Genomic DNA, 144179 nt, shown 5'->3' on the forward strand with positions numbered 1-144179 from the left:
CCTTTCTTCTACTGCCTGAGGGTTTCTTTTCTTGCTCTCTTTCTATTTCTTCAAGCTGTAGGCATAATTCTTTGATTTGGGCCCTTCTTTTTGTATGTGTGTATTTACTGAAATAAATTGACCTCTGAGCACTGCTTTCGCTCTGTCCCAAAGGTTCTGATAGGAAGTGTTTTCATTCTCATTGGATCCTCTGAATTTCTTTATTCCACCCTTAATATTTTCTAGAACCCAGTCTTCTTTCAACAGGGTATTGTTCAGTTTCCAAGTGTTTGATTTCTTTTCTCTGCTTTTTCTGTTATTGATTTGTACTTTTATGGCCTTATGGTCAGAGAAGATGCTTTGTAATATTTCAGTGTTTTGAATTCTGCTAAGGCTTGCTTTATGACCTAATATGTGGTCTATTCTAGAGAATGTTCCATGTGCACTAGAAAAGAAAGTATACTTGGCTGCTATTGGGTGGAGTGTTCTGTATATGTCTATAAGGTCGAATTGGTTGACTGTGGCATTTAGCTCTTCGGTGTCTTTATTGAGCTTCTTTCTGCAGGTCCTGTCCTCCACCGAAAGAAGTGTGTTGAAGTCTCCTACTATAATTGTGGAGCTATCTCACTTTTCAATGCTGTTAGAGTTTGTTTTATGTATCTTACAGCCCTGTCATTGGTGCATAAATATTTAATATGGTTATATCCTCCTGGTATATTGTCCCTTTAATCATTATATAATGTCCTTCCTTATCCTTTGTGGTGAATTTAACTTTAAAGTCTATTTTGTCAGAAATTAATATTGCCACTCCTGCTCTTTTTCGATTGTTGTTTGCTTGATATATTTTTTTTTCCATCCTTTGAGTTTTAGTTTGTTTGTGTCTCTAAGTCTAAGGTGTGGCTCTTGTAGGCAGCATATAGATGGATTGAGTTTTTTTTATCCATTCTGCCACTCTCTGTCTCTTTATTGGTGCATTTAGTCCATTTATATTCAGTGTAATTATGGATAAGTATTTTTTTCTTTTATGAGTTTAGTGCTGTCATTTTGATGTCTTTTATTGTATGTTGTTGGAAGTTTCTTTTTCCCACTTAATTGTTCATGCTAAGTAGTTTATCTCTTTATATTGTCTTTTCCTCTTATTTGTTTTTGTTTCTACTGAGTCTCTATTTTTTTCTCGTATTTTATTTTGATGAGTATCATAGTTAGTCTCCTTTGTGGTTACCTTAATATGTACCCCTGTATTTCTAAGTTTAAACCTAACTTTTATTTCTTTATATGGCCTTGTCTTCTTCTCCATATGAAAGATCTATGACTACATTTCTTAGTCCCACTTTATTATTTTAATGTTGTCTTCTTTTACATAATGATATCACTGTTTCCCTGTTTTGCTCATTTTTTAACCTTGTTTTTGTGGTTTCCCTGTCTGTGTTAACATCCGATTGCTCTGCCCAGTGTTCTAGTCTTGGGTTGATACCTAATATTATTGATTTTCTAACCAAAGAACTTTCTTTAGTATTTCTTGTAATTTTGGTTTGGTTTTTATGAATTCCCTAAACTTCTGTTTATCTGGAAATGTCCTAATTTCACCTTCATATTTGAGAGAGAGTTTTGCGGGATATATGATTCTTGGCTGGCAATTTTTTTCCATCAATGCTTTATATAAGTCATCCATTGCCTTCTTGCCTGCATGGTTTCTGCTGAGAAGTCTGAGGTTATTCTTATTGACTCGCCTTTGTAGGTGACTTTTCATTTATCCCTAGCTTGTCTTAAAATTCTCTCTTTTATCTTTGGTTTTGGCAAGTTTGATTATAATGTGCCTTGGTGAGTTTCTTTTAACATCTACCTTATGTGGAGTTCAATGAGCATCTTGGATAGACATTTACCCATCTTTCACGATATCAGGGAAGTTTTCTGCCAATAAATCCTCAACAATTCTCTCTGTATTTTCTGTTATCCCTTCCTGTTCTGGTACTCCAATCACTTGTAGGTTATTTCTCTTGATAGAATCCCACATGACTCTTAAGGTTTCTTCATTTTTTTTTTAATTCTTTTATCTGATTTTTCTTCAAATATATTGTTGCCAAGTGCTTTATCTTCAGGGTCACTAATTCTGCCTTCCACTTGCTCGATTCTGCTCCTCTGACTTTCTATTGAGTTGTCTAATTCTGTAATTTTATTGTCAACCTTCTGAATTTCTGATTACTGTCTCTGTATCAATTCTTGCAGCTTATTAATTTTTCCTTATGTTCTTGAATAACATTTTTAATTTCTTCAACTGTTTTATCTGTGTGTTCCTTGGCTTGTTCTGCATATTGCCTGATCTCCTTTCTGATGTCTTGAGGAGTTCTGTATATTAATCTTTTGTATTCTGCATCCGGTAATTCGAGGAAGACTTCTTCCAGAAGATCCTTTCATTCTCTGTGTTGAGAGCTTGTTGAAGTGATCATAGTCTGTTTCTTTATGTGGTTTGATATTGACTGTTGTCTCCGAGCCATCTATAAGTTATTATATTAGTTTATTTTATGTTTGGTTACTGTATCCTAGTTCCATTGCTTTGTTTTGTTTTGATTTGCCCAAATGTGTCACTTGAGTGAGGCAACTTGATTATTTTTGCCTTTGGAGCTCTGACATCCTGTCATCAGATGGCTAGAGCTGTTTTCAGGTATATGAGCTTATGAGTTCATTCAGTTTTATTGTGTGGATTCAGCTCAGGTGTCCATGTAGCTGATCATCAAGTGCATGATACAGTCTCTGTGGTACAGTCTTAGAGGGGCAGAGGTGTTTGGTGTAGGTACCGGTATCTGATTGCAGCAGGGGGTCATGCTCGGAACTAGGCAGGGGACTGAGAACAGTCCTCCAAGTGTCTCTGAGGAAAGCACGTCCCTGCTCCCTAGAGCATACAGGTGGGTGGGTTCTGCAGACAGACCATGGGCACCCAGTGCTTTTCATTGGGAGGGCTGGGAGGTGCCAGCTATCCTTGGACCCCTGTTGCAGGTGGTTGGGTGACTTGAATGGAGCAACAAGTCCTTAGGCCCCTGATGTGGGTAGGCGAGGACCCTGTTTAAAAGGCAAAGAGGTGTCAAATATCAAACACCCACCTCTCCACTGCACAGCTTAAACATATGCTGTTCGCCAACAAGGGCCTAGTCTCCTGAAATAGGCCTACACAGGTCCATGCAGGGGGGAAAGGTATTCAAAGTCCACGGACCATTTATGCCTGGACAGGGGCTGCTTTCTGACCTGAGCTCCCCCAGTTAGTGGAGCTGTCAAATTATCTTTTCCCCATAATGTGAATTTATTCCTTCTCCAAGGCTGGGAGCATGGCTCAGGGTGCTCAGATGGGCCTATCTCAGGCCCAGGGAAATTGACAGCCACTGAAGCCAGTTTGGGGGTAGGGAGCATGGTAAAATATGTGCAAGTCTGTAGCTTTTGCCAAGAGCGCCATTCTTCCCTGGTTCCAGAGGTGTGAGTAGGCTATGTGCCTGGCTGCTTCTCCCTGAGGAAACTGTGGCTCAACACTAATACAAGCCCGCCACAACTGCTCCCGGGAATGGTGCCTGTGGGATCTCAGTGATTCAGGTCCGGCAACTTCTCTCTGCTTCTGAACTGCCTCTCCCTCCGCCTGCCGCTCAGCCTGTTTTCTAACTTTGCCTTTGATGTTCAGGGCTGCTAGCTTGTCATAAATATAATCATTTCACTTGATTTTTCGGGTCTTTGTTGTAAGAGGGATTGCTGGAAGCATCTGGCTATTCCACCATCTTGCCCCCACCTCCAGTAAAGTCTTTTGATGAACCAAAAGTTTTTAAATTTTATGAGGTCCCATTTATTTGTCTTTTGCTGTTTGTGCTTTTGTTATTAGATAAACCATTGTTGAAAGCTAGGCCTGGTAGCATTGTCCCTGCTTGTATTTCTAAGAACTTTATGGTTTTAATTTAAACATTTAGGTCTTTAATCCGTTTTCAACTTGTTGCATATGTTGTGAGGCATGCATCCTGTTTCATTTTCCTATGTGGAAATCCAATTTTCCCAGCACCATTTATTGAAGAGACTCTTCTTTCTCTGTCAAATGGACTTATCACCCTTGTCAGAAATCAGCTTACCACAGATGTATGAATTTACTTCTGGACTCCCATGCTATTCCACAGGTATGTATATCTATTATTATACCAGTACCAGGCTGTTTTGATTACTGTAGCTGTATGGTATGTTTTAAATCAGGAAGTATGTATCATCCTACTTTGTTCTTTTTTCCCAACATTGTTTTAGCTCTTTGGGGTCTCTTGGCATTCCATATGAAGTTGAGGATTGGTGTTTCTATTTCTGTAAAGAAAGCTGTTGGAATTTTGATCAAGATTGTGTTGAATCTATAGATTGCTTTGGGTAGTATTGACATCTTAACAACATTAAGTGTTCCAATCCATGAACATGGAGCATCTTTCCATTTATTTAAGTTTTCCTTAATCTCTTCCAGCAGTGTTTCATAGTTTTCATTATGTAAGTCCTTCACATCCCTGGTTAGGTTTATTCCTAAGTATTCTCTTCTCTTAGATGCTATTGTAAATAGAATTGTTCCCCTAATTTCCCTTTCAGATTTCTCATTTCTGATGTATAGAAACCCAACTGACTTTTGTTTGTTGACCTTCTACCCTACAACTTTGCAAAATTCCTTTATTAGCTCTAGAAGTTTTCTTGTGAGCTCTTTGGAATTTGCTGTATATAAAGGATCATATTATCCATGAGTAAGATAAATTTACTTCTTATTTTCTAATCTGGATACCTTTTTATTTCTTTTTCTTGTCTTATTGCTCTGGCTAGGACTTCTAATACAATATTGAATAGAAGTGGTGAGAGTGGGCACCCATGTCTTGTTCCTAATTTCAGAGAGAAAGCTGTCAGTCTTTCTCCATTAAATATAGTGTTGGCTGTTGGCTTTTCATATATGTCCTGAATGATTTTGAGGAATTTCCCTTCTATTCCAATCTTCTTTAAAGTTTTCATCAAGGGAGAGTGTTGTATTTTATCAAATATTTTTTCTGCATCCATAAAGATGACCATGTGGTTCTTCCCCTTTGTTGATGTAGTTATTATGTTAATTGATTTGCTAATGTTGAACCATCCCTACATTCCTGGAATAAATCCTACATGGTCATAGTATATGACTCTTTTAATATGCAGTTAGATTCTCTTCACTAGTATTTTGTTGAGAATCTTTGCATCTATATTGATAAGCAATATTGGTGTCTAATTTTCTTTTCTTGTGGTATCTTTGCCTGGTTTGGGTATCGGTTATGTTTGCTTCACAGAATGAATTGGGGAGTATTCCTTCTTTCTCTATTTTTTGGAAGAGTTTAAACAGTATCGATGTTAATTCTTCTCTAAATGCTTGGTAGAATTCCCCAGCAAAACTATCTCATCCAAGGCTTTTTCGGGGGGAGGGGGGTTGATCACTGATTCGGTCTCTTCACTTCTTCTGGGTCTGTTGAGGTTTTCTATTTCCTCTTGAGTCAGCTTGAGTAAGTTGTATGTTTCTAGGAATTTGTCCATTTCATCTAGGTTTTCCAATTTTTTGCCATACAGTTGTTCATAACTCTTTATTTATTTATTTATTTAATTCTTAGTATTTTTACCAGGTCAGTTGTAATGTTCCCTCTTTCATTTTTTACTTTGGTTATTTGCATCTTTTCTCTTCTTTCCTTTGTCAGTTTAGCTAAAAAAAAAAAAAAAAAAATCTAAAGTTCTGTTAATTTTTTTTTGCAAAGAACCAACTTCTGATTTTATTGATTCTATTGTTTTTCTGTTTTCTATTTTATTTTTGTTCTGATATTTGTTATTTCCTTTCTTCTTGTAGATTTAGGCTTAGTTTGCTCTTCTCTTTCTAGTTTCTGGAGTCAAAATATATCTTCAGGCAGAAATATAACTCTCCAAACTAGTTATTAGTTTAAGTTTCCACATTTTAAAATCACTGCAGAATCTTGAACCAAAAATATCCCCTGAAGTCTTCGCAAAACCAAACAATAATTTATCTTAACTAGTAAAATAGGTCTCCCTTGAGAATTATACTCTTCTTAGAACTATCTACATGGGATTAAATTGACAACAGCAACTCAAAAGATTAGATGGGAAACTTAGGGGGCAGTGAGCTTATGTTGAAAGGGAGAAACAACTCAGAAAAAGAAGGTGAGAATGGTTGCAACAACTTGAACAATGTAATTGATGTCACTAAATGTTGAATTAGAGTGTTTTGCTGTGTGCATTCTCAACAACAAAATAAACAAAATTTAAAGGAGAAAGAAAAAAAATCACTGCGGAGATATTCAAATTTTTATAGAAATTCCAGGTTGCTCAGAAGCGTTTCAGTTGTTTTGTATTAACTATGTCTACTTTCCCTTTCGTGAACATTATCTTTTAAAGATTACACTATAATGTTGTCCACAGCTGAAATATAATTGTTCTCATTGCTATATATCAAGATTTCTTTCTCCATTTTGCTATAAGGTAAGCTCCTTTATGAATAGATCATATTCTTCTCAATATTCCCTATAGTATCTTATAGATAGCAAGGTTTTATACGTATTTCTTTAACAAGGTAATTTACTGAAACATTCCCTATTATTCTGAGTTTTTTACTGAAGCAATCTCTCCAGAAGATAATAAAAGCACCACCAGCAAGGGTAGAACAGGATTATGTTTCTAATTTTGGCTTTTGCTTTGCCACCAGCCCTACCCCTTGGTGAAGAAAAAATAAACAAACACTTTTTCTTCAGAGCCAGAGGAGACAAGACACCAGACAAAGTTTGGCTAATTTGAAGATAATGACCACAGAGTCTTGTGTGTTAAAATGTAGGATGAAGTCTCTTAGAGAAGGTGAGACAAGGAATAATGAAGAACAAACGATCCATTCTCAAAATATGTGGTTAGATTCATAAGGTTTGGGGAAAAGGTAGTCAGATTTGGGTTTCTAGGATTGGTGGTGATCTAACCCCATTCAAATGAGTAGTGAACCATTGGATAGAAATGGCTACAGCTTAGGAAGAATTGCAACCTGTGAAACCTCAGTGAAGATCACCGCAACTAAAAGTGGCCACAACTCTGAATAGGCTACATGAGCCTGGACATCAATAATGATCCTCCTCTAATTAAGACACATAAACCCTAAATATAGACATTCAAAAGAGTGGGAATGAGATCCTCAAACTAATCAGTAGACTTTTTACCAATCCTTGAAATGGATAAAACTTAGTTTACAAAAAAAAAAAAAAAAAAAGTGTTGTTTCTTGTCTCTGAGTGTGAGGGAATAATCTATACCTAGCATGTTTGATTTAAAACAATAAAAAAAATTTTTTTTAACTAAAATTTGCTGAGCACTCACCATGAACTAGACACTATGTTAAATTCTTTATATGTATTAACTTATTTACTCCTCATAAGCTTATGCATTATGCATTATTATTATCATCCCCATTGAGACAACCAAGACTCAACAGGTTAAATAATTTGTTCACAGATAGCTAGTTAGTGTCAAAGGGGGAATTTAAATGAAAGCTCTCTGTCTCCAGAGCCCAGGAATTTATCTTCTTACTTCTCAATGGCGTCTTAGACGTAGAATCTCTCAGAAGATTCTCTAAGAGTAATAAGGTTTGCTCCAGGGTACAGTACCAGTGAGCGAGAACTGAGATTAGTTCCTGGCACCACTTATTGGAAAGTGATTTTTGATCAGAGAATTAAAAGCCCAGCTCATTTTCTGACATCTTTGTTAATTAAAAAAATAAATCTAAATCTCACTGTTTCCCTCCTATCTTCTCTGCTTCACTTTCGGATGTATTTTTGCTCTTTCGACTCTTGTGTTAATCCATGGAGGCAACATGATATGCTACAAAGAACACCAATCATGGGACTACACCAGCCTAGTTCCAATTCTGGCTCTACTGTTTACAGACTGTGTGTCCTTGGGCATAGGATTTAAAATATTTAAGCTTGGTTTTTAGTAAAATGAAGACAATAATCTCTACCACATAAGGTCTTTTTGATGACTAAATGACATGACACACGTAAAACTCTGTGTCCGTGCATGGCACTCAATAATTGAGAGTTCCCTTTGCCCTGTGTCGACTGCTTTATTTTCCTGATGAACAGACACATGTGCAATCAGCCACCAAGTCTTAAAAGTCTCTCCCTACAGCAAAAAGCAAAGAAAAGCTGTTCAAGCTGGAAATTGAAGATTTCCTATCCCCTATATGTAGAACTGCCTTAATTATGTAATTAAGAAAGGACCTTAATTACTTTTAAATACTTGTTTTGATACTTTAAATACTTGCTTTGATGCGTTTGTATTTTAAAACTAATACCTTTGATGTTTTAGTACTTGTGTTTTGGAATGTTTCTTAGGCTTAGAAATTGACCTGTGTTGTAGGACTTTAGGGCCCATTACCTTGGATTCTGCAAGATTGTTTTTAATCATTCCAAATACCTAAGCCCTTTATTAACCTACTTTAAGTTAGAGTACTAATTTGCTTACTTCACTGTTGAGTATTCTGTTTTCAGTGCCGGTCAGACTTTTAACCATCGGAAGTAACGTGGTCTCATGGAAAGAGTACTAAACTGGGAATTGTAGCGCCTGGATTCTCATATTGGCTCTGCTACTGTCTATCATATTAATATCATACACAAGTAAAATTTTGCTGAAGATCATTCAAAAGTGGCTGCAGCAGTATATTGACAGGGAACTGCCAGAAATTCAAGCTGGATTCAGAGGAGGACGTGGAACCAGGGATATCATTGCTGATGTCACATGGATTCTGGCTGAAAGCAGAGAATACCAGAAAAATGTTTACCTGTGTTTTATTGACTGTGGAAAGGCATTTGACTGTGTGGATCATAACAAATTATTGATAACATTGTGAAGAATGAGAACTCCAGAACACATGATTGTGCTCATGAGGAACCTGTACATAAACCAAGAAGCAGTCGTTCAAACAGAACAAGGGAATACTACGTGGTTTAAAAGTAGGAAAGGTGTGCATCAGGGTTGTGTCCTTTCACCAGACATATTTAATTTGTATACTGAGCAAATAATTTGAGAAGCTGGACTATATAAAGAAAAATGGGGCATCAGAATTGGAGGAAGACTTATTAACAACCTGTGTTATGCAGATGACACAACCTTGCTTGCTGAAAGTGAAGAGGACTTGAAGCACTTACTAATGAAGATCAAAGACCACAGCCTTCAGTATGTATTACACCTCAAGATAAAGAAAACAAAACTCCTCACAACTGGGCCAATGAGCAACATCATGATAAACAGAGAAAAGATTGAAGTTGTCAAGGAGTTCATTTTACTTGGATCCACAACCAACACACATGGAAGCAGCAGTCAAGAAATCAAAAGACACGCTGCATTGGGCAAATCTGCTGCAAGAGACCTCTTTAAAATGTTGAAAAGCAAAGATGTCACCTTGAAGACTAAGGTGCGCCTGACTCAAGCCTGATGTTTTCAATCACCTCATATGCATACAAAAGCTGGATGATGAATAAGGAAGACCGAAGAAGAATTGACACCTTTGAATTGTGGTGTTGGCAGAGAATATTGAATATCCCATGGACTGCCAAAAGAACGAACAAATCTGTATTAGAAGTACAACCAGAATGCTCCTTAGAAGCAAGGATGGCAAGACTTCATCTCACATACCTTAGACATGTTATCAGGAGGGATCAATCCCTGGAGAAGGACATCATTGTTGGTAAAGTAGAGGGTCAGCAAGAAAGAGGAAGACCCTCAATGAGATGGATTGACACAGTGGCTACAATGATGGGCTCAAGCATAACAATGATTGTGAGGATGGTGCAGGATCAAGGATCTATGGGTCAGAGCCAGAGCCGACTCAATGGCACCTAACAACAGCTGTATATCAGCAGCATCTTGGGAAAATAGCTCTCTGAGTTACTTGAAAATGGCACCATTTCTTATTAAATCCTATACCCAGAGCCCTCCAGAGTATTTACAAAACCCATTGTCGTTGAGTCAATTCCAATGCACAGTGACCCTATAGGTCACAGTAGAATCGCCCCATGGTGCTTCCAAGGCAGTAAATCTTTATGGAAGCATACCACCACATCTTTCTCCCACAAACTGGCTGGTGGATTCAAACGCTGACCTTTCAGTAAGCAGCCAGGTGCTTAATCATTGTGCCATCAGTGATCCTAGAGGACCTATAATAAAGCAAAAAACTACAAAAAATGTTTGTCAACTCAAATAGTTTATTAGTTAACTGGACAATCAATCAATATAGGGAGTATAGGCTCAATAATTTGGCCCAGCTGTCTTTCTTGTGATGATGCTTTTGATCTGGATAGATTGTAGCAGACAAAATGAGGAACACTAATTCTGAAAATATCTAACTTCAGCTTTTGACAAGGATATTCAAGAAATTTTCAAACAAATCTCTCCAGCCTTTGAGAATTCTCTCTCACTGGTTTCTTTTCACTAAATCTCTTCAGTCTGTAAGAATTCCTTCTAGATCTGTGCCCATATCTATTTTATTTTCCTTGTGAGACAAATTTCTTCAAGCTCAATATTTAGTTGAATATTTAATGTAGTTCAATATTTAATTTTACACTTTCATATTTCTTTTCAAGGCCAAGTTTGATCTTTATCTCCTACTTTTGCAAACTACCTTTATGTACATCATTAAAGCACAAACTCAGAACATTTTAAACAATCATTTTAAGCAGAATTAGGTATGCTTTTAAAACAGAGATGCATATTGACTTTATCATTGATGATATCTGTGATTACAAAGTTCTTTCTTTTTCTCATGGTCTCATTTTATATCTTGTCCCCAGATTAAATATTTATTTTCTCAATTGAATATGAGTAGGGCCATATATCATCCATGAAGGCAACTATTCTCTTATTACATACAAACACTACATGGAAAAAACTACTAATCATGTATTATTTGTTTCGTTAAGTCTCTCTATAGGAAATTAATTTAAAGGCTATTTCTAGAATATAGAAAAAAATGTAGGTACAAACATTTAAAAAAATAAACCATAGATCTTTACCTGTGAGGTTTCTACTACAGATGTTTGAAGATAAACATGTAAATCATTCCTGTCATTGAGAATTTTGACTTCTCCTCACTTGGGTGGTTAGGTGTACTTGTTGTTACCTGCCATGAAGTCAGCCTCTGAATAATGGTGACACCCAGGGGTGGATTAACCTGTAAACAAGGTACACACGAGCTTACTTGTGCTTACTTACTAATCTGTAGTGCACAAAATCACCTGTTCTTCACCTACCTTGCTTATTGGGTAAACTGTCCCTGGTGACACCATGCACAAATAAACAAAATGCTGCCTTGTCCTGTGATATCTCCATAATCAGTTGGAGATCAGTTCCTTGTAATCCATACAGTTTTCATTGGCTTATTTTTGGAAGTAGACCACTAGCCTTTTCTTCTCAGTCTGGAAGCTCCACTAAAACTTGTCCAGCATCATAGCAACACACAAGTTTCCACTGACAGATGGTGGTAGCTGTGCATGGGGTGCATTGGCCAGGAATGGAACCTGGACCTCCCACATGGAAGGTGAGAATTCTACCACTGAACCATTTACTCCCGGCCAAAGAAATCTACTGAGTAAATAAGAGGAAACCCTCAGATCTTTATAACTTGAAATGTGTCCTTCCTCACTACGAAAATTAATTAATTAGCATTGCAAACTAAACAACAAAAACTCCAAAGGTTACAGAGTAAAGTTCTTGCATTTCAATTCCAACTAGAATAATGGCAAGAAATATATGGAGAGTAGGATAGGATATACACACCTATAAATTCCTAACTTTGTGTATAATTCCAGGAAATGCATATGTCAGTTATAAAATGCAAATTTGGCTTTTAATGTTCTGGTTCCCTATATAAATGTTTTAACCTACAATAAATGCCATAACATATAGTAATTATCAAAAAACACTTTTAAAATAACTATCTTGAAGTTTAAAAAATCAAGTAATATGGAGGAAGCATGAATCTTTCACTTCTGGTCAATAAGTATAATGAAAGACTTACCAAATGACTGTGAGACCTTGACTTACGAGTCCATGTTTTTAAGCTAAAAACTCACAAATCTGTGTACATAAAACTAAAAGATAGTAGCTAGAATAATTGACACTCTAAAGCAGTAAAGAGAGCATGAAAGCTTAACAACAAAAAAAAAAAACATTGCCATCAAGTCGATTCTGATTCACAGTGACTGTATCAGACACAGTAGAACTGCCCCATAGGGTTTCTGAGGCTGTAGTCTTTAGAAAGCAGACGGCCACATTTTTCTCCCTCAGAGCAGCCACTGGGTTCAAACCGCCAACCTTTTGGTTAACAGCCAAGTACTTAACCACTCCACCACCAGGGCTCCTTCATGAAAGCTCAGGAGACCTAATTGTTTCTTTGGCTCCAATATTACTTCTCTTGGTAGAACTAGGATCACATCTTCTCCTGCATGCCATACTATTCCCAAGTTAGTCAACATGATTTGCTTTTTATTTATTTTTTAATTTTTAGTATTTGGAGAAGAAAAGTATAACACTCAGCTTGCAATGTAGATACAGAGAAAAGAGGAAATATAATTGCAAACAATATGTTGTTGCTGTTAGGTGCCCTCGAGTCGGTTCCAACTCATAGCCACCCTATGCACAACAGAACGAAACACTGCCTGGTCCTGAGCAATCCTTACAATCGTTGTTATGCTTAAGCTCATTGTTGCAGCCACTGTGTCAATCCACCTCGTTGAGGGTCTTCCTCTTTTCCACTGACCCTATACTCTGCCAAGCATGATGTCCTTCTCCAGGGACTGAACCCTCCTGACAACATGTCCAAAATATGTAAGATACAGTTGCGCCATCCTTGCCTCTAAGGAGCATTCTGGCTTGTGCTTCTTCCAAGACAGATTTGTTCGTTCTTTTGGCAGTCCATGGGATATTCAATATTCTTCCCCAACACCACAATTCAGAGGTGTCAACTCTTCTTCGGTCTTCTTTATTCATTGTCCAGCTTTCACATGCATATGATGTGGTTGAAAATACCATGGCTTGGGTCAGGCGCACCTTAGTCTTCAGGATAACATCTTTGCTCTTCAACACTTTAAAGAGGTCCTTTGCAGCAGATTTGCCCAGTGCACTGCATCTTTTGATTTCCTGACTGCTGTTTCCATGGCTGTGGATTGTGGATCCAAGGAAAATGAAATCCTTGACAACTTCAATCTTTTCTCCGTTTATCATAATGTTGCTCATTGGTCCAGTTGTGAGGATTTTTGTTTTCTTTATGTTGAGGTACAGTTCATACTGAAGGCTGTGGTCTTTGATCTTCATTAGTAAGTGCTTCAGGTCCTCTTCACTTTCAGCAAACAAGGTTGTGTCATCTGCATAACGCAGGTTGTTGATGAGTCTTCCTCCAATCCTGATGCCCTGTTCTTCTTCATATAGTCCCGCTTCTCGTATTATTTGTTCAGCATACAGATTAAATAGGTATGGTGAAAGAATACAACCCTGACTCACACCTTTCCTGACTTTAAACCAATCAGTATCTCCCTTGTTCTGTTTGAACAACTGCCTCTTAATCTATGTAAAGCACAATTAAGTGTTCTGGAATTCCCATTCTTAGCAATGTTATCCATAGTTTGTTATGATCCACACAGTCCAATGCCTTTGCATAGTCAATAAAACACAGGTAAACATCCTTCTGGTATTCTCTTTTTCAGCCAGGATCCATCTGACATCAGCAATGATATTCCTGGTTCCACGTCCTCTTCTGAAACCAGACTGAATTTCTGGCAGTTCCCTGTCGATATACTGCTGCAGCCACTTTTGAATGATCTTCAGCAAAATTTTGCTTGCATGTGATATTAATGATATTGTTCTATAATTTCCTCATTCGGTTGGATCACCTTTCTTGGGAATAGGCATAAATATGGATCTCTTCCAGTCAGTTGGCCAGGAAGCTGTCTTCCATATTTCTCGGCATAGACGAGTAAGCACCTCCAGTGCTGCATCTGTTTGTTGAAATATCTCAATTGATATTCCACCAATTCCTGGAGCTTTGTTTTTCACCAATGCCTTCAGAGCAGCTTGGACTTCTTCCTTCAGTACCATCGGTTCCTGATCATATGCCACCTCTTGAAATGGTTGAATATCGACTAATTCTTTTTGGTATAATGACTCTGTGAATTCCTTTCATCTTCTTTTGATGCTTCCTGCACCGTTTAATATTTACCCCATAGAATCCTTCACTATTGCAACTCGAGGCTTGAATTTTTTCTTCAGTTCTTTCAGCTTAAGAAACACCGAGCGTGTTCTTCCCTTTTGGTTTTCCATCTCCAGCTCTTTGCACATGTCATTATAACATTTTACTTTGTCTTCTCAAGAAGCCCTTTGAAATCTTCTGTTTAGTTCTCTTACTTCATCAATTCTTCCTTTTTCTTTATCTGCTTAAAGCTCAAGAGCAAGTTTCAGAGCCTCCTCTGACATCCATGTTGGTCTTTTCTTTCTTTCCTATCTTTTCAGTGACCTCTTGCTGTCTTCATGGATGATGTCCTTGATGTCATTCCACAACTCATTTGGTCTTTGGTCACTAGTGTTCAGTGCATCAAATCTGTTCTTCAGATGGTCTCTAAATTCAGGTGGGATATACTCAAGGTCATATTTTGGCTCTCATGGACTTGCTCTGATTTTCTTCAGTTTCAGCTTGCACTTGCATGTGAGCAATTGATGGTCTGTTCCACAGTCGGCCCCTGGCCTTGTTCTGACTGATGATATTGAGCTTTTCCATCATCTCTTTCCACAGGTATAGAGTCAATTTGATTTCTGTGTGTTCCATCTGGTGAGGTCCATGTGTACAGTCACCATTTATGTTGGTGAAAGAAGGTATTTGCAATGAAGAAGTCGTTGGTCTTGCAAAATTCTATCATTCAATCTCTGGCATTGTTTCTATCACCAAGGCCATATTTTCCAACTACTGACCCTTCTTCTTTGTTTCCAACTTTCGCGTTCCAATCACCAGTAATTATCAATGCATCTTGATTGCATGTTCGATCAATTTCAGACTGCAGCAGCTGATAAAAATCTATTTCTTCATCTTTGGCCCTAGTGGTTGGTGTGTAAATTTGAATAATAGTCGTATTAACTGGTCTTCCTTGTAGGCGTATGAATATTATCCTATCACTGACAGCGTTGTACTTCAGGATAGAACTTGAAACGTTCTTTTGGATGATGAATGCAACATCATTCCTCTTCGAGTTGTCATTCCCAGCATAGTAGACTATATGATTGTCTGATTCAAAATGGCCAATACCAGTCCATTTCAGCTCACTAATGCCTAGGATATCGATGTTTATGCATTCCATTTCATTTTTGATGATTTCCAATTTTCCTAGATTCATACTTTGTACATTCCAGGCTCCAATTATTAATGGATGTTTGCAGCTGTTTCTTCTCATTTTGAGTCATGCGACATCAGCAAATGAAGGTCCCGAAAGTTTTACTCCATTCATGTCATTAAGATCGACTCTACTTTGAGGAGGCAGCTCTTCCCCAGTCATCTTTTGAGTGCCTTCCTACCTGGAGGGCTCATCTTCCAGCACTATATCAGACAGTGTTCCGCTGCTATTCATAAGGTTTTCACTGGCTAATGCTTTTCAGAAGTAGGCTGCCAGGTCCTTCTTCCTAGTCTGTCTTAGTCTCGAAGCTCATTTGCAACCTGTCCTCCATGGGTGACCCTGCTGGTATCTGAATACTGGTAGCATAGCTTCCAGCATCACAGCAACACACAAGCCCCCACAGTATGACAAACTGACAGACACGTGGGGGGCAAATAATATAAGATAGAATAAAAAATAAAACATTTGAATCACAGTTTATAGTTTACCAAGAGTTCTCGCCATTTCATTTAGTAAAGATATATGCCTAAATGCTAAGTTGCATACTGTATGCTTCCTTGCTGTAGGAGTTTTAGAAAAGGGAAAGATTAGTGTGAGTAGTAATAGTTTAGAAAGCCTTCATTCAGGGCAAGTTTTTAAGTAGGCCTTGAAAAGTGAAAACAGAATGGTGTTGGCCTAAAAGTTTTGCTGCCTCTGAAATGGCTTAAAACTTCCAGAAACGTCTTCTAAAGCATTTATTTGTACACCAAGATCCAGAGTCTACAGTTGGAAAAACTTTTGTTTCCTCCACCTATGTGGTCCATGGGTTGTGCAACATATCTGTTAAATGAGGGTCATGATATACACATGTTACCGTCAGTATTAAACTTAGGTCAGAGCAGAGGATCAGAATCACTTTGGAAACTTTAAAAAGTGCAACTCCTCAGACCCACCGAAACAAAATCTCCAAAGGTGTGGAAATTTTGTACTTTTTACAAGCTCCAGATAAGCCTAGTGGCTGGCCAGGTTTAGAAATTATTTGACTTTAAAGTATATATTTAGTATTTCTCTGGAAGATTTTCTTAAAGCTAACAACAAACAATATAATGATTAACAGCAGCTCTAAGAGAGCTTGCCAAAAGTGTTAGCAGTATCCTCAAAATTAAGCTTTCCCTGTGTCTCTCCTCTCTAGCAGTCTGAGCAGTCCCAAATCTGGGCAACTACATAGGCCTTCAGGAGTGCCCAAAGTCAAATGCCAGAATTTAATGGACAAAGAAGGTAGAGATTAAAGGGTCCTGGACTGTCTTAGTTGAGTGCCACTGGGAGAGTGGTCTTTGGCTCTAGGAAAGAGGTTATATAAATAAGTGAATAACACCTGTTATCCCCTGCCTTCGAATCAATTACAACTCATGGTGACTCCATATATTACACAGTAAGCTGCTCCACAGGGTTTTCTTGGCTGTAATCTTTATAGAAGCAGGTCATCAGCCTTTCTTCTGCCAAGCCACTGGGTAGGTTCCAACTGCAAAACACAGAACATTTGCACCACCCAGGAGGCTTCAGATGAACAATAGAGTAATAAGAAACAAGAACTGACTCTATTTCAATATTACAATCTCTGTGAGCGGCCATCTAGGATACTCCACTGGTCTCACCCTGTCTGGAGCAATGGTGAATAAAGAAAATCAAAGACACAAGGGAAAGATTAGTCCAAAGGACTAATGGAACAAAGCTACCACAGCCTCCACCAGACTGAGTCCAGCACACCTAGATGGTGCCCAGCTATCACCACTGACTGTTCTGACATGGATCACAATAGAGGGTCCCAGACAAAGCTGGAGAAAAAATATAAAACAAAATTCTAACTCACAAAAAAAGACCAGACTTACTGGCCTGACAAGAGACTGGAGAAACCCTGAGAGTATGGCCCCCAGACACCTGTTTAGCTCAGTAATGAAGTAACTTCTGAGGTTAACCCTTCAGCCAAATATTGGACAGGCCCATAAAACAAAAACAAGACTAAAGGAGCACACCAGCCCAGGGGCAAGGACTAGAAGGCAGGAGGGGACAGAAAGCTGGTAATAAGATACCCAAGGTAGAGAAGGGAAGTGTTGACATGTCATGAGGTTGGTAATCAATGTCACAAAACAATAGGTGTAATAATTGTTTAATGAGAAGCTAGTTTGTTCTATAAACCTTCATCTAAAGTACCATAATTTAAAAAAGAAAAAAAAGTATTTTTTATTAATAAAAGAAGTACAAAATGGTGTGATTTTTAAAGGAATAATCCAAACATTTTCAACTACTTTTACTTGTGGCACCCCGGTGTACGTCAGAGTAGGACTGTGCTCCATAGGTTTTTCAATGGCTGACTTTTTGGAAGTAGATCACCAGGCCCACAACTAGGTTGAATTTAAAACTCATTCAAAACTTATGTTGAAACTTCAGGCTGGCTCTCCACTTCTCTACCAGCTCCCTCATATCCTGGCTTTGGATTGTGACTGTCATGAGTTTGAATTTTGTCATTCTTTAATATTTAAAATGTTGATATAGTAGCATTTTAGGTGTCCTAGAGTTGGTAATAAAGAGTGTTTTGTGAAAATAGTTTTGCATTGGCACAACAAAAATTACACCCTGTAGGAAATTACTTGTTTATATAAGACCAGATGGCCACAATTCTTACCAGAAAAACGTCATTACACTAAGTTATTGTTCCTATACGTTCCAGAAAACTTAAATTCACTCTGGTTAAAAAAAAAAAACTTGCAGAGAGTAAGCCTTAATATTATGGTTACAAGAAAAGAATCATATACTCATCCATTCATTCACTCATTTAGCAATTACTGAGATTTCTTTGTGTCAGGAGTTATATGCTGAAGAAGCAAAGATTAAATAACACTATTAATTGCATAGTCTAGAAATGGAAACAAACATGCTATATTTTTTATAATATCATGCACTTTCTACATTTGTTTGCCAACCATGCCCTTCCCACCAAAGGTATTTTCATAAGTGTTGCTCTGCCAATTGTTTTTTTCAAAAGTAATTTTATTTTCCTTTGCTGTGTGCATTGCTTTTTTTTTTTTCACTTTTCCCATCCTAAAATGTCCTTTTTAGCTTTTTTTTTGTGTGTGCTTTAAGTGAAAGTTTACAGCTCAAGTCAGTCTCTCATATAAAAATTTATATACACCTTGCTGCGTACTCCTAGTTGCTCTCCCCCTAATGAGACAGCACACTCCCCCTCTCCACCCTGTATTCCCCATGTCCATTCTGTCAGCTCCTGTTCCCCTCTGCCTTCTCATCTCACCTCCAGACAGGAGCTGCCTACATAGTCTCATGTGTCTACTTGAGCCAAGAAACTCACTCCTCACCGGTATTATTTTCTGACTCATAGTCCAGTCCAAACCTTGTCTGAAAGGTTGATTTTTGGAATGGTTCCAGTCTAAAAAAAAAAAAAAAATTTTTTTTTTTTCCAGTCTTGGGCTAACAGAAGGTCAGGGGACCATGATGTCTAGGGTCCCTCCAGTCTCATTCCGGCCATTAAGTCTGGTCTTTTTATGAGAATTTGAGGTCTGCATCCCACTGTTCTCTTGCTCCACCAGGGATTCTCTGTTGTGTTCCCTGTCAGGACAGTCATCGGTTGTAGCCGGGCATCATCTAGGTCTTTTGGTCTCAGGCTGAGGTACTCTCTGGTTTATGTGGCTCTTTCTGTCTCTTGGGCTCATAATTACCTTGTGTCTTTGGTGTTCTTCATTCTCTTTTGCTCCAGGTGGATCGAGACCAATTGATGCCTCTTAGATGGCCACTTGCTTGGGTTTAAGACCCCAGACACCACTCACTAAAGTGGGATTCTCTACGTCAATTTTTTTAAGTGTTGTTATTAAAAAAAAAAAAAAAAAAATTAGCATAGTGTGCTTATGAAAATACCTCACAGGGAGAGGGTGAGGTTGGCAAACAAACATAGAAGGCATGTGTGATTTGTGTAAAAATACAGTAGACAAATATTGGCAACACACTACGACAAGTGCTAGAATACAAGATATAGTGGTTCCTGGGAATATGTGGAAAGAATTAAAAGAGAAGAAGGCATTTAGAATGTGTGTACAAGAGTAAGTAAGAATTTACTCATTAGACATGGGCAGGGAATAAAAGGACATTCTAATGTAATGGGTATTTTACCACCATCCGATGCTGTAAATGGTTAAGTGCTAGGCTACTAACCAAAAGATTGGTGGTTCAAATCCACCCAGAGGCAACTTGGAAGAAAGGTCTGGTGGCCTTCTTCCAAAAGGTTACTGCCTTGAAAACACTATGGAACCAGTTCTATGCTGCAAAACATGGGGTTGCTATGTGTTGAAATCAACCCAATGGCAACTGGTTTGGCTTTTTGGTTTATTCTTGTCTAGTTACTAGTGCTGAAAATCTCATCAAAGTCCATGAAATCACACACCTGTTATTCCCAGGTGTCATAAAATGACTGGGCCATTGAAAATTGGATGGTCTGTTTGGATGAAAATCAGCAAAATCTTGGGCAATGGACAGGTATTTTATTTGCTGAAGGATATGGACAGCACGCAGGCAGCTATAAATGGAAAGCTCTCCCTTGACAGCTACATAAGCAGAAGCTAACATGTTCATCAACACAAATGATGTGTGGTGGTCACTCAAACAGCCACAGAGTCTGCAGTCATCACCTCTCCTCTTATCTGCCCAATTGACATTCGTCTAATTGTTCCATGTTATGGATTGAATTGTGTCCCCCCAAAATGTGTCAAGTTGGCTAGTCCATAATCCCCAGTATTGTGATTGTCCACCATTTTGTCATCTGGTGTGATTTTCCAATGTGTTGTAAATTCTACCTCTGTGATTTTAATGAGGTGAGATTAGCGCCACTTATGTTCATGAGGCAAGACTCAACCTATAAGATTAGTTTGTGTCTTAAATTTCTTTCAAGATATAAAAGAGAGAAGTGAACAGAGAGACATGGGGGACCTCATACCACCAAGAAAGCAGCACTGGGAGCAAAGCATGTCCTTTGGACTGGGGTTCCTGTGCTGAGAGGCTCCTAGACCAGGGGAGGATTGATGACAAGGACTTTCCTTCATAGCCGACAGAGAGAGAAAGGTTTCTCCTGGAGCTGGCACCCTGAATTCAGACTTCTAGCCTATCAGACTTTGAGAGAATAAACTTCTGTCTGTTAAAGCCACCCACTTGTGGTATTTCTGTTATAGCAGCACTAGATAACCAAGACCTCCCACCACTCACCCTCAACTACCACCACCACCACCATCAAGGGTGAAGGCTGAAGAGTTCTCTATTCTCTTCCCAGTTTATTATTATGACATGCACTCTGTGTTCTATTTCTTTCAGAGTTTTCCTTCTTGATTCTTGAAAGGCTTTCTCCATAAAAAGCTGGTTCTTCCAAATCAAAAATAATGTTTTCAAAATTACCGACTCTGATGAGGATTTCAGAAGAATATTTTGGAAGTAAAAAGTGAAATCTTGGTTGTTTCTTTCTCTAAATGCTTGCTGTGCACTATTCTAATTCTCCTCAAAGCAATGAATGTCTCTGACCAATTTCTAATTGGGAAGAGAAGAGGACAAAAATTAATATTTGAAAATGGTATCTCAGTACAGTTGGTAGTGCACAAAAATGGTAAAAAAAAAAAAAATACCTAGGATATCTGAGTTGAACTCTTGCACTATCTACTTTATTGGTTAAGCTTAAAACAACCCTTGAGGTAGGTGTTATCATACCCACATTACAGATGCATTTGTTAAGGTTCAAGTTGTGCTCATGGTCACAGTTAGTTGGCTTAATCTAAGACTTATGACTTCAAGTGTAGTGTGCCTTAAGTTTGATCTATAAAAGGAAACTAACCAGGAATAATAGAGCCTGCATTTCCGCATTGCAAGTGTATGACTTCTTAGTTCAAAAATTCAGATATATCACAGGCCAATTAATAATAATAGCTAACATTTGTACATCCCTTTATCATGTCACGTTAGCTCTTATTAGAACTAATTGCCTAATTGAATCATCAAAAACATCATGTATTTTTAAAGAAAACTAAATTTTTTGAAAAATGTTTTTGGGTTCTTTGACCTGTAGCCTTTTACTGTCCCAGTATTCTGTAATGCTTAATGCAAAAATATCTTAGAAAGTATTCTCTATATACTTAAAATCATTCCTTTGGCTCACTTACAAATGTATACAGGATTTCACCAGTATAATGTATGAGATATATTCCATATGGTATGTAAAACCCATTCTTTTATTTATTCAGTAAATATTTTTTGAAATACCTATGACGAGCCAGGAAATGGATGTTGCACTAGATACTGAGACTAGACATACTGGTGACACAAATGAACATGGTTCTGCTCACATGAAGCTTAGAGCCCAGAATGGCATTAAATGAAAACAGACAAATATAAAACTACAGTTATGATAAGTATTAAAAGAGAAATGTTCTGTCAAAAAGGAGCATGGAGTACGAGAAACAAAAAAAGTTGCCATTGAGTTGATTTTGACTCACGGCAACCCCATGTATGTCAGAGTAGAACTGTGTTCCATAGGGTGTTCAGTGGCTGATTTTTTGAAAGTAGATTATTACCAGGCCTTTCTTCCAAGGTGCCTCTTTGTGAATTCAAACCACCAACATTTTGGTTAGCAGCCAAGCACATTAACTCTTTGCACCACCCAGGGACACCATGTGTTATCTAGGTGATCCAAAATACCTAAAGCTATTAACTTAGTTTAAATAAGTTTAAATGGATCTCAGTTTGCTTATGCCTTTAAGTACCTGCTGGAAAAAAAAAGGAAAATAAACTCTGTAGAGACTCTGCTGAGCAAAGAGCACTGGCAAACATGGTTAAAGGATAATCGAACAGCAAACATGTCTTAGAAGTGAAAGATAGGTTACTGTTCTGGAAAGGTTTAGCAACTGATCTCCCCAGGAGACATTTGCTTACATTTCAGTGAGGTAAAATCCTAAGGATCTTCTTCTCCCTTCTCCTTCCCAACAGAACGTGTTTATATTTCAATATAAAAGTAGCTCTCACTCTCAGACAAGAGGAGCATATGTAACAGCCACTGTATATAAGCCCCAAGGCTCATAATTTCAGGGATCTTCTCCTTTGGTGCAACCCCACTGCATGCACAGCTGAACATCTAGCACTCCTTATGTCACCCTATGGAGAATTGGACCATGGATCACTGGTGCTACGATGCTTTGTGAGTAATAAACGGCCTGTTTTCTGATTCAGAGAGCTTCTGTTCCTGTCAGAACATGGTATGTGTATGTGCATGTGTTGACTTCAGCCCAGACCTCAAATAATTCCACCAAATAAATTTCTAGGTAAATAAGAAGGTCACATATTTCTTTGTGAGCCACTTAAGGAAACTAGGATGATAAGCAAGAACTCAGAAACAAAAAATCATACATACACAGACTTCAGATGTTTAAATACAAACACAGTATAAAATACTAATGCATAACTGATTTAAAAAAAATAAGAGACAAACTTGAAATTATGTTCACTGAACAGAAAATTTTAAAGAATAATGAAGCAGATTTTCAGAAAAGACAAAATTGAACTTCTAGAATTGAGAAATATAATAATCAAAACTAAAACTGAATTATGGGTTTTAAAATTGATTAGACACAATTTGTGATTTGGAGATAGGTCAAAAGAAATTATCTGGAATGCTGCACAGATTTACAAAGAGTTAAAAAATATAAAAAAGAGGTGAAGACATACGGAAAAAAGATTGACAAGATCTAAAACATATTAAATCAGAGGTCCAGGGTAGTGAAAAGACAGAATGCAACAAAAACAATATTTGATGACATAATGCCTAAGAAATTTCCAGAACTAATGTAAGATAAACCAAATCACAAATATGAGAATCTCAATAAATCCTAAGCTGGACAAAAAATTCATAGTATAACTGCAGAACAGCAAAATAAAAAAAGATTGTAAAAGCCATCAGAGGCAAAGATTAACTTTAAAGGAGAAATATTCAGACTGATAGCCTTTAACCCAATAGCATTAATGGAAGAGAGAAGGCAGTAGAATGATAGTTGAAATGTGCTGAGAGAAAAATATTACCAAGAAATAATTTTATATTTATCAAAAGACCTTTCAAGAATGAGAACATAATAAAGACACTTTTGAAAAAAACAAAAAACTGAGTTTGTCACCAGCATACCCCAGTACAGGCAATTCTGTTGTATGTACCTCCAACCAGAGGAAAGCAATTCTAGTTGGAAAAGTCTGAGATACTCAAATAAATAAAGAAAAATAAAGTGGTATGTAAGGATGCAAAGCTAGAAGACAAAAAAAAAAAAAGAAGACAATTGACTGCTAAATGAATCATTTCTTTTATAAGGATTAGCACAAATGTGGTTTCTAAGAGGCGGAGGTTAAAGATGTCCCACCTGCCCAGCTTTTCCAAACTGCTGTACCGTTCCATCATCTCTAACCTTGACTACCCCTCCTCCCCTCAGCACTCTCCCTTCTGTCTTTGGGTTCCTTTATTTGCCACAATGTCTCACAGAACTCACAAACTGTGTCAAGGAAATGGCTCCTGCAGTTGTGGAGGCTGGCAAGTCCCAAATCTGTGGGTCAGACATAGGCTTCTCTTCGTTCATGTGGCCACCAGGGCCAGCGAACCCAGATCAGCAGGCCAGGCAACAGACTGCAGGCTCACAGGCTGTGGAAGATGGTGAATCAGGTCAGACAACAGGCTGTTGGCCCACAGCGCTGCAAATGCTGGTGAATCCCAGAGTCAGCAAGTTAGATGGCAGGCTGCTGGCTCAGGTCCCAAGAACTGGAGATCAGACAGTGACGCAGGATCCAGGTACAGAGAGAGAGAGCCCCACCAGAGCACCCACATATATGCCTTGTATGCAGGCACACCCCAGGGCAGGGTATAACTTGAGTAAGGGTGGGATTTGAGTCATGCCCTCTTGCTAGGTTGTGATTCAAGATACACCCCACACTAATCTTGCTTCATTAACATAAAGAGGTTAGAATTTACCACACATAAAATGGAGGATAACTACATCAAAACACAAAATGGAGGACAACAATACACTATTGGGAATCATGGCTTAGCCAATCATCACAGGTTCCATGTACCTTATTTGCATAGTCTCCCTCAGTCATTGTGTATGAGCCACAAAGACAACGGCTAGAAGAACTATATTAAGTAATTCAGGGCACCACAACTGCATAAAGAATAATGGTATCTCTGGAGTTTTGTTTTTTTTTTAATAATTAAAATAAACAAGGACAATAGCATAACAGTAGGTAGAGAAATAGAGTTAAACTTTTTATGGCCCTCAAAATGTTCCAGAAAAGGTTAGAAGTAGGCACTAAATTTTGCCTTTGATCAGTTAAGGATGCCAGTAATAATTTACAGAATAAATATATATAAAATATATATATAAACAGAATGCATAGCTTCCAAACTGGTAGAGAGAAAAACAAATGATCAATAACACAAGATGAAAAATATAAGGTATTTATAAATATAAGTATATCAACAGTTACATTAAATAGAAATGAGCTAAATGCTCCTGTGAAGAGACAAAGACTATCATATTGAAATTTAAAAGACAATCTAATTAAATGTTTTTTATGAGAAACATCTCTAACACATAAGGACTCAGACAAGTTGAAAGGAAAAGTTTGGAAAAAATGTATCATGCAAACATTAACTAAAAGGAAACAAATCTAACTATATTAATATCACACAAAATCAACTTGAAGCCCAAAAGAATTGCTTGAGAGAAATAAAGTCATGTTATAAGGACAAAAGATACAATCCAAATATATATATTTGTACATATAATTTTACATCCACCTAAAATCATGGCCTCAAAATACATGACACAAAATTGAGAGAACCAAAAAGAGAAATGGACAACTCTAAAATCCTAGTGGGAAATTTCAATACAATTTTCTCATAATTGATATCTAAAAAGCAGACAAAAAAATTTTACAGAAAAATTAAAACAAATTTTGACATACATAGAACAACATACCCAACAATTGCAGAATACACATTCTTTTCAAACACATATGGAAATTTTGAAAAGTTTATGATAGGCCATAAAAAAAAAGTTTAAACAAATCCTGAAGCATTAAAATCATGCATGGCATAGCCTCTGAATTCAATGCGCTTAAGCCAGAAACTAAAATAATAATAATAACAACAACAAGAATGAAAAGGGTAGAGGATAACCTCATGCATTTAGTATTTAATAAGCACACTTTTATATAATTTATGAGCTAAGAAAGACATTAGAATGAAAACTTAGAACATTTTAACTGAATGATAACAAAAATCCTATATCAAAACTTACAGAGCATAGCTAAAGCTTTATGCTTAGGAAAAATTATAGCCTTATATATCTATATTAAAGAATTAAAACAATAAAAATTGAGTCAAGCATCATCTAAAATTTTAGAATAATTTATAATAAACCAAAAACTATATACAGAAAATAAAATCCAAAATAAATCCACAGGAAGTAGAAGGAAGAAAATAGTGACGCACACAACAGAAATTATTAAGATAGAAAACACACATGCAATGAAGAGAATCAACAAAGATATAAGTTGGTTCCTCAAGAGACTGAAAAAGAAAAATTTACAAATCTCTGGTGGCTTAGTTTCCTAGGGTTGCCGTATCAAAATACTACAAAGTGAGTGTCTTTGAAGAACGGAAATTTATTGTTTCACATTTCTGGAGGCTAGAAGTTCAAATCAGGGTATTGACCATGCTGATTCCTTCTTAGAGTTTTGAGAGACGGACTGTTCCATGCCTCTCCTTTCTAGTGGTTTGAAGTTCTTTGGGGACATCCAAGTAGAGATGTCAGGTACAAAACTGAATATATACATTATATGGACGGAGTTCAAAGAGGATTTCTAGGCTGAAAAAGTTATCTTCATAAAAGTGGTCATCAAATCCATTGCCACATATGAGATCATCTAAACAGAGAGTATAGATGAGAAAGGGACCTGGCACTAAGTCTAGAACACATAAAAATGAGTCCTGGCTTGTGGAATTTCAATCATTTGACTGAGGAGCTGTATACATTGTCCTTCAATTCTCTTCTCACATGAAGTTGTTTCTCTTCTTCCTTTATAACTTGTACAGCCCTGCCCCACTCTTGATAATCCCTTCCACTTAATAACACCTGATCCAGTGCTTCTGGTACTGACCATTAGACTTCTCCCTTTCTGAGAGATCTCACACCTCACTTCCTGGAAGATTTCACCACAAAAGCCCCAGCACTGACTGTCTTAGGCTGGGTTCTCCAGAGAAGCAAAACCAGTGAAGCTTGAATGGGAATTCCAGAACACTTAATTGTGCTCATGAGGAACCTTTACATAGATCAAGAGGCAGTTGTTCGGACAGAACAAGGGGATACTGATCGGTTTAAAGTCAGGAAAGGTGTGCATCAGGGTTGTATTCTTTCACCATACCTATTCCATCTGTATGCTGAGCAAATAATATGAGAAGCTGGACTATATGAAGAAGAACAGGGCATCAGGACTGGAGGAAGACTCATTAACAACCTGCGTTATGCAGATGACACAACCTTGCTTGCTGTAAGTGAAGAGGACTTGAAGCACTTACTAATGAAGATCAAAGACCACAGCCTTCAGTATGGATTACACCTCAACAGAAAGAAAACAAAGATCCTCACAACTGGACCAATGAGCAACATCATGATAAACGGAGAATAGATTGAAGGTGTCAAGGATTTCATTTTACTCAGATCCACAGTCAACAGCCATGGAAGCAGCAGTCAAGAAATCAAAAGACACATTGCATTGGGCAAATCTGCTGCAAAGGACCTCTTCAAAGTGTTGAAGAGCACAGATGTCACCCTGAGGACTAAGGTGCGTCTGACCCAAGCCATGGTATTTTCAATCACATCATATGCATGTGAAAGCTGGACAATGAATAAGGAAGACCAAAGAAGAATTGACACCTTTGAATTGTGGTGTTGGCGAAGAATATTGAATATCCCATGGACTGCCAAAAGAACGAACAAATCTGTCTTGGAGGAAGCACAGCCAGAATGCTCCTTAGAAGCAAGAATGGCGAGACTGCGTCTTACATACTTTGGACATGTTGTCAGGAGGGATGAGTCCCTAGAGAAGAAAATCATGCTTGGCAGAGAACAGGGTCAGCGGAAAAGAGGAAGACCCTCAACGAGGTGGATTGACACGGTGGCTGCAACAATGAGCTCAAGCATAACAACGATTGTAAAGATGCCTCAGGACTGGGCAGTGTTTCGTTCTGTTGTGCATAGGGTCGCTATGAGTCGGAACCAACTCCACGGCACCTAACTATATATATATACACACACATACCCTGGTGGTATTGTGGTTAAGAGCTACAGTAAGTTCAGCAGTTTGAATCTATCAGGGGCAATTCTACTCTGTCCTATAGGTTCACTATGAGTCAGAATCAATGGCAATGGGTTATATATATATACACACATACAGAGAGAAAGGGAAATGGCTCATGTGGTTGTAGAGGCTGGCAAGTCCTAAGTGCGTGTGTCAGACATCAGGCTGGAGGCTTCTCCTGACATCATGTAGCTGCAGGGGCTGACAAACCAAGATCTGAAAGTCAGACAGAAGCCCCCTGGCTCACAGGCTGTAGAGGCTGATGAATACAAGGCTGGCAGGCTGCTGGCTCACAGAATGTGAGGGCTGACGAATCCCAAGATCGGCAGGCAATACGGCAGGCAGCTGGCTTAAATCCCAAGAACCAGAGGTCAGATGGTGACAAGCTGAATGCAGGGTCCTGAACAAGGAAATGGGCTTTACCAGAATGTCAGTATGTATTGGATGCAGGCTACAACCCCAAGGAAACTCCCCTGAACAACTGATCAGCTGATCACATCAGATCACATCATTGAGGACAACTAAATCATTACATAACTGCCAAACCACTGAGAATCATGGCCCAGCCAAGATGACACACAACTTTAACCATCACACTGATTATTCTTCAAATACGTCACACCTCAAAGAAAGAGCTATTGAAACCCTTCTTCCACATTACCCTTCCTCTGGAATCCCTGCTTCTCTGGTGGGCACTGTTATGGACTCATGTCATATTGTTGCTGCTAACAGAGCAAGGAAGTTCAGAGAAATCCCATTTCTTTATTGGAGACCCTTGGAAAGAAAGGGGAAACTCCTTCCACCAATATTTGGAACTGGAATTTCAAGAGTTTGGAGCAGAGTAAGCTATGTTTGGAGCCCTGGTGGTGTAGTGGTTAGGAGCTTGGCTGCTAACCAAAACATCAACGGTTTGAATCCACCAGCTTGGAAACCCTATGGGGCAGTTCTACTCTGTCCTATAGGGTGGCTATGAGCCGGAATGAATTTGACAGCAACAGGTTTGATTTCAGCTGTTTTCTGTAGTCTTGACTTGACCTGACCCATAGAATAATAGAAAGGATAAAAATATAATTTAATTATTTTAATTCAGTTACCATCAGGTTCAAATGGTTTTCTGTGAGGCAACAGGAAACTTAACCACCATTCTTAACACTGTTTGTTGGACAAATTGTGCTCTTACATTACAACCAACTGACTTAAATGATCGTTGGGACACAAACTCTTGGTGCATCGAATAAACAATTTCTTTTCACCTTGTGAAGCTAAAATTCTCTCCCACTATTTCTGTAATTGGAGGTGGTTGCTGGGGAAGCCATCACAATATCCATCACCTAGGTGTCACTATGGCTAATTATTAAAATGAATCCAATTTCATGGTATTTACCATCCCTATGCCACCGACATTTCTCTTCAAACATGCAGAGTGGCACTTCACAAGATACACTGAATTTCTCCAAGAAGTTTCAGAAGCGTAAGGCCTCTAGTTCTCTCTCCAGCGCTATTGCTTCCGGGATTGCCGACTGTTTTCTGCTCAAAGTAGCCTGCGTCTGAAAGTCAGTGCAGTATCTCAAGGAAGGTGTAGGCCCAGCCCAAAGCAGGAGCCCAGAAGGGCAGAGAGTGTGGCCCTCTCCATAATGCATGAGTCTCCAGTCAAGTCTTCTAAAGCTGCCTTGAGCCTCTCCTGTTCCTCACAGGCCATTAGTCTTAATTCAAGGATGTAAGACTAAGCTTTATGATAGCGTTTAGACCGGGGCCACTCAAAGCGTAGTACTCAGAGCAGTGTTGGTCAGCAATGTTGTAAACCTGTGACAAAATAAATACAGAAAGTGAGAGCAAGTATTAAAAAACCTTTATAGTCAGCCAACATTGCTGGAACATATAAGCACATAACCAGTGATGTTTCATTAGACAGGGAATACCTGGTATGGGTGCTGTCCAACTCATGCAGTGAGTCATATGTGATGTAAGCTGCATGCCAGTCATGCACAGTTAGACCCTGTGTTGGTCTGCTAGTGACTGCAAGTCCAAAAAATACTGCTGAGAAGCTAGCTCTTCACAATAGATGGTTTTAGACGCTGTGGTCTAGGCTACCGAGAGTGGGTGGGGACGCAGGGAAAGTTTAGTGTATGCAAGTTGAAATGATCCCAGGGACTTATGTAGAGATAATGCTGATTGCTGAGGAGTCTCCGTAATTTTATATCAGGACTTTATATCAGTGTCCAAGGACTAAGGTGCGCCAAGTCCCAGCTTGGATGGTATTCCGCTGTAAACTGCCTCTTCAGAGCCTGCGGAGCGCTTTCCTTCTATCCAGCAGAACAGAAATAACTTGCATGTGTACGACACTGATATCCAAAAGAAAAGCCACACGGGGACATCTAGTGGCAGTGTGTAATCACCGATCTGCTCCAGAGGAGTCCAAGAATTTCCAAATCATGAGCTGCCTGGGTGCTTTATATTCGTTTATGGAGCTTTTCCTCACACCCTAGCATACTTCATTTGAAGGCAAGCAGAGGCTGGAGAGAAGTACAGAGCTCGAAATAGAGCTGAGCACCCTGGCCAGAAGAACCCACAGCTAGACAAGTCGCTGTGTAGCCAAACGAAGAAAAGGAAGTGCAGGGGGCAGATCTTTCAGGCAAGTGTGCTGAGCAGAGGGTGCAGACAGAAGACCCTCATTTTATGGGCAATTACTTCAATACTCTGTTTCAAGTTGGCTATAAATCAGACCTGGCCCTTGAGAGGAAGACAAGACGCAAAACCCCAAAATAATCTGAATGTATTAAGCACAGCCCTCCAAACTTGCTGATCTATGAATTAGCATCAGCGCAGCTCTTAATGAGAGTTACTTGTGAGCCTCATAGTAAGATGCCAAAGTCAAATCAAAGCCAGCCACCTAGACTGAGAAACAAGGCCCTTGGAAAAGAGACGGGCTGCTTCTGGGCTTTGATGGTGGGACCGAAGCTGAAATAGATAAAATTGTGTCAGATTTTCACTGTCTCAGGCTGAGTCTTTCACAGGCAGACAGATGTGCAAACAAATTAAATTAGGTCTAAATTAGCTGGTAAAAATCATAGTGGATTTTATTGTGAGAAAAATATTGAAAGTCTGTAACTACTGATTTTTGCTATTTCTATGTGTAGCAATTTCAAAATTTATATACTACGATTCATATGCCAAAATGTAGATTTGAAAAGAGTATCTAACTGATGCAATCTGTTCTTAAAATCTTCCCTTCAACCTACTTAACTACCCCCTCCACTAGTCGCACGGGAAAACTCTTAAACTTTCCCATTCATGCCCACTCAATGTCTCTTTGATCACAATAGTCAATTGTTCAACTCAGGTTGCAGCTCAAACTATTTATTAGAACAGTTTCTCACCTCAAGGTTCTCCTCCTTCCCAAAATGCTATTTGGGCACAAGAGGTGGTTTATACTGAGGAAGTGGTGTCTGAGGTCAGTATTGTATTTCTCTCCTGACTTTTGCTTCCCAGATTGAGTGTAACCAATTTCTCTGGGGATCTGATCTCAGTTTCTGTCCTATCTAACCCCATTCTAACAAGTCCACCAAACCCAAAACTAAATCCGTTGCCATCGAGTCAATTCTGACTCATAGCAACCCTATAGGACAGAGTAGAACTGCCCCATAGGGTTTCCAAGGAGTGGCTGGTGGATTCAAACTGCCAACATTTTGGTTAACAGCCAAGCTCTTAACCACTGCACCACCAGGGCTCCAACAAGTCCACAGCTGGGGAACTTCATGGGCTACTCTTTCAGCACATTTAGTGCCTGATATTAACTCCTCCTTCCCACCCAATCCCTAGGGTCTTTTTTTCAGTCTCTACCTCTATTTTCCACTCCACCTATAGTCTGTGCTACAAAGTCACCTCACTGCTCACTACAGAGATCCCTATTACTGGGAAAAATCAAATGCCACTTCTCAGTTACCCAACACCACATATGTGGAAAATCCAAATCATTTTATTATTAGTTCTGTTACCCTCTGTTCTGACCAGCTGTACATGCAGCACTTCTCTCCTGACCCTAATCACCAGAGCTAGGTCAGACCTCACAAGGAAAAGGGCAGAGTCCTCCAGCCTGCCAAGCCTACTCAAGACCTCAGTCACCAGTCACAAGCTTGGGAGTCCCCAGGGCATTCTCATTTCTGACCTGCTGGCCACAAATTTGAGGTTTTCTCACTGCTTCTTCAGGATACCAGTGGTAAGCTCAGGGGTCCCCAGGGCTCCCCTCACTTCTTAAATGCTGGCTTCCCCTACTTCCTTGGGTTCAATAATTCCTTAGAACAACTCACAGAAGTCAGAAAATGCTATACTTATGACAGCAGCTGTAGTATAAAGGATATAAACCAGGATCAGCACAAAGAAGCAACACATACAGTGAGCTCTGGGAGGGTTCCCAACACAAAATTTCTATGTTCCAAAGAACGCATTACCTTCCCACATATATATCAATGTCTTTCACCAATCAGAAAGCCCATAGAGCCATGACCAGAACCTTTTTGGGGCCTCATTGCACAGGCATGAGTGACTGAATCATTTCCCTCCCAGATCAGCTGATATCGCATGGTGCTTTTTCTGGCTTGACTAGCCTCCATTTGATTTATCTCATTAGTATAAACCCTGAGGTGTGGTCTGGAGGCCTCATAAAAGACACTCAGTCACTAGGGAAATGACAAGGTTTTGGAGGTTATCTCTCAGAAACCAGGGACGAAGACCAAATTCTTTGGGTAAAGTTAATTTTAAATGCCACACCAATGATAGATCCACTGGCTCTCAACCATCAGGTAGCTTCTGCACCACAACGGGAATGTGTTGGAACTCCTGGGTACTAAAACCCCATGGAAGTTGGCCAAGAGAGACTTAGGGATCCTATCTCTGGACATCTCCCTCTCAACTACATAGCACCGACATTACTACACTTTGATCCACCTCATTTTGTACTGGGGCACCATGTGAGATGGCCTTCTCCCAAAATTCCCTATGAGAAGTGGGCACAGCCTGCACTGGGGTCTCCATGGAGGTCCTGGGGGGTAGATTCCCTCTAGGGACCCCAGGAATATCCCTAGATTCAGTCTCCTGAACCTACCTCCTTTCCCTAACAAAAGGGTTTCTGCTGCCCATTCCTCTTCTATGAGGAATCTCCCTATGTTACACCCGCATTCTTTCCTACTTGTGACCTTCTTGGTCCTAGAAAGAACCTACTCTGCTCTTCCCTGGGGTGATAATGTCTCACCACATAATGTTAATGACAGAAGATTGTGTGGTTTAAGGGAGACATTATATCATTTGTGAACATATATCAACAATATTATCACCATTTTATATGTACAGACATAACAGAGTCTGATATATTAGGATATTGGCCCCACATGGCAATATCCTAATGCAAAAGTTAAGGAAGAAACACATATTTGGAAAGAAACGTAAAGTTTTACTGTACATAAAAATTCTAATCACAAACCCAACTAAAAGCTCCTCAGGCTTATATATAGGCTCCCTCTAGAGAGTACAAAGAAGGCCTTGGGTGGCACAAATGGTTATAACTGAAAGGTTGGCGGTTCGAATCCACCCAGTGGCTCATTGGGAGTAAAGACTAGCGATCTGCTTCTGAAAGGTCTCAGCCTTGAAAACTCAGTTCTATCCTGCACGTGCGTTTGCCATGAGTCGCAATTGACTCAAAGGCAATTGACAACAAAGTAATAGAGTACAAAATATTTAAAAACTATTAGTTCAATAGCCAGCATCTGATTCATTTTGATGTTGATAAGCTCTAACTCTAGGATCCAAGAATTTGCTCATCTCTGCTCTCTATGTTTTAACTTTTTGTTTTGGAACATTACAAACAAAAATAAAAGTAGAGAGGTGAGTACAATATTTTCCTATGCACCTATCACTGAGCTTCAGCAGTTAACAACTCACGACCAACCTTGTTTCATCTGTGCTGACACCCCCTTGCCCCTCTTTAAACCACTCCTGAATTCTGAAGATATCTCGAGCATCATATCATCTGTAAACATTTCAAGAGTAATTCTAAAAGGCAGAGACTTTTTTATGAAATGTATTCAATATCATTATCATACCTAAAATTGTTAAAATAATTCTTTAATATCAAATATTCAACCAAATTTCCCCAATTGCTGACAGTTTTTTTTTACTTTGTTTCTTGAATGAGAACCCAAATAACATTCATACATTGAAATTAAATGATAAATCTGTTTTGTTTTTTTTTTTTCAATCTTTAGGTTTTCTCTTGATCTTTCTCTATCTCTCTATCACTGTCTGTCCCTCCAAGTTTTCATTGAAGAAATGGGTGGCTTGTCCTGAGTTTTCCTCAGTTTGAGTTTTTTTGATTTCACCCTCATGGTATTTTTTGTCCTTCGTATTTCACACAAATTTTTATTCCAAATTAGAGGCTTCTGGAGATTCACATTGGCTTTTTCATGCAGATAGTGTTGAGTATTTTCTTCGGGAATAAATAATCCTTGCTTGTCTTGTGTGCGTGCGTGTGTGTGTGTGTGTGTGTGTGTGTGATGTTAGCAGCTATTAATGATCACTGCTTAGGTCCATTAATTCATTAGGTGCTGTAAAGGCAAATTATTTCTTCAATTGTTAGCTGATATGCTTTTACAAAGAGACATTTCCTCCTCATCAGATGCTTGGTTATGCAGAGGTACAATTTATATAAAAGAATTAAGATAAATACTTTTTCTTTCTTTAATAGTTTCAAAAAGAATAAAATCTCTAGCATCCTTCAAAGAAGACAAAATGTACATGTATGTGTGTGTATGTTTGTATCTTATGAACTTATGGATTTAAATGTCTTTGATGCCTCATAATCCATTTTAATTATTATGCTTATTGATACTCAAATTGTCTTTGGGATGGGAGTCTATTCACTTAGGACCCCGAGTCCTTTTGGTGTGACACTAGTAGTCTTGAATAGATCTCTGATTTTCTGATGTGACAAATTATACACCAAGTTCAATTTCTATTTCCTGAATCTAGATGCTACTTCTTTTAAGTGGACACGGCTATAAAATATATTTAACTTTGTTTTGTCTTAGATAAAACACATTAGAATTCAAACTAATACTTCAATTTGAATTCAGGAATGCAGGATTTTTTTTACTTAACCTCATTGATTTCATATCTGTACCTCGTTTTTGCCATGCCCCAAATCCCAGTTTTCAATGAGACCAATATAATTGCTCATTTTTTTCACAAACATAATAGTCTCCAATAATATGGATGTATCGACACTACTACAAACAAAGACCACTACTGATTTTTTTTTTTTAATGTTCTTTTGTCCCACTAAGGATATATAATCAAATTGTTACACTTTAAAGTCACTTAGGATAGATCCTCTACCTTACTAGATGAAACATTGAGGTTTCTTTGTTTCATTTTGCTTTCAAGGTTTAGGAATTACTTTTTGTATTTAATTTTGTTTTATTACTATTTAAAAGATTTACGTGATTTCAAAATCACATCTTCATAACAAGATACAGTTAAAAAAAAAAGGAATAGTTTCTATCCCTATTCTAACCCTGTCCCCTGCACTATTCCTTCGTTTCCTCTATAGGTATTTTTTTTTTTAACTTTATCATTTGTCTTTTCTTTGATTCTTAAAATTTAAGTGCAAACACATATATAATACATACACATATGTATGTGTGTCCTTATATCCTGAAGATTACTCCATAATAACATAGAGAGATTTTTCTCATTCTTTTTTACGGCTACATAACAATCCATAGTGTGAATGCATCATAGTTTATGCAGCCATTCCCTATGGTAAATATTTGAGTTGTTTTGTAGTAATTAGCTATTATAAAAGGTGCTTCAGTGAACAGCCTTGTTCAAAAGTTTTTTTATGTTTTTGTTTAATATATCTTTTAGAGAGATTCCTCAAAGTGGGACTCGACATAATTTTTCTAGTTCATATTTGGAAATACATTTTAAAACTTTAATTTAGGATTCTAAACATAATAATAATTGTTTTCATTTTGAGTGAGGGGTTTTGGCATGACTTTTGAATTAGCAGATTTAAAATTTGTGTGGCAGAACAATGGGAAGTCATGATGCTCTTAGTGGAACAATATGCTGTTTCATTATAAAACAGTAATAAATTTAAATCCATCAAAGAAACCAGGAGTGATTTTAAAAGCAATAACCATAACTATATTCTATGTATGCAGTATAAAATCACCACCATGAGCATAAATGTCCCAGGAAAAAACAAAGATGTTAAACTAGATCTCATCAGCTGTTTCTGAGTTTTCCATTCAATTTTCATTTGGCCATAGCTCATGCTATTCTGTTAGTATAAACTACTTGGCATTGGGTATGAAGTGATTCAACATTAATGGTTTTGACTACTGTTTCTGAGAAGTATGTGATTTAACAGTGTTACACTAGAAGTGTCATGATTTGTATATATCTACTCCAAGCAAAAGAGGCTTTTCCAGCAAAAGGGGCATTAAAATTTCAATTTCCATGATGATAACATCAATAGTATTGCTCTCGGAAGAAAATTCCACTGCTAGAAAGAACACATATGGACTTAAACATGCAGGTGAGAAGCTATGCTTTCATAACGGTCAGTTAACACTATCTCAGTCATTTAAAGACCATACCTTGAGCAGGAAATCACCAAATATTTCTGCATAAACCATGCCATATACCCATTTCCATTGAGTAGGTTCCAACTCATGGTGACCCTATTTAAAAAAAAAAAAACAAAAACATTGCCATTGAGTGGATTCTGACTCATAACGACCCTGCAGGACAGTAGAACTGCCCCACAGAGTTTCCAAGGAGCAGCTGGTGGGTGGATTCAAACTACTGACCTTTTGGTTAGCAGTGAAGCTCTTAACCATTGTCCCACCAGGGCTCCATAAGAACCCTATAGGACAGGGTAAAACTGCCCCAATGAGTTCCCAGGGTTGTACTCTTTATAGAAGCAGGTCATCACATCTTCTCCTGAGGAGCACATGGAGAACTGGAACCCCCAAACGTTTATGGTTAGCAGCAGAGCGCTTAACCACTGTACCACCAGGGCTCTTTCTCGTACTATATAGGACATAATAATTTGGAACAAAAGTAGAAAATTCCAAATTGTTACATAACTTCAAATGTACAAAGATCAATATTGAAACTAAGCGGTTTTCTTTGTCATATTGATTAAAGGTCTGGCACTTACTAGCTAATGAAAAGGAACTAGAGAAATTTCAGAATCCTTTTGATTCAATTATGTGGATTATGGGTTTGTAATTTTTTTCTGTAAAGGGCCAGATAGTAAATATTTTAGACTTTGTGACCCAAGAGGCAAAATCGAGTATATCGTGTAAGTATTCATAAAACAAGAGAAAACAAGTTCCCATATCTTTTCATTGATGATATGCAAAGTATAACAATAATTGAGTACAATTTTTGTGTAGTACAAGTCTATGAGTAAGAAGAATGAAATTCTTTTGGGGGGCAATAACATTTTTCTTAATTGGGGTTCAAAGTTAGTGTTCTTAATCATCATATTAATTGCAAATATTCATCAGTAAAAACCACTTTTAGCTTATAAAAATATATAAGACCACATAAAAACAGGCAGTGGGCCAAATTTGGTCCATGGGCTAGATCTGATCCCTTGCATAGATAGTTCTCATTATAGTATAGGTTCAGATATTTCAATACATCCTTTTGTTTTCTTTATAAGCCCTAAGTTAAAGAATCCCCCACTGGAATGCAAATTGTACCAAGCAGGGATCTTGGTCTGTCTATTCATCAACGTATACAAGCACCCAGAACAGTGCCTGGCACATACAAAGCCCTCAGTAAATATTTTTTGCATAAGAAAATAAATGAAACATTTCCTGCTATTTTATGTATAGACATTTGGGCTAGGTAGAACCTACCTCTTAGACTCAAGGTTCTGGAAACCCACAGTGGATAATGCCAAGGAACACTATCTCATTTTCTTCTGGGCATACGACTTGTTTATCCCACTCTCAATCATCAGTATTAGTGAATGGTCAACTCAAGTGATAGCATATTCAAGTGTCTGAAGAAAAACTAATGGAAGGAAAACCTAAAATGGGAGTAACTCAATATCTTTAATTTTTTAAATTGGTATCAGTGACATCACATTGGTGATTCAGAGAGAATTAATCTAAAGACTATTATTGCAAGATATTAAACCCACCAAATGCTAGTTAACTCACAAATTCAGCATCGACCTCATTAATAGAGGCTATAAGCTTTCTATTATAATTATTCCCACATTTACTTTTCATATTTTATCCTTTAAAAAAAAAAGTAGACAAACACCTACTTCTAGAACAAAGAGTCAGGGGGTATTTCAAACATTTTTTTAGTTCAGTCTCCTCATTTTAAATGTGAAGAAATGGAGAGAGCAAGAGTAGGTGACTTGTTAGTGACAAACAACTTAGTGGCACAAGTGTGATTAAACCAATTCTTGGATCTCACCTCTAACTATGCTGTCATGAAAGATGAGTTATAAACAAAAAAATAAATTACATTCCATTAGTTTTCAAATTGATATTTTGGAATCTCAGATAAGGATCAAGCACAGCTTTTTTTCTTGATGAATACAACACATAGAAAGATAATACACAGTTATTTCAGCAAATAATAATACAAAAATTTCATGTTTGTGTTAGTAATATTCTCTGGTCTACATTCAATACTCCAATAGTCAGAAATTGATGAATTTTGATGAAACACTTGGTTGAGGGCAGGGCGCAAATGATGATTTCAAGATAACAGACTGGGCACAGTCTGGGAACCAACTTGATTACAGAGGCGATAAGGCTATCCAAATATTTGTTCCTTGTCCCATCTGTCTCCCTAAGGCAGCACATTGCAAAGGAGAGGAAGAAGGCCAAGTTTACACACTCAATATTGCATTTTTTAGTTAGTTATAACTATCTTTGTTATATTGAGTATATCGTAGATACCATTAGCCTAATAAAAGTATGAGATGTTAGGAAAAAAAGCCATTTTAATTGCATAATGCTTTAGAGTTTATAAAATGTTTTTACATGTGTATGAACTAAGCCTCATAACAGCATCGTGAGATGGGCAGATGTGGTAGACTGATTGCATAAACTGCCTAAATTCTTCACTCCTCTTTGCCTTAGTTATCTAGCGCTGCTGTAATAGAAATACCACAGGTGAGTGGCTTTAACAAACAGAAATTTATTTTCTCACAGTTTAGGAGGTCCAAAGTTCACATTCAGGGTGCTGGCTGTAGACTAAGGCTTTCTATCTCTATTGGCTCTGGCAGAAAGTCTTTGTCTCTTGTCAGCTTCTGTTTCTGGTTTCTTGGAGATCTCATGTCGTAAGGCATCTGTCTTCCCCCATCTCTGCTTCCTTGCTGCTTGCTTAATCTGCTCTTTTAAATCTCAGAAGAGATTTATTTAAGACAGGAGTTATGCCAATACTGTCTCATTAACATAACAAAGAAAGCCCTACTCCCAAATGAGATTATAACCACAGATGTAGGTATTAGGATTTACAGCACACATTTTTGGAGGACACAATTCAATCCATAACACCTCTGGTGCATCTATACCCATGTGTCATGTGACTATGCAGTTCCTCTCACTGATGAGTTTGAATATATTTCCCAGCACTTGAATTCTGAAGTCAATCATGTGACTCGCTTTGGCCAATGGCATGTTGGTGGATATGATATATGCAGTCTTAAAAGGGCTCTTGCACATTTTCACTTCCTTTCTCCCTCCTTTGTTATGGCCATGATAACACTTGCAGGCTACTCCACTGGAGCAAGAGTCAACAAACATTTTCTTTAAAAAAGACCAGATAGTAAATATTTTTGGTTTTGTGGGCCATGCGGTCTCTATTGCACCTACTCAACTCTGTTATTGTATCGCCAAAGCAGACGCAGGACAAAAGTAAACAAAAACCAGGAAAAAACCAAACCCATTGTTTTCAAGTCAATTCCAACTCATAGTAACCCTAAAGAATGGAGTAGAACTACCCCACAGGGTTTCCAAGGAGCGCCTAGTAGATTCAAACTGCTGACCTTTTGGTTAGCAACCATAGCTCTTAACCACTACACCACCAGCGTTTCCCTAAGTAAGCAAAGTCTTCTTGAAACCAAACAAGTTTAGCTTAATGAGTAAAGAACATCTGCCTTGACCATTGTGCTCTTTTAAAGAACTATCTATATGGAATCTAATTGACAACAGCAACTTGAAAGTTTGGATAGGAAGCTTGGGGGCAGTGAGTTTATGTCAACAGTGGGTGAATACTTAGGAAAAGGAGGATGAGAATGGTTGCACAACTTGAAGAATGTAATCGATGTCATTGAATTGTACATGTAGAAATTGTTGAACTGGTGTACATTTTGCTGTGTATATTTTCAACAAACAATAACTTATATATAAAAATATGTAAACAAATGAGTGCATCTGTGTTCCAACAAGATGTTATTTATAAAACAGACCATGGGCTGCATTTGGTCCACAAGCCAAGTTTGCTGACCCCTATACTAGAGGATGGAGCCCTGGTGGTGCAGTGGTTAAAGTGCTTGACTGCTAACCAAAAGGTGAGTCGAACTCACCAGCCACTCTGTGGGAGAAAGACATGGCAGTCTGCTTCTGTAAAGATTTACAGCCTTGGAAATCCTATGGGAATAGTTCTACTCTGTCCTATAGGGTCTCTATGAGTCGGAATCAACAACAGTGGGTTTGGTTTGGTTATAATGGAAGACGAGACAGATAGAGTAGAGTTGAATTGCTCCAGTAATTCTAGTTGAGGTCATTCTGAATCAGCCCAGCTCCAGTCAATTCCCAGATATGTGAGACAGCCCAGACACATACACAGCAGAACTGCCTGGCCAACCTGTAGCTTACAGCAGACACATAAACAAACTCAGCCAAGATCAACTAAACCCTGCAGAATCATTTGCTAAATAAATGTTTATCGTCCTAAGCCCCTGAGCTGTGGGGTAGTTTGCTACACACAATTATTGTGGCAACAGATTATCAATACATAGATAAAGTGATAATTTTCCCATTTTAGAATTTAAACAACCAAAACCAGTGCCACAGAGTTGATTCTGAGTCATGGAGATCCCATGTGTGTCAGAACAGAACTATGTAACATAGGATTTTCAATGGTTGATTTTTCAGAAGCAGATCACTGGGTCATTCTTCCAAGGTGCCTCTGGGTGAACTCAAACCACCAACCTTTGGGTCTGTAGCCAAACACGTTAAGCATTTGCACCATACAGGGAATTTAGAATTAAATATAGGGTTTATAGAAGTTAGATACATTGGTCAGTATGTCAGGCAGCTGGAAAGTCTCAGTCAAGACTCAGATATTGGTCAAATCCAGGATTCTAGTCACTATATCAAACTACTTCAAGCCTGTTTTTTTTTTTTTTTTCCATTTTTTGGGTGGTCTTATTTATACAGACATATAGCAATAGATATGTATAATCTAGGCTGAATAATGAAAAATTCTAGGCAGCTTCCAGTTCTTCATGGATTTTTCTTTTAGTTTTTAAACTATTAAAAGTCATGTCACCCTGGCCTAAAGTGTAGATTATTTTCTTTAAGTTGTTGATGCAGGTATCTGCGTGGTGTATCATAGCCTATATTGTCCTGGTTCATATTTTCCAAAATTCCAGTAAAAGGAAATAACTTAAATGGCCTACTCTTGCGCACAGCCCCTATCTCTCCATTTTCCGGCTCAAAGTTTATGCAGAGCTGTCAGGGCTTTCTGAATTAAATGTGACTTAGAGCCTGCGCTTGCTGACTGAGGAGGCTCACAGGTCCTATAGCTCATCGACAATCTTGTACTTGAGCTGTCAAGTATGAGAGATTGGTACCAAATTCAACCCAACACAGCTCCTTTCCAGTAGTATGCCTTCGACAACTCCTCCTTGTCAAATCCCACAGTTTACATAGAATATATAGTGAATAAAGTACTCTCAAAGATACGAATGTAGAGGTGCTGCTTCTGTTGATAGCAGGAACACCTATCAGCTTCCCACAGGGCTGACATTTCAGGCTGGCAGGGGGGAGATGATCAGAGGATTTTTGTGCTGCTGTTTCTAAACAGATTGTGGAGACTCCCAAGGCAAACTGCCTCACTTCCCAATATCTGCCTCCATGAAAAGACAATGTGATGCATCCACTCACCTCAAAAAATAAAATAACTTTGTGTGTGCGTGTCTGTGTTTATACAGTAGAACCCTTGGGTGAATGGTTCATAGAACTTATGCAAGAATCCATAGAGTTGGATCTCTCTGCATTGAAGTTTAATGCTTTGGGCACCAGAAAATTCATGCCCTTCTCTACACTGCCTGGAGAAACCTCTGGCTTTGGAATCATTGAATGTTAGATCAGGAAGGTAGCTGTTAGCAGTGCTTACGTGTTTTGCTGTAGATGTACTTTTGATAGTTAATCTCCTAACTAAACACTGCATAGGTATACCAAGTCACTAGCTCCCTGGTTATTAAGACTCAAGGGGTGGCCTCTTTGTGTTTTAATATGGCCAAAGGAAGAATGTTTCAGTCAGAAGAGAGATTGAATAGCCAAGGAAACAGAGAAAAAGAAGAAAACAAACATAAATCTCTACTGTTCCTGTTTAAATACCCACAGTGGAGAGGGGCTTGTGGCACTGAGACTTGGCATTGCAGACCCATTTGCACAGCTTTTCCAAGTGTGGAGATAAATGTGGAGTTCTGTAGCCAATGAATCTGAGTACTCTTGTCCCCTTCATAAGATCATCACTATCTTGAAATGGCTGTATCAGATTATTTTACTCTAATGCCCTTTACCCCCATGTGTCTGTTAGTTTGCCATACTGTGGGGGTTTGTACCTTACGGTGATGCTAGAAGATACGCCACCCGTATTCAAATAGCAGCAGGATCACCCATGGTGGACAGGTTTCAGCTGAGTTTCCAGACTAAGACAGACTAGGAAGAAGGACCTGACAGTCTAATTCTGAAAAAATTAGCCAGTGAAAACTTTATGAATAGCAGCTGAATATTGTCTGATACAGTGTTGAAAGATGAGCCTCTCAGGTTGGAAGGCACTCAAAAGGTGACTGGGGAAGAGCTACCTCCTCCAACAGAGTCAATCTTAATGACATGATGGAGTCAAGCTTTCCGGACCTTGATTTGCTGATGTGACACAACTCAAAATGAGAATGAAATATCCACTAAAAATCAGAACATGGAATGTACAAAGTATGAATCTAAGAAATCTGGAAATCACCAAAAATGAAATGGAACGCATGAAGATCAATATCCTAGGTATTAGTGAGCTAAAATGGACTGGTATTGGCCATTTTGAATCAGACAATCATATGGTCTACTATGCTGGGAATGAAGAGGAATGGCATTACATTCTCATCAGAAAGAACCTTTCAAATCTATCCTGAAGTACCATGCTATCAGTGATAGGATAATATCCATTCACCCACAAGAAAGACCATTTAATACGGCTATTATTCAAATTTACACACCAACCACTAAGGCCAAAGATGAAGAAATTGAAGATTTTTACCAACTTTGGCAGTCTGAAATTGATCAAACATGCAATTAGGATGCATTGATAATTACTGGTGATTGGAATGTGAACGCTGGAAACAAAGAAGGATCAGTAGTTGGAAATATGGCCTCGGTGACAGAAATGATGCCAGAGATCGCATGATAGAATTTGGCAAGACCAATAACTTCTTCATTCCAAATACCTTTTTTCACCAACATTGATGGCGACTACACACGTAGACCTCACCAGATGGAATACACAAGAATAAAATGGCTATATCTGTGGAAAGAGATGATAGAAAAGCTTGGCATCATCAGTTAGAACAAGGCCAGGGCCAACTGCGGAATGGACCATCAATTGCTCATATGCGACCTCAAGTTGAAACTGAAAAAAATCAGAACAAGTACACAAGAGCCAAAATATGACCTTGAATATATACCACCTGAATTTAGAGACCATCTCAAGAATAGATTTGACACATTAAACACTAATGACTGAAGACCAGAAGAGTTGTAGAATGACATCAAGGACATCTTACCTGAAGAAAATAAAAGGTCATTAAAAAGACAGGAAAGAAAGAAAAGACCAAAATGGACGTCGAAAGAGACTCTGAAATTTGCTTTTGAACATTGAGTAGCTAAAGCAAACAAAAGAAATGATGAAGTAAAAGAGCTGAACAGAAGATTTTAAAGGGCAGTTTGAGAAGACAAAGTAAAGTATTATAAAGACATGTGCAAAGACCTGGAGTTAGAACACCAAAAGAGAACACACTCAGCATTCCTCAAGCTGAAAGAACTGAAGAAAAAATTCAAGTTTCAAGTTGCAATAGTGAAGGAGTCTGTGGGCAAAATACTGAATGGTACAGGAAGCATCAAAACTGGATGCAAGGAATACACAAAATCCCTGTACCAAAAAGAATTAGTTGACATTCGATCATTTCAGGAGGTAGCATATGATCAAGAACCGATCGCACTGAAGCAAGAAGTCCAAGCTGCACTGACAACATTGACGAAAAACAAGGCTCCGGGAACTGATGGAATGCCAACTGACATGTTTCAACAAATGGAAGCATGGCTGGAAGCACTCACTCGTCTATGCCAAGAAATTTGGAAGACACTTACCTGTCCAACTGACTGGAAGAGATCCATGTTTATGCCTATTCCAAAGAAAGGTGTTCCAACCAAATACAGAAATTATCAAACAACATCATTAATATCATACACAAGTAAAATTTTGCTAAAGATCATTCAAAAGCAGTTGCAGCAGTACATTGACAGGGAACTGCCAGAAATTCAAACCAGGTTCAGAAGAGAACGTGGAACCATGGATTTCATTGCTGATGTCAGATGAATCCTGGCTGAAAGCAGACAATACCAGAAATATGTTTACCTGTGTTTTAGTGGCTATACAAAGGCATTCAATTGTGTGGATCATAACAAATTATGGATAACATTGTGAAGAATGGAAATTTCAGAACACTTAATTGTGCTCAAGAGAATCCTGTACATAAATTAAGATGCGGTTCTGGCAGTTCCCTATCAATATACAGCTGTAGCTGCTTTTGAATGATCTTTAGCAAAATTCTACTTGTGTGTGATATTAACCATATATTTTGAAAATGTCAACACTCAGTTGGATCACCTTTCCTGTGAATAGGCATAAATATGGGTCTCTTCCAGTCGATTGGCCAGGTAGTTGTCTTCCAAATTTCTTGGCATAGACAAGTGAGCACTTTCAGTGCTGTATCCGTTTGCTAAAACATCTCAACCGGTATTTCGTCAATTCCCGGAGTCTTATTTTTTGCCAATGTCTTCAGCCTTGCTTGGGCTTCTTCCTTCAGTACCATTGGCTCCTGATCATATGCAAACTTTTGAAATAGTTGAACATTGACCAGTTCTTTTTGGTATAGTGACTGTGTATTCCTTCCATCTTCTTTTTTTTTTTTTTTAATTAAATTTTATTAAGCTTCAAGTGAACATTTATAATTCCAATCAGTCTGTCACATGTAAGTTTACATGTATCTTACTCCCTTCTCCCACTTGCTCTCCCCCTATTCAGTCAGCCCTTTCAGTCTCTCGTTTCGTGCCAATTTTGCCGTCTTCCCTCTCTCTCTATCTTCCCATCCCCCCTCCAGTCAAGAGTTGCCAAAACACTCTCCAGTGTCCACCTGATTTAATTAGCTCTCTCTTCATCAGCATCTCTCTCCCCCCCGCTCACCAGTCCCTTTCATGTCTGATGAGTTGTCTTCGGTGATGGTTCCTGTCCTGTGCCAACAGAAGGTCTGGGGAGCATTGCCACCGGGATTCCTCTAGTCGCAGTCAGACCATTAGGTATGGTCTTTTTATGAGAATATGGGGTCTGTATCCCACTGATCTCCTGCTCCCTCAGGAGTTCTCTGTTGTACTCCCTGACAGGGCAGTCATCGATTGTGGCCAGGCACCAACTAGTTCTTCTGGTCTCAGGATGATGTAGGTCTCTGGTTCATGTGGCCCTTTCTGTCTCTTGGGTTCTTAGTTGTTGTGTGACCTTGGTGTTCTTCATTTTCCTTTGCTCCAGGCGGGTTGAGACCAATTGATGTATCTTAGATGGCCGCTTGTTAGCATTTAGGACCCCAGACGCCACATTTCAAAGTGGGATGCAGAATGTTTTCATAATAGAATTATTTTGCCAATTGACTTAGAAGTCCCCTCAAACCAAGTTCCCCAGACCCCAGCCCCTGGTCCGCTGACCTTTGAAGCATTCATTTTATCCCAGAAACCTCTTTGCTTTTAGTCCAGTCCAACTGGGCTGACCTTCCTTGTATTGAGTGTTGTCTTTCCCCTCACCCAAAGCAGTTCTTATCTACTGATTGATCAATAAAAAACCCTCTCCCTCCCTCCCTCCCTCCCCCCTCGTAACCACAAAAGTATGTGTTCTTCTCAGTTTTTTCTATTTCTCAAGATCTTATCATAGTGGTCTTATACAATATTTGTCCTTTTGCCTCTGACTCATTTCGCTCAGCATAATGCCTTCCAGATTCCTCCATGTTATAAAATGTTTCAGAGATTTGTCACTGTTCTTTATCGATGCGTAGTATTCCATTGTGTGAATATATCACAATTTATTTACCCATTCATCCGTTGACGGACATCTTGGTTGCTTCCAGCTTTTTGCTATTGTAAACAGAGCTGCAATAAACATGGGTGTGCATATATCTGTTTGTGTGAAGGCTCTTGTATCTCTAGGGTATATTCCGAGGAATGGGATTTCTGGGTTGTATGGTAGTTCTATTTCTAACTGTTTAAGATAACGCCAGATAGATTTCCAAAGTGGTTGTACCATTTTACATTCCCACCAGCAGTGTATGAGAGTTCCAATCTCTCCGCAGCCTCTCCAACATTTATTATTTTGTGTTTTTTGGATTAATGCCAGTCTAGTTGGTGTGAGATGGAATCTCATCGTAGTTTTAATTTGCATTTCTCTAATGGCTAATGATCGGGAGCATTTTCTCATGTATCTGTTGGCTGCCTGAATATCTTCTTTAGTGAAATGTGTGTTCATGTCCTTTGCCCACTTCTTGATTGGGTTGTTTGTCTTTTTATGGTTGAGTTTTGACAGAATCATGTAGATTTTAGAGATCAGGCGCTGGTCTGAGATGTCATAGCTGAATATTCTTTCCCAGTCTGTAGGTGGTCTTTTTACTCATTTGGTGAAGTCTTTAGATGAGCATAGGTGTTTGATTTTTAGGAGCTCCCAGTTATCTGGTTTCTCTTCATCATTTTTGATAATGTTTTGTATTCTGTTTATGCCCTGTATTAGGGCTCCTAGGGTTGTCCCTATTTTTTCTTCCATGATCTTTATCATTTTAGTCTTTATGTTTAGGTCTTTGATCTACTTGGAGTTAGTTTTTGTGCATGGTGTGAGGTATGGGTCCTGTTTCATTCTTTTGCAAATGGATACCCAGTTATGCCAGCACCATTTGTTAAAAAGACTATCTTTTCCCCAATTGACTGCCACTGGTCCTTTGTCAAATATCAGCTGCTCATACATGGATGGATTTATATCTGGGTTCTCAATTCTGTTCCATTGGTCTATGTGCCTGTTGTTGTACCAGTACCAGGCTGTTTTGACTACTGTGGCTGTATAATAGGTTCTGAAATCAGGTAGAGTGAGGTCTCCCACTTTCTTCTTCTTTTTCAGTAATGCTTTGCTTATCCGCGGCTTCTTTCCCTTCCATATGAAATTAGTGATTTGTTTCTCTATCCCCTTAAAATATGACATTGGAATTTGGATCGGGAGTGTGTTATATGTACAGATAGCTTTTGGTAGAATAGACATTTTTACTATGTTAAGTCTTCCTATCCATGAGCAGGGTATGTTTTTCCACTTAAGTATGTCCTTTTGAATTTCTTGCAGTAGAGCTTTGTAGTTTTCTTTGTATAGGTCTTTTACATCCTTGGTAAGATTTATTCCTAAGTATTTTATCTTCTTGGGGGCTACTGTGAATGGCATTGATTTGGTTATTTCCTCTTCGGTGTTCTTTTTGTTGATGTAGAGGAATCCAAATGATTTTTGTATGTTTATTTTATAACCTGAGACTCTGCCAAACTCTTCTATTAGTTTCAGTAGTTTTCTGGAGGATTCCTTAGGGATTTCCGTGTATACGATCACGTCATCTGCGAATAGTGATACCTTTACTTCCTCCTTGCCAATCCGGATACGCTTTATTTCTTTGTCTAGCCTAATTGCCCTGGCTAGGACTTCAAGTACGATGTTGAATAAGAGCGGTGATAAAGGGCATCCTTGTCTGGTTCCCGTTCTCAAGGGAAATGCTTTCAGGTTCTCTCCATTTAGAGTGATATTGGCTGTTGGCTTTGCATAGATGCCCTTTATTATGTTGAGGAATTTTCCTTCAATTCCTATTTTGGTGAGAGTTTTTATCATAAATCGGTGTTGGACTTTGTCAAATGCCTTTTCTGCATCAATTGATAAGATCATGTGGTTTTTATCTTCTGTTTTATTTATGTGATGGATTACATTAATGGTTTTTCTGATATTAAACCAGCCTTGCATACCTGGTATAAATCCCACTTGATCAGGGTGAATTATTTTTTTGATGTCTTGTTGGATTCTATTGGCTAGAATTTTGTTGAGGATTTTTGCATCTATGTTCATGAGGGATATAGGTCTATAATTTTCTTTTTTTGTAATGTCTTTACCTGGTTTTGGTATCAGGGAGATGGTGGCTTCATAGAATGAGTTGGGTAGTATTCCATCATTTTCTATGCTTTGGAATACCTTTAGTAGTAGTGGTGTTAACTCTTCTCTGAAAGTTTGGTAGAACTCTGCAGTGAAGCCGTCCGGGCCAGGGCTTTTTTTTGTTGGAAGTTTTTTGATTACCGTTTCAATCTCTTTTTTTGTTATGGGTCTATTTAGTTGTTCTACTTCTGAATGTGTTAGTTTAGGTAGGTAGTGTTTTTCTAAGAATTTATCCATTTCTTCTAGGTTTTCAAATTTGTTAGAGTACAATTTTTTGTAGTAATCTGAAATGATTCTTTTAATTTCATTTGGCTCTGTTGTGATGTGGTCCTTCTCGTTTCTTATTTGGGTTATTTGTTTCCTTTCTTGTTTTTCTTTAGTTAGTCTAGCTAATGGTTTATCAATTTTGTTAATTTTTTCAAAGAACCAGCTTTTGGCTTTGTTAATTCTTTCAATTGTTTTTCTGTTCTCTAATTCATTTAGTTCAGCTCTAATTTTTATTATTTGTTTTCTTCTGGTGCTTGGTGGGTTCTTTTGTTGCTCACTTTCTATTTGTTCAAGTTGTAGGGACAGTTCTCTGATTTTGGCTCTTTCTTCTTTTTGTATGTGTGCATTAATGGATATAAGTTGGCCTCTGAGCACTGCTTTTGCTGTGTCCCAGAGGTTTTGATAGGAAGTATTTTCATTCTCGTTGCTTTCTATGAATTTCCTTATACCCTCCTTGATGTCTTCTATAACCCAGTCTTTTTTTCAGGAGGGTATTGTTCATTTTCCAAGTAGTTGATTTCTTTTCCCTAGTTTTTCTGTTATTGATTTCTAGTTTCATTGCCTTGTGGTCTGAGAAGATGCTTTGTAATATTTCGATGTTTTGGATTCTGCAAAGATTTGTTTTATGACCTAACATGTGGTCTATTCTAGAGAATGTTCCATGTGCACTAGAAAAAAAAGTATATTTTGCAGCAGTTGGGTGGAGAGTTCTGTATAAGTCAATGACGTCAAGTTGGTTGATTGTTTTAAGTAGGTCTTCCGTGTCTCCATTGAGCTTCTTACTGGATGTCCTGTCCTTCTCTGAAAGTGGTGTGTTGAAGTCTCCTACTATAAATGTGGAGGTGTCTATCTCACTTTTCAATTCTGTTAAAATTTGATTTATGTATCTTGCAGCCCTGTCATTGGGTGCATAAATATTTAATATGGTTATGTCTTCCTGATCAATTGTCCCTTTTATCATTATATAGTGTCCTTCTTTATCCTTTGTGGTGGATTTAAGTCTAAAGTCTATTTTGTCAGAAATTAATATTGCTACTCCTCTTCTTTTTTGCTTATTGTTTGCTTGATATATTTTTTTCCATCCTTTGAGTTTTAGTTTGTTTGTGTCTCTAAGTCTAAGGTGTGTCTCTTGTAGGCAGCATATAGATGGATCGTGTTTCTTTATCCAGTCCGTGACTCTCTGTCTCTTTATTGGTGCATTTAGTCCATTTACATTCAGTGTAATTATAGATAAATAAGTTTTTAGTGCTGTCATTTTGATGCCTTTTCATGTGTGTTGTTGGCCATTTCATTTTTCCACATAGTTTTTTGTGCTGAGACGTTTTTCTTAGTAGATTGTGAGATCCTCATTTTCATAATGTTTAACTTTATGTTAGTTGAGTCGTTATGTTTTTCTTGGCTTTTTTCTTGAGTTATGGAGTTGATATTCCTTTTTGTGGTTACCTTATTATTTACCCCTATTTTTCTAAGTAAAAACCTAACTTGTATCGTTCTATATCGCCTTGTATCACTCTCCATCTGGCAGTTCAATGCCTCCTATATTTAGTCCCTCTTTTTGATTATTGTGATCTTTTATCTATTGATTTCCATGATTCCCTGTTATGTGTATTATTTTGTTTATTTATTTATTTTTTAGAATTAATCTTTGTTTGTTTGTTTTTGTGCTTTCCCTATTTGAGTTGATATCAGGACGTTCTGTTTTGTGACCTTGTATTGTGCTGGTACCTGATATTATTGGTTATCTGACCAATCTCCTTTAGCATTTCTTGTAGCCTTGGTTTGGTTTTTGCAAATTCTCTAAACTTGTGTTTTTCTATAAATATCTTAATTTCGCCTTCATATTTCAGAGAGAGTTTTGTTGGATATATGACCCTTGGTTGGCAGTTTTTCTCCTTCAGTGCTCTGTATACGTCGTCCCATTCCCTTCTTGCCTGCATGGTTTCTGCTGAGTAGTCTGAACTTATTCTTATTGATTCTCCCTTGAAGGAAACCTTTCTTTTCTCCCTGGCTGCTTTTAAAAGTTTCTCTTTATCTTTGGTTTTGGCGAGTTTGATGATAATATGTCTTGGTGTTTTTCTTTTTGGATCAATCTTAAATGGGGTTCGATGAGCATCTTGGATAGATATCCTTTCGTCTTTCATGATGTCAGGGAAGTTTTGTGTCAGGAGTTCTTCAACTATTTTCTCTGTGTTTTCTGTCCCCTCTCCCTGTTCTGGGACCCCAATCACTCGGAAGTTATCCTTCTTGATAGAGTCCCACATGATTCTTAGGGTTTCTTCATTTTTTTCAATTCTTTTATCTGATTTTTTTTCAGCTATGTTGGTGTTGATTCCCTGGTCCTCCAGATGTCCCAGTCTACATTCTAATTGCTCGAGTCTGCTCCTCTGACTTCCTATTGCGTTGTCTAATTCTGTAATTTTATTGTTAATCTTTTGGATTTCTACATGCTGTCTCTCTATGGATTCTTGCAACTTATTAATTTTTCCACTATGTTCTTGAATAATCTTTTTGAGTTCTTCAACAGTTTTATCAGTGTGTTCCTTGGCTTTTTCTGCAGTTAGCCTAATTTCATTTGTGATATCTTTAAGCATTCTGTAAATTAGTTTTTTATATTCTGTATCTGATAATTCCAGGATTGTATCTTCATTTGGGAAAGATTTTGATTCTTTTGTTTGGGGGGTTGGAGAAGCTGTCATGGTCTGCTTCTTTATGTGGTTTGATATGGACTGCTGTCTCCGAGCCATCACTGGGAAACTAGTTTTTCCAGAAAATCCGCTGGTGCGCTGGCTCCTGACTCAGAAAACAATCGCTGTCTCCCCATATTTGTTCGTTCTCCGTCTCTAAATCTGTGTTTGTTGTTCAGAGTTCGTAGATTGTTATGTATGTGATCGATTCACTTGTTTTTCCGAGACTTTGTTGCAAGAGGGATCCGCGGTAGCGTCCACCTAGTCCGCCATCTTGGCCTCACTCCCTTCCATCTTCTTTTGATGCTTCCTGTGTCATTTAATGTTTTCCCTGTAGAATCCTTCAATATTACAAGTCAATGCTTGAATTTTTCCTCAGTTCTTTCAGCTTGAGAAATGCCAAGTGTGTTCTTCCCTTTTGGTTTTCTATCTCCAGGTCTTTGCACATATCATTAGAATACTTTACTTTGTCTTCTTGAGCGGCCTTTGAAATCATCTGTTCAGCTCTTTTACTTCATCATTTTTTTGGTTTACTTTAGCTACTCAACAATCAAGAGCAAGTTTCAGAGTCTCTTCTAACATCCATTTTGGTCTTTTCCCTCTTTCCTGTCTTTTTAATGACCTCTTGCTTTCTTCATGTATGATGTCCTTGTCATTCCACAACTTGTCTGCCCTTTGATCATTAGTTTTCAGTGTGTCAAATCTATTCTTAAAAAAAAAAAAAATTCTTGAGATGGTCCCTAAATTCAGGTGGAATATGCTCAAGTTTGGACTTTGGCTCTCGTGGACTTTTTGTAATTTTTTTCCGTTTCAACTGGAACTTGCATATGAGCAATTGATAGCCTGTTTCACAGTCAGCCCCTGGCCTTGTTCTGATTAATGATATTGAGCTTTTCCATCATCTCTTTCCACAGATGTAGTTGATTTGATTCCTGCGTATTCCATTTGGTGAGGTCCACGTGTATAGCTCCCGTTTATGTTGATGAAAAGAGGTATTTGCAATAAAGAAGTCATTAGTCTTGCAAAATTCTATCATGTGGTCTCCAGCATCATTTCTATCACCAAGGCCATATTTTCTAACTATTAATCCTTCCAACTTTCACATTCCCATCACCAGTAATTATCAATGCATCCTGATTGCATGTTTGATCAATTTCAGACTGCAGAAGTTGGTAAACATCTTCATTTTTTTCATCTTTGTCCTTAGTGATTGGTGTGTAAATTTGAATAATCATCATATTGACTGGTCTTCCTTGTAGGCAAATGGATATTATCCTATCACTGACAGTGTTGTACTTCAGGATAAATTTTGAAATGTTCTTTTTGATGATGAATGCAACGCCATTCCTCTTCAATTTGTCACTCCTGGCATAGCAGACCATGTGATTGTCTGATTCAAAATGGCCAACACCAGTCCATTTCAATTCACTAATGCCTAGAATATCAATGTTTATGCGTTCCATTTCATTTTTGGTGATTTCCAATTCTTCTAGATCCTTTTATTAATGGATGTTTACAGCTGTATTTTGAGTTATGCCACATCAGCAAATGAAGGTACTGAAAGCTTGACTCCATCCACATCATTATGATCGACTCTTGAGGAGGCAGATCCTCCCCAGTCATATTTTGAGTGTTTTCCAACCTGAGGGGCTCATTTTCCAGCACTATATCAGACAATGTTTCACTGCTATTCATAAGGTTTTCACTGGCTAATTCTTTTCAGAAGTAGACCGCTGGGTCCTTCTTCCTAGTCTGTCTTATTCTGGAATTTCAGCTGAAACCTGTCCTCCATGAGTGACCCTGCTGGTATTTGAATATTGGTGGCATAGCTTCTAGCATCACAGCAAGGTGCAAGCCCTCACAGTATGACAAACTGACAGACACTTGGGGGTAGATTATATATATGTATATATAACTTATTTGTGTGTGTATATATATATATAGTGAGCATATTATACATACGTACATATATATACATGTTTATTCTTGCTGCAGAGATTTTGAATAAAACCCACCCCACTCTCCACCCTCATTTGAGAGTCACTGCACCCTTTTTCCAAAACTTCTAGCCCTGTGCTAGATGATGCCTCTCTAACAATTAGAGATAAATATCTTCTGATTTCTGCAGAAGGATCTTAACTTACTTCTGATAGAATTGTTTGGGGTAGATGAGGAGAGAACAAGGTATGAATAAAGGGAAATAGTGAAGTTTGAAGAAATAGCAGTGTTAGCTAAGTACTAAGCATCCATAATTGTTAGTATTGGTGATGGTGGCGTATGCGGTGTGTGTGTGTGTGTGTGTGTGTGCGTGTGAATACATGTGTTGTCTGTGTACATGAATGAAAATGTAGATACAAACATAAATACAATCCTAACCTTTCCGAGTTCTAAACAAGGGGCAGAAATAAGAACATGCCCATTATACCCCTCATAGGTAACAGTGTCAATGCAACCTGTGCAATCTCTACTGTGTGTGTGCCCCATCCCAGATTAAAGTCACTTATTACACAGACTTCGCTCTAGAGCCAGTTCTGTCATGTGGGGAATTGAGGATTCCTTGGAGCAGGAGAGACTAAGCAAGTAATTATTCTTCCCCTTCATCCATCCTCTTCTATAAAAGCAGTTTCATTAATACATCTTCAACATCTAAAGCTTGTCTTGTGAGTGAAAATATAGTTCAAAACTATACTGAATTGTTTTTACAATGTTTATTCAAATTTGGAAACTGAACTAGGTAATCCCTAGACTTTTTCATTTTTTCTTAAATGAGTTCTGTGCATACACAAACTTCATATACTTCTGAGAATATAAAAATTAAATGTTCTTTCTTCCCAATAATTGCCTAATAGTGAATGTCAAATATTAGTAGCTGGATGAATAAGTATTACAGTAACCACAATCCACTTTGCTACAACTCTGAGAACTATTATCAAGGCAGTCTAAATTTTTAAGAAAACTGTGAAAGTGATGATGGTTAAGCAAATATCTCACCCAAAGCCAGAAAATACTCAACTAATTGAACGATTGACGGGTTACTCAAACAATTTACATATGGAGAACATTTTACTACGTAGAATGCATTTTTTTCATATGCTGCACAAAAATCTTACAAAATATGCGAGCAGCCATCTAAGATGCATCAATTGGTCCCAATCCACCTGAAGCATAGGAAAATGAAGAACACCAAAGACACAAGGAAAATATTAGCCCAAAAGACAAAAGGGCCACATAAACCAGAGACTCCAACAGCCTGAGACCAGAAGAACCAGATGGTGCCAGGCTACCATCAAGGACCGCACTGACAGGGAACACGACAGAGAGTCCCTGACGGAGCAGAGGAAAAGTGCAGAACTCAAATTCAGGTAAAAATACCAGACTTAATGATCTGACTGAGATCATTAGAAGAACCTCAGAAGACGTGCCCATCCAACTCTCTATTAATCCAGAACTGAGACCATTCCTGAAGCCGACTCTTCAGACAAAGTTTAGACTGGAGTATAAAACATTAAATAATACCCCTGAGGAGTGTGCTATCTAGTTCAAGTAGATACAAGAGACTAAATGGGTGGCTCCTGTCTGGAGGCGGAATGGGAGGGCAGAAAGTGACAGGAGCTAGTTGAATGGATACGGGGAAACCCAAGGTAGAAAGGGGGAGTGTGCTGTCACATTGTGGGGATTGCAAACAGGTCACAAAACAATGTATGTATAAATTTTTGTATGAGAAATTAACTTGAGCTGTAAAGTTTCACCTAAAGCACAATAATTTTTTTTTATGAAATCTTACAAAAGTTTGAGAAAACTACAGATCAGATAGGGCAAAAATAAATCTATTGATCCAATCTGGAGAGCAGGGAGAGACAGAGAGTTTGTGTGTGTGTGTGTGTGTGTGTGTGTATGAGTATTTGTATGCATGCAGATGGAATCCTTGAACTTTGGACTTTTCGATTCTGAGTTCTTGGTCTTTTCCATTAATTACACCATGTCATGGACTGAATTATGTCCCCTCAAAAACGTGTTTATCAACTTGGTTAGGCCATGATTCCCAGTATTCTGTGGTTGTCCTCCATTTTATGATTGCAATTTTATGTTGAGAAGATAAGGGTGGGATTGTAACACCAGCCTTACTCAGGTCACCTCCCTGATCCAAGGTAAAGGGAGTTTCCCTGGGGGTGGCCTGTACCACCTTTCCTCTCGCAAGAGATAAATGGAAAGGGAAGCAAGCAGAAAGTTGGGGATCTCATACCACCAAGAGAGCAGCACCAGGCGCAGAGCATATCCTTTGGACCCAGGGTCCCTGCGCCTGAAAAGCTCCTCAACCAGGGGAAGATTGAGGACAAGAATCTTCCTCCAGAGCCGACAGAGAGAGAAAGCCTTTCCCTGAAGCTGACACCCTGAATTTGGACTTTTAGCCTAGTTTACTGTGAAGAAATAAATTTCTCTTTGTTAAAGCCATCCACTTGTGGTATTTCTGTTACGGCAGCACTAAATGACCAAGACACCACAAAGCTTTCCTGAAGTCAAGATACATGACATACAAAGCTGATTTTAATCTCAGGAAAAGAAGCACAGAGCAATTTGTACAGAACTCATAATCTCTTATCCAATAGGCTTTGTTTACTCACTTAGGAGTTGTTCAAATTATAAAACTTAAAATATTACAAAGTGACTTTTCTATTGGGTGGTGAACCTAAATGAACAATTACAAAAGCTACCAAAAGCACTATTTAAGAAATATGTATTTAAAATTAAGACTAATCAAGACATATAAAGGAAAACTAACACTTAATATAAATTGGTTGGCATGTATCAGAAAAAGATTGATATTTTTAAAGTTCATCCCTTATTATAAAGATTTAATTGCATATTATTCCACTTAAGATAAAAAAGCTAAATTTGTATGGACTTCTAGTTTTTATAGGTATGTATATTTATATGTATTTTATGAATTTATATTTATATTTTTATATAGAAACAAAATGAGAACTAACCTATCAGTAAGAGAATTGCATTTATTGAATTGGTCATTAAAAAAACAGACTTTTCAATCATATCAAACTGAGGACAGGAGGTTGCCAATGACATTTCCTTTTTTTTTTTTACTTCAGCTGTAAACAGATAAATTCTTAAAACACTCAGTTCCTTAAAACCAGGCTTGAAACCACAGTTAGTAATGAAAAAGTAAAGATTACATTAGCAATATTTTTTCTAGTCTTTTTCTAAATTGTGGCAACATCCTTTTAAATTCTTGCAGCCTTAATACAGTAAAAAAAAAAAAAACCAAACTAGCCTAATGGGATGTCAAATTGATCATATGACAACATACATGCAAGGGAATTAGTATAGGTGCAAACGGTTATGCACTCCACTACGAGCTGAAAGGTTGGCTTTTCAAACCCATCCAGAGGTTCCTTGGAAGACAGGCCCGGAGATCTGCTTCCTAAAGGTCACAGCCTTGAAAACCTTATGGAGCAGTTCTATTGTGCACACATGGGGTCACCATGAGTTGGAATAAACTTGAAGGCAACTAATAATTTTTGAACAGTCTCCTAACTAGACACTCTAAGTTAGTTATAGTCTAAGGACAGAAAATACTACAAGGAGATCTTGAACTTTACTAAGTAGGCTTGTTGTTGTTAGTAGTCGTAGGGTGGCAATTCTGTGATTACTGTGTGTGTATTATAGGACAGGGCTGAGTAAATGTGTTGATGTTACTGAAAACCAGAGTTCTCCCTGCGAGACAAAAAAAACCATTGCCATTGAGTCGATTCTGACTCACAGTGCTTATAGGACAGAGTAAAACTGCCCCACAGGATTTCCAAACCTGTAATCTTTACAGGAGCAGCTGGTAGGTTCAAACCCCCAACCTTTTGGTTCACAGCAGAGCGCTTAACCACTGCACCACCAGGGCTCCTCCTTAGAAATGACACCAAAGTATTAACTAGCATATCTAACACTCAGATCTTAGTCATTAAATAAGATTCTCCACTAAAAAGCTACTTGGAGAAACAACTGATTCCAGGTCTGGGGCCTGAAAGATTGAAAGAAAAGACTCAAAGACCCAGGAGTACATAACAAAAGGCCTCAGAAGCTGGTTTGAAGAGGTGCCCCACTGGCCAAACTTAGGACAATTTGAGCATCAAAATTATAGTGATAATGGATTATTACTCTTTGAATAAATAAGCCCATAGTAATACTCCCCTCCCCCTATGCCCAAAAAAGAAAGAAAAAGACCAACCAAAAACCCAGTGCCGTCGAGTCGATTCCAACTCATAGCGACCCTATAGGACAGAGTAGAACTGCCCCATAGAGTTTCCAAGGAGTGCCTGGTGGATTCGAACTGCCAACCCTTTGGTTAGCAGCCGTAGCACTTAACCACTACACCATCAGGGTTTCCAAGAAACAGATAGGAGAGAAAAAAGGAGGAAGCTCTACTTTACACAGAACACCAGCCAATTCTATTACAGGAGGGTAATTATACATATTTTGTTTTTATATATTATATATTACAAGAGGGTAATAGAATTAGGGAGGAGCCCTGGTGGTGCAGTGGTTATGTACTCAGCTGCTAACTGAAAAACCGGTGGTGTGCCACCCTGCTCCCGTAAAGATTTACAGCCTTGGAACCCTATGGGGCAGTCCTATTCTGTCCTATAGGGTCGATGAATTGGAACTGACTTGGCTGCAACCAGTTTGGTTTGGCTTCTTGGTAACAGACTTAGAAATCACCATCTTGCAACTACCAATGCAGTGCTTGATTCAGAAAGAACCATCACAGAACGCTAAAATCACTAGGTGAGCATTTGTGAGAGAACAGGATATGCATATGGTATCATTTTATCACTCCACATATGATTGATTACAAAGGTAAAAAAGGTACCTTTACAATGGGCAAATCTCATTGACACTATCTAAGCTGACTAAATAAAATAGGGCCAATTGACATCATGTGCCTATTATATAATGTGTTATAACATGAAGGACACAACATTACCAAAAATGTTTACTTGAATCTAAGAATGAGAGGATGATAGCCCAAACGAGTCCAGATTGAGGGTCATTCTATTAAACAACTTGCCTGTACCCTTTAAAAACCACCAACGTCATAAAATACAAAAATAAAAGTGGAGGAACTGTTCCATTTTGATGAAAATAAAATAGAAATGACAACAAAAGGCAATGTGTCATCTTTATTTGATTCCTAGATCAAAAATAAAGAAGTTATATAGGACATTATCGGGAAAATTGACGAAATTTAAATATAACTATATGATAGATAATATTATTGTATTAAAGCTAAATTTCTTGGGTGTAATAATGGTATTATAGTTATCTGAAGATTATCTTGTTCATAGGAGATACTTGAAGAAGTATTTAAGAGTGAAATGTCATGATTGCAACTTACCTTTAAATGGTTCAGGAAAAAAAAAGAGTGAAATAAATGTGCAAAAATGTTAACAACTGGTGAATCTAGGTAAAGGTGACACAGGAATTCAGTGTACTTTTTTTCAACTTTTCTGTAGGTTTGAAATTTTTGAAAATAAAAAATTGGGAAACAGAGAACCAAACAAAATTATCATTTAAATTCTTTATTTCATGTGCCCATTTCAACAATATAGAAATATAAGTTTAGCACACATGTAATTGTTCTTTTCATAGAGTAAAAATATGAAGTGTCAAGCGAAAGTTACAAACTACACCATAATCAAAATGTATAACAAAGTTCTTTAAAAATAAGGCAAAAGATTTAAGAATCATTATGTTAGATTTCTAGTGCAAACATAAAACGAATGAAGGACACTGTGGATGCTAATATTCAAAATGAGTTTTGTCCAATTCTTAAATCCTTGCCACTCCCCTAAAACCTAAGAAAGTATTCATCATAAACTGGAAGTACAGAATTCTTAACAAAAACCAACTGGATGTTGAGTTTTATGACTCTCCTTACAGGTACAATCTATTCTTCAGCAAATTATACGCCATGGAAAATGTAACTCCATATCCCACAAAAAAAGCCAAAGCTCGATTTGGCTGGGGAAGCGGTGTCAAGTATGCAATTGTGTGGTAGATCCGCGATCCGACAAAGAGCCTGAAGTGCAGGAGGGCTGTAGAGACATCTGGACCACTCAAGGAATACAGGAGGCCGATGCCAAGAAACGGCACAATATTTTCAAGGTCGTTCAGGTGGGCTCTGTGGGAAAAGGTGTCTATTATAGATGCTAATTTCAAAATCAGTAGAAATGTACTCATCCTTCCTTCTCCAAAACTAAACCTAAGTGTTACTGGATCTTTAATTTGCAACGTAAGATTCCTTTTATTACTCTCAAATTGGCTCGTTTCCTTACCCACTTGGCTTTTATTTAGAACTTCTCATTATTTTTGTTTCTTTTTACTGTATCTCAGCATATAAGAGAGAAGTCATTTTACAGTTTCTAGAATATCAAGCATGCATCTATATAATAAAACTGCCTTCATTTTTGTAGAAATGAAGTACTTTTTGTTTTCCTTCTGAGGCTCATACATTAGCAATTCGAGATTCTTCTTATAAAGAACTCTTCTTCCCAAAAGAAAAGCCTTTTGGTTCTGATTTTCCTAAGACTCTTCTCTCACATCTGCTGGTCTATGAAATGATTATTGGGAGAATCTTTACCCTTTTACCCCAATCATTAAGTTGCCAAGAGCTGATTTATCAATTTCCTCCGAAGAACATCATGCTCTCAACATCCAGATAACACAATAACTAGAAAACCTGTCCTCAAAGCCCAAAAGGAATTAGAACAGTGATGTTGCAAAAGTAAAAAGTATGCACAAAAATTACAGGCATTAAAGGGAGATAGAAAGGCATTTCCTAAATTATGCCTTTATACAACAGCTAGAACAAGACCAAAAGCATGGCTTAGACACAATTTTTCCTTCAATATCTGGCACCCTTGGTTTTGCTAGCTATGATTCTGAATACAAGACGTATCTATTTACGACTTCAAGATTTTAAAAGCACTTAATTTTAAAATCTGACGTCACAATTTAAATCTACGAAATTAAAAAATACTTAATCTAGCCTAGAAATGGAGATACTGATAGAGTATATCAGCTATTGATATGTATTTCAAAATAAAAAAAATATTTGTTTATGTTACTTTCTTCTCTTTAAGCAAAAAATATAATTATTACATATTGTCTGCTCAATGATCACCATTATCCTCCCTGACCTTCCTTTCTCTTATTTTCCTTGGATTACCCTCAGGTTGCATGACAAAGATGACAACATAAAAATGTAAAATAGGTGGCAGTAACTTAGATGAAAGGGGCCCTGGTGGCACAGTGGTTAAAGAGCTCAGCTGCTAACCAAAAGGTCAGTGGTTTGAACCCACGAGCTGTTCCTCGGGAGAAAGATGAGGCAGTCTGCTTCTGCAGAGATTTATAATCTTGGACACTCTATGGGGCAGTTCTACTCTGTCCTGTAGGGTCCCTATTAGTCAGAATTAACTGGATGGCACAGGGTTGGGCTGTTGTTGGCAACCTAGACGAGTAAATGTTTGAAAGGGTTTAAATAAAGAACTACCATTCGAGAGTGGTAGCTCCCTTCACATTACTGCCATTTCCAGACAGCTACCAAAATGTATTCCCAGACGGATCTCAGTCTTCATGTGTGACCATACTATACCTGGGTCTATATTCCTCTCTCTACCATGATTCCATGTTCCTGTTCTATCTCCTGGAAACCCTGGTGATGTACTGGTTAAGAGCTACAGCTGCTAAACAAAAGGTTGGCAGTTTGAATCCACCAGGTGCTCCTTGGAAACTCTATGAGGCAGTTCTACACTGTCCTATAGGGTTGCTATGAGTCAGAATTGACTCAATAGCAACAGGTTTTGTTTTTTGGTTTATCCTATTTCCTTTGGACAGATGGCCCTTTGTACAAACTTCCTGTGTGATTAACCTTCCCACCAGACCTGCTCTGTGCTCATGATGCTACAATCACACCTCACTCCCTCAAACCAGAAGCACTTGAATCTCAGAATCTACTTGACCTGGACTGGAGTTACTACACACCTTTGAGAATTGTCAAGGGGTGGCCAACTACAAAACGAGCTTCACAACAGACTTTTCCTGACTCCCTTATCTTCGCCTCAGCTCCTCTGGACTCAAAGCATACAGCAGTGTGTCTAAACTCCCAGGAATTTCCCCAAATTGACATGATCGCTCCCCCCATCTTCCTCATTTCAAATCCTAATAGCCTTCAAGTACTTTCTTCATGAAATATTCCCAAATACCCAAGGTTACTTATATCCTCTACCCCACAACTTAACGTCTAATGGGATACTGGTTATATCATTCTCTAATTACAACATGCTTGCTGGTTTTATTCTCAGGTAAAAGTTATAAACCTCTCAGGGGCAGAAACCCAACCTTAAAGCTCTTTTATTGCCTCCCAATAGAAGAACTGACAGTGATCCACACAAAATAATCTCTCAATAAACTTTGTTCATGCATTGGGACCAGAAGGGAAGTTATCTAGTTCCACCCCTTGCCCATGCTTCAGTCCCTTTACAGAGTCCCCACTGAGTGTCATCTAGATTCCACTGAGCACGTTCAGTGAAGGGGCAGTCTCTACCTTTGCAGGCAGTGTATTCTAAACGTCTCCTGGCCCTAACACCAAACCCACGGATTACTTCCTTTCTTTTGGGTTTTATTTCTCGAGCTGCCCTGACTGCGTTACTCTTTTTACTTTTTGTATTGAACATATGACCCTGCTGGTATCTGAATACTGGTGGCATAGGTTCCAGCATCACAGCAACATGCACGCCCCCACAGTATGACAAATTGACAGCTGAGCTTCCAGACTAAGACTAGGAAGAAGGGCCTGGCAGTCTGCTTCTGAAAAGCATTAGCCAGTGAAAACCTTATGAATAGCAGTGGAACACTGTCTGATATAGTCCTGGAAGATGAGCCCCCCGGGTTGGAAGGCACTCCAAAGATGACTGGGGAAGAGCTGCCTCCTCAAAGCAGAACAAAAAAAAAACCAAACCCAGTGCCGTTGAATCGATTCCGACTTATAGCGACCCTGTAGGACAGAGTAGAACTGCCCCCCAGAGTTTCCAAGGAGCGCCTGGTGGATCCTGACCCTTAGGTTCGCAGCTGTAGCACTTAACCACTATGCCACCAGGGTTTCCTCTCAAAGTAGAGTCGACCTTAATGATGTAGACGGAGCAAAACTTTCGTGACCCTCATTTGCTGATGTGACATGACTCAAAATGAGAAGAAACAGCTGCAAACATCCATTAATGATCGGAACCTGGAATGTACCAAGTAGGAATCTAGGAAAACTGGAAATTGTGAAAAATGAAATGGAATACATAAACATCAATACCCTAGGCATTAACAAGCTGAAATGGACTGGTATTGACCATTTTGAATTGGATAATCATTAGTGTCTACTATGCTGGGAATGATGACTTGAAGAGGAATGGGGTTGCATTCATTGTCAAAAAGAACATATCAAGATCTGTCCTGAAGTACAACGCTGTCAGTGATAGGATAATATCCATACGCCTACAAGGAAGCCCAGTTAATACGGCCATTATTCAAATTTATGCACCAACCACTAATGCTAAAGATGAAGAAATAGAAGATTTTTATCAGCTGCTGCAGTCTGAAATTGATCAAACACGCAATCAGGATGCATTGATAATTACTGACGATTAGAATGCGAAAGTTGGAAACAAAGAAGAAGGATTCGTAGTTGGAAAATATGGCCTTGGTGAAAGAAACAATGCTGGAGATGGTATGACAGAATTTTTTAAGACCAATGACCTCTTCATTGCAAATACCTTCTTCCACTGACATAAACAGTGAGTATACACATGGACCTCACCAGATGGAACACACAGAAATCAAATCAACTACATCTGTGGAAAGGGACGATGGAAAAGCTCAATATCATCAGTCAGAACAAGGCCAGGGGCTGACTGAGGAACAGACCATCAATTGCTCTTACGCAAGTTCAAGCTGAAACTGAAGAAAATCAGAGCAAGTCCACGAGAGCCAAAATATGGCCTTGAGTATATCCCACCTGAATTTAGAGACCATCTCAAGAATAGATTTGACACATTGAATACTAGTGACCAAAGACCAGACGAGTTGTGGAATGACATCAAGGACATCATACATGAAGAAAGCAAGGGGTCGTTGAAAAGACAAGAAAGAAGAAAAGACCAAAATGTATGTTAGAGAGGACTCTGAAACTTGCTCATGAACGTCGAGCAGCTAAAGAAAAAGGAAGAAATGATGAAGTAAAAGAGCTGAAGATTTCAAAGGGCAGCTCAAGAGGACAAAGTAAAGTATTATAATGACATGTGCAAAGAGCTGGAGACAGAAAACCAAAAGGGAAGAACACACTCAATGTTTCTCAAGCTGAAAGAACTGAGGAAAAAATTCAAGCCTCAAGTTGCAATAGTGAAGGATTCTATGGGGTAAATATTAAACGATGCAGGAAGCATCAAAAGAAAATGGAAGGAATACACACAGTCATTATACCAAAAAGAATTAGTCCATGTTCAACCATTTCAAGCGGTAGCATATGATCAGGAACCGACGGTACTGAAGGAAGAAGTCCAAGCTGCTTTGAAGGCATTGGCAAAAAATAAGGCTCCAGGAATTGATGGGGTATCAATTGAGATGTTTCAACAAATGGATGCAGCACTGGAGGTGCTCACTCATCTGTGCCAAGAAATATGGAAGACAGCTTCCTGGCCAACTGACTGGAAGAGATCCATATTTATGCCTATTCCCGAGAAAGGTGATCCAACAAAATGTGGAAATTTATAAACAATATCATTAATATCACACACAAGCAAAATTTTGCTGAAGATCATTCAAAAACAGCTGCAGCAGTGTATCTACAGGCAACTGCCAGAAATTCAGGCTGGTTTTAGAAGAGGACATGGAACCAAGGATATCATTGCTGATGTCAAAGGGATCCTGGCTGAAAGCAGAGAATACCAGAAGGATGTTTATCTGTGTTTTATTGACTGTGCAAAGACAGTCGACTATGTGGATCATAACAAATTATGGGTAACACTGTGAAGAATGGGAATTCCAGAAGACTTAATTGTGCTCATGAGGAAACTTTACATAGATCAAGAAGCAGTTGTTCGGACAGAACAAGGGGATACTGAGTGGTTTAAAGTCAGGAAAGGTGTACGTCAGGGTTGTATCCTTTCACCATACCTATTCAATAATCCGAGAAGCTGGACTATATGAAGAAGAACAGGGCATCAGGATTGGAGGAAGACTCATTAACAACCTGTGTTACGCAGATGAGACAACCTTGCTTGCTGAAAGTAAAAAGGACTTGAAGCACTAACTAATGAAGATGAAAGACCACAGCCTTCAGTATGGATTGCACCTCAACATAAAGAAAACAAAAATCCTCACAACTGGACCAATGAGCAACATCATGATAAACAGAGAAAAGACTGAAGTTGTTAAGGATTTCATTTTACTTGGATCCACAATCAACAGCCATGGAAGCAGCAGTCAAGAAATCCAAAGACACATTGTGTTGGGTAAACCTGCTGCAAAGGACCTCTTTATAGTGTTGAGAAGCAAAGATGTCACCTTGAAGAATAATGTATGCCTGACCCAAGCCATGGTATTTTCAATGGCATCATATACATGTGAAAGCTGGGCAATGAATAACGAAGGTCAAAGAATTGACGCCTTTGAACTGTGGTGTTGGTGAAGAATATTGGATATACCATGTACTGCCAAAACAACGAACACATCGGTCTTGGAAGTAGTACAACCTTAGAAGGATGGTGAGCCTGCATCTTACATACTTTGAACATGTTGACAGAAGAGATCAGTCCCTGGAGAAGGACATCATGCTTGGCAGAGTACAGGGTCACCGGAAAAGAGGAAGACCCTCAGCAAGATGGATTGACACAGTGGCCTCAACAATGAGCTCAAGCATAACAATGATTGTAAGGATGGCGGACCAGGCAGTGTTTCGTTCTGTTGTGCATAGGGTCACTATGAGTCGGAACTGACTCAACGGCACCTAACAACTACAACATTGAACGTATGTGGTTTTGATCCTCTTCAGAATAAGGTAAGAATGGATTAAGTAAATAAATATGTAAAGTGCTCTCCAACCATCACTGATCTCTGTCTGTTCAGACTCAAATACTTAAAGTCACTTATCTTGACACCTCAATAAATATTATATTTTTAATATGTCATGTGTATTTATTAATTTACCCAATAACACATATCTGAAAGCATACCTTTCATTTCATTTGTAGCCCCTTCACTTTCTACAGTTGGAATACGCTAATAATAACAGCTTTACAATTACAAGTTGAAGAGAGGAAAAAGTCCAGGTTAAAAATGGAAGACTCTGGAAACTCTTTCTCTGAAAAGCATCTCTAAAAGTAGGCTTTTATTAGGAACTTTTGAGTTGGGTCAATAAGGTCTCAAAAAATAGTTGGGGCTGATAAAAGGTCTCAAAAATACCATCAGAAAGAAAACATTTACCTTCTTCAATACTCCTTCTCTTGCCTCACTGAAAAGCCAGTGTCTGATCACCAGGGGGCACTGTGCACACAGTTGCTGTACCTCCTCAAGGACACTGACCCTTTTCAGAACTAGGGGTCATTTCACTAAAATTTATTTGTTGCTTGCCTGACTAAAAGATCATCTTAGATAATGGCTTTCTCTTCTAGAAGTACAATACCATGGATGCAGGGAGAGGGGGCATAAAGGATGGGGAGCATAATTCTGGACTTTGAAAATAAAATATCTTTTATAAAGCTTTCACGCTCGAGACTTAGGTACCTGGATCATCCTTCCAGTCTTACTGGCTTATCATTAGCATCATGCATGTGGCTGTCTGTTCTAGAAGGGAAGGTCAGCAAGGACAAGACAAAGCTTTAAACTGCTTAATGTCTCTTTAGCGGTTTTGGTAACTTCACAAAGCTTCTCTCACCTTTTCTAATTTTTATACTTTCTCATAACGCATTTGTCATTCTTCTGGTACCTGTTGAAATTTTCACAATGACTCTTTGTCCCAAAGCCCTTTCATCTTCATATTCTTGGCACAGAAACCCTGATGGCATAGTGGCTAAGTGCTATGGCTGCTAACCAAAAGGTCAGCAGTTCGAATCTGCCAGGCGCTCCTTGGAAACTATGAGGCAGTTCTACTCTGTCCTATGGAGTCGCTATGAGTCAGAATTGACTCAACGGCAATGGGTTTGGTTTTTGGTTATTCTTGGCACAATTCAGTTCAAGACTGGCTGATTTACTCAGTTGCTGTTTTAGCTACTACTGAGTCAGCCCCTAACTCGTGGTGACACCATGCACAACTGGATGGGACCCTTGTGATCCATAAGGTTTCCACTGGATGATTTGTAGAAGTAGTCATCAGGCTTTTCTTCCTATTCTGCCTTAGTCTGGAAGCTCTGGTAAAACCTGATTTACTCAGTAGGACTGCTGAATAAACAAGTACATAACCTAAGTGGATCAGACATTAAAATTATTTTCTAAATATCTAGCACAGACTTCTTAGAAGAAAAGCATCCTCGCTTGTTAAATAACTTGAGATAAAACAGGTTTGAATGAGCAAGAAAGTGGGTTTAATTTCGGTCCAGCATAGGGCTAAAGGGGAGCCAGCAAAAATGGTGTAATGCTTGGCCCTCCTTGAGGTGAAGAAGGTATAGTATAAACTTCTGGAGTGGGGACAAGAAATGGCACAGTAAGAGCACAGAGGTCTAATACACAACTTGAAATGTTTGTTACCATACTATAAGTTCCTCTGCACTCATTCCCACCTCAACTTAGTCATCTATTTTACCCATTTTTTTTTTTTTTACTTGATTTGTAGTGGAGATTGAGGAATGGCTAAGTTTGTATCCAGGTTCATAAAATGAGGAATATGAAAAATATGTACAAATGCAGGAACCCAGATCCAGAGTTAGTCCTAAGGCTGTAAATCATTAGGGAATCTGCAGAAATCTTGGGAGGTGCTTCAGACTTTCACATGTAATCCAAAAAGGGATAACAAATTATATATATATAACTAAAAATAGAACTACCATATGACCCAGCAATTCCACTGCCAGAAATATACCCAAAAGACTTGAAAGGAGCAACTTGAACAGACTTTGTACACCAATGTTCATTGCAGCACTATTCACAATAGCCAAAAGGTGGAAACAACCTAAACGTCCATCAACGGATGAAAGGATAAACAATATGTGGTACGAGCATACAATGGAATACTACTCAGCCAGTAAGAGAAATGAAGTCTTGATACATGCTACAACATGGATGGAGCTTGAAACCATTATGCTGAGTGAAAGAAGTCAATCACAAAAGGAGAAACTTTGTATGACCTCACTTATACAAAAAGACAAGAATATGCAAATGTAGAGACCAAAATTTATTAGTGATTACCAGGGGCTGGAGGGAGAGGTGGATGGGAAGTTATTGCTTATGGAGTACTGGTTTCAGTTTATGGTGATGGTAAATTCACACTGATTAAGGGTAAAGGTTACACAGCTGATTAATGTAATTTCTGTCAACAAGGTGTAAAAAACCAAAATACCAAACCCATTGCCATCGAGTCAATTCCAACTCATAGCGACCCTATAGGACAGAGTAGAACTGACCCATAGAGTTTCCAAGGAGCACCTGATGAATTCAAACTGCCAACCTCTTTGTTAGCAGGCGTAGCACTTAACCACTATGCCACCAGGGTTTCCCAATAAGGTGTACACCTGCAAAAACTGTACCTGTCACTGAACTGCAATTGACAAAAACTGTGGAATAGATATATTTACAATAACAAAAAAAAAAAGAGTAGTTGCTGAGGCTGCTTATATACACCCAAACACCTCATGAGATGTGGTTTCTTGGTTTGGTGGTTTAGGGTAATGATTTCATGGGACATCCCAGTTAATTGGCCTAATATCACCATTAGTGCTTCTGTTCTATCTCCCAGTTTGTTATGTAGTGCCTGTGGTCTTGAAAGCTTATAAGTGGCCAGTCAAGATGGTCTCAGCTATTGGTCTCCATTTGCCTGGATCAGAGTAAGAAGGACATCAGGAATAAGAGAAAGAAATGGAATGTGTGGCTAATTGCCTCCTTGAACAACTGCCTTCCTTGCCATGAGACCAGAAAAACTGGATGATGTCTGGTTACCATTACTGAACATTTTGATCAAAGATTCTGTAGAAGTGTCTTTGATCAAAAGGGAGAAAATACAAAACAGAATTTCAAATTCTTGTAGAATTCAGATTTTCTGAAGCCATGGAGGCCAGATGAACCCCCAAATCTACTGCCCTGAGATAATCTTTCAAATCACAAACCAAAAATATCCCCTGAAGTTTTCTTAAAACCAAACAATAGTAAAGGGAAACCCTGGTGCCATAGTAGTTAAGTGCTATGGCTGCTAACCAAAAGGAATGTCTGCCTTGAGCACTGTGTTCTTTTAATATCTATCTATATGGGATTAAACTGACAACAGCAACTTGAAAGATTAGAAAAGAAACTTATAGGGCAGTAAGTTTATGCTAATAGGGAAAGTACAACGCAAAAAAGGAGGGTGAGAACGGTTGCTCAACTTGAAGAATGTAATCACCATCACTAAACGGTGCACGTAGAAACTGTTGAACTGGTGTATGCTCGGCTATATATATTCTCAACGACAACAAAAAATAAACTATTTAAAAAAGGGGATAACCCAAATCTGATACTTGAATTACAGAGGTAAAGTTTTTCTCTGTCTCTATTTATTCATACTCACCAAATTGAGGACATATATCCAAATATAACGTTTATATTTCTTATCTAAACTATTCATCACAAAACTAAATACCTCTACATTTAAGTATGGCTATAAAAATTCTTCACCGATCCCTTATTTTTATACAACTTTACTTATGCTTGGAACGTGCCTAAACTGTATCAGTTTGGATGAGCGTTAGAAAATATTAAATAAGAAAATGGTATAAAACTTTGACTAAAGCACTGGTTAATGAAATCTCAATTTAAGAAAACTTTGCAAATTATGTGTCCTTCTATGACAATGATTAAAAAATACACCTCCAGAACTAGAATTCAATGTACTTATAAATATCTTACCTATACTTATAAAATAAGTATATTAATTATATTGTTTGGAGACTGTGGAGATGGTATCCTTGCTTATTGCTTTTCACTGTTCATTGAATTCTCAAAACATGAACCATAATATCTTCAAAGGAGAGAGAGAAAGAAATTGATTTCCCTATTTTTCCAAAGAGTGTCAGCTTTCATATTTTGAATTCTGTGCAAACCTATTCAGTTTTTCAACCCTTTACAAAAGTAGATAGTCTCACTTCTGATAAAGATGATGAACCTGCAAGAAGCTACCTTCCAATGTACCCCCTCCTTCCATTATTTTGATGCATCCCTATATAAAGTCATTAACCCCAACAATGAGAATACAAAGTATTGTAACGTTGGCAACATATGCAATCGCAGTGAAACTTAAGAGACTTCCAGATCCCTAAATTATCTGTGGGATAGGTGAGATGACTGACTTTCTTCATCTTCAAAATTCTTGCAAAAGTAAATGACTTCAGGAGACAGTGGTTTACCTTCGTACACGTTCCACTCGGTCATCTGTCCGAAGATACTTCTTGGCATTTTCTCCTTTGCCAAAATGCGCGCAGTCTTCTGGGTTGACAAAAACCTATTCCAAATACCAAGAAAAAGGTTACGAACATAGGGGTATCCTACCTAATGAGTTATTTGCATTTTAATGGGAGAAATACAGACATTCAGGTTGCCCCTTAGGGAAAGAAAATTTGGAGAAATAAACCAAACTCAGAGGGAGAGATCATCTATAGTTTACACATGAGTGTTTATTAACAATGCAAAATAAAAGAATCAAAGACAACCATGAAGAAAAACTTAAATAAAAACCAAAGTATAAAAATAGTGTAAAGGAAGCAAAAATGGGAAGAAGAGTATAACCCTCAGTTGTCGTTGATTACTATAATAGTGAACTGGCATCTTTTTTCATAGTTATATGGACACACCTTCCCTTAAGTGTATTAACTGACTGATTCATCTGAAAGTAGTAAGTTCACTTGCCAAAGATAGTAGAGAACAGGTGAGGAGCATAAAAGGGGGGGGGCATAGAAAAGGTATTTTGGATGTCATTAGGATATGTGAACCTCTGGCTCCCCCAGCTGGATAAAACCTTCAGTTGAATAATACAGTGAAATGTAAGAAGCTGAATTGCATTCCTGTAAACAACAAGCACAGATTCTAGGGCATAGGGTTATGAATTCCTTCCGGCAATTATTATGCTGTTTGAAATTATTTCCCCATCCTTTGAAATTTAAAATATGCATAAGTATGTTCCACTGTTTAATAATTTATAATAAAGAAAAATGCAAACTATAAAATTAGCCTTAATTTAAGCTTATAAATACAACAACATTTTTCTTTATGTGATATGAGAATTTATCCGAGACAAAGATGTTGAGGAGAACTGATGGGCAGAGATATGATCCAGCGTTAGGTCAGATCTGTCTCGTTCATCACCATGTTCCCAGCACCTAAATAAATGCCTGCCACACACTAGCAGTTCAATTAATATATTTTGAATAAATAAATAAATGTATTGCAATGGAAAGTAATGAGATTGTTTTCAAACCAATATGGATTTGAATCTCAGCATCACCCTTTACTGGTATAACCTTGGTTAAGTTACTTAACTTGTCTGAGTTTCAATTTTCTCATCAGCAAAATAGGGCAGAATAACCCTCATCTCACATGATGTTGGTAAAGATTACATAAAATGATATAGTTATCTACCACATATAAAAAGCACCATGGCCCCTGGCACATATCACTGGAACTTCACAAATTTGAATTCCTTTGTATTTTTCTAAGAAAGGGTATATTCCTGCCCTCATTGGTGCCATTATGTTTCTAGAGTACAGTGAGGACCTCATGGTAGACAGCCACTTTGTAGCTGGTTGTTTCAGCATATTGTCCCATTAGGAGTTGATCCCATTAGACATTTACACGTGTGGGTATGTGCTCCATTAGAATGCAAATGTCCTTGGGAAGGGATTACTTCCAAGGAAGTAATGAAGACTGTGATTTTCCCTAAAATATTTCCTAGTTATTGTTTCCAGGTGTAATGAAAGAAAAGCTCTGGAGAGCAAAAACTCAGGACAGGTGGTTTCCAAGAAGAAGTTGCTGAATAAACTCAAGTTGCACCAATAAAAATCATTAAATTTGCTTTACTCTTCACTGTGCCATAAATCCTACTTGAATACAGAATCTATGCACAAAACCTTTCTAGAACTTTCCCCGTTTCTCCATTTTTTTTAAGTAACCATTCTACTAATACAGATTAGAAATATTATCCACTTAGTGGTCCCTGGGTACCATTACTGAATGTTCTGATCAGGCATTCTATAGGAGAATATTGATCAAAAGGGGGGAAATGCAGAACAGAATTTCAGGTTCTTTTTTTTTTATGGAATCCAGATTTTCTGGAGCCACTGAGGCTGGATGACCCCCCCCCCAAAACTGATGCCCTGAGATAACCTTTAAACACTGAACAAAAAAATCCTGAGATCATCTTTAAACCAAACAAAGTTTAGCTTGACTGATAAAGAATGTCTGCCTTGAACATTGTGCCCTTTTAAGGAACTATATGGAATCAGCAACTCAAGGTGTTAGGCAGGAAGCTTAGAAGGCAGTAAGCTTATGTTAATGGAAGAGGAACAATTCAGAAAAGGAGGGTGAGAATGGTTGCACAACTCAGAGAATGTATTTGATGTCATTGAATTGTATATGTAGAAACTGTTGAACTGGTTTATGTTCTCTGTATATTCTCAACAACAAAAATAAATTTTTTTTAAAGAAATACTAAGCATTTAACAAGCGGGAAGTGTACAAAATTCAAATGGTTTGTCGCAATCATAAGACGCTCTGTTGTATGAATATGAACGTTAATTTTCAGCCTTTTTTTTGTCCCCAAAATCATACCCTTGACCTATAAGAGAGCTGAAAACACCAGTTAACTGTCTTGAAATAACTATTTTCTAACTCTAATTGACTCCAAAACCATTGAATGTTTCTTTGAAACTTTGATACTCCAAAGGTCTCCATCACTAAGCAGCATGACAAAAGGTAAAATCCACAATGAAAAAACCATTTACTAGCAACTGTTCCATAAACACATCAGATCCATCTGTACCAAATGACTGCACATTTCACTGCAGTGTTAAACAATGTGTTACCGGGCTTAACCAAAAAAAAAAGAAGTAAATTAAGAAAATTGCTTTCCAGGATTTCAACTCTTGAAAGAAAACATTACCTCTGAATTTCTTACCTTTTTTGTCAATCTCTGGAATGCAGTGGCAGTACTCATAAACATCATTTTTGAAAGAATAATTGTTGCATAGGAGGCAAAGGCCATGAATGCTTCATTCTCGGCTACCTGGGTGAGGTCAACCATTTTTTTCAATTGTGGTCTGGAATCCTAAAAAAAAGATTTTAGTCAAAACGGGGAAAATGTGAAAAAGCAGGCAGGGATGGATACCCAGTATAACTCTCAATGGTCACTTGGTGTCCTTATATTGCAGCCTTAACCTTACCGTTCTTATAAATATCTTGGGCTATTTGCAGAACAAAAAAAAGTGATGGTTTAGTTTTGAAGATTTCAAAATAATCAGAATTATGTTTCTCTAGTTCTACATCATTAAGCTTGAAACACCTAACCAAGTACTGAGTGAAACAGTAGGGGGTAACACAACCAAAAAATAAATGGACAGAATGCTCTAACGATAGACTAAAATCATTTTTGCATCAAGATGAGACAAAAGGTTGGACATAAAAGACCAGATGTCATGGATTGGTCTCTTTAGAAACATCAAACTATGTACACAGTAGTGCCATTGATGTTATATTGAGAATGCCTAAGTTCTAAGATATGTCCTGCTTTAGAAAAAGCTTTATACCTTTTTGTCATTTCAGTAACATTCAAGATCTCAGGCTCCAGGGTTTGAATTCAAATCCCAAAATTTGTCTAAATTTGGTTGAGGGATTTCACCCCTTAAGACTAAATTTCTTCATTTATAAGATGGGAATAGTGATAGCTTTTAATGATTGGGTTGTTGTCAGGGTTCAGTTGAAATGACCTCTGGAATATGCTTAGCACAATGCCTGGCCAATGAACAACTCTAGATAAAATTTATTATATCTTTATTATGATCATCATTAATACCAACACAGGTGAAGAAGAAGCAGGATAATGTAAACATCAAAGTAATAAGCTTGCAAATGCAAGTAAGGAATTGGTATTTGTGGTACTTTCATAGAAAGAATGGTAAGGGAAGGAGGATTAGCTTTACATGACTCTTCAGGTTATTTTACATTCCTTATTTACATCCATAAAAAAAAATTTTTTTTTTTTTTTTTAAAGCTATCAGGAGTTCCTGGTGGCACAAAAGGTTAAGCATTAGGCTACTATCAGAAAGTTTGGCAGTTCAAATCCACTCATAAGGTACCTTGGAAGAAAGACCTGGTGATGTACTTCTAAAAGATCACAGCCATTGAAAACCCTATGGAGTACAGTTGCACTCTGAAACACATGGAGTAGCCTTTAGTCGAAATCAATTCAACAGCAACTTTTTTTTTTAAGCTATTGAGAGTAAACTGAATGTAACTATCTGAATCTGGAGTTGGAAGGTTAATTTGGCATGTGCTCAGGAGGCAAATTAAGGCCACGACAGTGATAATGAAGGCAACCCATAGAGCAATCCCACTGCCATCAAGTCGATTCCTACTTGGGCAGGAATTTAGCATAAGAATTAAAATTTAAACTCCCTATCCTATGTCATTCTTTACAACCTCCACTTGTTCTATTTGGACCCCAGTGGTTAAGAGCTTGGTTGCTAACCCCAAAGTCTGTAGTTTGAATCCACCAGCCACTCGTTGGAAACCCTATGTGTCCTATACTGTCCTATAGACTAGCTATGAGTTGGAATCGACTCCACAGCAATGGGTTTCTTGTTCTATTATCAAATCTCACAATTTGTCTAACCTCGTTTGAGGGATTTCAGTTGTGTAAAACTAAATTTCTTCATTTATAAGATGGGAATAGTAATAGCTTTTAATGACTGGTTGTTGTCAGGGTTCAACTGAAATAACCTCTGGAGTATGCTTAGCATAATGCCTGGCCACAAAGCCCTTTTATCTGCTTCTCCTATCTCTTCCATATCACTTCCATATAACCACACATCTTTTCTCACACTCTAACTTAGACACTATTTAACCTGCTTAGCGTGAAATATTCTCTCTTCTAGAGGATGTCAGGTCCTGCCTTTAAAACTCATCTCCTCCATGAGATCTTATCAGAGTGACATCTATCAAATTCTGATCATTCTACCCATCTACCAGTAATCTATGTTGCTGTTGTTGTTGTTAGGTGCCGTTGTTAGGTTCTGGCTCATAGCGACCCTATGTACAACAGAACAAAACACTCCCCAGTCCTGCAAAATCATTGTTATGCTTGAGCCCACTCTTGCAGCCTCTGCGTCAATCCGTCTCTTTAAGGATCGTCCTCCTTTTCACTGACGCTCTCTGCTTTACCAAGAAATAATCCATAAGTGCACATATTTTTCTATACACTGCTGCTGGTCATACAGTTGTCTATATGTTTCTGCCAATTGTGATGAAAATCAATTCATACACATATGTGTTTGATTTTATAAGTTTGTTATGAACCCAAGTATGCCATGTACTTTATATATATTACCTTACATATAATCCTCATAAATACATCCACTTTACCGATGAAGAAAAGAAGACACAAACCCAGGTCTCTCTGACTTCAAAGCCCTTGCACTAACCACATTGGCACCATCTCCTTCAAGAGACTGTAAACTGCTTAATTCTGATTCAACTAACACAGACTAAACTGCTGGCACGTCACAGGGCACCTCTTCCTCTGTTACCTTCTTTCTTCATCTTCTGTTTACACAGTCAGGCAGGTGCTATCATTCCCATCTAGCAGATGAAAAAAACCCAAAGCTTTCTAACCAAACCTCTATTTTTATTTCTTCAGGCAAAAATATACTCTGGATTTAGGCAGACTGAAACTATATATTCTATACATATTCTAGTTGAAAAGAACAAAATACATATGATAACTTAATTCACCTCCACCAGTCAATAACCTTGAAAGCAAAGTACGTTGGGTACTTTCTCAGTGCAAGATAATAGTTTTAGTTAACAATTAATACATCTGCACCACCTCTGAGTACTGAGGGTGTGAAAGTCATGAATAAACTGCACTGTCCTTAGGAACTCATATTAAGTAATTAGGTTAGTAAAGGATCTCTAAGTTCCATGCCTCTAGGCAGAGATCCGAAGAAACACAGCAGAGATGTTGATTTAAAAAATCAAGAAAATGTTATCAAGTACAAAGTGTTGCTATTTAATGATAATTTTAAAAGTAGAAGACTATGTAGGTCTCTACTTACGTTCCCCAGAATAAAATTTATTTACCAATGGAACAAAAGTTCAGGTTTTTTTTTTTTTTTCCTCAGTGAAAACAGATATTGTAAGTGTAGAGAAAAAGCGAAAGCTTTCCAGAACTGAAGGTAGGAAAAGAACACAAAGATGTCTGCCATTGGGGAGAAAGAGCAGTAGGAAGCTTTTTCTTTAAATGTGAAAAACAAATAAAAAGTGCGCCTCGCAAAGAAAGTTTCTCAAACAGCAACGATGCGGTTTAACTCCCTGTGTGTGGTTTTGGGAGATGGGCCAACACCAAGCTTCTGATACCACACCCTACAAGTCCATGAACCGCCTCCCCTAACCAACATCTTCCACTTCCCAGCACACATGAGGGCTGGGTAATAAGTAGTAACAGTGAGAGCTTTAAGGAATTGGAGTCATTTATAGCATGGATTAAGGCAAAGCCAGTTCAGACTTTTTTTCTTCCAAAGCTGATTTGTCAGTAAGTCACCATGAGCCTGTTACACAACATTCAAGCCATTATCATGGCTGGAGCACTGCAGGCAAATACACAATTACTGAAAGCTTTTTACCAGGGAGGTCACCAGGAGGGAGGCTAGCAGTATGGTAGCAATCATAATTAAGCGAGTGAAATGTTAAGTGATCTGAGTATTCTAGGAATGAGACAGAAATACTCTAGGAAAGGAAGCAGAGAAAAACAGGGAACCTGATTACGAATCACAGAAAATAAATGATTAAAATGATAAACCGTAGTTGCAAAGTGCTTTGTTCATTTTATTATCAATTCATTGGTTGGCATAGCAGTGAATATCTCCACCTGTCATGCCAGAGACCAAGGCTCAGTGCCCTAATGCAAACATAACTGCCTTTAAGGATGACGCAGAGCAGAGAGCTTGAGAGCACAGGTCTGGAACTAGACAGCCTGGGTGGATCCCGGCTCTGCCACTTATTAGCTGTTATTTAACTTCTCTGTGACCTTACCTGCAAAACGAGGTTAGTAGTAATTCCTGCCTCACAGGATTCTTACAAGGATTAAATAAGTGATATATGAAAAGTGCTTAGAAAACCACTGAGATGTGGTAAGTCCTGAATCACCAGTTACCATCATGTCAGCGCTGATTCATGGGGACCCCATGTGTGTTAGAGTAGAACTGTGTTCCATAGGGTTTTCAGTGGCTGATTTTTTTGGATGTACATCACTAGGCCCTTCTTCTGAGGTGCTTCTAGGTGGACCTGAATCTCCAACCTTTCAGTCAGCAGCCATCTGCACCACCCAAAGTTTCCAAGTGCTATACAAGCATTTGTTAAACAAATAAGCTCCTACTTTGGCACTGTTCTAAGTGCTGAGGACACAAGTTTAGAGCTTTCAGAAAGTTTTCACATACTTTATCACACTTCATCTGAAAACTGTATGGTAGAAAGAGCAAGTAATTACTTTTCTTCACCTTTTTTATATATAAGGAGACAAGCCAAAAGAGGTACAGTGAGTGATTTCACCCAAGTTCACAGTGGAGGGACCAGGACCAGAATTCAGGTTTCTCACTCTTTAACTCGTGGGCTACCCACTAATAAGGCTAAGAATTCTAGATGTTTTCACCTCCTGAAGCTCTTTTCCTCTGAAATCCCATTCTTGTGTGGGCTTTTTTTTTTTTTTTCCAAGCTCTCAATTGTGAAACCCTCCCCCCTCCCCTTCACAGGCTCTTGGCCAAAAAGAGCAAAGTTCTTTTTTTCTCAGCTGTGTGTGGCCTTTCTACACAATATTGTGAAACACAAGGCAATTCTGGGCCTACAGCCACAGGCCATGACTCTGCAAGTTTGTGTCTTTTGAAACCAACGGAATGCTATACCTGAGATAAAGAAAAAGGAGGATTCAGTGGCCATGTTGCTGTTTATCAGTTCCAGAATTTCCTAAGGGATGTGTGGGAACTGCAGTCTCATGCAAAGGGGGCTTCCAAGCCCAGAGGAGGGAAATGCTGGTTGTCTGGGGGGTAAGATGTGGGGTGAGGCTGTTCTCAGGCAACTGTGCTGGCCCTCTCTTTCCCAGGCTCAAAGATTTGGGGGAAAAAACTCCACTCTAAAACAAATTCTTCGAAAAATTTTTCTTCTCTGTCACAAAGCTCAAATTTGGACCAATTTGCCATTTTAAAAAATTACCAAACATGGTCTGCGCACAATGTCCTCCTAACTGGAGAGCAGCAGAAGCCACCAAAGCCCAGCACCATCCTGACTTCCGGCATACCACACCTCCCGCACACACAGAAGGTGTGCCCAGCCCGGCATTCCAGGCAGGCTAGGCCCCTAAGAACTCCAGGCTTGACTGGCTTAAGTGCTGTTCAGCAATGTTTGATTACAGCCCACTCAGAAAGTAAGGAGAAGAAAATAAAACCGGTGGTGGGACTACCAAGAGGCCTTGGGACTGTTTAGAAGGAAGCAGGGAGACTGGAAGACTTACTTGTACCCTCTCTTCATCACCCCAGTCTCAGCGATAGCAACCATTTCTAATAGCTTAACTGCCAAAGAAAGCTTCCCTGCTCCTTTATTCCTCCCACATGGCTTCCTTCTCCGATGGATGGGGGGGGGGGGGAGGGTGGGCTGAGAACCCTCCCAAGGAGCTTCAACCTTTAGCTCTCCATTCAGCTCTCTATAATAACATCTCAGGGTCTAACTCCCATCCTCCTGCACTTCGTTATGTACCAGTTATTATTATTATTTTTAAAACTCACCGGTTTCTCTTGTGTATCAAAGTGAACCTAGAGGTGCAAACCTCCCTTTCAATGAGTGCAAAGGCTGATATGTCCATGAAATCACAGGTGCTGCAGGATTTTACACCCTTATGGTGAAAAACAAACAAAAATACAACCAAATCAGTTGCCCTGGAGTAGATTCGGACTCCTGGCGACTCCATGTGCGCCACAGAAAAACGATGCCTCATAGGGTTTTCAGTGGCTGATTTTTCGAGATTGCCAGGCCTTTCTTCCCTGACGTCTCTGGGCAGACTACAACCTCCAGTCTTTCCGCTGAGCACATAAACCATTTGCACCACTCAGGTAAGCTGCTTAAACCACAATTTGCAAGTACCTTTTACTCTCCAAAAGTTTCAAGGGACCCTTTCAAGCAGGACGCTACTTTGGTTTGAAAATTAAAAATGATTAACTCATCACTAAAACATGTATCCCCTGAAGTTTCATTCCTGGAGTTTGGCAAACGGGAAACCTTACCTAGAAGAGGACAGGAACACAGTTCCCTTTCAGAAGTGATAGATTGCAAAGAAAATGTTTAGCAGCTAAATGGAGCAAAGAACTTTCAGGCTGGCGGAGCCCTCTCAAACCTTACACCCTCCACCAACCTTTCCCCTTAGGGCCCGCCACCTTCTCCACACCCTCTCCTCCCACAGCCTACCCCCGGGCACGTACTGCGAATCCGAAGAGAAGTAAAGCTGCAGACCAGTCCCGGGCAGGCGCGTTGCGCGGGCACTGAGTTTTACTGCGCGGGCGGGACGCAGGCACCGCCTCTTCTCCGGTTAATTTCCTATTAATTTGCACTGGGGCGCTTAAACTGAACTCCAAGCACCTCCCCTAAATCGCCTGATTTTTCTCTCCCGGAGTAACCACTGCCTACCGGTTCCCTTTGAATTTTGCTGTTTGGAGCCTTTAGAAGCTCTCATTCCCTTAATGCCATCCTCTCTATTATGAGTCGGAATGGACTCGACGGCATCGGGTTTTTTGGTCTATTCAACGGGGAGGGGGACGCTAGCGGTTTGTATCGGAACTCTGTACCCTCGATCATTTCAGTGTTGGGAGTGGCGAAGAAAGGGAAAGGAAGTTAACTTTTACTCAGCTGGAAGCAATTCAAACGAACTTAATGTTGAATTTCGAACTTTATAGACAATTTAAATCTCTAGGAAAAATATACGAATTAGATATTGATGAACTGGCCTTCCATTGAACTTTACCGTCCCTGCACTAGCGGCAAGGGCTGGGCAAAAGGCTGGCGGGAAACAATGTAACGTTTAGTAAAGATCGTATGTCATCGGCCAAATTTGTGACAATAAACAACTGTCACTCTGTCCCCTTGCATTCAGAGTCCAAAATGTAATTGAGGGAGATTATACTGGATCCCTTCATTACACAATCAGCTTAGTGTGTTTTTACAGGGACATTCATAGGAGTGTTTTAGAAAGGCATTGTTATTGTAACATCAACATCTAGATTAGGGATATTTCCAAGCTTCCTAGTCCCTGCAAGAATATTTATGTCTATCTACCGTGGGTTTATCTTAAAATATATAAGGATTTATGATTGCAATCTATGTAACTTCTTTCAGGGCCATACTTCTCACACCGTTACCACCTGCTAATGTCTTGGAAGAAGTACAACCATAATGCTCCTTAGAAGCAAGGATGGCGAGACTGCATCTTACATACTTTGGACATGTTGTCAGGAGGGATCAGTCCCCGGAGAAGGACATCATGCTTGGCAGAGTACAGGGTCAGTGGAAAAGAGGAAGACCCTCAATGAGGTGGGCTGACACAGTGGCTACAACAATGGGCTCAAGCGTAATGATTGTGAGCATGGTGAAGGACCAGGCAGTGTTTTGTTCTGTTGTGCATAGGGTCGCTATGAGTCGGAATCGACTCCACAGCACCTAACAACAACAACGACATGTAAATAAAATATTTGTACTTCCTTCTAAGGCTTAATGTTCTCTCTTTAGGTTTTAAAGAATTCTCCTGGGACTAGCTGTCTGTCTAGCATTTGATAGGAAAGTCCATGTTCTACCAAAAAAGGAAGAACATCCAGTTTGCTTTAGAAAACAGAAATTAATCACAGGCCTGAGAACAATTTCTACACAAGAATATCAGTAGGAGTATAGGAAAATCTAGCATCAGAACACATTAGTACTTCATTTTCATGTCTGTGTCTTTTGAAAACTATATTTATTCACCACTCTCTTTAAAGTACACTAGAATCTGGTTGTAACATTCACTGGAATAGGACAGAATTTTAGATGAATAATTCCATCCTGAACTCTCTCCAAGAGAGTTTAGTACAACAAGTATATAAAAGACTTTTTCATTTATTATGAGGTGATATAGCCCAAATCTTAAGGTTAGCATTACAGAAAAAATACAGGAGAGCTATTATTTTAATAATTTTATCATAGGTTGTCAGTTGAACAGTTCTAACATGTTTTTGAAAAGAAAGGAGGCACTAACTCATCTGATGCTCTAGTTATGAAGTATATTTACACTAGCGACTAATCAATGAATAAATTTTACTGCGCTCCTGCTATCAATGAATCATGAACAATTGTTGTCCGTACGTAATAAAATGACACTGTGTTCAGTACAATGTTAGCCTCTGACTGTAATACACTTAATTCAATAAACATTTATTTAGTTTATGCAAAGTACTTGGTTTGATTCTAAAATCTGACGGAGGTAGATAACATCCATCAGTTGTCCTCCAAGAGTTTTCAGTCAGGTAAGCACAAAGACCAAAAAAGTAAAAAGTAATCACTAAACTTGTAGAAGAAAAGACCTCCATTTAGAGGTAAGAATGATAATAGGGTGTTAACTAGAGCAGTAAATAGAAAATGGTGGGGAAAGAAGTTACACTTTCTATTCATCTTTATTATATGCTCTGAGCTGAGTGAGAAAAAGAGTTATTATTCAGCTTGTTTGGGTTTAGGTAAAGGGAAGAGTCCAGACTTTTAACTCTTCCTCACCACCATTTTAAGCCTATAAAGAAATCTTTCAGGGAAATTCAATCCAAGCTTCAGGACAAGTAACTCCCCAGTAAATATTAAAACCATTTAAAAGGTCATTGATTTGGGGTGGGGACAGCAAAAGTCGTTAGCAGAGTAGATGCCACAATAAAGAAAAGGGAGCTGCCTATTGGAGAAACAGAATCAGAAAGACCTAGAAGAAAGAAGTATTATAAATCTAGTAGTTCCCGCTTTTTTAGACAGACAAAGGAGAAATATCAGAAGGGATTGCCATTACCACTAAACTAAGTGGGAGAAAACTGGTGCCCACTACTCCTTTCAATTATTGTAGGTGTTTGTTTGTTTTTTTAATTCATAGACTAGGCTCCTATAATCTGAAACTAAGTGTGTAAGATCCTTCTTGGGATTTCAGCAAACATCCACAAAAAAAAAGTCTTAAGATTAAAAAGCAAAAAGGGAAATAAAAATAAACAGTATTTTAAACATACAAATATTGCTTTAGAATTGTAGTGTACTAGATTTGCTTATTTCTCCCAACAACCTTTTAAAGGAGTTTTTATTTTTCCTATTTTATAGATGGACACATTTAGATCCAGAGAAGCTTAGAAGTTGTGCTAGCTTTTGGAATAAACCCTGAACCCAAAACCTGTAAGAGGCAAAATTAGTCCGTCTAGTCAAATTAGAGGGACGAGACTTTGAAAATGATAAAATTCACAAAGCTAATCAGGAGAGTATGGAAAGGGTGTTAAGGATAGACAAGTAGACAAAAACAAGAGAATAGAATTCAGAAATAAAATCACATTTAATTGGCCAACTGATTTTCAACAATGGAATCAAAGCTATCAATGGAGAAAGGAAAGTTTTCAACAAATGGAGCTGACACAAATGGGTAGCCACATGGAAAAATGAACTTTGACTTCTAGCTCACACATAAAAATTTATTCAAGGTGGATCATAGACCTAAAGGCTAACATTATAAAACTTCTGGGAGAAAACATAGAAGAATATCTTCATGACCTCGGGGTAGGCAATGATGTCTTATGACACAAAAAGGATTATCTATAAAAGAAAAAAAACTGATAAAATATACTTCATCGAAATTAAATCTTTTGTTTATCAAAAGACATCATTAAGAAAATGAATAGGCAAGCTACAGACTAGGAGAAAATACCAATACATTTATCTGACAAAAAACTTGTATACAAAATACATAACACCTCTGACAATAATAGAGACAAAAATATACAAATAGAAAAAGGTGCAAAAGATTTGAACAGCCACATCACAAAAGAAGATATATGAATGGAAAATAAGCACTTGAACAGGTGCTCAATATCATTCATCTCCAGAGATATGCAAATTAAAACCACAGTGAGACGCTTCTTCACAAACATTAGAATGGCAAGAATTAAAAAGACAAACATAATCAAATATTGACAAGAGTGTTGAGTAAATGGAACTCTCATACATTGTCTATGAAAGTATAACATGGAACAACCACAAGGAAAACTGTTCTGTAGTTTCTTATAAAGATAATTATATACCCATCCTGTTATCCAACAACTCTAACTCCTAGGTATTTACCCAAGAGAAATGAGGACATATGGCCACAAAAAGGTTTGTTCAAGAGTGTTCTTAGCAGTTTTAGTCATAATTTCCAAAACCGGAAGAAATTAAATGTCCACCAACAGAAGAATGGAAAAACAAATTATGGTATATTCATACAAAAATAGTATATCACAATAACAAATAATAAGCAACTGATGCACTCAATGGAAACCCCGGTGGCATAGTGGTTATGTGCTATGGCTGCTAACCAAAAGGTCGGCAGTTCGAATCCACCAGGGCTCCTTGGAAACTCTATGGGGCAATTATGTTCTGTCCTGTAAGGTCTCTCTGAGTCGGAATCGACTCAACGGCAATGGGATGGGGATACACTCAATAACATAACTGAATCTCAATATTATGTTAAGCAAAGGAAAATACATGCGAAAGACTACATACAGTATGATTTCATTTATATCAAGTTCAAAACCAAGCAAGACTAATCTATGATAGTAGAAATCAGAACAGGGATTTTTTCTAGTGAGGTGATGATGGTGATAGACTGGAAATGAGCATAAGAGAACTTTCTGGAGTGATGGAAATGTTCAAGGTATCGGTAACATGGTAGTATACATTTGTCAAAACTGATCGAACTATACACTTAAAATCTGCACATTTCACTGTGTACAAATTATAACTCAACAACAAAGTAATTTAAAAAATTCGTCAACTCAGCCAAAGGTGGCAATTAATTAAGACTAAAATAATCACATACTTACCTCTATCAATTCTACCTTTATACTGGATTGAAAGCGTTGAAGGGAAATGTAGGTAAATACGTCATAGAGGAATTTGTGAAATCCTACTTTATTTCTATGTTTCTACCTCTTCTGGGGAAATGATGGCTATGTTTGTTTGTTTGTCACAGCAGAGAAATATTCTTAAGTGTGATTGTCTACCACAGGTTAAAAAGGATTTTTTTTTTTCAGTCAAGCAGTCAAATAGCATTAGTTAATCTTTCCAGGATTCCCTGGCAAATGTTTCAACAACATGAAGACTTAAGTCTTCATTTGTAGGATTAATGCTGACTTTTCCAGGCACTTCGTGATACACCACCACACTGACTCACAGACCCTATTAAAGGTCCAGGCACTCAAGTGCCAACAATTTGGTTAAGATACATGTAAGTTAATCTAATCAATCTCTTCAGTGTAGGTGATGTATTAAGGGTTTATAACACTGAATTCACAGAAGAAAACCTGAAAATACTATTTCCAGTTCAGAAAAACAAACACTGTGCACCATCTGCTAATATCTCTATAATTGCTTTTGCTTCTTTGACATCATATAAGCTTACTGGCAACAATTACCAGAACATACTAATAAAAGTCACCATCATTTCTATCATGGATCCTCTCATAGAAATATTAGAGCCTTCTGGGGGCTGAAAGAAATCACTTGGTACATCCTGTAGAATCTATATTTTTTCCTGCCAAACCTGCTTAAAACTCTCCTTTTTCTCAGTTTTGATTTAGTAACTTTAGATCTCTGCATTATGTTGTGTTTTGCACAGAGCTATTGACTTCAGTTAAGGAACCGTGAACAGTAATTATTTTGCATGACTAAGCTCTGGTACACCATTGTCAGACAGCACTTGACGGTACCACTAGTTTCAGATTTTAGAACAGAACTGTCAAACAAGCAAATGCCCACACCAAAGACTTCTATTTTCAAGCTACAGGCATGAGTTCTATGATGTGCAATAATAGAGTGAATCTGTGTTCTTGTGAAAGCTCCTGATTTGACAGTCCTAGAAATGAAAGCTTGTTTCTTTCTAGAAGAGATGCATCAGTCGTAGCAACAGCACAATTTCTCAAGCAAGGTTAAGGAATGGCATATGTCCTGGAAGAGGGAGACTCAGGCACTGGGACTACTAAATGCTATTAAGAAGGATTGTTTTTAAAATGAGCAAAGAACAACTTACCAAGAAATGAGAACATCTGATTTGGTTCATCTCCGCTGGACCTTTCCACCCATTCAATAAAACTTTTATGGAGTTACAAATTTATACTCAATTCAATTTTTTGTCCTAAAAATATCACACATCTAATCCCAATATTTCTCAAAATTTACGAAGTAGAGCACATTTAGAAAACATTGATGAGCAGGGACATATACTTTATATAAATTAAATACTTTTCATCCTTTCAAAACAGCCAAGTATGACCTATTTGGGAACATAGGGCCAAACAATTTCTGTTTATAAAACTGATCTTTTATTCCTTTATATTTTTATAACACTTCTTTTTTTTTTTTTTCTAAATGTCTTCTCCTGTACTGATCATTTGATCTTCAAAATAACACTTTAGGACAAGTATTATCTCCCCTTTAAAGATTAGAAAACCAAAGAATAGAGATTAAATGACCTTAAAATATCAGATGGCAATTAAAAATAAAGGGAAGATTGGGAATCATGGCTGACTAATAGGTGGGTTGGCTGGAAATGCTTAGTTTTATAGATGTCTCTATCTTTAAATATTAAATATTTAATTTGCTATTACAATACTAAAATATTTTAAACATTCGATTTTTGTTTTATTGGCCCAGCCAAGTGTTCAGATTCTCCAGAATAAATTGTACTAATATATTTATTATTACTGAGTTATAAATCAGAATTCCAATTTGTTAAGTAAAAAGGGGAGTCCTGCCTTTCCACTGATCAGACTACTCACATCTGCTTTGCAGGGTACTCCCTGCCTAGGTGAAAAAGCAAATGAAAACTATCAAGTTGTCCAGAACAAAGGGAAGCTGTAGTACATTGAAGCTATGGTAGAACTTGGAGATTTATCTCAGACTCCCTTCAGAGGACACCTTTCTAGTGACCACAGAAATATTACTACAAATTCATAACTGGATTCTCCAATATTAGCCTCTCTTCCCAACAATGAAGCCTACCCAGCACTGCCTGTTTGGGCTTTGCAAAGACAGCTTGGATCAAGTTCCACCTCCACTAGTAACCCTTAGTGGCTCCCTACTTTGTCTGGAATTTAAGGAACTCAATGACTTCAACCTGGTCTACCTATCTAGCCTTATTGGGCACGTCATACTGCAGTAAAAGTAAAGTATTTGGGACATGGAATGGATCTTCTTACCAGGTCTGGTCAAGTTCTTGTCAAAATCCTGACTGTGATAGTAAGGTAAGATCTACCTGCGGCCAGTTACAACAGTACCCACAGGTGTTAATTAAACTCAAGATTCTCTCTATGAAGGGAACAGAAGGTAAGTCCTCAGGTAGCCCAATAGTCATAGTCCTACCCAGGGGTGGATTAACCTGATTAATCTTTGATATGGTGGAAAACAGGTGAAATTTTGTACTACAGGTTAGTACATAAGCACAAATAAGCTCTTGTATACCTTGCTTATTTAGTAATCCATTCCTGGTCCTATCTGTTCCTCACCTTGCGAGTGTCCTCAGGCTTCAGGACAAACCACAGCTCACCCTGAAGCCTGATGGTTCTGTCCAGATAAGCAAGAGGGCTGAGGAGATAAATATTGATCCAAGAAGGGGAACGCTGCCAGAAAATTTGCAACTGTGTCTAGCTCAGTGAGTCACATGACCCATGGAGTAAAAAACCAGGCGGGTACCAAGACTTTGGGATCCCTCTCTTATGGACAAAGTGGGGCACACATAGAGGAGTCTCCATCCCCCACCAAGCCTCTCGAGCCCAAGGGGGGACCAGCTAACCACAAATCTATTTCTGTTGTTTGCTATCTGCTTTCTGTAATAAGCTGCTTTCACTTTTTCAACACTGCAAATGTCTCATGTGCACCATTCAATTGGATTAGATGAAGATAGCACCCATGGTGGGATTACTGCTACTGGTCGGGGTCCTCATCCCAGTAGTCTTGTGGCTGCTTGGGCTCCTGGGACCGCCTTTGAAGTAACATGCATGTGCAGCACAGAGAGCATGAAAAATTTGTTGAGAATCACTAAGCAGACATTTTGAAAATAAATGATAAATCTTAATATATATATATGTAAAATGATAAAATATGTACCAGGGAAAATTTATTTCCAATTTAATAGTACCCTGAAAGAAAAAATGACTACTTAAAAGGGAATTTAAATAGCTTTATATAAAATAGGGAGCCCTGGTGGCAGAGTGGTTAAGAGGTCAGCTGCTACCAAAAGATCAGCTGTTCAAATCCACCAGCCACTCCTTGGAAATCCTATGGGGCGGTTCTGTTTTGTCTGATAGGGTTGCCGTGAGTTGAAATCGACTCGATGTCAACAGGTTTGTTTATTTTGGTTTTATATAAGATAGACAACCACACATCTGTCAATTTGTCTTATGATTTTGGCTTGAGTGCTGCTATGATGCTGGAAGCTAAGCCATCAGTATTTCAAATACCAGCGGGGTCACCCATGGTGGACAGGTTTCAGTGGACCTTCTAGACTAAGACAAACTAGGAAGAAATACCTGGCAATCTTCCTCTGAAAATCAGCCAATGAAAACTATGGATCACAACAGACTACTGTCCCATATAGTACTGGAAGATGAGCCCCCTAGGTGGAAGGCACTGAAAATACACAGTGGCTGCAACAATGGACTCAAGCATACCAATGATTATGAAGATGATGCAGGACCTGGCAATGTTTCTTTCTGTTGTACATGGTGTTACCATGAGTTGGTGTTGACTCGACAGCAACTAACAACAACATATAAGATAGAAGGGAAATAAAAGAAAAGGGGCCTGTTAGTGGAGCAGAGGGTTGACAAGCCTGAGCCAATAAGGCTGCAGGAATAGTTGGAGAAAGGGTTGTGAAAGAAATGAGGTGGCTGGAGAATAACATGAACTTCAGAGGGAGAGCGGATGTAGCTAGTGGGGATTTTCATTAAGTTTTTGGGCACAGTGTGTAAGGTAACCCTCATTTCCCTTTTCCATACGGTGATTGTAAAGTATCCAATTCTCTCTAAAGTCTTAGGGAGTTCATTTCCCTCCAGAAAATCAAAAGAGATGCTGAGCCAGGCTCCAACGTACAAGTTGAAAATGGAGTGGACTCTTGAGGAAAGCCATGTATTGATTAAACGAACGTACAGTAAACACGCAACAGGTTCTGATCACAGTTCCAGTCCCTCTGTGGGAAGGAACTGGCAATGTCTCCATTCAATAACTTGATAACTTGGCAATAACTTGATTCAAAATGGACTTTTCTCCTGTATGCCGTAATCTGCTTTGCCCAACAAAACCTTGGCTGCCTCTTGCTATGGAGCCCTTATTGTGAAGTCTTAATCTTTACTTCAACACTTGCTGATAGTGTAGTCTATATATGACTTCTATGGAAAGCTTTTTCTTTTCAATATGATCTTTACGTGCCGACTGGCTGTAGGCGATGATGCTATTGGTGTCTGTCAACTCTGTAGATTAACATTCTTTTGTTCCCTTACTCTAAGGGAATAGGAACAATGTGAATTTAGTCTTCCATTCTGATAGGAAGAGTTGCTTCCACTTCAAGTGAGATCTTAAAATAAAGGGCTCCACATTAACAGTGATGAGACACTTCCTGTTAACACCATTGAGCTTCCCTCCACCCACAATCCTTGTAGGCAATGATTTAGGAATGCCAAAATATTTTGATAGCTTATGGGGCCTGTCTTAGTTATCTAGCACTGCCATAACAGAAATACCACAAGTGGATGGCTTTAACAAAGAGAAATTTATTTTCTCACAGCCTAGTAGGTTACAAGTCCAAAGTCAGGGCGTCGGCTTTAGGGAAGGCTCTCTCTCTCTGTCAGCTCTGGAGGAAGGTCCTGTCTTCAATCTTCCCCTGGTCGAGGAGCTTCTCAGGTGCAGGGACCCATGTCCAAAAGGCACACTCTGTTCCTAGTGCTGCTTTCTTGGTGGTATAAGGTCCCCAACTCTCTGCTTTTTTCCCTTTCCTTTTATCTCTTGAGAGATAAAAGGTGGTGCAGGCCACACCCCAAAGAAACTCCCTTTACCTTGGATCAGGGAGGTGACTTGAGTAAGAGTGGTGTTACAATCCCACCCCAATCCTCTCAACCTAAAATTACAATCACAAAATGGAGGACACATACACAATACTGGGAATCGTGGCCTAACCAAGTTGACACATATTTTGGGGGGGACACAATTCAATCCATGACATTCCACCCTTTGGCCCCCAAAAGGTCACATCCTTGTAACATGCAAAACATATTCACCCCATCATATCATAGCAAAAGTCTTAATTCCAAGTCTAAAATCCAAGAATTCCTCTTCATCTGTGAAATCCAGAATACAAGTTATCTGCTTCCAAGGGTACAATGGCAGAACAGGCACAAGCTAGACATTTCCATTACAAATGGGAGAAACTGGGAGGAAAAGAAGGCGTAACAGGTACCAAGCAAGTCAGCAGAACACATTACATTAGCCCTCAAAGCTTTGAAAATAATCCTCTGTTTTCTGAGACAACTTACACAATGGCCCTGCCCTCCAAACTCTAGGTGTTGGCCACACTGCAGATTCTGAACGGAGGCCCCTAGGCCCTGGGCTTCAGCTTCCAGGCCCACTGGGTCAGCAACTCTGCTCCCTCTGCTTTAGGCTCACAATTCTCCTAATCCATCTGTGTGGCAATTCCACCCTTGGAAACACCAGAGGCCATGGCTCCACCTTTTGAAACCCCTGAGGTCATGGCCATACCTTTTGAGCCTGAGGCAGCTCAACTTATTGTGTAGTCTCTTCAGCTTCTGTTTCCTGGTTTCTTGGCCTCTTGCCTTCTCAGGCCTTGTGCCCACATCTTCCCTGCTGGGGCAAGTGTTCCAAAGCTCTGTAGCTCCACCGATAAGTGCTCCGTGGGTCAGCAAGCCTAGCTCCACCGATAAGTGCCCAGAGGCACCCCACTCTGCCAGGAAGCCTCCTGCACATAGGCAGTCAGCTCTCTCCATGGGTTGGTTCCAGTGCTGTTTGGCACTGGTCTCCTGGCTCTGCTGCTGCTTGTTCTCTGTCACTGCCACCTCTCTGACACTGCAGGTTCTCTGCTGCACTGGTCCTCTGCTGCTGTCCCAACTCTATCCATTCACAGTTTCAAAACCTCTTCCACATTTTTGGGTATCTGCTAGAGCAGCACCCCACTCTCTCAGTACCAAATTCTGTCTTAGTTATCTAGTGCTTCCATAACAGAAATACCACAAGCGGATGGCTTTAACAAAGAGAAATTTATTTTCTCACAGTCTAGTAGGTTACAAGTCCAAATTCAGGGTATCGACTTCAGGCGAAGGTTTTCTCTCTCTGTCAGGTCTGGAAGAAGGTCCTGTCCTCAATCTTCCCTTGGTCAAGGAGCTTCTCAGGCGCAGGGACCCATGTCCAAAGGACACATCCTGCTCCTGGTGCTGCTTTCTTGATGGTATGAGATCCCAACTCTCTGCTTTTTTCCCTTTCCTTTTATCTCTTGAGAGATAAAAGGTGGTGCAGGCCACACCCCAGAGAAACTCCCTTTACCTTGGATCAGGGAGATGGCCTGAGTAAGAGTAGTGTTACAATCCCACCCTAATCCTCTGGATGTAAAATTACAATCACAAAATGGAGGACACCCACACAATACTGGGAATCATGGCCTAACCAAGTTGACACATATTTTTGGGGGGACACAAATCAATCTCTGACAGGACCAGTAGGTCAATTATTTATATCTTGACTGTACATGATATTCCAGGCCAGGCAGAGAATAGAGGGAGAGTCTAAATGTGTTGCTCAATCCTCAATCTGGAGATGATTAACCCATACATGCTCTAATCCCTTTCATTGCTATATCTCTCCTCTGATTGTCTTATCTGAGAATATCTCCTCTCTCATATCAATCTTTCTAAAATCAATATGACCTAACCAAGTGCCTATTTCTCCACAATTCTGATGCTTTTACCCAATTAAAAGTGATTTCATTCTATGCTGAACTTTCATAACAGATTATAAATACCTCCTTTATGGATGGTATGTTTACATTATCTTGTAATATGATTTATAATTTTAAGATTCCTGTTAAATATACCTTTGAGGAGGCGAGGCCAAGATGGTGGAGTAGTAAGATGCTTCCTGTGGTCCCTCTTACCACAAAGACCCCAAAAAATAAACAACTGAATCAATTACATATGACAATCTAGGAGCCCTGAACATCAAAGGCAAAGCTGAGGAATCAGACTGAGCAACAGGGAGAAAGAGAGATGATTCAGAAGCAGCGAGGAGTTGCAAGACCTGACCCAGTGGGAACCAGCACCCTGCAGGCCAGGATCAACTGGTGTCAGCAGTGAGGCAAGCAGTGGGGTTCAGGATGTGTTTTCCACATCAGGAGAGACCAAGCAGCAGAGAGTCAACTCACACCTCCAGAATCAGTGAAAAGCAGCGCTCAACCAGCAAAAGATAAGTATATGCATCTAACCTACCACACGGATCAAAAAACACCCCTTTGGGAAAAACCTCTCTCCCACTTACCTGCCGCCTTCCCGCTCTGCACTGGGTCCGAGCCAGCTTCGGAGAGTGCTGTGTCCCCTGGGCCAGAAGTAGGACCCATCATGCACCCTCCAGTTTTGGAGAGGAAACAAATTAACAAACAGGAAAAAATAATCTGCCAGCCCACCTAAACTGAGAACTCAGGGCAGGTAGAGCTCCTTTGCCTAGGCACAGGCATAAAGGGTCTACAGACTTTCAATGACTTTCGCCCCGGCATAGACAAGTGTGAGCCCATTTCAACAGTGTAGGCCCTTATTAGCACAGTACAACAGGGTATATACCTGAAGTCTAACTTCAACTGTTTCAGCTACGTGGTGGAAAGGTAGGTTCATGACATTTGACACGACTCTGCCTATTAAGCAGGGTCCTCACCTACCCACCTCAGAGGCCTGAGGACTGGTGGCTCAACAAATGACACATAGACACCCATGACAGAAGTCCAAAAATAAGTGGTGCTTCCTAGTTCTTACAGCCAACAAAATTGGGTGCCCACAGTTCAGCTACAAAACCCACCCACATATGTGCTCTAGGGAACAGGGACATGTTTTCCTCACAGACACTAAGGAGTGGCTGTCAGCCCTCTGCCTTGCTCAGCATGTGACCCCTTACTGCAGCCAGATACCTGTGCCTACACCAATCACCCCTGCCCACCTAGGACTGTAGGTGAGAGCCTGCACCACACAATTGGTGACCAACTACCTGGACACCTGAATTGAATCCAGACAAGAAAAGTAACTGGAATCCTGGGCTCACATACCTGGTAACAGCTCTAACCACCTGGTAACAGTACGTTAGAGCTTCAAAGGCACCAATAATCAAGCTAGCTCCCACGAGGAGCCTATTTGGGCATATCAAAACAAAACAAGAAGCTAGGACACACTAAGCAAACATAAAATAAATAAATACAATAACTTATTGGTGGCTTGGAGAAAACAGTCAATACCAAATCACATAAAGAAACAGACCATGATGACTTCAGCAAGCTCCCAAAACAAAGAATCAAGAAATCATCCAGATGAAGAGAATTTCCTGGAATTACTGGAAGGAGAATACAACAGATTAATATACAGAACTCTTCAGGAAGTAGATCAGGCAAAAAGCAGAACAAGCCAAGAATCACACAGACACAGCAATAGAGGAACTTAAGAAGATTAGAGAAGAGCATAATGACAAATAGGCAACAAGAATCCATAGAGAGACAGGAAGCAGAATGAATTAAAAAACACGATCAATCTATATGCTACCTACAAAAAACACACCTTAGACTTAAAGACAACAAAAACCCAGAGGATAGAAAAAAATATATCAAGCAAACAACAATTAAAAAAGAGCAAGAGAGGCAATATTAATTTCTGACAGAATAGACTTTAAAGTAAAATCCACCACAAACATTGAGGAAGGACACTATATAATGATTAAAGGGCCGTACACCAGGAGGACATAACCATAACAAATATTTATACACCCAACAGCAGGGCTCTAAAATACATAAAACAAACTCTAACAGCATTGAAAAGAGAGATAGACAGCTCCACATTAACAGTAGGAGACTTCAACACACCACTTTCAGTGAAGGACAGAACATCCAGAAAGAAGCTCAATAAAGACACGGAGGATCTAAATGCCACAATCAACCAACTTGACCTCATAGACATATATAGAACACTCCAGCCAACAGCAGCCAAGTATACATTCTTTTCCAATGTGCATGGAACTTTCTCCAGAATAGACCACATATTAGGCCATAAAGCAAGCCTTAATAGAACCCAGAACATCAAAATATTACAAAGCACCTTTTCTGACCATAATGCCATAAAAATAGAAATTGATAGCAGAAAAATCAAGGAAAAAAATCGAACACATGGAAACTGAATAACACCTTGCTCAAAAACTACTGGGTTATAGAAGAAATTAAAGACAGAATAAAGAAATTCATAGAATCAAAAGAGGGTGAAAACACATCCTATCAGAACCTTTGGCACACAGCAAAAGCAGTGCTCAGAGGTCAATTTATAGGAATAAACACACACATCCAAAAAGAAAGGACCAAAATCTAAGCATTAACCCTACAACTCAAACAAATAGAGCAGCAAAAGAAGCCCTCAGGCAGCAGAAGAAAGCAAATAATAAAAATTAGAGCAGAATTAAATGAAATAGAGAATAGAAAAACAATTGAAAAAGTTAACAATGACTTCTGGCCAACATGGCTCCAAAGACAGTAGCACCACAGCATCCCTCCACAGCAAAGACCCGAAAGACTAAGTAAAACAGAGACAAACGTCATTCCTGTAGCCCAAAGTGTCAAATGAAGAGATAAAGAACTCAGCCAAACACCACATAGAATAAGAAACTGACAGAGAACAGAGAGTGATGAGAGATATGTGGCAAGGTCCCCTATCAGATAATGCAGCATGGATTCGCCATCTTAGACTCCTGTTAGAGATCAGCAGACAGGGAGCATGGGAAAGCCGTTTCACGAAGCTCCCAGCAGGAGACAGAGCACTCAGTAACCAGCGATACATACTTTCCTACACCGCATTCTCTCCCCACTGCTCTACCTCTATGCTTCCTGGCTGGTTGGGGTGGCTTGACAGGCCTGGAAGAGCAGCATCCATGCCATTTGGATCCACCCTGCCCACATCAGAGATCGGCAGACAGGGACTACAGGAAACCAGCTTCACAAAGTTTCCAGCAGAAGACATCACCCAGTAACCAGCGATACGCATTTTCCTAACCCCCACCCTTCTTCTGCCCCCCATTCAGCCTCCTCTCCTTCCTGCCGGCCACAGTTTCTTGTCTGGGAGGCAACTGCTCCAGCCCTGGGACCCTTGGATTCACCCTGGTCACACAGGTCAGTTCCCTGAGTGCCATTTGTCTTTTGGAGGTATTGCTTTTTTCCATTTTTCTATTTCTCTTGGCTTTCTCCATGCCTCCCACAACCTCTCCCTACTTTCTCTTGGACACCTGGCTCCACGTACCATCTTTGCTTCTTCTTCAAAGGCTGTGAAGCACCACTTGACTGGGAAATCACTCTCCCAGCCTGCGACACCACACAGGTGGGATCACCATTGATTTTTTTTTTTCTTCGTTTTGCTTTTTTTGGTTGTTTGTCTTCTTTTTCTTTTCATGGTTTGGGAGGCCCTTCTAGCCAGGCTGCACTGCACAGATTAGGAGACAGTTCCGTAATCTGCACAGCCCCTGGGGGCATTTCTTTATTCTTTCTTGTTTCCTATCTGTTTTTCTTCATTCTCATTTCTCGTCTCTCTATACTCACCTTCTTTTCCTGTCTCCTGAATAACTGGCACTGTGTGACATCTATACTTCCTCTAGCCAGGCTATACTGTCCAGCCTGGGAGCCACTTCCTCAGTGTTGGCAGCCACACTGTTAGGACCCCTGGGGGCTTTTCTTTTCTTTTTTTAACAAATTTTTATCTAGTTTTTTTTTCTTTCTTTCTTTTCCTTTTTGTTTTTCTCCATTGCTGGATTTCTTATCTCTCCACTCCAACAGCAAGTTCCCTTAACACTCTTTTTTGTTTCTTTTTGGCTCCTGTTTCTCTCTCCTCTTTCCCATACCCCTATTACCTCCACACATCACAACCTCCCCCCTCCTTCCTCCCTACCTACACCATGCATAGAACATCACACCCCCAAGCAGCAAAGGCACAGCCTACCAGAACCTGCCCAGCACTGATTCCCAGCCCAGCCTATTGGCCCTAGTACATAGCACAACAACATATCCCAGCTTGTCCCCTTCAGCTGGACCTGCCTTGCTGCACCATAGCTGAGTGACTGACCCTGCACTTGGACACAGAGATGAAAAGTAACATGACCACAGATGAGCAAAGAACAAAGAAAGCATGGCGTGCCTGCTCAGACATAATGAAACAAAACAAAAAAGCAGGATGAAACAAAACAAAAAAGCAGGATGAAACAAACAGCTGTACAATCAAGACACAAAGAAAATTACTGAATGTCCCAAAGACAGCAGACACTATAAAAACATAAAAAAGCAGGACAGGATGGTTCCAGTAGGTGTCCAAAATAAAACACCAAATGACTTTCCAGTAGAAGAAAAGGCAGTAGAACTACATGACACAGAATTCAAATCTCTAATATTCAGAGCTATCCAAAAGTTGAAGCAAAAAGCAGACAAAAATGAGGAAAAAATAGACAAATTTATGGAAAAGGCAGACAAATTCATGGAAAATACAGACAAAAAATGGAAGAATTCAGAAAATAATACAGGAACAAAATGCCAAAATAAATTCACAAGTAGAAATCATACAAAAACAACAATTAAGGAATCCAAAAGATAAACAACAAGATTTCAGAAATGTGCAGTGTCATAGAAAGGCTGAGGAACAGGTTTGAAATGATGGAAGACAGGATCAGTGAAATTGAAGACAAACACTTGGAGACAACTCTGTTTGAGGGAAAATCAGGAAAAAGAATGAAGAAAAATTAAAAAACTGTGAGAATGATGTGGGATATAATCAAAAACAAAAATTCATGAGTGATCAGGGTTCCAGAACAGGGAGAGAAAATGGTAAACACAGAATCATTGAATTGTTGACAGAAAACTTACCTAATATCATGAAAGCTGACCATCCAAGAAACTCAATGAACCTGATATAGAATAGACCCCAAAAGAAAAACACCAAGACATATCATAATCACACTTGCTAAAACCAAAAAAAAAAAAAAACTAAGAAAAAATCCTGAGAGCAACTCAAGAAAAACAAAAAGTCAAATACAGAGGAGAAATGATAAGACTAAGCTCTGATTATTCAGCAGAAACCACGCAGGCAAGAAGGCAGTGGAATGCCATATATAAAACCTTGAAAGAAAAAAATTGCCAACCAAGAATAACATATCCTGCAAAACTCTCATTCAAATATGATGGTGAAATTAGGACATTTAGAGAAAAACAGAAATTAAGGGAATACGCAAAAACCAAGCCAAACTTACAAGAATTATTAAAGAGAGCCCTTCAGTTTCAGAACAAACAACATCAGACCACAGCCTGAATCTAGGATGCAAGATAGTACCAGTCAGATAAAAATCTAGGACATGAACTCTCAAGGACTATCTGAAACCAAAAGAATTACAACAGGGAACCAGAGAGGTTAATCTGTAAATGACAACAACATCAAAACAATAAAAGAGGGAATAAACAGTGTAGGTATAGAACTTTCTAATGGAAAGGAAGGCAAGGCGATACCAAGTAATAATAGACTGGTTGAAACCTAGGAAGATAAGGGTAAATTTCAAGGTAACCATGCAGAAAGTTAGCAAATCTACTCACCAAAATAAAGAAGAAAAACATAAAGTCTCAGCAAAAACAAAATCTACAAAAACAAAAGAATTTTTTTCTTTTTTTTAAATCTACAAACAAAAGGAATTCAGCACAGGAGAGTAAGAGGAAAAAAGAAAAAGTTAGCACCACAGAAAAAGCACTAAAAAATGATAGCAATGAACTCACACCTATCAATAATTACAGTGAATGTAAAAGGCCTAAATGCTCCCATAAAGAGCCAGAGGGTGACAGAATGGATAAAAAAACAGGGTCCATCAATATGTTGTCTACAAGAGATGCACCTTAGGAACAAAGATGTAAATTTATTAAAAATCAAAAGATGGAAAAAAAATACCAAGCAAATAACTACCAAAAAACAGCAGGAATGGCAATACTAATCTCAGATAAAATAGACTTTGAAACAAAATTCACCATAAAAGACAAAGAAGGGCACTATATAATGATTAAAGTGACGATCCATCATGAAGTCTTAACCATAATAAACATCTACCCACCCAATGACAGGGCTACAAAATACATAAAATAAACTCTAACAGCACTGAAAAGAGAAATCGACGGTTTCACAATAATAGTAGGAGACTTCAACACACCACTCTTGGTAAAGGACAGAACACCTAGAAAGAAATTCATCAAAGATACGGAAGAGCTAAAGAGCACAATCAGTCAACTTGACCTCATGAAGATATATAGAACACTCCACCCAACAGCTGCAAAGTACACATTCTTTTCCAAAGCACATGGAACATTCTCCAAAATGGACCACACCTTAGGCCACAGAGCAACCCTCAACAAAATCCAACAATTGAAATATTACAATGTATCTTCTCTGACTACAATGCCATCAAAGTAGAAAATAACAACATGAAGAGCAAGGGAAAAAAAAAAACCATTACAGGGAAACTGAAAAACACCCTGTTTAAAAACCACAGGGTAATAGAAGAAATTAGAAATGTAATTAAAAAATTCCTAGCATCAAATGAGAATGAAAACCCACCGTACCAAAACCTTTGAGACATAGCCAAGGCAGTACTCAGAGATCAATTTATAGCAATAGATTCACACATCAAAAAAGAAGTAAGGGACAAAATCAAAACATTAGTTACACAACATGAACGAAGAGAAAGAGAACAGCAAAAGAAGCCCACAGCCACTGGAAGAAAGGTAATGATAAAGATCTGAGCAGAAATAAATGAAATAGAGAATAGAAAAGCAATAGAAACTATCAACAAAACCAAAAGTAAGTTCTTTGAAAGGATCAACAAAATGGACAAACTACTGGCCAAACTGACAAAAGAAAAACAGGAGAGGATATAAATAACTCAAATAAGAAATGAAATGGGGGACATTGCAACAGACCCAACTGAAATAAAAAGGATCATAACAGAGTATTTTGAAAAACTATACTCCAACAAATTTGAAAACATAGATGAAGTGGACAAATTTTTAGAAACATACTATCTACCTAAACTAACACAAGTGTTGATGTTGAAAATATGAACAGAACCATAAAAAAGAAGAGATCAAAAAGGTAATAAAAAAAATCCCAACAAAAAAAAGACCTAGACCAGATGGCTTCACTGGAGAATCCTATAAAACATTCAGAGAAGAGTGTACACCAGTACTACTCGGAACTTTTTCAGAACATAGAAGAGGAACCAATACTTCTGAATTCATTCTATGAAGCTAGCGTAACCCTGATACCAAGACCAGGGAAAGACACCACAAAAAAAGAAAATTACAGACCAATGTCTCTCATGAATATAGATGCAAAAATTCTCAACAAAACTCTAGCCAATAGAATTCAGCATCATATCAAAAAAATAATACACCACGACCAAGTAGGGTTCATACCAGGTATACGAAGATGGTTCCATATTAGAAAATCAATCAATGAAATCCACCACATAAATAAAAGTAAAGAAAATAATCACATGATCATCTCAATTGACACAGCAAAGGCATTCAACAATGTCCAACATCCATTCCTGATTAAAAAAAAAAAAAACTGTCAATAAAATACATATAGAAGGGAAATATCTCAATATAATAAGCAAAATCCATGGAAAACCAATGCCAGCATCATTCTTAATGGAGAGAGGCTGAAACCATTCCCCTTGAGAGCAGAAACAAAACAAGCATGCCCTTTATCACCACTCCTATTTAACATTGTCCTGGAAGTCCTAGCTAGAACAATAAGGCAAGAAAAAGAAATAAAGAGCATCCAAATTGGTAATGAAGAAGTTTAAGTGTCCCTATTTGCAGATGATATGATACTATACATAGAAAACCGAAAAGACTCCATGAGGAAACTACTGGAACTAATACAAAGATTCAGCAGATAGCAGGATACAAGATAAACATACAAAAATCAGTTGGATTCCTATACACCAATAAAGAGAATGATGAAAGGGAACCAGGAAAAAACATCATTTATAATAGCCCCTAAAAAAATGAAATACTTAGGAATAAATCCAACCAGGGATGTAAAAGACCTGTACAAAGAAAATTACAAAACACTACTGCAAGAAACCAAAAGACATCTACATAAATGGAAAGACATACTATGCTCATGGATAGACTCTACATTGTGAAAAGGACAATTCTACCCAATGCAATTTACAAGTACAATGCAATCCTGATCCAACTACCAGCAACATTCTTTAAAGAGATGGAAAAACTCATCATTAACTTTATATGGAAAGGGAAGAAGCCCTGGATAAGTAAAGCTCTATTGAAGAGGAAGAATAAAGGAGGAGGACTCCCGCTATCTGACCTCAGAACCTACTATACAGCTACAGTAGTCAAAACAGCCTGGTACTGGTAAAATGGCAGATACATTGACCAATGGAACAGAATTGAGAACCCAGATGTAAATCCATTCACCTATGGTGACCTGATCTTGGACAAGGGCCCAAAGGCCATCAAACGGGGAAAAGATAGTCTTTTTAGCAAATGGTGCTGGCAAATCTAGATGTCCACCTGCAAAAAAAATTAAACAGGACCCATACCTCACACCATATACAAAAACTCACATAAAATGGATCAAAGACTTAAATATAAACTCAAAAATTATGAAATTCATAGAAGAAAAAAAAACGATCAATGCTAGAGGCCCTAATACATGGCATTAACAGGATACAAACCACAACCAACAACACACAGACTCCAGAAAACTGGGATCTTTTAAAAATTAAATACTTATGCTCATCAAAAGACTTCACTCAAAGAGTAAAAATAGAACCTACAGACTGGGAAAACTTTTTTGGCTATTGCAAATCAGACAAAGGTCTAATCTCTAAAATCCACAAGAAAATTTGATATCTTTACCACAAAAAGACAAATAGTCCAATTAAAAAATGAGCAAAGGACATGAAGAGACACTTCACCAAAGAGGACATTCAAGCTGCCACATGAGGAAATGCTCACAATCACTAGCCATTAGAGAAATGCAAATCAAAACCGTAATAAGATATCATCTCAAAACACCAGGAGATAACAAATCTGGAGAGGCTGCAGGGAGATAGGAACTCTTATGCACTGCTGGTGGGAATGCAAAATGATACAACCATTTTGGAAAACGATACGGTGCTTCCTTAGAAAGATAGAAATAGAAATACCATATAATCCAGCAATCCCACTCCTAGGAATATATCCAAGAGAAATAAGAGTCGTCAAACAAATAGACATATGCACACCGATGTTCATGGCAGCATTGTTCACAATAGCAAAAAGATGGAAACAACCTAGATGCCCATCAAAAGATAAATGGATAAACAAACTGTGGCACATACACACAACGGAGTATTATGTAACGTTAAAGAACAACGATGAGTCTGTGAAGTACCTCATAACACGGATAAATCTGGAGGGCATCATGCTGAGTGAAATAAGTCAATCACAAAAGGACAAATATTGTATGAGGCCACTACTCTAAAAACTCATGAAAAGGTTTACACACAAAAAGAAACAATCTTTGATGGTTACAAGGAAGCTGAGGGATGGGGATGGAAAAACACTAAATAGGCAATAGAAAAGGGGAAACTTTGGGAGAAGGGTAAGACAATACATAATACTGGGGAAGCCAGCATAACTTGTACAAGGCAAGGTCTTAGAAGCTCCATAGACACATCCAAACGCCCTGAGGGACTGAATTGCTGGGCTGAGGGCTGTGGAGACCACAGTCTCGGGGAACATCTAGCTCAACTGGCATAACATAGTTTATAAAGAAAATGTTCTACATTCTGCTGTGGTGAATAGCGTCTGGGGTCTTAAAAGCCTGTGAGTGGCCATGTAGGATACTCCACTGGTCTCATCCCTTTAAAAGTAAGGAACAATGAAGAAAATTAATGACACGAGAGAAAGATTAGTCCAAAGGACTAATGGACCACGTCTACCATGGCTTCCACCAGACTGAGTCCAGTAACTAGATGGTGCCCAGCTACCACGACTGACTGCTCTGACAGGGGTCACAATGTAGAGATGAAGAAAAATGTAGAAAAAAATTCTAATACAAAAAGAAAGAGCAGATTTGCTGGCCTGACAGAGACTGAAGGAACCCTGAGAGTATGGCCCCCAGATACTCTTTTAGCTCAGTAATGAGGTCACTCCTGAGGTTTACACTTCAGCCAAAGAGTGGACAGGCCCATAGAACAAAATGAGACTCAAGGGGCAAACCAGCACAGGGGCAAGGTCTAGAAGGCAGGAGAGGACAGGAAAGGTGGTAATAGAGAACCCAAGGTTGAGAAGGGAGAGTGTTGACATGTCATGGGGTTGTTAACCAAAGTCATAAAACAATATGTGTACTGTTTAATGAGAAACTAGTTTGTTCTGTAAGCCTTTATCTAAAGTACAATTAAAAAAAGAAAGAGTTAACAAGACCAAAAGCTGGTTCTTTGGAAAGATTAACAAAATCTGTAAACCACTAGCCAAACTGACAAAAGAAAAACAGGAGAGGAAGCCAACAACCTGAATAAAAAATGAGATGGGCGATATCAGAAAGACCCAAATGAAATTAAAAGGATCATGACAGAATGTTAGAAAAATTATACTCTAACAAAAATGAAAACCTAGAGAAAATGAATAAATTTCTAGAAACACACTACCTTCCTAAACTAACACAAACAGAGGTAGAACAACTAAATAAGAAGAGAATGAAAAAGTAATTTTAAAACTTCCAACAAAAAAAGCCCTGGCCCTGATGGCTTCACTGTAGAATTCTACCAAACCTTCAGAGAAGAGGTAACACCACTACTATGAAGGGTTATTTGAGAGCACATAAAAGGAAGGAATGCTCCCAAACTCATTCTATGAAGCCAGCATAACCTTCATACCAAAACCAGGTAAAGACACCACCAGTGCCGTCAAGTCAATTTTGACTCCTAGTGACTCTACAGGATGGAGTAGAACTGCCCGTAGGGTTTTCAAGGAGCGGCTGGTGGATTAGAAATGCCAACCTTTTGGTTAGCAATCAAATGCTTAACCACTGCGCCACCAGGGCCCATATACACATATATATACATATGTATATGTATGTATGTATAAAAAAAAAAAAATTTTTTTTTATATGTGTACCCAGACTTACACATAGAAAAAGGACTAGAGGAAAATAAACAAAATGGTGACAATTGTTATCTCTGGGTTACAGGTATCTACGCAATTTCCATTTTCTTCTTTATGCTTATCTCTATTTTTTTAAATGTCTGTCATAATATATTACTTTATATTATAAAATACAATAATAAATACATTTATGCATCACAATAAATATAATTTATGTTGATGAAAAATCCAAATATTTGATTAATTCCTTTACTTAAGGTACTTAGGCACTTTGCTCACAAGATGCTCTCGAAACTCACGCCAAACCAAACCCATTGCCGTCGAGTCGGTTCTAACTCACAGAAACCCTATAGCGACCCTATAGGACAGAGTAGAACTGCCCCACAGGGTTTCCAAGGAGCGCCTCAAAGATTCGAACTGCCAATCTTTTGGTTAGCAGCCATAGCATTTAACCACTACACCACCAGGGTTTCCAGAGGCTCTCAAATGTTATCAGTAAAACATTTACAACTCACTTGCCGTTGGGTTATTTGCTGGAAAGATAATCCTAGTTTGTGTCTTCATCTCATTGAAACAGTCCCTAATAGCATCAGTTCAAGTGCTTTTCAATTTTTTTTTTTTCTAGTAGAATTGAAATCTTACATGGAAACTTACTTAGAGTAACTTAAGGCAATGTGCAGGTTTCCAGATGGTCTAAAATCTGTAATGAATGGAGCAAATATGTACTTCTCTGGTTAGGAAATCTCTCAATCATCTCCATTGAATGTTGTTGTTGTTAGGTGCCATCAAGTCAATTCTGCCTCATTGACTTGATGTACCTATGTACAATAGAATGAAACACTGCTGGGTCCTGGCCATCCTCACAGTTGTTGTTATGCTTAAATCCATTGTTGCAGCCACTGTGTCCATTCATCTCATTGAGGATTTTCGTCTTTTTCACTGACCCTCTGCTTTACCAAGCAGGATGTCCTTCTCCAGGGACTGATCCCTCCTGATAACATGTCCAAAGTATGTGAGACATAGTCTCCTCATCCTTGCTTCTAAGGAGCATTCTGGTTGTACTCTTTCCAAGACAGATTTGTTCGTTCTTTTGGCAATCCATGGTATATTCAATATTCTTTGCCAACACCGCAATTCAAAGGTGTCAATTTTCTTCTTAGGTCTTCTTTATTTACATCCCAGCTTTCACATGCATATGAGGCGGTTGAAAACACCAAGGCTTGGATCAGGCGCACCTTAGACTTCAAGGTGACATCTTTGCTTTTTAACACTTTAAAGGGGTCTTTTGCAACAGATTTGCCCAATGCAATGCATCTTTTGATTTCTCAACTGCTGCTTCCATTGGGTGCTGATTCTGGATCCAAGTAAAATGAAATCCTTGACATCTTCAATCTTTTCCCCATTTATCATGATGTGGCTTATTGGTCCAGTTGTGAGGACTTTTGTTTTCTTTACATTGAGGTGTAATCCACACTGAAGGCTGTGATCTTTGATCTTCATCAATAAGTGGTTTAAGTCTTCTTCACTTTCAGCAACCAAGGAATGTTGGGGTTCAAGTCCAACTTCCTCATTTTACAGGACAGGAAATTGAGGCACAGAGAGGTTATGATAATCTATCCAAGATCACTCAGCTAGTCCCTAGACTTTCTTGGTCTAGGGCTCTGGCTATTTTTTCATACTGTCCTGATCATTGTTTGTGATTATTTCAGAACATTACATTTTTTTCTGCACTAATTCCAGATTGCAAAGTAAATTCCATTGGAATCTTATAGCCCCTACATTCTGCTAACACCTTAGTCTTCCATGTCTAGAATCCTACTTTCATTCCAGGTCCAGGAAAGCATTCCCTGTCAAGAATCTCAGTCACTCAATGGCTATTTTCCTGACTTCCCCAGAGTTTGACCTCAGTACCTGGCCTACCATTTGACTATCTGCTCATCACCTACATTGTGCCACTTTTGACAGACACTAAGGACTTTTTTGAACCTGAAGACACTTAATATCTTTCCTATCTATTCCATACTTGGCCTGATTTTGCAGTCGAAAGCACTCCAGCTTCCACATCCCTATTTCTAAATTAACCATAGGTAAGTGTTCGGCTGCTAACGGAAAGTTTGGTGGTTCAAACCCATCTAACAGCCCCTCAGGAGAAAAGACCTGGTGATCTACTCCCATGAAGAGCCTAGGAAACCCTATGCGGCAATTCTACTCTGCCCTACAGGGTGGCAGTGAGTGAGAATCGACTCTGCAGCATTCAACAATAACAACAGGCTGAACGACACATCCGGACTCTCTCCCCGCAGTGTGAAACGACCTTAGTAAAGTCATCTAGCCCTACTGGGTCTAGTTTCTTCATCTGTAATAGAGCAATAACGAGCCCTGTCAGATAAGATTGTTTTGAGTAGTGCCTGGGGTCTTAAAAGTTTGCAAGCTGCCATCGAAGACACAACAATTGGTCTCAATTCACCTGGAGCAACAGATGAAGAAGGAATGTCAGGAATAGGAGGAAGAAGTGGAATGTGTGGCTAATTGCCTCCATAAATAACTACCTCTTTTGCCAGGAGACCAGAAGAATGGAATGGTGCTCCTCTTACATTACTGAATATTTTGATCAAAGATTCTATAGAAGAATCCTGATCAAAAGGGAAAAATGCAGGAAATAACTTCAAATTCTCATGGACTTCAGCCATGGAGGCAGGATGAATTCCTGAAACTAATGTCCTGAGATAATCTTTAAACCTTCAACCAAAAATATTCTCTGAAGTCTTCTTAAAACCAAACATTAGTTTAGCTTAACTAGTAAACACAAACAAACAAAAAATCTCCCTTGAGCATTATGCTAGTTTAAGAACATGTTGTTGTTGTTAGGAGCCGTGGAGTCAGTTCTCTCAAAGCAACACTATGTACAGCAGAACAAAACACTACCCAGTCCTGCGCCACCCTCACAATCATTGCTGTGTTTGCAACCACTGTGTCAATTCATCTTGTTGAAGGTCTTCCTCTCTTTCACTGACCCTCTACTTTACCCAGCATGATGTCCTTCTCCAGGGACTGGTCCCTCCTGATAACACATCCAAAGTACGTGAGACAAAGTCTTGCTACCCTTGTCTCTAAAGAGCATTCTAGCTGTACTTCTTCCAAGGCAGATTTATTCATTCTTCTGGCAGTCCATGGCATATTAAACATTCTTTACCAACACCAGAATTCAAAGGCATCAATTCTTCTTCGGTCTTCCTTATTCATTGTCCAGCTTTCTCATGCATATGAGGTGATTGAAAATACCAAGGCTTGGGTCAGGAGCATCTTAGTCCTCAAAGTGACATCTTTGCTTTTGAACAATTTAAAGAGGTCTTTTGCAGCAGATTTGCCCAATGCAATATGTCATTTGATTTCTTGACTGCTGCTTCCAAGAGCATTGAGTGTGGTCCAAGTAAAATGAAATCCTTGACAACTTCAATCTTTTCTCCATTTAACATGATGCTGCTTATTGGTCCAGTTGTGAGGATTTTTGTTTTCTTTATGTTGAGGTGCAATCCATACTGAAGGCTATAGTCTTTGATTTTCATCAGTAAGTAGTTCAAGTCCTCTTCACTTTCAGCAAGCCAGAACTATCTATATGGGATCAAGCTGACAACAGCAATTGGAAAGATTAGCAATGAAACTTATGAGGCAGTGAGTTTATGTTAACGGGGGAGAAACAACTCAGAAAAGGAGGGTGAGAATAGTTGCACAACTTGAAGAACGTAATCAATGTCATTAAACTGCACATGTAGAAACTGTTGAATTGGTATATGTTTTGTAGCATATATTCTCAACAACAACAAAAACTAAATAAAAGAATCTTTAAATAACAGCATATTTAAAGATGGTAGCATAGTACTTGGCACGATTTAAGGGCTATATTAATGTTAGTTCTCTTCCCTTCATGTCTCCTCAGAGGAGAGGTCTTTTCTTTGAACAATATTGCCTCTCAAAAACCGGAATAAAAAGTACCATGTTATTTGCTGCTCCACCACTCATCTATCAGTTCATCATCTGTGGTGGCTTGCGTGTTGCTATGATGCTGGAAGCTATGCCATCGGTATTTCAAATACCAGTAGGGTCACCCATGGTGACAGGTTTCAGTGAAACTTGTAGGCTAAGACAGACTAGGAAGAAAAGCCTGGCAAGCAATCTACTTTCGAAAATTAGCCAGTGAAAACCCTGTGGATCACAACAGAACATTGTCTGATATAGTGCTGGAAGATGAACCCTTAGATTGAAAGGCACTCAAAATACACAGTGCCCACAACAATGGACTCAAACGTACCAACTATCATGAGGATGGTGCAGGATCAGGCAACATTTTGTTCTATCGTACATGGGGCTGCCATGAGCGGGACTGGAATAGATGGCAACGAACAACAATTATTTGGTGCTAATAAGGTAATATGTTAATAAGTAAAATTTTTGCTCTTTGAACCATTTTTTAAAGGATGCAGACACCGTAATAGGGGAAAGAAAAAAAAACATCAAGTGTGACAGTAAACTGGTGGCTGAGAGATGTAGGGGTAAAGGGCTTTTTTGCCACCCTTCCCACAAATCAGCCATATGGGTTAATACTAGAGTTGACACCAGAATTCTTTTTGGAAGAAGCTTAAGGGCAATGATCTGTTTGAAAGGAGCCCTGGTTGTGCAGTGGTTAAATGCTGGACTGCTAACCAAAAAGTTGGTGATTGGAACCCACCAGCCAATTTGCAGGAGAAAGATGGGGCAGACTGCTTCTGTAAAGATTATAACCTTGGAAACCCGATGGGACTATGGGTTTGGTTTTGGGTGTTTTTAATCTGTTTGGAAGGGGAAACCAGGAAATTGTCTTAAACCTGGTTAAAAAGAAAGTACATTGTTTACTTAGATTGTATGTTTATTTGAAGTACTATTTTTTTTTTAAGGATAGATTCAAACCAGCAATATTCTTTTTTTCAAGTTAATCCCCTTCAAAGACTGACATACGACATTAAGAAGTCACATTCACCAATTTAATTTTTAGAAATTCAGCAAAAGTCTTTGGCATACTAGGAGACAAAGGGCTCCACGGAAACACGTTTGTAATCTTCAGTGATCTAGGTGGATTCTTGCTCCATTCAACAGTCCAGGTCTTCATCAAAGTATCTTAAAGGCTGAAGTCATTGGGTTATAAATTCCTATTTTCCTTTTCAGTGTGCCTCAGAATGGCCCCCTGAGGAATTCAGCAGGTCCAAGTCATCTGCCTTCGAGCAAGAATTCATCTCCCGATATTGAGCTTGGTAGACAGAATTTTCTCCTCTTGATGACACTGTCACTGTCTCTGTCTTGGCTTCTGAGTCCACTAGAGGAATGCGTTGAAAAGGGTGTCTTAGTCATCTAGTGCTGCTATAACAGAAATACTACAAGTGGATAGCTTTAACAAAGAGAAATTTATTTTCTTATGGTCTAGTAGGCTAGAAGTCCGAATTCAGAGCATCAGCTCCAGGGGAAGGTTTTCTTTCTCTGTTGGCTCTGGAGAAAGGTCTTTGTCATCAATCTTCCCCTGGACTAGGAGATTCTCCACACAGGGACTCCAGGTCCAAAGGACACGTTCTGCTTCCGGCACTGCTTTCTTGTTGGTATGAGGTCCCCAACTCTCTGCCTGTTTATTTTTACTTTTATCTCTTGTAAGATAAAAGGTGTTGCAGGCCACCCCCCAGGGATTCTACCTTTACATTGGATCAGGGATGTGACCTGGGCAAGAGTGTTACATCCCACCCTAATCCTCTTTAACCACAGGCAGAGATTATGATTTATAACATACAGGAAAATCAAGAAATGGAGGACAACCACACAATATTGGGAATCATGGCCTAACCAAGTTGACACATATTTGGGGGGGGGACACAATTTGATCTATGACAAAGGGCCAAGAGAATGACCCCAAGACTCCCCAGTGCAATAAGGGATGAATGACCTGTGGAATTTGGTGATTTTTTTGGTCACTGCAATTCCTGAGCACCTCACACCAGCATCCTCCTGTGTCTACAGTCACTGTGCCCCCAAGGTCTGGCAGGGCAATCCCACAAGGAGGACTCCTTCCCTTTACACTTCACTTCATTGAGCCAGATGGGCTCAGTGCCCTGACCAAACTCTGCTTTTAGTGTTGCCGAAGCTGAGCCACAGCCCAGGCGTCGATACACCTCCTCTGCATCTGCCAAGTTCCAGGAGTCATCACGCACTGTCCCCCAGGAACCTCCATGCCAGACTTTCACACATCCAGAGCAATTAGTGTTCCTTCTTGAAGTCTTATCTTGTTGGCACATGCCATTCAGGTCTCCCCTGAGGCGCTAGCCAGTCTATGCTTCCGTGGAGATAGGCACTACCATAACGCGTCAGGGCCTTTTGGACACTGAACGTGGTCTGCCCTCATGGGCCTGAACGATGTCTTATCAGAAGATACAGAACTGATGCTCCCTCTGTCTGCACATCCCAGTTGCCTACATACCACTCCCACCATGGTTGGAGGCATGTCATTCCTGTCAATGCTGCCCCAAGCTCTATTGTAAAAAGCTTCCAGATGCTCTGCACAGGTCTCTCTGCTGGTCTCACTGGTCAGTGTCAGAGACATGGACTCTGGGGTGAAATCCAGTTGGTAGTTGTACACCTTATCTGAAGGCTCAGAGGACTGTCGCCCTTTACTCTGATGCGACTTTAAGTATTATTTTTAAGGGAGTTGTTCTAAGGTCCTCCTTCCCCTCCCCCTAAGCATCATTGGTTGCTGCCACTGGTTATCACATTACCTGCATTCTTAGCCTAGCAGACTTTCCATTCTTCTCAAAATCCTACGCAAACAACAGTAAGTCTCCTTCATATTCATACGTGCTCTAGACACTATACTATGCGAACTGTTCGCTTTCAACTTAATAAGTCTTCCTGTCCCTAAATCAAAACTAATTAGCTTTGTTTTTCAAATTGCTGACACTGGGGGTATTCGCTATGACAAACCTGTGCGTGATTAGTGATATAACGGCTGGTGCTGAGCTTGGGCAAATATTTATAGAGTAATCATATTGGATAGGGTCGAATAACCTCCTGGATTAAGTGTGAGCATCTGCCAGGCAATGCTATGAAACTGTGCTAATTTAACGGTACAGTCCATTGTTCCATCTGTGGATACAACCTCTGCAGACACTGACACAAATCTAATCAGGGATATTAGGGCACTCTATGACTCCTTTATTGGCACTCCTGGCAGTAATGTGCCTGAAGAATCCAAACATCACTTTGTAAATATGAATTATGTGATAGGTAAATGGAAGTTCATACCAGGAGAAGATCAAATATATACACACCTAGCACAGGGATGAGCCTAAGGTAAGCAGTCACCGGATAAACAGTTGTTACGTTGTAGTATATTAGACACCAGAGGAAAAATTTTGCTTTTATTTACTTTCAGAAACCATAAACATATCTTAATTAGGCAAGTCAATTTTAGTGTAAAGGAGAATTTTTTCTATATCAAGCAGTATATATTGATATTAACTCCAACTTCCTACAGAGTCTCAGCAAATAAACCTGAAAACATACAGTCGATTCTTAATCTATAGTCCTTAACCTGGAGTTCTGAAAGGAGACTAAGACTTTGGGAAGGGGAAGGAATAAGGTAGTAGTTTTTAAAGGTCAGGCAATTAAGCAGTGGCTGAATGGAGACTAGAAAGCCCATCTTTACACACCCTGTCCAGCACTTTCTCAACTAGAGTGTAACCCAGTGCTGTCAATTCCAACTCATGGTGACCCAATGCATTATAGAGTAGAACTGCTCCATAGGGTTTTCTTGGCTCTAATCTTTATGAACACAGATGGCCAGGCCTTTCTACTGTGGTACCACTGGATGAGTTAAAACCACCAGTCTTTAGATTAGTAGCCAAGAGAAAACTGGTTAAGCCACTCAGGGACCTAGGGCTCTATAAAAATAAAATACTTTGATATTGATATACAATGATCCTAGGAACGTGAGTCATTTCCTTATAAGTATTTCTTCTTCGGATTTTATACATTTTTTAATTTAAATATATTATTTACCTGATATGTATAGGTAAAAATACCTTGAGATTTTATTTGCACTAATTAATTACAATTGTACCATTTTTTTTAAACAGAGTTTAGCTATCTTTCTTAGACACTCTAACCAGTTAGCTATATTTAAATGCGAGGAGGACGCAGAGTAAATTCTTCGAGTTCCACGTTTCTCACAACTGACTTGACTGATAATCCTTAAGTGCAATTTCTTTCAAAGCAAATACGACTCATAGCCCTTGGGTAGAGTCTGTGCACAGGCTAGAAATATTGATCTGTCCACATCCTTGAAACATTAAAACATAATAAGAAAGAATTTTTAACTTAATTCTGAATAATACAATGTATGAACGGTGCACAATCGAAAACAGTAATGTATCTGTAATGTTTTATAATGTCAAGGATTTAGTTTAAACTCAAGAAACAAAAACTGTCTTTCCAGCCCTCTCACTCTCTTCAGCTTCACTGTGAGAGTTCTTAGAACAGAAGGCACCTAAAGAAACTTCTTTAAAAAGACATGAATCATACACATCATTTAAGTCATTGAGTGTAAGGTGCCCGTCCCGTAAGTAACGCTTCCCATCGACTCAAAAGTTAGAAATAAGAACAACCAGAGGACAGTTTGGTCAGATTTCCTTTCGTAATTTACTGATAATGGGAAGGAGAAATGTTCTCTGGTTGTTCCACATCAGCACTGGCCAGAGGTAAACATAGGAAAAGGAAGGTTGCAAAAGGCCGCCTGGGACCCAGAGTTCCCAGTCAATACATGCTCCCCTGCTCTCTTGCTTCCTGAACTACTTGGAAGCCCATTTTTTCTACTTGTTTGCCCCTGGCCAGCCTAGTTGCTACAATTTTTTCTGGTTCCCACAGAAGGCGGCAGATAATAATCAATACTGCTGTCAGTTACAAAACACCAAGTTTCTCTCGGTTTTGGCTCCAGTGGCTCTCACAGTCCCACAGAGGCGCCAGTACCTGGGTTCCCCTTTATTCAGCACTGTCTCAGTGACAGGACTGCAGGCCACACTGCTGTTACCAGCTTCCTGGCAGCGTTGCCAATTTAAAAAAAAAAGAGTTGAGTTTTACAGTTAACCCTGTTTTCATTTAACAAACGTATAGGATACATTCCCGGGGCCATGCAAATGTGTTTCTACACAATTATTTGGGAAGCAAATGTCAATGGATGAAAGAATGTCAATGGGCTAGAGGCAGAGAGAGCTGGTGAACATGGGAAGAAAAAGACTGACGTTTTCCATGCAGGCTAATATCTCCCATTCCCCAGGCCTGCTACTCCGTAAATGGCTGCCTCATTGCCGGATCTCTCACCCACTTCTTTCCCAATAGCTTCCTAGAGTTTTGCAGAGATGTGCTTGGGTTTTCCCAAATAAATCACTGTATTTCTTGGAGAAATGCCTACTTAGCCCTCTTGCCCCATACAATGAAAGCCACCCAATCCTTAAAAAAAAAAAAAAAAAATCCTTAGGCAGAGGGAATTTAAGGATTCACACTTAAGTCATTTTATCTCCAAGCGAAATACATTTGTTTGCGATCAAAACACTGTGAATATTCCAACCAAGTTTTCCCGAGGTGGGGTTCCAGGCCTTGAGCCATATTTACAGCCTGAACCCTCACCTAATTGGCACCCCATCCTTATGTCTGGGTTCTTGGCATCTACTATTGGATTTCCGAATATCTGCCTCTTGCATCTCTGCCGGCTGCCCACTTTATAGACCCCTTACCTACCTGCTTCACCTCTGCTTAAGGGGATACCCAGGATCCACTTTAACCTTGTTTTATGTCACATTTGTTCTTTCCCCTTTGAGTCATCTCTCAATTTCAGATGCACTTCCTATATTCACATTCTTATATCCCCATTGCTAGGCCAATAATAGGGTTACAATCTGTTTTAGAAGCCCTGGGGGTGTCTATGGACTCGTCCTGACCTTCTTTCGTCTGGTTCAGTTCCACAGCACAGATACAACACAAGTACTAAGGAAGCATTAATGATAATAGTAACTTCTATTTATTGTATGCTTACTAAGTGCTAGGAACTGTTTTCAAACATTATTTTAATATTCATGACCACCTTGTAGTTTATACAGGGATGATATTCAGCTGATAGGCACATGGATGCAGCCTTTCCAGTTGTGAAAATACTGCAGTACTTCCTTATAAAATGGTAAAAAGCCACTGCCCCAGCCTAGCAAAACCCCCCCACACCTGAATCCCAGCTACGGAAGTTTTCTTACTGTTACCTGCCCTCTATCTCCCCAACCATCAATTGCCATTGAGTCAATTCCGAGTCATGGCAACACAATGTGTTTCAGAGTAGAACTGTGCTCCATAGGGTTTTCACTGGCTGATTTTCAGAAATAGTTTGCCAGGCCTTCCTTCTGTGGCATCTCTGGGTAGACTCAAACTGCCAAATTTCCACTTAGCAGCCAAGCGTGTTAACCATTTACACAACCTTGGGCCTCCCTAACACCACTACTACTCCTTCCCCCTGCCCCTCTACCATCTAATGATCCAACAATTAAAGGGTTGTTGCCTGAAACAATGCTTCGGATCATGTTAATTCTGATTTGGTTGCTGCCATGGCATAGTGGCTGTTAAAAAATTTTAGTATCAGTCCTTGACTATAAGTATTATTATCCCTAATGTACTGATCAGAAAAGTGAGGCTCAGAGAAGTTTACTTCTCCACAGTCATATAATTAGTAAGTTATAAAACAGGGACTCAAGTTATAAAGCTAAGACCCTCCTTGTCTTCATACGCCTTTCTCTTTCCTCTATACTAGTTCGCTCATAGATCTAGAGAGGTGTTTCCCAAACCTGCCTGACAGCTTTTGTTAAAATTCAAGGTTCCTGCCTCCCCAAACCCAGAGATTCTTATCCAACCCACCTAGTGTGAGGCCTATCTGTATTTTTAAGGAGATGATTCTTTTTTTTTTTTTTTTGCTTTAAGTGAAAATTTACAAATCAAGTCAGACTCTAATACAAAAATTTATATACACCTTGCTGTATACTCCTAATTGCTCTCCCCCTAATAAGACAGCCCTCTCCTTCCCTCTACTCTCTCTTTTCGTGTTCATTCTGCCAGCTTCTAACCCTCTCTGCCCTCTTATCTCCTCTCCAGATAGGAAATGCCAACATAGTCTCAAGCGCCTATTTGATCCAAGAAGCTCATTCTTCACCAGCATTTTTTTTCTATCCTGTTGTTCAGTCCAATCCCTGTCTGAAAAGTTAGCTTTGGGTATGGTTCCTGTCCTGGGCTAACAGAAGGTCTGGGAGCCATGACCACTGGGGTCCTTCCAGTCTCAGTCAGACCATTAAGTCTGGTCTTCTTACAAGAATTTGGGGTCTGCATCCCACTGCTCTCCTGCTCCCTCAGGGGTTCTCTGTTTTGTTCCCTGTCAGGGTAGTCATCAGTTGTAGCCGGGCACCATCTAGTTCTTCTGGCCTCAGGCTGATGTAGTTTCTGGTTTATGTGGCCCTTTCTGTCTCTTGGGCTTATAATTACCTTGTGTCCTTGGAGTTCTTCATTCTCCTTTGGTCCAGGTGGGTTGAGACCCATTGATGCATCTTAGATAGCTCCTTGCTAGTGTTCAAAACTCCAGACACCGCTCTCCAAAGTGGGATGAAGAGTGTTTTCTTAATAGATTTTATTATGCCAATTGACTTAGATGTCCCCTGAAACCATGGTCCCCAAATCCCTGTCCCTGCTACACTGGCCTTCAAATTATTCAGTTTATTCAGGAAACTTCTTCCCTCCCTCCCCCGTCTTGTAGCCATCAAAGAATATTTTCTTTTCTGTTTAAACTATTTCTCCAGTTCTTATAATAGTGGTCTTATACAATATTTGTCCTTTTGCAACTGACTAATTTCACTCACCATAATGTCTTCCAGATTCCTTCATGTTATGAAATGTTTCACAGATTCATCACTGTTTTTTATCAATGTGTAGTATTCCATTGTGTGAATATACCACAATCTATTTATCCATTCATCCACTGATGGGCACCTTGGTTGCTTCCATCTTTTTGCTATTGTAAACAGTGCTGCAATGAACATGGGTGTGCATATATCTGTTTGTGTAAAGGTTCTTATTTCTCTAGGATATATTCCAAGGAGTGGGATTGCTAGATCATATGGTACTTCTATTTGTGGCTTTTTAAGGAAGTGCCAAATAGATTTCCAAAGTGGTTGTACCATTTTACATTCCCACCAGCAGTGTATAAGTGTTCCAGTCTCTCTACAACCTCTCCAACATTTATTATTTTGTGTTTTTTGGATTAATGTCAGTCTTGTTGGAGTGAGATGGAATCTCATTGTAGTTTTGATTTGCACTTCTCTAATGGCTAATGACTGTGAACATTTCCTCGTATATCTATTAGCTACCTGAATGTCTTCTTTAGTGAAGTGTCTGCTCATATCCTTCGCCCATTTTTTAATTGGGTTATTTGTCTTTTTGTAGTTGAGTTTTTGCAGTATCATGTAGATTTTAGAGACCAGGTGCTGATTGGAAAGGTCATAGCTAAAAACTTTTTCACAGTCTGTAAGTAATCTTTTTGCTCTTTTGGTGAAATCTGTGGATGAGCATTGGTGTTTGATTTTTAGGAGCTCGCAGTTATATAGTTTTTCTTCTGCATTGTTAGTAATGCTTTGTATACTGTTCATGCCACGTATTAGGGCTCCTAACATAGTCCCTATTTTTTCTTCCATGATCTTTATGGTTTCAGATTTTATATTTAGGTCTTTGATCCATTTTGAGTTCATTTTTGTGCATGGTGTGAGGTGTGGGTCTTGTTTCATTTTTTTTTGCAGATGGATACCCAGTTCTGCCAGCACCATTTGTTAAAAAGACTGTCTTTTTCCTATTTAACTGCTTTGTGGCTTTTGTCAAATATCAACTGCTCATATGTGGATGGATTTATGTCTGGATTCTCAATTCTGTTCCATTGGTCTATGTATCTGTTGTTGTACCAGTACCAAGCTGTTTTGACTACTGTGGCGGTATAATAGGTTCTAAAATCAGGTAGAGTGAGGTTTCCCACTTTGTTCTTTTTCAGTAGTGCTTTACTTATCCGGGCCTCTTTCCCTTCCATAAGAAGTTGGTGATTTGTTCCTCCATCTCATTAAAAAATGTCGTTGGAATTTGGATCAGAATTGCATTAAGGGGAGATGATTCTTATGGTTAGTCAAGTTTTGGAAAAATTACATTAGAGCATTTTTCTCCAGAGTGTAATTTGAGATTGGGTAGAAATATTGAGTTAAATGCAGAGACATAGCAAGGGAGGCCAGAGGGGGACACTTGCCCTGAGCTCAAGTCCAAGGGGGCACCAGATGAGGTGCGGAATGACATTCTGAGATGCTACAAATTTGAAAGGCACCTGACTGAGCCAGCTGCACAAGTGGGGGGAGGGGGGAGGAGAGGCTTTCTGCTAACTCATAAAAAAAAAAAAAAAAAAATTCATAGCCACTATCAATGTCTATTCATCTTGAAATTAGGGGGAGGGGGGCCACAATTTAGAGATTGACCCTGGGCATTTCTTACCCTCGTTATGCCCCTGGTTAATCATTCAGTTCCTAACTGAAAGTTTGGAGGTTCAAATCCACTCAGAGGTGCCTCGGAAGAAATGCCTGGTGATTATTTCTAAGAGATCACAGCCATTGACAACCCTACGGAGTGCAGTTCTACTCTGAAACTACATGGGGACACCATGAGTAGAAACAGACTATACAATAACTGGGTTTTTTGTTTTTTGTTGGCTTTTTTTTTGTAGAAATAATTGGCATTTCCATGTTTAAATAAGAAAATAAAGGCTATCACATAATTCCTGAACTGTAGAAAATGTTTTTGAACAGAATGGGACATTTGTTTCAGGAGGCGGGATCCGTACTTTCTGATTGTTTTAGGTGGGATGGCACAATTCAGAAGGGGAGTTGTTCTTTGACAGGTGTGGAAACGTCAATAGTGACAGCCCAGGATGAGAACAAAGCAAGATTATAGTTCACTAGTAGGTCAAAAGAAAAGGACACGCAATGAGAGCTAAACAAAAGTAACTCCACAAAACCTAGAAAGGGGGCACTGAGTTTACTGAAGAAAATATTCTGGATCTAAAAACTATCAGTTTATATAAATGATATTCCAGGATATGTGTGGCAGAACAATGATCAGAGAATACAGAATTTGCAGGAGTGAAATGTATCCTGATCTCTGGATGGCCATTTAATCTTTCTCCCTGCACTGTGCCACCATTTGGTGGCAGTGTGTTTTCTGCTAATGCTTGACAATATGGTTTGACATATAAAGCCCTTTCAGTAGCTCCTCCTTCCTGACATCCTCTCTCCTGTTTCTGCTGTTAGGAAAGCTAATCATGAAACAAAAAAAGTTGTCCAGAAAAAGGCAAGCATCACGTATTAACTGCACACAGCAGGTTTGTGATGCTATTCTCTTTTGCGTGAAAATGCTTAGAAAGAAACAGGAAGAAAAACAGCAAAATTGATGAGCAGTTGTCTCCAGTCTGGTCTTATAGTGGAAACTGATTCATTACGTATTTGGGGGGAGGGCAGAGTCATCTAAGCCAATAGAACCTTCTAGATGTTTTCCCTGACATGTAGATCATGGATGAGCATGAGAAACCTACAGTGGAGCTGAAATTTACTACCACAGGACATGGCCCAAGCTGAGTTGGTTCTCTTCCAAATGACAAACCCTGCCGAACACCTGCTGCAGTTATCGGCACACATAATCCCTTAGACAACTGAGAAACAACTCATCGGATAAACCAATAAGTAAAATAAAGTGCCAAATATACCCTCGGTGGAGGCTGATAAAATAAAACATTTAAATAAATTCAACTGAACACTTCCAAATGGTACACCTGACACTGAAGAGAATGTACAGTTGTAGGAGTCTTAGAGAGAAAAGCAATATTGAGCAATTTTTCTGTAATTTGAAAAGCCAAACCCATATCCAGCCCCACCCTCATCATCTGCAAATCATGCCACTTCCTACCCTGGGGTGAAGAAAAATGAAATAAAATAAATCAATAGCAACAACAGCAACAAACTTTAGAGTTACATGGTACAGGGGACTTGGAATAAGGAGCACTGTCTTCCAACATATTTATCTGGTGAAAGAATAAAGCGTTTCTTCGTTTGCTTGTGGTTTTTTTTTTTTTTCTCCAGTACTTAACGCCTGCATAAAAGTCCCTGAAAAAAGAGGTAGGGCTTAGCTAATGAGGTGTGGCAACACAATTGGAAGCCCATTTCTAAATGAAAATTGCACTGTGCTGTGAGCAGAATCCCTTCAGGTTGCAGAGGGCATTTATAAAGCAGCAGGGGTGGTAGCCAGTGCTTTCTCTGTCAGAAGGGGCCTGTAGGGTTACCACAGCTGGGGGAGAGGGAGGCTGACCTAGAGCTACGGGCTAACATGATAATTCTCCAAATTAGTCATATTTCTCCAGGTTACCAGCATAGAGAGTGAGTGAAGGCAGAGATAATCCCTTTCCTAATTGTAAACCAGCACCAGCCTAATTATATTCCCATTTACCCCAGATACACTAAAATCATAGGCTTTCTGTTTGCTAATTCCTCTTATTCATGGTTTTATGACTCCAGAGGAGGCTTTGGGGAGTACGAATTGAAAAACAGTGCAGTGAGTTAGTTCCACATAGGCATTAACTATGAAAAAGTAATGGCATGGAGGAGAAAGGGGCTGGGAAGAAAAAAGCCTCATGTTTAGTTTAGACTGATTTTGATCCAAAGTAGAGAAGAATCTGAGGCTTTCCCATGATGACATGAGAGTGAGGTCATAGGTGCACAAGTACAAAGCTGTGAGTGTTAGAGCCATCCAGCCTCTCTTCCTTATCCATTAAACAGAGCTGTTCTTCAATAACCTCCTCTCCCTTTCTCTTAGAATGTGTCTTATCTGTACCCTAATTGATATGTAAGATGAAGGCAATTCTGAAGATCTTTATGACCTATGCACAGAAGCTTAAGGGGTAATGCTGAAGATGATAAGATGTTAGGAGCTGACAAGTAGGACAAAGGGTGAAGGTTACAGTGATGAACATTCATTCAAGTCTTTCCAGATTATGTCACCTTCATATCTTCATAGTCCTTTCCTCTACCCTTATTCCATATGATATGTGTGGATCTAGTTCTAGTAAGCATTAGGGGAATGCTAAAACTGGAAAACTATGTAGTGGTAAGCTGGGAGAAGGAAGTGCGTGTATGTTGAGAGAGAGAGACCTATCAAGCTACATAATTCTCAACTGAAAATTAACATTTTTAAGATAGCCTTAAAATACTTTTTTTCTTTTGAAGCTTTTTGGTGCAAGTGAATAACAAAAATCTTTCAAGTTAGCGTCAATCAGACAATTTTTATCTCTCAAGTTATCACAAAGCCACAACTAAAAAGGGTCACGGCCCTAATATTAGGGTGTCACTGCCATGGATGGCTAGGCATTTTCTGAGCTTCTAGGTGGGAAATGCTCATGCTAGATCATCAGTTCACAGGATAGAGGAGAGGCAGGAATTAAGGTAGAACAGGTACCAAGTGAGCAAGTGCTCTGAATGAGAAAGTTTATGGCCTCCCTGGGAATATGGGTATTTCAAGTGGAGACACGTTGCCTGAACTCAATGTGGGTCCAGAATTTGATCCTTCAGTCCTGCAGCTCAAGGAATTTAATGGGCAATTTCTCCACTGGCTCTTGTACACGCTTATACTAGAACTGTTCGGTGTAGGGAAAAAACATCAAAAGTTTAGTAAAACAAAAAGAAAGTCTTATTCAGCATGTATTCAAGAATTTAAAAGTGGGAAGCGGACAAGCATGCTGCCAGAGCCGTGTCTGCGAGTCTAAGGAATGTTACAGAGTCATCTGTATATATTAACATTACAAATGAGCAAAACCGTTGATTGGCTAGAAACTGTGATCCTACATTTTGAATTGTCCTTCTTAATGATCATTGGTACAGTCAGGAAGGTCTTCGTTGGTCCAACAAATTTTCTATTCACTAAATGTTAATAGAAAAATTAAGAACGGAAAGTCTTTTGTGTTCTGTTTGATTGGCTTAAATGAAAAGTTCCCTAAAAGATATTTTCTTCCCTAAAAGATATTTTCCAAGATTATCCTAGCTATTGTCTTTACACCTCAGGGCCCAGCTGATGTGTCCTTGTGGTCCTTGTGAGCCCTTCTAAGCCCAGCTTCAGCTGGGTCACATACTCTATGTTCAATGACAGGGAATATGATTCGAATATTATTTTCTAAATCAGAACAAACGAACACAAGGAACGATGTCCCACTAATCTTTGTACCACCCCCACAGCCTGGAAGAGCTCCCAGCATTAAGCACTTCAAGCAGACTGGTTGCATTGGTAATAGAGACAAATTTAATAATTTTCAATAGAAACTCTTGCTTTAAAGCAGACAGGTTGCTTGCTTGTGTTTTTGATTTCTGTCTCTTAGTGTTATCTTATCCAGATCAGTAAACATTGGGAAACTGAATTTAAATTTGAATGTTGCTTGGTAAATACGGAATCAGAGAGATGGAAATTGCATGGCCTCAAGAGATGATATTTTCATCAAGCTATGAAGCCTAGTGAGTCATTCCTCATCACTGAAGGGTTATGTTTCCCAGTTTAATCAAATATTCAAGTTCCCCTCTTTCTGTTGAGTGCCACACTCTCCCTAGAAACACATGCATTCTTACCCTTTTTTTTTTCTAGAGTCCATAAAAACCCTATTGTTGGTATTTATTATCACCACCTTCCCCATTTTTATTTAATGTTCTTTTTTTTTTTTTTTTTTTCCCTATCAATCTCTAGGACTTTCTCCCAACTAACCTGTTGATTTTAACTTCTAGTTTAGGACTCTTTTTTCCACACTTACACTACTGACATTCTCAGGGGTTTCAATATCTGATTCAATTTGATACATGGCCATCACAGATAAGGCAATGGATTAAGTGCAAAGCGGATACAAACATTTATAAGATGTGGTCCTGGCTTTCATAATCTAGTATCGAAGTCCACATTGAGGACCTGTCAGACTGCTTTAGAGAAATCATGGAGTTTGAGGGTCATGTGCATGGGCTCTGGAAGCAGACTGCTTAGGTTCATACCCTGCCCTGACAGTTGCTAGTAATGTGATCTTGAGCAACAACTAACTTACTCAACTCCTCTGTGACTCTTCCTTCGTCTATAAAATATGGGTGTTAATAATAGCTCCTACTTTGTAGGGTAGTGGTGAGAATTAAATGAGTTAATATAATTAAAGCTCTTGGAATAATAATGTGTTTGCCATTTTTATGCACTGCTTTGTCAACTGTTAAAACCTTCACATTTATTTACTTATTTTCAATTGCCCATAGATATAGTTACACTTTGTATTTTATTGGCATGTAGGTTACCTTCTGTGCCACCTCACTCTCTGACACTGTTAGTCACGGAGACTTGCATGGATGAACAGCATATTTCCTTATGTTCATTCATTCATTCACTGAACAAATACTTGTTGAGTGCCTACTCTATGCCAGGATCTTCTACTACTGGGATGTAAAGATAAACAAGATAGCAATAAGGTGTTTGATCTCATGAAGCTTACATTCTTACAAAGAGAAATATATATGCAAATAAAATAATAAAGAAACAAGACAATTATAAATTGTGATGTACTAAGTGGTGCCGTGATAGCAGATCACAGCAGAAAATCATGTGATGAAGATCCGGACACATCATGAGCTGGGAGAGAGCATTTCAGGCTAAAGAGGCAAGTGAAAAGGTCCAGAAGCAAGAAAGGACTTGATGTTTTGAGGAACAGAAAGAAGTCCTGCTGCTGGAGTACCAGGAAAAGCATGATATGAAATGAGGTGGGAGAAGTGCCAGGAATCTGCTGACGTGAGGCCTTGGAAGCCAGGGTAAGGAATTTGGATTTTACTCTATGCCCCACAGGAACTTACTGAAGGCTTCTAAAAACGATCTCTGTGCTACAGGAGAACAGATTACAGAGGAGAAAAAAATAAAAAAGGAGTCTCATCAGGAGGCTACTACCACTGTCAAGGTCATGTAGATAACAAGAAGTGGATAATTTAATATGTAATTTAGAGGTAAAGCAGACAGTACACCTTCCAAATAAACGGGTTAGCACCATTACACTTAGAAGCAGGGAGGATGAGATATCCATGGGGGTGGCGGGGGGTGGGGGGGGTGCTTGAAACCAATCTGTTTATTTATATTATAAAGTGCATGAATTAAAAGAAAAAAAATTAGATCCCAAATGGAAATTTACTTACAAATGATAAGACATTCTCAAAGAGGCCTTTCTCACACAGAATTATAAATTGGATAATATTTGTCTTTGGCATCACGATCCACACCTTTAAAAAAAATTGTTAACAATTATTGGGAGTTTTCTATATACTAAGTGCCCCTCATCCATTTTCTCACTCAGTTTTCACAACAGCCCTATAGCCATTTACTATGATTACGCCCAGTTCTGTAGATGCGATGCAGCTGAGTCCCAGTGAAGCAACTTACCCAAGATGGTTGAGTAGGAGAACATACGTGGGATTGAATCTGGGCTGACTGACTGCAAGAGCCTAGTTCTTCATCATGAAATAAAACTTCTGTTTTACACCACTGATGGCACTCCCCAGGTCTCTCTCTCTCACACACCCACACATACACACATATACACACACAAGTCCACATCCACCTCTCCTTACACTCAAAATCTTCCTTTGGGGAGAATCTGTTACTCTGAGTCGCTACATGGCAACAAATGATCTACAAAGTTTTGATGAATTACATCTTTCATTTCAACAGCGGAACCACTAATTGTGAAAATCAAGCTTGAGAAAGGCTGTAGAACAGCTCCTGCCAGAAAGAGAGCCAGCCTTACTGGTGGCTCTGATATCATATCATAGCCAGCCCTGTGGATAATTGTGGCCTTAGCCAGGAAAGGATAAATGATAGATGATTTGGAAGAAATAAGTGACAGGAGCGTTAAAATATTTTAGGGCAGGGGACATTCAAATAAATGCTATTGGATGATTTATTTTCCAAACAGTGTTAAATTCATTGCTAAAACACACATATATGTCTGCCAGAAATGTGGCCGTAAAAATCTATGTGTATAAAAAATTTACACTGTAGCAAGCTGGCCTTCACCTTTCGTTTACTAAAGCCACCACCTTAGTAGCTCCAAACACACATTTCTGACTTCCTCCTAAACCTCAACACCTGGGTGTCCCACAGCTATTTCAAGTGGAATGCATTCAAAATTCAGCTCATTACCTTCTCTCCAAACATTTAATATTTGAAATCTCTGTTAATGCATCACTTCACCAGTTGTCAATGCTATAAACTTCAAAGTTTCATAACTGCTTCCCTTGCCCTCCTTCAGTTCTCCAACTGCAATCCAATGCAACAGAAAATATGGAACATCTTTCTCTGTAATTATCTCACACATCTACTCCTCATTACCATCCTCACTACTGCTCCTCTAGTTCAGGTCAACAACATGTCTCAAGAGCTGTATCTTGGACCAAATTATCTAAAAATCAGAGCTTAAGGCAAAGCACTTAATGGGGGAGGGGAGGTTGGAGGATAAGGGGAAAGGATAGGTGAGGCAGGGAAGGATGGAAAGCAGATCAAAGGCAGTCAGATACTGAACTGGCCACATCTTCTGGAGAAGTCCCAGGCAACTCCTGGGCTTCCACAAGGCAGAGTAAAAACACTGCTCAGAAAAATCTATGTAAGAGGAAGAATAAGCCAGTTATCTACTGAACCTGTTTTCTATCTCATTGATCAAAGTACTCAGTTTGGGGTTTTAACTTTCCCTCACTTCCAGGTTGGTCACTGGGTCCTACTGGACAGTCACTGAAGAAGTCCAAACCTCAGTACTCACTCAAGTCAGATATCAACACTGGAACTATGACTCCCGCAATATGCAAAACACTGGGTGGGATGAAGGTTGTGCCAAAGCCCCTCCCTTGCCCCCTGGGGAAGGTATAAACAGCAATATTAGGAGATGAAGTGATTGAGGCTGAAATATGGTCTTGTGACCACAGGAATGGTGTGAGCAGTTCCTCAGATCAGTCTGGATGGAAAGCAAGGCAAATGGCTGAGGCTGGGCTGGAGAGGCAAGGGGGCCAGGTTGCTGTGGGACAACACATAAATTGAGTCTGATATACTTCATCCACTGCTCACGCCCTCTGACATGTGGATCGTATATGTGAACAAGATGCCCTCACTTCTTCCCCAGAGGGGGTGTACTAGTCCCACAACCCCAAGGTTGTACCAGGTGCAGTCTCCTAAAACAACTGACAGAGTGTTAGCAACCCAAGCTACATCTCCAGCTGCTTTAGCTGGTCCTGCAGTCATATTGATATTTATCATCTCTCTCCTCCCCTACCCATTCTAGATTTTCCTCTCCCTTGCCCAGAATTCTAGCTAGTCTACATGTCTTATCTGGTAGGTGATGCAGACCTTCATTCTGGAAGGGTCTAAGTACTTAGTCCTTTGCCTTTGTCAGACTGTGATTGCTGCAATTGCCTGTTCACAGTTATCATAGAGCACAGAAGCATCAAGGGGAGATCCAGTGAATTCCCTGAGTTGCAAACACGCACCTTCCTACTCCTCATTGTGTAGTAGACGCTTCAGCTGCTGACGGTAAATTACCCTGGCCTATTTTGCCTGCTGATCTACTGGCATAGAAACCCCAAAGAGACAGTAAGTATTAACAGCTTTTAGTTCCCATGGGATTCAGGACTCCTTCCAACTCAGAAGAGCCTAACTTTTCCAAGATAAAAGGCAAATGGGAGAAGGGAAGTATGGTGAGTACAGGCAAATCCTATTTCTACCCCTTCATTTTTTGTCATATTCTTGCTATCAGTGACACAAATCAATATACTCGTTGTATACACAAGTCCATATACAAAGATTCCCCCTAAGCAGGTTCTTTAGCTGAGTCTTTGACAGGCTAGCCCATATTTTATCAAACTGTCCACTTAGGCATTATGAGGAACATAAAGGAATTCCATGTTCATGAGTCCAATATTACATCTCCTTTACCAAATAATGGGTCTCTTGGTCCAAGACAATATTGCATGAAATACATGTCAATGGATAAGGCTTTCTGTAAACCCTTGGAATGTAATATTGTCACAGCCACTGCAGGCAGGAAAAACAAACCCACTGTATTAGTTTTCTATTGCTGCTGTAACAAATATCACAATTTAGTGACTTAAAACAACACCAATTTATTGTCTTACAGTTCTATAAGTCAGAAGTCTAACGTGGAACTGGTTAAGACCGAGGTGACAGCAGGGCACATTTCTTTCTGGAGGCTCTAAGGATTACCCTGTCCCTTACCTTTTCCAGCTTCTGGAGGCTACCCCTTCCCTTTCCTTGGCTCATGGCCCCCTTCATCTTCAAAGCCAGCAATGTTGGGCCAAGGCTTTTTCACACGATCGTCTCTGGTTTTCTCTTCCAATTTTCTCTTCCATTTTTAAGGGCCCTTTTGATTACATTGGGCCCAACTGAATAATCCAGGATGATCTCCCTATTTTAAGGTCAGCTGATAACAACTTTCATTTCATCTGCTACCTTAATTCCCTCTTTGCCATGTAACCTAATGTATTCAGAAACTGCAGGGACTAACTAGGATGCAGATCTTTGGGGAGGGGAGCATTATTCTCCCTACCACACCCACACCCAGAGTAATACATTTGGTTGAACCACATAAAATGTCATTTATGTAGGATAAAAATGGTCAAATATTGACTATTATTAGTTCTGATTAGGATGAATTACTGCTCCCTCCAAGATGGAAATGGTTCAGTGTAACTGACCTGCCACCATGTGGCTAGCTGTTCTCTCCAAAAAATGGTGTTTTTTTAATCAAGGGCTAAGTGTTGATCTCTGCTGCTAGTGAAATGTGCATTCAACAGTGCTAGTAGCTAGATTAGTCTTAGCAAGGGAGAGGCTTATAAAAACAGAAACTTATTGTCCCACAGTTCTGGAGACTAGAAATTCAAATTAGGATATCAGCCATGTTGATTCCATCTGAAGTCTCTGAGAGAGGAACTGTTCCATGTCACTCTCCCAACTTCTGGTGGCTCCCAGCAATTCTTGGAGTTCCTTGGTTTGTAGATGCATCTTCACATGGCTCTGTCTCCGTGTCTGTTCTCCTCTCTTATGAGACATCGCTTAAATGAGATTAGAATCTGCCCTACTCCTGTGTGATCCTGTCATGGATTGAATTATGTTCCCCCCCAAAATGTGTGTATCAGTTTGGCTGGGCTATGATTCCCAGTACTGTGTGCTTTTCTTATATGTTGTAAATCCTGCCTCTATGATGTTAATCAGGGAGGATGGGCAGGAGTTGTGTTAGTGAGGCAGGACTCAATCTACAAGATTGGCTTGAGATATAGAAGAGAGAAGCGAGCAGAGAGACAGGGGACCTCATACAACCAAGAAAGCAGTGCTGGGAGCAGAGCATGTCTTTGGACCTGGGGTCCCTGCAGGGAGAAGCTCCTAGTCTGGGGGAAGATTGATGAGAAGGCCAACAGAGAGAGAAAGCCTTCCCCTGGAGCTGATACCCTGAATTTGGACTTTTAGCCTACTTTACTGTAAAGAAATAAATATCTATTTGTTAAAGCCACCCACTTGTGGTATTCCTGTTATAGCAGCACTGGATGACTAAGATCCCATATTAGCTAATAACATCTTCAAAGACCCTAGGTCCAAACAAGGTCACATTCACAGATACAGGGATTAGGACTTCAACATACATTTCGGGAGGACATCACTCAATCTATAACAGAGGCCCTGTTGTTGAGCTGATTTTAGACTCCATTTCTGGCACCTTGGCCACTCGGTTTATAAGTCCATTAGTGAAATACTGGGGTGCCAAGGACAAAGCTTGCTGACATACATAGAATGGGGCTTTACCCACCTGGGAACTGACAGCCTCTGCTGTGGCAGGTGCTGTCTAGTGAGCACTCACATGAGAAACAAAGGTTCACTCAGATTGTGCCCACCCTCAGAGACTCGTGCCAAGATTTTCTTGTCCCTGTCCTTCTAGTATTGTTCTTCCAGGCCACTGGCCAGGGGACAAATCACTCACCACTGCCCAGGAATCATTGTATATCCATAACTCAGGCTACTTTCTCCCAAATAAAGTGAACAACCGTCTTAGGCTGCGTTTCCTAGAGAAGTGCTGGAGGCTTCTCCTGATTCACGTACCCATAGGGGCTGGCAAACCCAAGATGGCCAGATCAGACAGCAGGGCTCTTGCTTACAGGCTGCGAAGACCAATGGATTACAAGATCAGCAGGTAAGATCACAGGTAAGCTGCTAGCTAAAGTCCCAAGAACCAGAAGTCAGATGAACAGGAGCCAGCTGCAGGATCCAGGGCCAGCAAAAGCCCACGAGCCTTGCCAGAGAACCCAGTGCCATCGAGTCGATTCTGACTCATAGCAACCCTATAGGACAGAGTAGAACTGCCCCTTAGAGTTTCCAAGGAGCGCCTGGCGGATTCGAACTGCCGACCCTTTGGTTAGCAGCCGTAGCACTTACCCACCACGTCGCCAGGGTTGGTTTCCATTCCTTGCCAGAGAGTCCACTTATTTTTGACGTAGGCCACACCCGCAAGGAAACTCACTTTCAACTGCTTGGCTACTCACAGCAGATCCCACCATGGAGGTGATCACATTATATGAAATCTCATCACAGAAGTGATCACATTATCAAAGACTGCCAAACTACATCATAACTGCCAAACCACTGAGAATCACGGCCCAGTCAAGCTGACACACAACCTTAATGAGCACAACAACCAAGTGAACTGCTCATAGCTCTGCCCACTGTGAGGATTTCTTATTAACATTATTCTTTCAGGACCACACCTAATAGGTGTTATAATGTAGAAGCAGTCCATTTCTGGATAGCACCAACATAACATGCCAGCCCATCTGTGAAACAGGATAAAGTTACCCTTCCCTCTGTGAAGCCATAGGTAAGAACCGAAGGAGAGACATTGGTACACCAGAAATAAGTGACATGGATGTTTATGCCTCATATATGTTAGTCATGCCTCTGAGCCTGCTCAGACCCAGTCCTGATGCCCCATTCGCATCCTACAATGATTTGCTGCTGTGCCCATTTGACATATGATGCTTGAAATACAAAAACACTCAACTCATAATGGGTAGGTCTGGTCTCATTGTCATTTGGTGACATAAGCAGCCACTCAGTCTTTACTACAGCCTGGAAGTACACTGGAAACTATTTTGTAAAATATAGTATGGCCTCCCTCCAGAACCCTAAAGGTCTGCACAGGGACTCTCCTCCTGGAGCATTCATATTCATCATGTAGACATCTTCAGTACTTTTGGAACTGCTGGGTTATACGGTCCAAATGACAGGGCTGCTTGTGCTGCAACCTAGGCCTATGACAAAAGCCATTCTTGCACTGAGATCAACTATAAATTCATATCTTTCCAAATCACTCTGATAAATGAGTAATTTATGCTACCTCCCAAATCCAAAAAGGCCCACCAAATACTGCACTTCTTTCTCAGTGATAAGAGGTACAAGGTGCAACAATGTATGCTTTATCTAGGGTTGTCCCATGAGAACACTGGCCTCTAAATACTTCACTGATGTCTTAAGTCCATGAATCTTCTTGGGGTTTATCTGTTCCCCTTTGTCATACATGTGTTTTATGAGAACATCTAGGCTACTCGCTACTTCTTGTTTACCAGGTTCAGTTAGCATGATGTCATCAGCATAGATGAGCAGTGTGACAGTCTGAAGAATGTCAGGATGACCAAGGTCCCTGCAGACTGTATTATGACAGAAAGCGGGAAAATTGTATAGCACTATGCAAAACAGTGAAGGCTACACATTGAAGGGGATTTAGAAGAAAGCATTCACTAAATCATTAGCCACATATCAAGTACCAAAGGCTATGTTAATAACAAGTCTAAGATAGTAGTCACTGTGATTGGGAAATTCAAGTTTATGGTAGTCCTGTCATGTTATCTGTAGTCCCTGGGTGGTACAGATGGTTCACATGCTCGACTGCTAACCAAAAGGCTTGAGGTTCAAGTTCACCCAGAGGTACCCCAGAAGAAATGTCTGGCAATCTATTTCTGAGAAATCATCCATGGAAAACCGTACAGAGCATAGTTCTATTCTCAGACGCATGGGGTCACTATGAGTGAGAGTCGACTCAATGGCAACTGGCATAACCAGTGATGCCATCTTTGATGACCCATCAGGTTATTGTAGAGGCCAGATGGGTAAATTGAGCAAGGATATGAAGGGAACCACCATCGCTGTATCCTACAAAGTCTTTTATGAAGACACTGATTTCTGCAATTCCTCCTGGGATGCAATATTACTTCTGATTCACTGTCTTGTCCAAGAGATGGAGGATATTATCGGGGCTTCCATTTGGCCCTTCCTATCACACCAGACCTTACTCTACAGATCAGAGAATCATTGAGAGGTTTCTGCCAGTAGGTAAGTATATTTATCTTAATCATACCTTAGGGGAATGAGGTAAAAACCATAGGTTGAATCCATGTGTCCCAGGACACACTATGCGACAGACTTGGGCCAGCAATACAATCATTTTCTGCCCTCTGTCAGCCCCCACTCCAAGTGAATGGCCATAATGGCACTTCAGTCCTGACTACAAATCTAACATCCTTGAAGAAATTTTGTATTCCCATTGCTCTGGCCTTTGGTAAATGGGCAAATGTCCTTTGTTGAAGATTCAGAGAAATATGTACTAGATATACTTGTGGTGGTGTTATGGGGTCTTTCCTCAAGTGGACCAGTCTTTCCTTTTGATCCATGGGATCTAGGTCTCTGAACTGACTTAGATTTGGAAACTGGATGACAAGCCTCAATGTTCCATTTTAACAGCTAACTTCTACTTGCCAGCTCTTTCTATGGTAGACGCGATGAAGGTTGTATCAAAGAAGTTCTTAATCTAGAGGGAGATGAGACATTTCGTGGTATTAAGAGATGAGATGACTAGCAGAGACTCACGGTTGAAAGAACCCAAGTCTTGAATGGTCTGGGTTGCAATCCCAGTGACCTTAGGCAAGTCTCACAAATTTTCTGGGCCTCAGTCTTCCTATCAGAAAAATGGGGATAATGACAGTGATATAAGACCTAGGTTAAACGAAGCGCAATAGCAATACTGTAAAACTTCTAGATGGAAAGCAGATAAAGAGGAGGCATCAAAACAAAAGGAAGTTTGCCTAAACATTATACAAAAGTGTCTGCATCTGAATAACTAGCTATTTTAGAGTAGGACCTAGGCTGAAAATTTGGCCAACGAATAGAATAGAGAAAGAGGAGTATAGAGCAAGGAGTTCCTCATTCATAAAGAGTGTTTTCTCTAAATAGTTAGGAGAAGGAAAACAAAGCTATAGCAAGACAGAAAGAAAATGAGAACACATTACATGATCTTTCTGGGCCTCAGTTTCCATATCTGAAAAAATGCTAACCTTCTACAGTATGAGGAGAACATCCTGAGTGGTAAATTTGCTTTTGCTGGAAATATGTTAGCAAATGCAGAGTACAGCCATTTATTTGTACATGTGTGCTGTTTTATTTCATACTTACCTTTCCTTGTACTTTTTTTATCCCTATCTTTCATTATACAAGTTGCTGTTGCCGTCAGGTGCCATGGAGTCCGCCCTGACTCGCAGCGACCCTATGTACAACAGAACAACAAAACACTGCCTGGTCCTGCGCCATCCTCACAATCGTTGTTATGCTTGAGCCTATCGTTGCAGCCACTGTGTTAACCCATCATGTCGATGGTCTTCCTCATTTTTGTTGACCCTCTACTTTACCACGCATGATGTCCATTCCAGGGATTGGTCCCTCCTGATAATATGTCCAAAGTATGTGAGACATAGTCTTGTCATCCTTGCTTCTACAGATCATTCTTTTGGCAGTCCATGGTATATTCAATACTCTTCATCAATACCACAATTTAAAGGCGTCAGTTCTTCAGCCTTCCTTATTCATCATCCAGCTTTTGCATGCATAGGAACCCAAAACCACCCAGTGCCGTTGAGTCAATTCCGACGCATGCATAGGAGGCAACTGAAAACACCACGGCTTGGGTCAGGCACACCCTAGTCTTCAAGGTGACATTTTCCCGTTTTAACATTTTAAAGAGGTCTTTTGCAACAAGTTTGCCCAATGCAATGCATCTTTCTATTTCTCGGCTGCTGCTTCCATGGGTATTGATTGTGGATCCAAGTAGAATGAAATCCTTGACAACTTCAATCTTTTCTCCGTTTATCATGATGTTGCTTATTGGTCCAGTGTGAGGATTTTTGTTTTCCTTAAGTTGAAGTATAATCCATATTGAAGGCTGTGGTCTTTGATCTTCATTAGTAAGTGTTTCGAGTCCTCTTCACTTGCAGCAAACAAGGTTGTGTCATCTGCATAACACAGCTTGTTAATGAGTCTTCCTCCAATCCTGATGCCCTGTTCTGCTTCATATATTCCAGCTTCTCGGATTATTTGCTCAGGATACAGATTGAATAAATATGGTGAAAGAATACAACCCTGATGCACACCTTTCCTGACTTTGAACTATGCAGTACCCCCTTGTTCTGTTCGAATGACTGTCTCTTGGTCTATGTACAGTTTCCTCTTGAGCACAATTAAGTGTTCTGGAATTCCCACTCTTTGCGATGTTATCCATAATTTGTTATGATCCACACAGTCGAATGCCTTAGCATAATCAATAAGACACAGGTAAACATCTTTCTAGTATTCTCTGCTTTCAGCCAGGATCCATCTGACATCAGCAATGATATCCCTGGTTCCACGTCCTCTTCTGAATCCAGCTTGAATTTCTGGCAGTTCCTTGTCGATGCACTGCTTCAGCTGCTTTTGAAAGATCTTCAGCAAAATTTTACTGGCATGTTATATTAATGATATCGTTTGATAATTTCTGTGTTTAGTTAGATCACCTTTTCTGCGTTCACGTTCTCTACTTGTATTCACAGATACTCTGCTAGATACCAAAAATAATTCTCTTTAAAAAAAAAAAATTTCCTTGTAAAAATTTTATTAGGCAAGGGAGGGACAAAAATCTTTAGGATCAAATTTGTTCTCAGAAAGGACTGGCATTGAAAACATTTTGTATTCACTAATTGAAACTGCTGAAAAATTTGTATATTAGAATCTCCAACAAAGGCATTTTGCATTATTCTCAATGTTTAAATGAGGCTATCAGTCTCATTACACAATAAATAAGGAGGTTATAATGGTTTTGCATAGTTGTAGCTATTAATGCTTTAAGCAGAGACTTCTTAATCTCCAATTAAATATTAAACCAAAACACCAATAGCCTTCAAGTCGATTTCAACTCATGGTGACTGCTTGTGTGTCGGAAGAGAACTGTGCTCCACGGGGTTGTCAATGGCTGATTTTTCAGAGTAGATCACCAAGCCTTTCTTCCAAGGTGCCTCTGCGTGGACTTGAACCTCTAACCTGTCTTTCGGTTAGCATCCAAGCATGTTAACCATTTGCACTACCCAGGAACTCCTAATTAAGTACTAAGGCCCTCAAAACACACATACACAGAGGGTGCATAAAATTTCTACCATAGCAACTCAGAAAAAAAAAAAATGTGGTCATTGGTATTAGAGCCTTCCCTAACCTCTTACCTCACTCCTCATAGCCTACAGAGCTGGTGAGCCTATACCCTGAATTTTCTGGGCTAGGTGCAATCTAAGATGTTCTGTTCAAGCAGCCAAATAAATAGCCTTTTTTTTTTAACCACGTGTCCTAATTTAGATAGTAAAAATAACTGCTATACTTACAGTTTAATCTATATAAATAAGCACTTAGATATATGCTGTCTTGTTTCTTTCAACATTAGTATAATTTGAATGTAACTGGTTCTTGCTCTTAGACTAGTCTAAACCCATTGAGAGGAGCCCTGGTGACACAGTGATTAAGAGTTTGGCTTCTAACCGAAATGTTGGTGGTTCGAACTCACCAACCACTCCACAGGAGAAAGATGTGGCAGTCTGCTTCCATAAGATTACAGCCTTGGAAACCCTCTGGGGCAGATCTACTCTGTCCTATAGGGTCGCTGTGAGTCGGAATCATCTGGACAGGAATGGGTTTGGTTTGGGGGTTTGGAATTATTCATGCCACTAATCAAATAAAACTTGAAAATTGACCTGATGAGGTGATCTAAATGTCTCTTTAGGCTCATAATTTTCCAAGACTCATTAGACAATTTCACATTAGAATTTTCAGCTCTTGATATCCAAAAGTAATAGACCAAAAACAAACGAAGAAGATAAGTAATATTTAGATCACTGTAGGAAGACTCATTCCCCTCTCAGCTAATTGGCTGAACCAGGAAGCTTAATTAGTGCTACAATCACTTCAAACTGAAGAAGATTCACTGTACTGTACATTAGAACAGTCTAATGTTAACCAACATTGTACATTAAACCTAGATCGCGCTCAGTAGCAAGGAAATCATTTTTAATGGAAAGAACTCAGTTTTAATGTTCTGTAATGGGCCATTAATTAGTATACAAGAGGGTAAGAAGAACTAATTAGAGACTATTTGAGCAAGTATAAGTAATATGGTTTTCCCAGGTTGCCAACTGGGATTCTAAATCCCAGAGCAGAATACTTAGATGCAGATATAGTATCAGATTTTACATGCCAGTGGGATTATTTGACTGCCCCAAAGCTCAATTTAAATACCAAGTTGTGAAAATTTGCTTCAGTAAAGCAAGTTTGTCACATTCATCTTTTTGATTTTTTATGGGATCTGAGCAGCTAAAGATCTACTTTGTTTTTTAAAAATTAGTTCCTTGGAGTTCCATCTACATGTTACATACTTCTGTGTAAACACTGAAAAGCAAAATCTTTCCTCTTTTTTACTTTTCCTGACACTAATTATCTGGATTGCTTAATTTAATTCCCTCTCTCTTCCTGTTTGCCTGTAACTACCAAAATTTCCTCAATGTGAGACCTTCCTAACAGTTTCTTTTTTCAGCAGTTGTGAGGAAAGCTGTCCGAGGAGAGGGAGTAATTTTGGAATTTGATAGCAAGTTCCCTGAGGATATGAAAACTAGCTCAAAATGCATTGTACAACTGCCTTAGGCAAGTAAGGTATACCCAAGCTATGAACATCTGGTTTGCAACTATTATTTACATAATGAACTCATTCTTTCTCACCCTCAGTATTTACCTCAGGACCTGCTCTCTCCCTCAGGGGGTGCTCCAGAACGCAGCTGAGCGCTGCTGAGCCAAGATGGGCCAGCTGGTAGCCAGCATGGCCTCTGCCTCCTTACCTCGCTCTTCAAGATCAGGCACACTCTTTGCTCCTCACGTTTTACCTTTTATGACTTACATTTGCCTTATTTCCATGTAAGGCAATTTTTTCTCAATATATAAACTTGTTTAAGCAACAATAACAACAACAAATGTTCTCTTTTTTATAAAAAATAATTCTTTTCTAGTCACCTCTTTATTAAATTTTGAACCAAAATTAAAATAAAATTTTAAAAAATCCAAAGCAGTTGCCATTGATTTCGGCTGATGGCAACCTATGTGTTTTTGAGCAGAACTTCACTATATCAGGTTTTCACGGCAATGACTTTTGAGAAGCAGATCGCCAGGCCTCTCTTCTAATATACCTCTGGTAGTTTCAAACTGCCCACCTTTTAGTTAGTAGTCGAGGGCTTAACTGTTTGCACCACCCAGGGACTCCTAGAACCAAAGTACAACCCATATAAAAATGGAAAAGTAGAAAAGTCAGGATTATGATACACTTGTATAAAAGTAAAGTGTTTAGTAATCCTGTACCGGTGAGAGAGGCGGAGGGTACCTTCCGGCCGGAGATGGTCCGGACGCCCAGGGGAGGGTCCAAGCGCCCCGAGGAGGGTCCCTGCGCCCCAGGGAGGATCCTTGCGAGCTGAGGAAGGCCCTGGCGCCTGGGCAAGGGCCCGTCAGAGTTGCCACTCCCAATGCAGCCCTGCCTGGCGCGCCACACTGCTTCCACCTCACGGAAACCTTCAGGCGAGGCCCGGCGATGAGCCGTCCCCACGGTGGTTTCTTCTGGTGCCACCATGGTATTTCTGTGGACATGCTGTACTTCTTGACGTATCCAGTTTACATCTAATTTGCCTAGGCCCCTCCCCAACTAGTAATGTTTTGGTTAAATCAGTCAGAGTTGCCATTATTATGACTAATCAATATTTACTGCTAAAACCAAGTAAAGAACCTTGATTTCTTTAAAAAAAAAAAAAAAAGTAAAGTGTTTAAGTAAATTTAGAAACAACTAGAGTCAAATTAATCTATAAATACAATGGAATCTACAAATGCAATGGAACAAGATGACAATATGATTCGGAAGTTAAGATGGAATAACAGAGATATAAGAGCATACAAGATAATCGTCAGTAAGAACCAGAATGAGTTGGAGATTTGTCCCACCTGATATTAGCATTTTTAATAAAGTTATAATAGTTAGAACTAGGTGGTATTGACATGGGGTTAGAGAAATTGAGTAGGGGAAAAGAGTACTAAAATAAGCCCACAGGAGGCAGGGCCAAGATGGCAGACTAGGTAGGCGCTACCTCGGATCCCTCTTGCAACAAAGACTTGGAAAAACAAGTGAATCGATCACATACATAAAAATCTACGAACCCTGAACAACAAACACAGATTTAGAGACGGAAAACAAACAAATACGGGGAAGCAGCGACTATTTTCAGAGCCTGGAGCCAGCGTCCCAGTCAGTGGATTTTCTGGAAAAACAAGTTCCCCAGTGATGGCTCGGAGACAGCAGTCCATATCAAACCACATAAAGAAGCAGACCATGACAGCTTCTACAACCCCCCAAACAAAAAAATCAAAATTTTCCCAAATGAAGATACAACTCTGGAATTATCAGATACAGAATATAAAAAACTAATTTACAGAATGCTTCAAGACATCAGAAATGAAATAAGGCAAACTGCAGAAAAAGCCAAGGAACACACTGATAAAACAGTTGAAGAACTCAAAAAGATTCTTCAAGAACATAGTGGAAAAATCAATAAGTTGCAAGAATCCATAGAGAGACAGCATGTAGAAATCCAAAAGATTAACAATAAAATTACAGAATTAGACAACGCAATAGGAAGTCAGAGGAGCAGACTCGAGCAATTAGAATGCAGACTGGGAAATGACCAGGGAATTAACACCAACATAGCTGGAAAAAAAAAAAAAAAAAACAGATAAAAGATTTAAAAAAATGAAGAAACCCTAAGAGTCTAACAAGAAGGATAACTTGCGTGTGATTGGAGTCCCAGAACAGGGAGGGAGGACAGAAAACACAGAGAAAATAGTTGAAGATCTCCTGACAGAAAACTTCCCTGACATCATGAAAGACGAAAGGATATCTATCCAAGATGCTCATCAAACCCCATTTAAGATTGATCCAAAAAGAAAAACACCAAGACATATTATCATCAAACTCGCCAAAACCAAAGATAAAGAGAAAATTCTAAAAGCAGCCAGGGAGAAAAGAAAGGTTTCCTTCAAGGGAGAATCAATAAGAATAAGTTCAGACTACTCAGCAGAAACCATGCAGGCAAGAAGGGAATGGGACGACATATACAGAGCACTGAAGTAGAAAAACTGCCAGCCAAGGATCACATATCCAGCAAAACTCTCTCTGAAATATGAAGGTGAAATTAAGATATTTACAGATAAACACAAGTTTAGAGAATTTGCAAAAACCAAACCAAAGCTACAAGAAATACTAAAGGATATCGTTTGGTCAGAAAACTAATAATATCAGATACCAGCACAACACAAGGTCACAAAACAGAACATTCTGATATCAACTCAAATAGGGAAATCACAAAAACAAATTAAGATTAATTAAAAAAAAAAAATGCTCAAAACAGGGAATCTCTGAAGTCAATATGTAAAAGATCACAATAATCAAAAACAGGGACTAAATACAGGTGGCATAGAACTGCCATATGGAGAGTGATACAAGGCGATATAGAACAATACAAGTTAGGTATTTACTTAGAAAAATAGGGGTAAATAATAAGGTAACCACAAAGAGGTATAACAACTCCATAACTCAAGATAAAAGCCAAGAAAAACATAACGACTCAACAAACATAAAGTCAAACACTACGAAAATGAGGATCTCACAACTTACTAAGAAAAACGTCTCAGCACAAAAAAGTATGTGGAAAAATGAAATTGTCAACAACACACATAAAAAGGCATCAAAATGACAACACTAAACACTTATTTGTCTATAATTACGCTGAATGTAAATGGACTAAATGCACCAATAAAGAGACAGACAGTCACGGACTGGATAAAGAAACACGATCCATCTATATGCTGCCTACAAGAGACACACCTTAGACTTAGAGACACAAACAAACTAAAACTCAAAGGATGGAAAAAAATATATCAAGCAAACAATAAGCAAAAAAGAAGAGGAGTAGCAATATTAATTTCCGACAAAATAGACTTCAGACTTAAATCCACCACAAAGGATAAAGAAGGACACTATATAATGATAAAAGGGACAATTGATCAGGAAGACATAACCATATTAAATATTTACGCACCCAATGACAGGGCTGCAAGATACATAAATCAAATTTTAACAGAACGGAAAAGTGAGATAGACACCTCCATAATTATAGTAGGAGACTTTAACACACCACTTTCGGAGAAGGACAGGACATCCAGTAAGAAGCTCAATAGAGACACGGAAGACCTACTTAAAACAATCAACCAACTTGACCTCATTGACTTATACAGAACTCTCCACCCAACTGCTGCAAAATACACTTTTTTTTCTAGCGCACATGGAACATTCTCTAGAATAGACCACATATTAGGTCATAAAACAAACCTTTGCAGAATCCAAAACATCGAAATATTACAAAGCATCTTCTCAGACCACAAGGCAATAAAACTAGAAATCAATAACAGAAAAACTAGGGAAAAGAAATCAAATACTTGGAAACTGAACAATACCCTCCTGAAAAAAGACTGGGTTATAGAAGACATCAAGGAGGGAAGAAGGAAATTCATAGAATGCAATGAGAATGAAAATACTTCCTATCAAAACCTCTGGGACACAGCAAAAGCAGTGCTCAGAGGCCAATTTATATCGATAAATGCACGCATGCAAAAAGAAGAAAGAGCCAAAATCAGAGAACTGTCCCGACAACTTGAACAAATAGAAAGTGAGCAACAAAAGAATCCATCAGGCACCAGAAGAAAACAAATAATAAAAATTAGAGCTGAACTAAATGAATTAGAGAACAGAAAAACAATTGAAAGAATTAACAAAGCCAAAAGCTGGTTCTTTGAAAAAATTAACAAAATTGATAAACCATTGGCTAGACTGACTAAAGAAATACAGGAAAGGAAACAAATAACCCGAATAAGAAACGAGAAGGGCCACATCACAACAGACCCAACTGAAATTAAAAGAATCATATCAGATTATTACGAAAAATTGTACTCTAACAAATTTGAAAACCTAGAAGAAATGGATGAATTCCTGGAAAAACACTACGCACCTAACCTAACACATTCAGAAGTAGAACAACTAAATAGACCCATAACAAAAAAAGAGATTGAAACGGTAATCAAAAAACTCCCAACAAAAAAAAGCCCTGGCCCGGACGGCTTCACTGCAGAGTTCTACCAAACTTTCAGAGAAGAGTTAACACCACTACTACTAAAGGTATTTCAAAGCATAGAAAATGATGGAATACTACCCAACTCATTCTATGAAGCCACCATCTCCCTGATACTAAAACCAGGTAAAGACATTACAAAAAAAGAAAATTACAGACCTATATCCCTCATGAACATAGATGCAAAAATCCTCAACAAAATTCTAGCCAATAGAATTCAACAATATATCAAAAAAATAATTCACCACGATCAAGTGGGATTTATACCAGGTATGCAAGGCTGGTTTAATATTAGAAAAACCATTCATGTAATCCACCATATAAATAAAACAAAAGACAAAAACCACATGATCTTATCAATTGATGCAGAAAAGGCATTTGACAAAGTCCAACACCCATTCATGATAAAAACTCTCACCAAAATAGGAATTGAAGGAAAATTCCTCAACATAATGAAGGGCATCTATGCAAAGCCAACAGCCAACATCACTCTAAATGGAGAGAACCTGAAAGCATTTCCCTTGAGAACAGGAACCAGACAAGGATGCCCTTTATCAGCCCTCTTATTCAACATCGTACTTGAAGTCCTAGCCAGGGCAATTAGGCTAGACAAAGAAATAAAGGGCATCCGGATTGGCAAGGAGGAAGTAAAATTATCGCTATTTGCAGATGACATGATCTTATACACAGAAAATCCTAAGGAATCCTCCAGAAAACTACTGAAACTAATAGAAGAGTTTGGCAGAGTCTCAGGTTATAAGATAAACATACAAAAATCACTTGGATTCCTCTACATCAACAAAAAGAACATCGAAGAGGAAATCACCAAATCAATACCATTCACAGTAGCCCCCAAGAAGATAAAATACTTAGGAATAAATCTTACCAAGCATGTAAAAGACCCATACAAAGAAAACTACAAAGCTCTACTACAAGAAATTACAAAGGACATACTTAAGTGGAAAAACATACCTTGCTCATGGATAGGAAGACTTAACATAGTAAAAATGTCTATTCTACCAAAAGCCATCTATACATACAATGCACTTCTGATCCAAATTCCAATGTCATTTTTTAAGGTGATAGAGAAACAAATCACCAACTTCATATGGAAGGGAAAGAAGCCGCGGATAAGCAAAGCATTACTGAAAAAGAAGAAGAAAGTGGGAGGCCTCACTCTACCTGATTTCAGAACCTATTATACAGCCACAGTAGTCAAAACAACGTGGTACTGGTACAACAACAGGCACATAGACCAATGGAACAGAATTGAGAACCCAGATATAAATCCATCCACGTATGAGCAGCTGATATTTGACAAAGGCCCAGTGTCAGTTAATTGGGGAAAAGATAGCCTTTTTAACAAATGGTGCTGGCATAACTGGATATCCATTTGCAAAAAAAATGAAACAGGACCCATACCTCACACCATGCACAAAAACTAACTCCAAGTGGATCAAAGACCTAAACATAAAGACTAAAACGATAAAGATCATGGAAGAAAAAATAGGGACAACCCTAGGAGCCCTAATACAAGGCATAAACAGAATACAAAACATTACCAAAAATGACAAAGAGAAACCAGATAACTGGGAGCTCCTAAAAATCAAACACCTATGCTCATCTAAAGACTTCACCAAAAGAGTAAAAAGACCAGCTATAGACTAGGAAAGAATTTTCAGCTATGACATCTCCGACCAGTGCCTGATCTCTAAAATCTACATGATTCTGTCAAAACTCAACCACAAAAAGACAAACAACCCAATCAAGAAGTGGGCAAAGGATATGAACACACACTTCACTAAAGAAGATATTCAGGCAGCTAACAGATACATGAGAAAATGCTCTCGATCATTAGCCATTAGAGAAATGCAGATTAAAACTACGATGAGATTCCATCTCACTCCAACAAGGCTGGCATTAATCCAAAAAACACAAAATAATAAATGTTGGAGAGGCTGCGGAGAGATTGGAACTCTTATACACTGCTCGTGGGAATGTAAAATGGTACAAACACTTTGGAAATCTATCTGGCATTATCTTAAACAGTTAGAAATAGAACTACCATACAACCCAGAAATCCCACTCCTCGGAATATACCCTAGAGAAACAAGAGCCTTCACACAAACAGATATATGCACACCCATGTTTATTGCAGCTCTGTTTACAATAGCAAAAAGCTGGAAGCAACCAAGGTGTCCATCTACGGATGAATGGGTAAATAAATTGTGGTATATTCACACAATGGAATACTACGCATCGATAAAGAACAGTGAGAAATCTGTGAAACATTTCATAACAGGGAGGAATCTGGAAGGCATTATGCTGAGCGAAATGAGTCAGAGGCAAAAGGACAAATATTGTATAACACCACTATTATAAGATCTTGAGAAATAGTATAAACTGAGAAGAACACATACTTTTGTGGTTACGAAGGGGGGAGGGAGGGAGGGAGGGAGAGGGTTTTTTAGTGATTAATTAGCAGATAAGAACTGCTTTAGGTGAAGGGAAGGACAACACTCAATACATGGAAGGTCAGCTCAACTGGACTGGACTGGACCAAAAGCAAAGAAGGTTCCAGGATAAACTGAATACTTCAAAGGTCAGCGGAGCAAGGGCAGGGGTTTGGGAACCATGGTTTAAGGGGACTTCTAAGTCAATTGGCAAAATAATTCTATTATGAAAACATTCTACATCCCACTTTGAAATGCGGCATCTGGGGTCTTAAATGCTAACAAGCGGCCATCTAAGATGCATCAATTGGTCTCAACCCACCTGGAGCAAAGGAGAATGAAGAACACCAAGGTCACACGACAACTAAGAGCCCAAGAGACAGAAAGGGCCACATGAACCAGAGACCTACGTTATCCTGAGACCAGAAGAACTAGTTGGTGCCCGGCCACAATCGATGACTGCCCTCACAGGGAGCACAATAGAGAACCCCTGAGGGAGCAGGAGATCAGTGGGATGCAGACCCCAAATTCTCATAAAAAGACCAAACTTAATGGTCTGGCTGTGACTAGAGGAATCCTGGTGGTCATGGTCCCCAAACCTTCTGTTGGCACAGGACGGGAACCATCCCTGAAGACAATTCATCAGACATGAAAGGGACTGGACAGTGGGTGGGAGAGAGATGCTGATGAAGAGTGAGCTAATTATATCAGGTGGACACTTGTGTTGGCATCTCCTGTCTGGAGCGGGGATGGGAGGATAGAGAGAGTTGGAGGCTGGCAAAGTTTTCACGAAAGGAGAGACTGGAAGGGCTGACTCATTAGGGGGAGAGCAAGTGGGAGTAAGGAGTAAGATGTATATTAACTTATATGTGACAGACTGACTTCATTTGTAAACATTCACTTGAAGCTCAATAAAAGTTAAAAAATAAATAAATAAATAAGCCCACACCACAAAATCTGCAGTAGAAATTAGAGATCAGTGGGGAAAATAACAGTTTTTCAATCAATGGGTCTGGGACAATAGGTTATCTACAAAAGAGGAACCACCACCACAAAAATGTGTTCCTAACATATACCACATACAAAAATCAATTACGAGTTGTAAATTAAAGATAAAAATTTAAGGTAAAACTATAGAAATTGTAGAATAAGACATAGAATATCTTTACAACCTCAGAGTGCAGAAGAATTTCTTAAACAGTAATGAAAACTGTATACTATAAAAGATGGATATATCACTACATTAAAACTACAAATGCATGTTCACCAAAAGACATAAGGAGTTAAAAGGAAAAATTACAGAGCAGGAGAAGTTTTTGCTATACATATTTTTGACAACAGAATCAATAAGAAAAAGACAAGATAGAAAAATGAAGCAAATAGAAATGAAAGCTCAATACGAAATGAGCAAAATAGAATTCTGAAATGAAGTTCAATAGAAAAATGAGCCGAAAAAAAAGTGGAGGGGTATTTCACAGCAAAATCGACTCAAATGGCACAAAGCATAGGAAGAGATTCCTAACCTTTTAGTAATCAGAAAAATACAAATTAAAGTTACAGTTAGAAACAATTAAATTTTGTGAAAATTAAAATGATGGTAAATAAAACATTTTAATTCAGTCCCAAACAAGGTAAGGAGTCTCTAACACACTGCTGGTTGAAATTTAAATTGTTATAGACACTTCGGACAATCATTTAGCCTGGCATTACTAAGGAAAATGGAAAATACACATAGCCTATGATCCAGCAGTTGCTTTCCTAGACATATACACAGAAAAACTGTAACCTATGAGGGAAGAGAACTTGCCCAAGAATGTTCTAATAGCCCCAAACAGGAAACAGTCTAAATGGCCATTAATAGGACAATGTATAAATTGTGGTCTACTCACACAATAAAATAAGACACAGGAGTGAAACTTAATGAATTACTATTATATGCATCAATATGAATAAACCTCAAAATCATAATCTGAGCAAAAGAAACATACCTCAGAATATACACAGTATATGTCTACAGGCACAAAGTCCAGAAATAAGCAAAACCAAACAAGGTTTTGTTTAGGAATATATATACGTACATATAAGTTGTATATAATATAAAATATGTACATGCTTTTTATATAAGGAGCCCTGGTAGTGCAGTGGTTAAATGTTCAGTTGCCAACCAAAGGGTCGGCGGTTGGAACCCACCAAGCAGCTCCGTGGAAAAAAGGCATGGCGATTTGTTCCCATAAAGATTACACTAAAACCAAACCAAACCCAGTGCTTTAGAGTCGATTCTGACTCATAGCGACCCTGTAGGACAAAGTAAAACTGCCACATAGAGTTTCCAAGGAGCGCCTGGGGGATTCGAACTGCCCGCCCTTTGGTTAGCAGCTGTAGCACTTAACCACTACGCCACCAGGGTTTCCCGCATAAAGATTACAGCCTTAAAATCCTGTTTTCTTTGTTTGGCTTCTTCCTCCACAGTGTTGTATTAAAAACCCTGTTTACTTCGCCGGCCTTCTTTCGCCCCTCCCTCCCCCCTCACCCCCATCCCGCCCCAACTTTGTATTTGAATCCTACTTTTGCTTGGAGGTTATATATAAACCCCATTGCGCCTGCGTAGTAGGATTAAGCATGTTGCTGACAGAACTTATATGAACGCCCTGCTTGTAAACCCCTCAAAGTAACTTGCCCTTGGGGAGCTATCGGGGCAGCAACAGCTCCCACTGACTCCTTTTCCTTGTACAACGGAATAAAGGTGCCTTTCCTGTTCTCTCCCCATGCACCCACCCTCCTGAAAAAAGATTATAGCCTTGAAAACCCTTCGGTGTCGTTTCACTTTTTCACTTCGCTATGAGTCAGAACTGACTCAACAGCAATGGGTTTGGTTTTGGTTTGGTACGGTGATTTCATGGGTGTTCATTTTATTATTATTCTTCAAACTAGTCCCGCGGATTTTATACACCTTTGTGTGCCTGATGTACTTCACAATAATCAAACAACTTGTTTAAGATTTTAGCCAAACTTTAAAGCTTTTGAAAGTTCTCACAATTCTCCTTTAGAATCTACATTCAAATTATTGTAGTTAGGTGGAGGGGCCAATAAAATAATTACTCTCCTGCAATATTCCCTCGTCTCAAAGGAGGTT

The 144179-nt window shown here is 39.1% G+C and overlaps 1 protein-coding gene and 1 long non-coding RNA gene across 3 annotated transcripts; both read right to left on the minus strand.

The window, feature by feature from the left end:
- Nucleotides 1-23036: 23036 nt before the first annotated feature.
- LOC135231227 (uncharacterized) lies at nt 23037-46250 on the minus strand. The gene is made up of 3 exons (XR_010321887.1): nt 36687-46250; nt 36474-36557; nt 23037-29622 (listed from the first exon to the last, which is right to left on the minus strand). It is a non-coding gene; the product is annotated as an uncharacterized LOC135231227 (long non-coding RNA).
- A 12892-nt stretch (nt 46251-59142) lies between these two features.
- Nucleotides 59143-79657, minus strand: MGST1 (microsomal glutathione S-transferase 1). Of its 2 annotated transcripts, none has more exons than XM_003405675.4 (4): nt 79535-79657; nt 72973-73122; nt 70211-70305; nt 59143-59760 (listed from the first exon to the last, which is right to left on the minus strand). In XM_003405675.4, the coding sequence occupies exons 2-4, from the start codon at nt 73096-73098 to the stop codon at nt 59514-59516; spliced, it is 468 nt and encodes a 155-aa protein (XP_003405723.1). In that variant the 5' UTR covers nt 73099-73122; nt 79535-79657; the 3' UTR covers nt 59143-59513. The 2 variants fall into 2 exon arrangements, with proteins under 2 accessions (XP_003405723.1, XP_010593497.1); XM_010595195.3 differs by lacking the exon at nt 79535-79657 and adding an exon at nt 78845-78951.
- Nucleotides 79658-144179: the final 64522 nt, after the last annotated feature.

This window comes from Loxodonta africana, chromosome 4 (genome assembly GCF_030014295.1).
Source record: "Loxodonta africana isolate mLoxAfr1 chromosome 4, mLoxAfr1.hap2, whole genome shotgun sequence".
In the NCBI taxonomy this organism is placed as follows: Eukaryota; Metazoa; Chordata; class Mammalia; order Proboscidea; family Elephantidae; genus Loxodonta; species Loxodonta africana.

Excerpts from the sequence above, each read along its gene's own strand:
- MGST1 (XM_003405675.4), bottom strand. The coding sequence starts at position 73,098 with ATGGTTGACCTCACCCAGGTAGCCGAGAATGAAGCATTCATGGCCTTT. Across the intron at positions 70,306-72,972 it reads TCCAGAGATTGACAAAAAAG|GTTTTTGTCAACCCAGAAGA; the intron begins GTAAGAAATTCA and ends TATTTGGAATAG. Across the intron at positions 59,761-70,210 it reads CGAGTGGAACGTGTACGAAG|AGCCCACCTGAACGACCTTG; the intron begins GTAAACCACTGT and ends CTTTTCCCACAG.